Source organism: Oryctolagus cuniculus, chromosome 18, assembly GCF_051225735.1.
Source record: "Oryctolagus cuniculus isolate XC-2025 breed Fujian yellow rabbit chromosome 18, ASM5122573v1, whole genome shotgun sequence".
Lineage (NCBI taxonomy): Eukaryota > Metazoa > Chordata > Mammalia > Lagomorpha > Leporidae > Oryctolagus > Oryctolagus cuniculus.
The window spans coordinates 10,952,835-11,090,552 of NC_142884.1; the positions used below are offsets into that span (position 1 = coordinate 10,952,835).

General features: G+C 54.2%; 5 protein-coding genes and 1 long non-coding RNA gene across 12 annotated transcripts; 5 read left to right on the forward strand and 1 right to left on the reverse strand.

Moving 5' to 3' along the window:
* The first annotated feature begins 3,309 nt into the window (after window positions 1-3,309).
* On the forward strand, window positions 3,310-33,093 carry PLA2G4C (phospholipase A2 group IVC). Of its 2 annotated transcripts, none has more exons than XM_089319383.1 (18): window positions 3,310-3,441; window positions 4,431-4,555; window positions 8,416-8,527; window positions 8,744-8,880; window positions 9,898-10,087; window positions 12,798-12,918; window positions 13,961-14,101; window positions 15,764-15,817; window positions 16,743-16,796; window positions 17,357-17,470; window positions 19,914-20,027; window positions 21,130-21,336; window positions 23,762-23,857; window positions 26,071-26,225; window positions 26,504-26,675; window positions 27,222-27,372; window positions 29,920-30,129; window positions 31,820-33,093. In XM_089319383.1, the coding sequence occupies exons 2-18, from the start codon at window positions 4,542-4,544 to the stop codon at window positions 32,265-32,267; spliced, it is 2,490 nt and encodes an 829-aa protein (XP_089175509.1). In that variant the 5' UTR covers window positions 3,310-3,441; window positions 4,431-4,541; the 3' UTR covers window positions 32,268-33,093. The 2 variants fall into 2 exon arrangements, with proteins under 2 accessions (XP_089175509.1, XP_051693400.1); XM_051837440.3 differs by lacking the exon at window positions 3,310-3,441 and adding an exon at window positions 3,950-4,019.
* A 2,049-nt stretch (window positions 33,094-35,142) lies between these two features.
* On the forward strand, window positions 35,143-44,119 carry CABP5 (calcium binding protein 5). 3 transcript variants are annotated; one of them, XM_002723818.4, is made up of 6 exons: window positions 35,143-35,205; window positions 37,141-37,171; window positions 37,681-37,824; window positions 39,804-39,913; window positions 43,098-43,245; window positions 44,094-44,119. In XM_002723818.4, the coding sequence occupies exons 1-6, from the start codon at window positions 35,143-35,145 to the stop codon at window positions 44,117-44,119; spliced, it is 522 nt and encodes a 173-aa protein (XP_002723864.1). The 3 variants fall into 3 exon arrangements, with proteins under 3 accessions (XP_002723864.1, XP_089176695.1, XP_089176696.1); XM_089320569.1 differs by having other exon boundaries at window positions 37,144-37,171; XM_089320570.1 differs by lacking the exons at window positions 35,143-35,205; window positions 37,141-37,171 and having other exon boundaries at window positions 37,659-37,815.
* A 12,471-nt stretch (window positions 44,120-56,590) lies between these two features.
* On the forward strand, window positions 56,591-65,610 carry LOC100341494 (binder of sperm protein homolog 1). 2 transcript variants are annotated; one of them, XM_008252600.5, is made up of 5 exons: window positions 56,593-56,766; window positions 60,984-61,004; window positions 63,267-63,296; window positions 64,846-64,977; window positions 65,241-65,610. In XM_008252600.5, exons 1-5 carry the CDS (start codon window positions 56,694-56,696, stop codon window positions 65,378-65,380), a joined length of 396 nt encoding a protein of 131 aa, XP_008250822.2. In that variant the 5' UTR covers window positions 56,593-56,693; the 3' UTR covers window positions 65,381-65,610. The 2 variants fall into 2 exon arrangements, with proteins under 2 accessions (XP_008250823.2, XP_008250822.2); XM_008252601.4 differs by lacking the exon at window positions 60,984-61,004 and having other exon boundaries at window positions 56,591-56,766.
* A 5,811-nt stretch (window positions 65,611-71,421) lies between these two features.
* Window positions 71,422-85,357, forward strand: LOC100341751 (binder of sperm protein homolog 2). 3 transcript variants are annotated; one of them, XM_089320519.1, is made up of 5 exons: window positions 71,422-71,547; window positions 76,222-76,254; window positions 79,519-79,659; window positions 80,161-80,308; window positions 85,223-85,357. In XM_089320519.1, exons 3-5 carry the CDS (start codon window positions 79,566-79,568, stop codon window positions 85,227-85,229), a joined length of 249 nt encoding a protein of 82 aa, XP_089176645.1. In that variant the 5' UTR covers window positions 71,422-71,547; window positions 76,222-76,254; window positions 79,519-79,565; the 3' UTR covers window positions 85,230-85,357. The 3 variants fall into 3 exon arrangements, with proteins under 3 accessions (XP_089176645.1, XP_051693298.1, XP_089176643.1); XM_051837338.3 differs by having other exon boundaries at window positions 71,441-71,773; XM_089320517.1 differs by lacking the exon at window positions 85,223-85,357 and having other exon boundaries at window positions 71,441-71,773; window positions 80,161-80,312.
* Window positions 85,358-85,504: 147 nt separating this feature from the next.
* On the reverse strand, window positions 85,505-89,175 carry LOC108176096 (uncharacterized). The gene is made up of 3 exons (XR_011384110.2): window positions 88,475-89,175; window positions 88,136-88,290; window positions 85,505-87,628 (listed from the first exon to the last, which is right to left on the reverse strand). It is a non-coding gene; the product is annotated as an uncharacterized LOC108176096 (long non-coding RNA).
* A 13,180-nt stretch (window positions 89,176-102,355) lies between these two features.
* On the forward strand, window positions 102,356-120,603 carry SULT2A1 (sulfotransferase family 2A member 1). The gene is made up of 6 exons (NM_001081987.1): window positions 102,356-102,491; window positions 109,694-109,902; window positions 112,084-112,210; window positions 116,793-116,887; window positions 117,261-117,444; window positions 120,494-120,603. The coding sequence occupies exons 1-6, from the start codon at window positions 102,356-102,358 to the stop codon at window positions 120,601-120,603; spliced, it is 861 nt and encodes a 286-aa protein (NP_001075456.1).
* Window positions 120,604-137,718: the final 17,115 nt, after the last annotated feature.

Consider the following 137,718-nt stretch of genomic DNA (forward strand, 5'->3'; position numbering starts at 1 on the left):
ATCCAGGGCAACGCTTAGCAACCTGTGCTGGTCCCTGGAGTGTTGGGTGCAAAAGAGGCCTGGGCCCTGGGACTGAGCCCCACATGCCACCCCCTCCCACTGCCTGGCTGCCGGCCCTCACTGCCCCGTGCCAAGGGGGAAGTAACCCTCGATCGTGCTGAGTCACTGAGATGGGCTGGGAGTCTGGGTGGCCCTGACCTGGCTGGCGCGCGAGGGGCCTGGTGCTGAGAGGAGCACGCGGGACGGGAAGGGGCAGGTGGGCCATCCTTAGACCCGATTTTTGGACAAGGAGAGGTGGGATAGAGGCTCAGGGTCGGCAGAGCACAGGCCCCAGCACGAGAACCCAGGTGGTTTTTAGAAGCCATACTTGCCACTTCCGAGGGGGACCTCCTTATTCCTGCCCTCACGGACGTGCACATCCCCAACAGGGTGGCGGGAAGCGGCACAGTTGTGGGGGTCAGAGGGCCTCCGTGTCGCTGGGCTCATGTCAAGGAGTGGGTGGGGCTGGATCCTTCTGCAGCCTGGGGGAGTGGGGGGGTGCGCTTCTTGGCCTCTCCCAGAGGCCACCACAGCGCCTGCTCCCGGCCCTTCCCCCATCCTGGCAGCGGGACAGCATCTTGGAGTCTCCTGCCCCGAGAGGCCGGCACCCACCTCTATCCCCGTGACGAAGACCCTGACACACACATGTGGCGCGCACCAGGACGTCTCAAGGCATTGAGCCTGGTCACGAGTCCCTTCAGCCACATCAGATCACATTCTCAGTTCAGGGCTGGGAGCCCAGGCATCTTTAGGGCCTTTCACCCAGCCCACCCCTCACGGGACTACGTGTCAGAGGAAAACTGATCAGACGAGGGGCACTCTGGGCCGAGATGGGCGCACTCGGGGCAGGGGTGTCTCGCCTTTGGGCGAAGTACGGAGCAGGTGTTCCTGGACATGAGGCTGTCAGGATGTCCCTCGGCCCCTTGGGGAGGAGCGGGGCTCCCCACGTGCCCCCTGCACTGTGTGTGACCTCAGCAGCTGCTGTCTGCTCTCTGCCCTGCTCCCCTTAGTCTCCCTTACCGTGGGTCCCAGCCTCTCTGCCCGCTGGCCACTCTGTGCTGGGCTCCCTCTGCTGGCCAACTCAGCTCCCGTGACCCTGCACCTCCCTCCTGGTCTCTCTTCCCCTGTGTCTCCAGCCTGTCTCACACACTGGCTGTATTGGTCGCTTGCCCCCTGCATTTCTCTGTCTCAGAGCCCAGGGGTACAGTATCCACCTGCCCATTCTCCTTGCAGCTGCCAGTGTCCTTGTGTCTCCTGTGGGCAGATCCATGGGACACAGCACAGAGTCTTCCAGGGACTTCTGGGAAAACATCTTTCCTGATCGGAAACGAGACCTGGCATGGGAGTCCTTGCTGCCTGCCTGCCTTGACAATGGATGCCGTGGGCCCAGCTTCCAACACACACACAAACACGTGAGTCCTGTGTGGCACATATGTATCCCAGCTGTGGCACATATAAACATACATAGCCACATACATGCATGTGTGTAGGCGTCACTGGTCACACGGGCTCTCGAGAGCTGATTGTCCACATCTCTTCCCAACTCCGGGTTTGCCGACATCATGTCACGCCAGCCGTGGTGGGAAGGTGGACACTGTGACCGGTGCCACAAGTCCAAGCCCGTTGTTCAATATGCAGCAACACAGCTCACACAGGTACTTGTTGGACTGCAGACATTGACTGGAAGGATACGAGAGAGCAGGGACAGGCTGCCACCACGAACAGAGAATGTGAGGAGGTGAGGAGGGATTTCACCACACATCCTTTGGGCCTGATTGATTTTTTCTTTATGATTGATTTGAAAGTCAATGTTAGAGAGACACACACACACAGATCTTCCAAACACTGATTCACTCCTTACATGGCTGCAACAGCCATGGTTGGGCCAGGCCAAGCCAAAGCCAGGAGCTAGGAGCTTCATCCACCTCTCTAACATGGATAGCAGAGGCCCGAGCACTTGGGCCGTCTTCCACTGCTTTCCCAGGCGCATTAGCAGGGAGTTGGATCAGAAACGGACTTGAACCAGTGCCCATATGATGTGCCGGCATCGTAGGTGGTGGCTTCACCCGCTGTGCCTGTTTGGTTCTGACCATTTGTGGTGATAGTAGCTGGTAGGGCTGACGTTGGGCCTGTGGTGCAAACACCTGCCTCTCCTGTCACTATCAGCGTGCCTGGGCTCAGCAGCCAGCTCTAGACTGCTGATGCATGCATACCTTGGGAGGTGATGGCCCAAGGAATTGAACCCCTGCCACCCACATGGGAGACCTGCATTAAGTTCTGGTTCCCTGCTTTGGCCCAAGCCAGGGACCATGATAGGCATCTGGAGGGGTGTGAACCAGCAGGTGCAAGCTCTATTTCTCTCTGTCAAATTCCAACATTAAAAACTAAAACAAAACCCCCCACCAGAGGAAGGTACCATTGTTTTCCTCACTTTGCAGGTGAGGACAAGGAGCTATTCTCTTAAGAGAGAAAGAGGAAGCAACATTTTGTCTGTAATTACAAAACACCGTAAGCCATCTCTTCAGGGTGCTGTTTTAACCGGAAGGAAGGAAGAAGAAACTCGGTGAAGGCAGAGGTAACAGATGTTTGCTGAAGGTTTTTCGTTCTATGCTGGAAAGTTCCATGTGGTGCCATTTAAGCCTCATCATAGGAAATAGGAGCCATTAGGCCCATCCTCCAGGCGGCAGACTGAGGCTCAGAGGAACAGACTCGTGTGTTCCACGGTCTGTGAGCCCCCAGGCTGAGCACGCTGTCCAGTCAGTGGCCCAAGTCCTCGGCCGCTGGTGCCCAGCTCCCCACTCTGCACAGAACAGACGGGGATGCCGGAGCAGGAGCTCAGCAGGTTTCCATAAGGAGAGGGAGAGAAAAGGTGTGCAGGGAGAGAACAGTGGGAGGGAGAGGTGACCGGGGAGGAAGTGCAAGCTCAGCTAGTCCTGTGCTGCCCACACACCAGGCTGCTGGGTTAAACATTGCTGGCAGCAAAAGGGAAAGGATGTCCGTGGAGAAGAGAATCGGGGGTGGCCGGGAGACAGGGAGCTTGCCCTCTGAGGTAGTTTGAAGTGCCCAACAGCAGTCACGTTGAAAACAGGGCAGCAGCTCCGTGTTGCCCTGGGTCGGCTTCGAAGCAGACGTTGGGACTTTCTCACCCCATAAGCAGGGCCCGGTCACCCTTGGTGCAATTAGCAGTCACACCCAGTCACACCCGGATGGCCCAAGCAAGAGGCCGAGATAAAAACTCAGAGGACCCCTCTCCTTCCGCTTGCTTCAAATGCACCATTCAGGCATTTGCTCGTTATCTCCTGTTGACCCACACCCTGGTGCCCAATATATACGGCTGGCCTCTGCCCTATCCCCCACCTCTCTGTGCTGGCACCCAGGACTGCTGTGGACCCCCCGGGACCTGTAAGTACTGGAGCTCTCACTTGAGTCTGGTGTGTGGCCTTGAAGCTGCACCTGCAGTGGGACCCCCAACTGGAGGCTTCCCTAAGGGGGCTCTGCAGGCAGGGACTCCACAGCCTCTGGCGGCTTCTTGGGGCAGTAGTGACCAGCCACCTTGATAGAGAAACTTTAAACCAGTTGTGTCCATAATGGGCACTAGTGCAGGAATAGACCAATAGATAAACAGTTGGGAAAAAAAATTGATATAGGTTTTAAAAAAACTGTAGGTGTGAGGGTCTCCTGACACCCTGCTGGTAACACCACGGTGGCTCCCGTGGGTGCGTGCTCCCCAGTGAGTTAATGTTGCCACAGAACTCGGGCTTTTTCTCTCCTCCAGCTCCAGCTGCAGAGGGGGTGTTAGCTCACAGGGTGGCCCGAGGTGTCCCCTTGTCAGGGTGCCATCCCTTTCCGCCTGTCTCCTAGCAACCCCATGAGAACTTGAGATGCTGCCAGGCCCAGTTCCCTCCCTTCTCACGCGAGGAATTCATGGGTTTCAGCAGAGCAGGGATGGATCTCGGGCCACAGCCAGCCCTGGAAGCCACGTAAGTGTGCATGGCCACGCCGGGCTGGCTTCCTGGTGCCCGCCAAGGAGCCCCAAGTCTCCCGTGCCTCTGGGCAGATGGGGTGCAGATCTGGTATGCAGAGGAGGGGAACAGGAGGTGCAGGCCAGGCTCCCGGTGGGCGATGGCTGCCGAGAGAGGTTTCAGCCTCAGCCTGGCAGTGTCCCTTTCACCACAGACAGCTTGAGGGAGCACTGTGCTGGGGACTACAAAGCGCACTTGGCCCCAGTCCACCAAGCCAAGCGACTGCTTCTCCTAAGAAGTCTTTGACAAACTTGCCAGACTTACCCCTGCCCCTACCCAGTTTGTTTTCTGGGTACTTGAGTCTGATCCCTGATGTTTGTAAGGCCGTCCATCACATAGGCTGAAGGTAAATGATCTCATTCATTTTAGGGACTTCTCATCTTGAACCATCACCAGCAGAATCCTGACCAGAGACCTCCTTGAACCTGCTGCAGAACGAGGACAGGCACACGGCCCACACAGCTGAGGAAGTCGGGCAAGATGGACTGTGACAGGTGAGCCACACGTGTGACTCTGCATGTAATAGCCACGTTTTTATCTAGGTAGTCTTTATGTGGAAGGCAGAGAAGAAGACAGAGAGAGAGAGAGAGAGAGAGAGAGAGAGAGATCCCATCTGTACGTTCACACCCACAGAGGCCTGCACAGCCAGGGCTGGGCCAGGCCAAAGCCAGGAGCCTGGAACTCAGTCCAGGAGTCCCGTGCAGGTGGCTGCATTAGCAGGAAGCTGGACTCCAGCCCAGAACCCTAGCACTCCCGTGTGAGAAGTGTCTTAATCGCTGTGCCAAGCGCTCACCCCTATAGGCAGCCTTTGGACAAGTCAAGGCTAATCTAGGCCTGTGGTTTTCCTGGGAAAAAAAAGTCACATACTCCCATTCTGAAGAAGGATGTCAATCAAGAACGCTCTGTTAAAATTATCTGTGCTACCGGAGGCCCCATAAGTTGCTTATGTACATTGTTATCTTTTGTGCTTCTTTGTTCTGCAGCTGGTTATGTGTAAATACTGCTGGGACTTTAGAATAAATGAGCCTTGATCAGCCTTGTTGTCTTGGCTCCATTCTCTGCACCTTTGTCCCTCTTTTCATTCCCACTCCCTCCTTCAGGTTCCGTTCCACTGGTGCGGCTGGCCCGCACACCCCTAGCTCTGTCTTAAAGTAAAAAGAGGGGTTGGCATTGTGGTGGTACAGGCAAGGCTGCTGCCTGCACAGCTGGCATCCCATTTGGGGCTGGTTTGAGTCCTGGCTGCTCCACTTCCAGTCCAGCTCCCTGCTAATGCACCTGGGAAATTAGAGGGAGATGGCCCAAGTGCTTAGGCCCCTGCCACCGACGTGCGAGACCAGGAACAAGCTTCTGGCTCCTGGCTTCAGTCTAGCCCAGCTGTGGCTATTACAGCCATTTGGGGAGTGAACCAGTAGATGGAAAATCTCTCTCTCTAACTGCCTTTCAAACAAACAAAAAAAGCAAAAAGAAACAGGTGCCATTGATTCTCCTTTCAGCTACTTTTTTTGTTGTGATAAAATACATACAACATCAAGTTTACCATTTTAACCATTTTAAAGGGAATGACCCAGTCAAGTCACATTTAGCCCATTCATGATCTGGTGCAACCACCACCTGTCTGGTTCCAGGACATCCCATCACACCCAAAGGGAGCCCGAGACCTACTGAGCATCACCCCAGCCCCTGACAGCCACTGCTCTGCCTTCTGCCCCTGTGGATTTTTTCATTCTAGACAATCCACATGAAGGGAGCTGTAGAACACCTGGCCCCTGGGCCTGGCTCTGGTCTCGGCCTGTCCTGCCCCCACGGCCGGTCTGTGCTGTGGCACGCGTCAGGTGTCAGTGCTGTCTGTGGCCAGCGATGTTCCATGGCCTGGATGTGCCTGTCCTGTGGATCTGACCACCACCGGGGGGCACTTGCCTCTTTCCTTTCTCACCTTGTAGCCATTATGGATAGCACTGCTGTGAACATCCAGTATTTGCTTGAACACCAGTCTTCAATTCTTTTGCGTAGACGCCTAGGAATGTAATTGCTGAGTGATAAAGTAATTCTGTTTTAACTGCCAAACTGTTTTCCACCACGGCCACACCCTACCGTTAGTGTTAATAGCATATGGTCCAGCCACACTCTCAGTGTCCACGGGGGATGGTTCTGGGACCCCTCACGGATACCAAAATCCTTGAATGCTCAAGTCCCTAACATAAGATGGCACAGTATTTGCCCAGACCTACAAACATCCTACTCTATACTTTATTTTTAAATGTACTTACTTAGGGGCCAGCATTGTGCATAGTGGGTTAAGCCACTACCTGCAATGACAGTATCCTTTGGGCACCAGTTTGAGTGCCGGCTGCTCCGCTTCTGATCCAGCTCCCAGTTAATGCACCTGGAAAAGCAGCAAAAGATGGCCCAAGTGCCTGGGCCCCTGACACCCGTGTGGGAGACCCAGATGGAGTTCCTGGTTCCTGGCTGCGGCCTGGCCCAGCCCTGGCCATTGCAGCCATTTCGGGAGTGAACCAGCAGATGGAAGATCTGTTCTTCCTCTTTCTCTGTCACTCTGCCTTTCAAATAAATAAAGTAAATGTTTTTAAAAAATCAAATAAATTCATTTTTGTTTTATCATGAGCAAGCCAGACAGGGCAAATAAGATTACAGATCAGGTCTTTTGATGGGTTTTGTTCCTGCTTTGTTATTGATTGTCAAGTTGATAGTCAGGATTTTTTTTTCTTTCTTCCCCAAAATTGTGCTTAAAAACCCGAGAATCACCTGCCCCTTCCGGTTTTGCCTCTGTTGGAGCTCCCCTCCTGGCCACTGCACCAGGAGGTCTCTGACTTAAATAAATCTTGCTTGGCCGGTGCCGCGGCTCACTAGGCTAATCCTCCGCCTTGCGGCACCAGCACGCCAGGTTCTAGTCCCGGTCAGGGCACCGAATTCTGTCCCGGTTGCCCCTCTTCCAGGCCAGCTCTCTCCTGTGCCTGGGAGTGCAGTGGAGGATGGCCCAAGTGCTTGGCCCTGCACCCCATGGGAGACCAGGAGAAGTAGCTGGCTCCTGCCATGATATCAGCGCGGTGCGCCGGCCGCAGCACGCCAGCCGTGGCGGCCATTGGAGGGTGAACCAACGGCAAAGGAAGACCTTTTTCTCTCTCTCTCTCTCTCACTGTCCACTCTGCCTGTCCAAAAAAATAAATAAATAAATAAATAAATAAATCTTGCTTTTAGATAAAATAAACAAATAGAATGAATTGATGCCTAATAATTGTACACACTTACGGGGCTCCGTGTGATCATTTAATGCGCGTGTAGGAATGCATGTAATGTAATGTGTAGGAAGGATGATGACTGGATCGAGGCACTCACGTCTCCAGCTCCTTAGACATTTCTTCTTTGTGCTGAGAACCTTCAAATTCCTGATGTAGGATCGTTACAAATGTGTGATAAACCAGGTGCCGTGCTACAGAACGCTGGAACCTGCCTCGCATCCCACTGCAGCTTGATGTCTGTTAGCCGACCTCTCCATCCCCACAGCTCCTTCGCCTTCCTAATCTCTGGAGACCGACTGTACTCTCTACTTCTACCACATTCAGCTTTTTAGCTTCCACTGGGAGTGAGAACGTGTGGTGTTTGTCTTTCTGAGCCTGGCACGCTCGCTCCCTCACTCTCTCTCTCTCACTCTCTCTCACTCTCGCTCTCCTTCTCTTTCTTAAGATTTATTTATTTATTTGAAAGGCAGAGGGACAGAGAGAGAGAGGGAGGGTGGGAGAGAGCTCTTCCATCCATTGGTTCATTCCCCAAATGGGCCAGGCTGCAGCCAGGAGCCGGGAACTCTGTCTGAGTCTCCCATGTAAAGGGCAGGGGCCCCAGCACTTGGGCCGTCTGCTGCTGCTCTCCCGGGCACATTAGCAGGGAGCTGGATCGGAAGCAGAGCAGCCAAGGCTTGAACTGGTGCTGCCGCATAGGCTCTAGTATCACGGGCAGCTGCTTGAGACCCTGCGCCACAGCGCGGTCTCTGGTTTATTCCACTTAGTTCCCCCGCCCCCCACCATTCCCGGTTCCATCCACGTCGCTGCAGACGACAGATTTCGTTCTTTTTGCAGTCGAATAGTGCTCCATTGTGTTCCTAGGCCACGTCTCCTTTGCCCGTTCACCCGCCGATGGACACACAGGTCGAGGCTGTGTTTTTGCCATTGTGAGCGGTGCTGCAATAAACAGGGCAGCGCAGTGAAGGCTTTGATGTGCTGGTTTCTTTCCCTGGGCTACATGCACAGTGGTGGACCAGCTACCAAACTGTTCTCACTCTTCCCGTCCTGCTGTGAATCGTCCGTCATTTGTGGGTTTTGTTTCTGTTTGTCCTGGGAAGCGCTGAGGTTTCCATAATTCCTGGGATCCAGAAAGAAGAGAAGGCGGCCGTGGAGAAACGCAGCCAACAGGTGCTGGCGGCTCTGAAAAAGCTGAACATCGAGGCCGATGAGGTAGGGAGGAGTCAGGGCCTGGGAGTTCTGGGGGCTCTGGGGTCGTCCCTGGGTGCCTGGGGTCCCAGCCCGACTCAGCCGGGGTGAGCAGAGGTAAGAGGAGGAAACAACAGCAACACAGAACAACGCCCTGTGCCGGAAAGAGCCCAGACTCCCTCTCATCCCCAACTCTTCCCAAGGATCGAACCCCTAACCAATCCTCCCCACAACGCCCAGGCCCCGGTCATTGCCGTGCTGTGCTCCGGTGGGGGGCTGCGGGCCCACATCGCCTGCCTGGGGGTCCTGAGTGAGCTCCAAGAACTCGGCCTGTTGGACGCTGTCACATACCTGGCAGGGGTCTCGGGGTCCACCTGGTAAGTGTCCCCTTTGGGGATGGGAGGCAGCAGGCTGACTTCTGAAACAATGCAAGAGCGTCGTCTTCCTGACGCCAAGTGCCTGCTCGTTTTTGTTTTAAAAAAAGATTTTATTTATGTTAAGAGGCTGTGTGTGTGTGTGTGAGAGAGAGAGAGAGAGAGAGAGATCTTCCTTCCACTGATCCACTCCCCAAGTGGCCACAGCAGCCAGGGCTGGGCCAGGCTGAGGCCAGGAGCCTGGAACTGGCGGTGGGTGGAACACAGCCCCTTTTAGCTTCTCTGCCTCTGTGATGCAGTATTGAGTTCAGTCTGTGTAAGACTTTCCACTCAAGAGGCCCAGACAGCAGGAATGAAGCACTCACTCCTGTGCACCTGCTCCAAGCCCAGGGTAGACATTACTAATTGATTGTGGCACATTTTCTGTGCAAGAGCCAAGAACAAACCAGGGAGCAGGGGCCAGAGTGAGATGGGGCAGGCTGAGGCAGGAATGTTGGACCTAGCTGGATAGATTGAATTTCTTTCTAAGCTCAAGCTTTGACGCACAGCTGAGTTTTGAGCTGGGCACGGAGGATAAGGTTACTGGTTAATGGAGACAGTTGCATGAAGAGCGGAGAAGCAGAGTGTGGGAGTGAGGCAGGTCCTGCAGGGTCTCACCCAGGACCCCAGGACGCCCTGAAGCCTGTCTTACATGCTGAGCGGTATGGCACAGTGTTTAAGAGAACTGCCTCGCTACACAACCCCGGGGTGCTGCCGGCACAGGGATCTCATGGTCTGTTACTCTGCGGCACACGACACTGCACCTCAGCCCTCCTATTCTCGGCTGAAGTCCTTGCAGGCTGTGCATTCTCATTCCATGGTGTTCTTTGTGTTTTTTTGTGAATTGCTCACCACTTCCTCTGATCACCACCCTACCTATGAGGAAGATATGCAGAGCCAATGCCCTCCTGCCCGCACCCTCCCCGCTTTCCTGGTCCACACTTCTGGCTCCCAACCCGCTCCCCTGCCCCTGTCCGCCAGGGCGATGTCCTCGTTCTACAATAACGAGGGTAACACGAAAGACACAGAGGATGACCTGAAACGTCGATTCGACCAGAAGGACTGGGACCTGACCCAGAGCATGTACAGAACCATCCAGGCGGCAAAGGAGGACACTTACTCTCTGACCGACTTTTGGGCCTACATGGTGGTCACCAAACATACCCGAGAAGTAAGTGGTTCCCGCCCAGGACCCCTGAGGAGGGTGGCCAGAGAGCCCAGACCTCTTCCAAATCTGGTCACTTGGATGTGGCCTTGAAACTGAAGTATGTTGGGGTTTGCTTGCAAGTAGCAGAACTGGACTCTGATTCGCTGATGCAAAGTGATCCAGTGATAGCACTTATTGGGAAGATCCAGGGGCCCCCAAGAGCAGGAAGGGTCCAAAGCAAAAGCTCTCTCCATCCCTTCATCTCTCCTTGGCTGCTCAGTATCTTGTATTCACGTCTGTCTGCGCTTGTGTCTGGCTCTCGTATGTCAGGAGGACTTCGTATTTCTGCTTCTCTGTGCACAGAACAGCAAGTGTTTCCCGCACCCCCGGATGCCAGCTGGGTTCACCCTGGGAGCCTCCCACCGGCTGTCCTGGGATGCCGCCCACACTGCTTGAAGACGTGGCTTGCCAGCTCAGTGTGGGGTCCGAATGGGTGTGGCTCCCAGGGTGACCTCAACACGGGGTGCTGTTCTCACAGAAGAGGGTTTAGGATGATCGTGTATCTAACCGCTGGGTTGGGTTGAGCAGTGGTCCCACTCTTAGAAATGGGAGCAGCAGGACATAGAAAGCCTGACCTGTGGGATGGAGACAAGGAGAGGGGAGGAGACTGAAGTTACTGTGGTTGGGAGTAGGGTTTCCACAGGGCTGTGTCACCTGGGTGAACAGGTGTGGTTCAGCAATGACAGAGGGGACCAGGTACGCGTGGCCACTGGGAGCATAGAGCTGGGGTTTTCTCCCTCTCCCTCTCTCTCTGACCCCCACCCTCCAGTGGTAACTTGATATTCTCTCAAGCTTCATCGAGGTATAGTGGGCACACACAGAATTGAACATGCATCCAGATTTAACGTCTGCATGTTGATGAGCTGAGACATATGCACACACCTGTGATACCATCACCACAATCAAGATTCCAGACATACCCATCACCTCCAGAATTTACCTCGTGTTCTTCTGTGCTCTGTGTGGACATGGGAAGGGGAGGGGATAAGGACACTTAACATGAGATCTGCCCTCTTAAATGACACTAGGTGGAAGGAGCCAGTCGCAGACGGACTAACGCGGGCGATTGCACCTCCAACCTCGCAGAAGTGGAGAATGTAGCAGTGGCTCCCAGGGCCAGGGTGGGGAAGAGGGAAATGGAAGGCGTTGCTCAGTGGGTGTAATGTTTAAGTTAGGCAGCACGAGTCGGCTCCAGAGCTTTGCTGTCCAACGTAGGGCCTGCAGCGGATGGCACTGCGCCCCCTAAGGCGCATTGAGGGGGAGGCTGTCCTGAGCGCAACGCACGCATCTTACCTGTGGACGCCAGCCCTGCCAGTCTTGCTCGTGGAGAACATATGGAGGCCCCCTTGAGAATCCTCCACTGGGTAACTCCCACCCAGTCACACCCTCTTTGGCTGCACTAATTTTCCAAAAGTATTCAAAATAGAAGTTCCCCAGCCCAGTGAATGCTTTCAGTTCCTAGATACAAATTCTGCTTGAGCCCCATGACATACGGAGGTAGCCCTAAGACAACATGGTCTGGGGTCAGGCTTGTCACCAAGACCAGTTAACTCAGTTAAAACTCCAGGCTTTGCAGATAGAAACCCTGCGTTTATACACAGCGCAGGGACTGGTGTTGTGGCACTGCAGGTTAAACCGCTGCCTGCGACGCCAGCATCCCCTGTGCGTACCAGCTCAAGTCCCGGCTGTTCCACTTCCAGACCAGCTCCCTGCTAATGCATCTGGGAAGGCAGCAGAGGATGGGTCCCAGCCACCCATGAGGGAGACCTGGATGGAGTTCTTGGCTCCTGGTTGCAGCCTGACCCATCCCCAACCACTGCAGCCATTTGGGGAATGAACCAGTGGATAGAAAGTTGCTTTCTCTATCTCTCCCTCTCTCTCTCTCTGTAACTCTGCCTTTCAAATAAATGAGTGACTATTTAAGAAAATAAAGAGAGTCCCTATTATAGAGAGGAGAAGGAAGCCGAGGAAGGAGATGAGGGACAGTGCCCAGGTTGACCCAGTGAGTAGATGGTGAACATGAGGGACCAAGCAGAGCAGTCTGCCTCCAGAGCCTGCACTCAAATAAATAAATAAATAAAGTAAATAAAGTTTTGTTTATTTGAAAGGCAGAGTGGGGAGTAGGGAGGATACAGAGACAGAGAGAGAGAGAAAGATCTTCCTTCCACTGGTTCACTCCCCAAATGGCTGCAACAGCTGGGGCGGGGCTGGGCTGAAGCCAGGAGCCTGGAACTCCATCCGGGTCTTCCATGCGGGTGCAGAGACCCAAGCACTTGGGCCATCTCCCGCTGCTTTCCCAGGTGCATTAGCAGGGAGCTGGATCAGAAGGGACTTGAACCCGTGCCTGTATGGGATGCCAGCATCACAGGAGGCGGCTTAGCCTCCTACACCACAGCTCTGGCTCCAAGAGAGCCTGAACTCTTAACCAACCCCAAAGTCACCTCCCCAGGCACAGGAGGAGGTGCACAGGCAAGGCTGGAGTTGGCACTTCCCAGGGGGACCAAGGAGCGGGATGTACAAAAAAGCGGTCATTTTAAAGCCGTTCATTGACCACCTACTGTGGCTGCTGAGCCCGTCGTTGAAAGGAGTCTTCAAAGATGAACAGGAAGGAGAAGGCAGGACACTGCAGCCGAGGGAGCACCCCGTGCGTCATCTCGGCACTCTCTACCCAAAGCTGCAGGAATCCTGCTTGTCCAGCATGAAGCAGCCTGTGGACGAAGGAAGGCTGCCCTACCCGCTCTTTGCAGCCATCGATGTTGACTTCCAAACCGCCTGGAAGGAGAAGAAATCCCAGAGTAAGAGAATACCTGGAGGGAGGGGCAGGGGAGGGGTTGCAAGGCACGGAGGGAGTGAGTGTGGGGGTGTCTTCCTGCCGCTGCCCGTGGTGAGCCCAGGAGAGCGCGGGGAAGGCCCAGAGTCACCGCAGGGCACACGCTTGCTCTGCGTGCACGGGGACAGTGAGAGCCAGCGCGGGGCCTCTTTCCTCTTCACAGGTCAGCTTCACCCAGATGCTCTTGACTTTGCAGCCTGGCTGGTTCCTCTCTGGGCCCCAGGCTCTCTCAGAGATCCAGCCCTCCTGAGCCAGGTCCCCAAGCATACACTGTGTGTGCTCACCTGATGGCTCCCCATCCGTCAGGCAATGCTCCCGGTGCCTGGACGTCATCTCCTGAATGCTTCACCCCTTGCCCCCCAGGAGGGACCCCTGTGCCGTTTCCCCACCAGCATAGGCACAGCTAACTCTCCTTCCCATAACATCCCAAAATCCAGTCCTTTCCAAAACCTGTAAGTCACCTCTCCTCATTGAAACCCCTAGTCCTCGCTCCACCACCCCTAAGCCACCCGGGCTCACGGTCTGGAGGACTTGTACTTACTTCCTCACTGACCGCCCTGTCCCGGGAGGTCACCTCCTTCCGTGGCGGTCTGATGGACAGCCCCAGACTGAAAAAATCTGACCCTGTGCTTTCCCTCCTTGAAATGCCCCGCTGACCTCCCAAGTGCCCACAGATCGGTCTTATAGCCATGAGGCCTGACCCCTCCCCACACTCCCAGGCCTGGGAGGCTGTACGATGGAGGAGGAGAAAGATGGAGATGAGGGCTCAGGCTCTGGGGAATATGGGGAACAGGAAGCCACAGAGATTGTGAACCACCACCAGCTTGACAGCGGCTCTCAACAGCCATGGGACGAGATGCCCACGTGGCCTCTGAGCCCACACACAGGCAGAGATGTTCCAGCGTCTGGGTTGCCAGTCCTCCTCCAACAGATTTGCTCTCTCCGAGCACCTGCTGCATTCTGGGCTCCGTGGGTGCCGGGGACTCACTCTTGTTTGTCCTGCCCAGAGACCTGGTTTGAGTTCACGCCTCACCACGCCGGCTACCCTGCGCTCGGGGCCTACGTCTCCACCACCCACTTTGGAAGCAGATTTGAGAACGGGAAACTGATCGAAGCTAAGCCTGAGCGAGATCTGGCCTTCCTGAAAGGTGGGTCCTGGCATCGTGGGGAGGGGACGGGAAGTCGGGGGAGGCGGTTTTGCCCCTGGCTCTGCCCAGCTCCTGTTTACAAGTATTTCTGGGAGGAAAGAAAAGGCCCTGGGGGCTTCCTAAGGAAGGGGCTTTGTTCTTCCTGCTGAGGAACCAGTTTGTCCAGGGGCTCCTTAATAGCACAAATCGCAGAGTCTTAGCAGACAACCTAGGAGAGGCAGCAGGATGGCAAGGGCTCAGATCCAGGGCTGCAGCTGCCAAGAGCGAGATCCAGGATGTGTTCAGGGCATCAGCAAAACAAAGGGCCTACAATTTTCTTTAACAAAAAGAGTGATGGAACAAGCAAGTGTGTGGGCTAACAGTTAAGACACCTGCCTCCCATGTGGGAGTGTCTGGCTCCTGACTCCAGATTCCCACTAATGCAGGCCCTGGGAGGCAGCGCTGAGGGCTCACGTAGCTGGGTCCCTGCCACCCACGTGGGAGACCTGGATTGAGTTCCAAACCCCTGGCTTCAGCGCCAAGCATTGTGGGCACTTGAGGAGTGAACTAGTAGAGGGGAACTCTGTGTGTGTGTGTGAGCATGTGAGTGTGCGTGTGTCTCCCTCTCAAAACACATCAACAACAAAAACAACCAGGTATTTACACAAAGAAAAATAAAAAACCATTAAAGAAGTGGTGGTGCAATCGGAACTTGCCGAGGTTTTCTTGATTGTCGCTTTGACAGTCATCCTACTTTCAGGATGGCACCGTGAACCTCGCAGCATGCAGGGGCTGGAAGGTGTCCCCCGTGGGATCAGATGGCGTCACTGCATGGGACCAGTCCAGCTGAGTTGTCACATTCGGGGAGGGGCATGTACCCGAGGGTGTGGCTGTGGCAGCTGTGGCGGGTCTCACAAACAGAAACAGCTAGTGGCGGGGACAACTCAAGGATGGTTGAATTTCCACTTATTCAGCAAATAATTCAGATACACACTTGAGCCATTATCCAGGCTTCCCAGTGTCTCCATCAGCAGGAAGCAGGAGCCAGAGTTCGGGGTCGGACCCAGGGTCCCCTGTAGGACAGGGGCATCCTAACCACTAGGCCACACAACCATCCTAGGTCTAATTTTGTCACAAAACAAAGAGACAGGAGCAAGCAGCCGCCAACACAGGCTTTGCTCAGCAGGGTTGAGCTTGGGTTTCTGCTCCTCCACCCATGTTGCATTTACACTCACCCTCTGCGTCTGCCACGGTGGCCATGTCCACTGAGTTGGCCCCTTTTCAGGAAGAGGGCAACACCTCCCAGGAGCCCCCCCCCCCCGCCGTGCCATCTGCCCAGACCAGGGCTTGACCTCCCCCTAGCTGCGAGGCAGGCCGAGAGATCTTTGCCCTGTCCACTTCTGTCCCGAGAAGTGCAGATGCAGATGCAGAGCTTGGGGTGGCCTTGGGGCGGTCAACAGTGGCTGGCTGGCTGGCTCCATCCACAGCGTGGTCCCCAGAACAGGCACCCCATCTGTCTTGTTTACTGCTGCCTTCTAGAAAAGTGCCCGGTGCTCTTGCCGCTTCCTGAGTGCAGGAACAGTCGTCCCTCCCAGCGCAGAGTCGCACGGTGACTTACACCCACTGCCGGGTGTCAGAGCTGTGGGGGGAGGCGTTCTGACTGCATTTCTGTTTCTTCTGCAGGTTTATGGGGAAGCGCTCTAGCTAGCATGGAAGCCATTAAGGAGTGCATTATGGGTGAGTGGAGAACAGAGTGGTCAGTGCCTAGAGGTTATTTTCCACGAGGGAATCGGCAGTGCTTTCCTGGTCCATGGCAGAAGGGAGAGCCGCACTTCTTTGTTCAGACAACTGCACGTTCTAGCAAATCGCTGCCGCTTTTCACACACTCACTGTGGGCAGCTGGAAAGACTGCCTGGGACGGAGTGGCGCCCTGGGACACAGGAGCCCTGTGGCCGCTGGGAGGTTACTTAACCCCTCTGGCCTCAGTGTGTGCATCTGTAACCGGAGAGTCACTGTGGTTATGTGGGCAGGCCCACTGCTTAAACTCTGTGACCCAATGCCCCCGGCCAGAACGTGGAGAAGAGAGCAGTCCCCAGCCTCACGTATTGGATGGGAGGTTTCAGTGACCAGATGTGTATAAGGTACTTAGGGCAGCGCCTCGCTGGGTCTTGTTACTGACAGTTCACAGCTGTAACTACTCATCATTCATTTAACACCTAAGCTAAGAGATGTCCCCAGGTAGCCAAGCACAGTGGTGGGTCGTACGCGCAAGTATTGTCCTTTGACCATGGTGTTCGCCGTACGTTGTTTCAAGGTCAGTCTGATAGAAGCGTGAGCTTGTGGGATACATCGGAATTTCACTTCCACAGTGGGCCTTGCTAAGCTGGCTCTTAGCCGGGGTCTCCTAACGTGTTTGCTTGTTTGCCATTTCCATGGTATAAATGTCCCCTCCCTGGCCAGTTTGAGTTCACTGAACACAAAGGTGGAAGGCAGGTGTACAAACCAGCTCCTGGGGCCTTCCGCGGGCTCCGGCCCGGCACTGCCATTTCTAGCTCAGAGATGCCTCCCGCCCCAGGTCATCTATATTTGCTTTAAAAACGGCCAACACCATCGCTGGTGGCTTTGGTGCACCGTCAGTGTTCTCACCTCTGTTGTCTTGCAGAAAAGTTACAGAAATGGAAAGAAAGCTTGCATCCGAAGTGTGAGTACAGAGAAGGTAAGCACCCTGCCTCGCTGTGCATCAGTAGTGAGAACACGGAGGGGGCAGTGGCTCAGAGCCAGCCGTCGGCAACCCATCCCCCCTGAGGTGGATACTGCTGGTGTCGGCCCTGCTCCACTGGCCATCACTCGGGCTTGAACGTACTCCCCAGAGTTCACAGTGACAGTGCTGGGAGTGTGGGGGGTGTCTCATGACCTAGTGAGAGGGGACTGGCTCAGGTGAATGGGCGATGGTGTCATCTCGGGAGGGGTTAATTATCACGAGAGGGGGTCCTGAGGAACGGGGGTGCTCTCTTCACCGCGCTCCATCTACCACGGTTGCAGGAGAAGGCACTGGCAAGCTGTAAGACCTTCCCCAAGACTGTGTGGGCAGGCGTCATGAGAGAGAGACAGGGAGAGGTGGGACATAGGAGACAGAGAGGAAAGGGTTATATTTCGCTCACCCAGAAGAAGGGTGGCCCACCCCGACCTGTCCTGCAGGCGGGGTCTCAGGAATCCAACCTCTTTGCATCTGGTTGCTCCTCCTCTCCACCCAAGATCTCCTTGTTTGTCCCACAGTAACCTTGAAAGGCATGGCCATCAACAAGTCCGGTCACGTCGGTCTCACAGGTCAGTCACACGGCCCCCAGAGGAGACTGCAGTACAGCATGCCCAGTCACGTCGGTCTCACAGGTCAGTCACACAGCCCCCGGAACTGCAGGGGAGGCAGGCAGCGTGGTCCTGTGTGCCAGGGTGCAAGTTCCTGGTGCCAGCCAGTGGGGCTGCTGTCGAGCTGGTTTTCTGTGACTGTAATGAGATACCTGAGGCTGGGCAGTGTTGCAGAGAAAGGAGGTTTATTTGGGTCACAGCTGTGGCAGCAGCTGCTTTGCTGGCAGAGCCATGGGCCATGCAGGCATAGCATGGCAAGAGACAGGCTGGGCACCTGGGTCTCTGCAGGTCTCTCTGTGTCTTCTTACAGAGCCAGGGCTCCAGCACGGGGGCTTCCCCCGTGGCCGCCCCTGACCCTCATCGCCTCCCAGCAGCCCTGCCTCTCAACAGATCTGGTTTCCACCTCTTACTCTCTCACAGTGGGGGTGACATTTCTTTAGTTACTTTTAACTGCTTTTTTTAATTAATATAAAGAGAAAAGATTTCATGTCATTCATCGATACAATTCTGAGAATATAATGATGCTTCCCCTCGCATCCTCGCTCTTGCTCCCTTTCTTTTTTAATTTTTGCAATACCATATTTTTGCTTTTCTTTATAGTCAAAGGTTTGATGCCCCACTAAATGGTTCAACAAGTAAAAAGTAGAAAGACCACTGTCCCACAGCAATATAGACAGGGGCTGTGAACAGTAATCAAATCCCAAGATGTCCATTTCACTCGTACACATTAAATTTTTTATATTCCATGTACTAGCTACAACCCAGAGAAGAATGTGCTATTGTCCTTTGGGGTCTGGCTTATCCCAGGAAGCATCACCATCTCCAGTTGCCTCCGTTTTGTGGCAAAAGTCAGGATCTTACTTTTTTTTTTTTTTTATGGCTGAGTAGACCATTTTCTTTATGTAGCCATCAGCGGATGGCCATCTGGGTCCATCCCAGAACTTAGCTCTTGTGAGCTGCTGTAAACGTGGGGGCTCAGGTGGCTCGCTCATATGCTGATTTCAGCTCCTTTGGATAAATCCCCTGGAGTGGGATGGCTGGGTCATTTTTAGTTTTCTGAGGAATCTCCGTTCTGTCTGCTATAATGGTTGCACAGTTCACGTTCCGTAGGGATTCTGGTTCAACACACAAGCCTTGCGGGCCTTGGCCACGCCCAAACCACAGCAGTGGGGTTGGGGGGAGGCCCTCCTCTAGGTGCAGAACAGGGACTCCCCATATCCCCACGTGGCAGAAGGAAGGCCCGGGAGGCCCGGGAGGCCCCCTCGAAGGGCACTGACCCCACTCAGGAGGGCTCCACGCTCACATCATCATCACCTGTCAGAGGCCGGGCCTCCTAAGTCCACCCTAACCATTGCAGGTTGGGACCCCAGCCTGGGACTTGGGGGCCACCAAGCACTCTGGTCATCCCCGTCTCACTCTCTCTGCTCTGGACACAAACACCCCCTTCTCAGTCCCACCTCAGGGTCTCTGCACCCACTATTTTCCCTCAGAAACCCACAGGCCTCCCTCCCATCCTCCACCCAGGGGCTTTGCTCAAAATGCCACGTCCTCAGAGAAGCCTTCCCTGACCACCCTCCTCATGCCCCCGCCCCCAGCAAGCCGGTTTTCCTCCTGGTTCTGGCTGCCCAGAGCACACCACATGTGGCTTCCCTGTTTTTGGTCGCTTCCACTCTCCGGAGCCCTGGGGCCCGCATAGGGGGTGCCCGAGATTGGAAAGTCCTCGTTTGGAACCTGAGGCGACGTCAGCCTGCCTCACACTCGGCCTTGGATGTGCGCCCGGGCCTTGTCCCTTCCTCAGTGCCTAGGGACGGAACCCGAGCTGATGCGCTCGGAGCTGCTAGGGGTGCGGAGGCGGGGAACGCGTGTGCCATCCCCGGCTCCCGGGAGCCTGGGACGCGGGAAGCTGAGGCCTGAGGGTGACGTCAGGGTGTGAGGGGGAAGGAGAGGCCCCGCCGGAACCCGAGATGCGTGCGGGAAGCCTTTGACGGAGCCGGAAACTGAGGCCTGAGAGCCGGAAGTTGAGGCCGGAGACTGACGTCAGGGTGTGAAGGGGAATGAGAGGCCCCTGTGGTCCTGGGAGGAACCCCATCTCTCGCATCCTGGGCCGACGGGCACGCCGCTCGAGCTCAGCTGTCCCCATCTTACGGTGGCTCCAGTTTGGGGGTGGCGGAGGTTGCCCCCATCTCCTGTTGGGTCCCCTGAAGCGAACGAAGTCTAGGCGGCAGTGAGGTCTCCTCCTCTGGGGCCAGGGAGTTTCCGTCCCTCAGCTGTATCCACGTCCATCATGGGCTAAGGGTGGGCCTGGGAGGGACGTCCACTCTCAGGTACCTTCCCCGTGGCAAAGCCTTCACGAGCAAAGCTCACAGCGGCCGGGGCGTGGACCCCCGCATCGGTAGAGACCCGAGGGGACTGGGGGAGGCAGCAAGGCACCAGGGACCTTGAGGGTGAGCGCTTGCTGTCTCAGCAGGGTCGGAGGTGGACGAGGCTCTGCTGGATCTGCTGCTGGCCTACGTCCAGGATCCCAGCTCCAGCAGCGTCATCGACAGGCTCCAGGCCCTGCAGCTGCAGCTCGCAAGGGAAGGTTTGTGCACCAGGGGGTGCCCGCAACCCCTGCGCGGTGGGGACCACGGGGCTGGGAGGCCGTGATGCAGGGGTGGCTGCTTCCCCTTGACCCTCACCGGCTCCTCTGGCGAGAGGGAGGAGGCGGGGGTCAGGGGAGGCGCCGAGCCAACAGGAATGTAATCAGCCTTGGGGACTCATTCGAAGCACTGCGTCATCGGGCATCCACGATGACGTCACTGGGCCACGGCCTCTCAGGGACCAGCGCCCCACGCATGTGTGGTCTGTCTTGGACCATGAACTAAGCAGAGCGGCTGGGGCTGGGGAACGCAGGGTCCTGAGAAGGGCGTTCAGCTCCTGCCGATGGTCAGCATTCCGGGAGGAGGGACCCCTGCTTCCAGGCAGCGTGGACTCAGCCCTGCGCTCTGTCCAAACGCCTCAATGTCCAGTCCTCACCACCATCCCATGGCAGAAGCGCCAAGAGATTGAGTGGTCCAGCCCAGGGGACACAGCTCATAAACAGCAGTGCTGGGTTCAGATCCGCCTCCTCTGGCCCCAGGATGCACCAGGGCGATCCGTAACAGTTACCAGCCAGAACACCTGGGGTCTGTGGGAAATCTTCCTCCTTTTCAGTGCTGCTGACTAATTCCTGGTTGCTTTAGCACATGGGTGAACGTGTTTGGGGACAGGATCTGGTTGCCACAGAATTCCCGTGAGAGACAGAGCAGGGGAAGAACCTGGGCATGTGCCTCAGTGCCTCCTTCTCTGTGCAGTGGGGTACCCTAGGGCCTTCCTCACAGGGATGGGGGAAGGTGGGAGGAGGGAGTGCACGCTGCAGCCGCAGGTGGGCCTGGCACAGGTGGGAGCAGTCACATCAACAATGACTCACTCCTGATTCGTGGGTGTGGCTGAGAGCAGATGAGGAGAGGGCTTGGAAGTGAGCCCTGGAGTAGAGTCAAGAGAGACTGGACAGTAAGAGCCACTGAGGCCACAGCGGGGAGAGAGAAGGTGACATGGAGAAGGCACAGCCCGCATAGGAGGAGATGCTGGGCATCGTGAAAGGTGAGATGGAACCGGGGACACAGATGGTCCGAGGGGGTGACCACCTGGGTTTCTCGAGACAGGTCGAGAGGTTGAGCCCGAACACACCTGGCTGGCTGAGATGATCCAGCATTGGAGCAGCATCCCCCCGGAAGAGCAGGGCCAGTTCCTGGAATACCTGGTGTATAGCTTCACGAGAGAAGAGGAGACCCCTGTAGGCAGTGAGAGGAGTGGCCCGATGATGCAGTGCAGAATGTACAGTCCGATGAGCACCGTGAAGAACATCTTCCGTGAGTGCTGATCCGTGAGCCCCCGCCCCCTCCTACTCGCCCATGGTCCCGCAAGGTGGCAGCTGCAGGAAGCAGCCAGATTCCCACGGTCCATGCACGCACTGGGGTGTCCTGAGTTGTTGGTGCAGGTTGGAGGGGATGGACCAGGTTCTCACAGTCGCGAAGAGATGGAGAGTAGACAGGTGAGCCAGCCACAAACAGGACCACCTAGACGGAGCGAAACTCCATGGAGACGGAAGGAGGGGAGAGTGCAGGCGGCTGGTGAGGAGGTGTGGCAGGAAACTGGGACAGAGAGGCGGGACACACCAAGGCTCTTAGCAGGGAAAACAGCTTGATTCTTCTGCCAGCTGGTCCAGGGGAGGGTTCAGTCTCCAAATTCCGGGTCTCAAGCAAAGCAAGGCATGGTCTGATGTCCCCAGCTCAGACAACTGTTAAGCTTCCTTATGCATACTGTTATACCGGCTTTGGGCTACAGCGATTGCACTGCCCACACAGCCGCCACACAAAGTCACCCCCCGTGTGCACCTGTGGCTGACCTCGCTGGATTTGTGGTGTTTCTCAGGAAACCCCTCCACCCCCCATTCCAGGTTTCTTTGTTCTTTTCTATCTGGAGGGGAGGGGCCCCTAGGGGTCCCTGCCACAGAGGAGGGGCTGCAAGAACCACTTACTAAGCCCGCTGCCTGGGAGCACCAGAGACAGCCCCGGGCCCTGCACAGCCGGCCTCTAGGGCTTCCGCTGTGAGCCACCAAAAGTCTGTTCCCTTTGAAGACTCCAGCTACCTAGCAGCTGTCAAGGAGAGGAGAGCCTCGTTCTCTATCTTCAGGCTTTACCTCTCCCTCTCTCCTCTCTTTTGAAAAATGGCTGTCACATTCAAAATGGTGCGTGTTTTACAGTGGGGGCCACCGATGTCCTGAGCCGTGGACATTGTGTACTATCCGGATTGAAGTAAACATGTCTATTTCCGCGAGCGCTCATCCTTTCTTTGGGGTGACAGCATTCGAGACCCTCCCTCCTAGCCTTGTGAAGTAGGCAATGCAGTGGCATTGTCTGCAGTCACCCTATGGGCAATACAAGAACGCATTTCTCCTAACTACAGTGTAGAGCCCGTCAGCCAGCCAATCTTTCTGCCAGCCCCCCAACTCTCCTCAGCCTCTGATGGCCACCATTCCACTCTCCACTTCCATAACGTCAGCTTGTTTAGATCCCACATGCGCGTGGGGTCATGCGGTGCTTGTCTTTCGGTGCCTGGCTTATTTTCCCTTAATGCAGTGACCTCTGGTTCCAACCACGTCCATTGCAACTGACAGGGTTGCATCCTTTTGCTGGCTGAACACTATTTCATTGTGTGGACAGACCGCATTACCTTAACCATTCGTCAGTGGATGGTCACTTAGGTTCATCTCTTTTTTAATCTTACATAAATTCCTGGTTTTAGTCTCTTTAGGGTGAACTCTGTCCACTCCTTGGTTTCCCTTGTATATAATTTAAATAGCAAGCCAGCCACTAACTTGGTGCCTTTGAGATATTCTTGGTCAGGCTCCCTTTATTAATATCGTTTTTTATTTGAGAGACAGAGACGGAACCCCCAGCCACTGGTTTGCCCCCTAAGTGCCTTCAATGGCCAAGGTTAAAGCCAGAAACTCGGTTGAGGTCTGCCACGTGCGTGTAGGAAGCAAATTCCTTGAGTCATCGTGGCCACCTCCCAGGGTGTGCATTACCAGGAAGCTGGAGTCAGGAGCCAGGGCTGGGAACGGTGCCATTCACTCCAGGGTGGGATGCAGCTGTCCTAACTGCTGAGCCAAGTGCCCCGCTCCCTGTAGCCAGGGTTGAGGAAGAAGGAAGGCGTCTTTAAGGCGATAGCTGAAAAGCCGAGGATGGGGAAAGTCAGATGAGATGCTCAGGTCACCCCCCTGTGGGTCATGGGGAGAGATGAGGTTTGTGGCAGAAGCCTCCGGTACACTCTTCCGAAAAGATCTGACTCAAATAAGAACCCTGGAGGCTTGTGGGAAATAAGACGAAAAGATAACATTTATTTTGTGTGCAACGTATGAAACGCACACACAGAAAGCGTGTACTAGAAGATGTTACGTGTGGGTGTCTAGAAGTTTCTGCGAGACTTCTGAAGTACCCTCCTCTATCCTAACTTACCAGACAACATAAGGGTGATGCGGCGATTCCGCCTTGGTGGCTGAACCCAGACCAAAGGCGACTGCCTCCTGGCCATGCCCCCTGGGGCCTTTCCTCTGCCTGCACTGTCCCTGTGTCTTCCTCAGACTTAACGACTTGCGTCCTGTTAGGGTCGTGACATCATGCAGCCTCACTGTCCCGCTTTCAGGCTCTGTCCCCAGTAGTCACATGGGGGGCTCGGGTTCACCATGAGTTCAGCCCTTCCCACTCACTCTGGCCCTCTCCGTTCTCCCTCTAGAGTCTTTGACGAAGTCTTACTATTTTATGACTAAAACTGCATTGTGCTGTTACAAGTGGGAATGGGGGACCATCCACAACTTCCTGTACAGACATGGTGAGAAGCCTGGATCCTCCCTCCAGTGGGGACTGGATGGGTGGGGGTGGGGGGGGTGGGGAGGGACAAGAAAGATCTCAGGCCTGTCCCTCACCCAGAGCTGTGAGGGCCTTCCTGTGAGTGCTGGTTCCCCTGGCAAGATGTGTGACCTTGTTGGTGTGAGTTCAAGGCACTGTGAAAAGCCCAGTCCCTGAAAAGTCGGAACCCAAGCTCAATGTGGGCCTGTTGTAAGATCTGATCTGAAACACACCTGATGTGTTTTCCTCCCGCGGGGCTGACCCCATCCATCGTGTAGAACTGACACCAGTCGGCTTCCGTGGCTGGTGGGCACCCTCTCCCATGGCCATACCCACCCTTCACCTTTGAACTGCCCCCATGCTGTTGTGGGGAGACAGTGCTGAACATCTTTGTGTGCTGGGCCCTGCTGGCTCCGTGCAGGTCATGACAGGTGCATCAGCCAGGGAGGTGAGTCCCAACCCACACCCTCTTGTTCAGGGCTGGGCAAGGCTTGAGGAGTCACGTGACCACTGGCCCACCTTGTGCAGCTGTAGCGAGAAACCCGCAGCTGAGGACTCGTGAAACAAAGGGGTTTATTCGTAAAGCTCATGGCTTCAGAGTCTGAAAGTCTGAGCTCAGGCAGCCCCATGTGGTCAGCCTCTGAGGAGGGCCCCATGGCTGCTTGGCAGGAGAACACAAAGGGAGACAGCGATGTGCAGAAGACACCAAGCCTGTGGGGCGGCCTTGCTCTGTAACAACCCTCGCTCTGGAGAACTCACTGCGCGAGGCCAAGCTTCATCCCTTCCAGGGGTGGTGACCCAGTTACCTTCCTCTAGGTCCCACCTCTTAAAAGTTCCCATGTCCTCAACCCCACTGCACCGAGAGCCAAGCTTCCAGCCCACACGCCCTGGGGGCTGCACTCAGCTGATGTCCCAGCCAGAGCAGGAGTAAACCCTGGCTGAACATTGCGCAGGGCACAGGGGCTGCAGCTGTCTGCACAAAGCTGGCCTCGGAAGAGACTGTCCAGTGTGCACGCCCCGGGCCACGGGATAGGTGTTTTAGCAACAAATTCCTCCCGAAGGAGCTGGAGGAGATCATTCCGCAGCCGCAACAGAAGGCACTGGCAGAGGCACTGGACTTGTGGTCAGGGAAGCCACAACACAACACCACACATGGGGCCTCCAACCACTTATTTATTTGAAAGGCAGAATCACAGAGAGGGAGAGACAGAAAGAGGCCTTCCAGCTGCTGATTCACTCCCCAGATGGCCACAATGGGTGGGGCTGGGAGAGGTGGAAGCCAGAAGCCAGGAACTCCATCTGGGTCTCCCACAGGGGTAGCAGGGACACAAACACCTGGGCCATCTTGAGCTGCTGTCCCAGGTGCATTAGCAGGGAGCTGGACTGGAAGTGGAGCAGCTAGGACTGGAACCGGGTGCCCACATGGGATGCCAGTGTGGCAGGCAGTGGCTTCACCACTGCACCACAACCCTGGCCCCAGCCACGCATGCTTTCTTACAGTTCTGGGTGCCAGGTGCCTGAGCTGCCTCAGCAGGGTTGACTGTGTCCGCAGCCCCCTCGTCGGCCTGCAGCTGGCTGTCTTCTGCATCCTCACCTGGTCGCCCCCTGTGTGTGTTTGTGTCCTGGTGTCTTCTTAGAAGGATACCTGTCCTGTGGGACTGGGGCCCACCAAAAAATAAAACCCATCTCTGTCAGACCCTGCCTCCAAGCACGGGCACAGTCTGAGATCCTGGGGTTACGACTGCACCCTGGAATGGAGGGTGGGTCTGCGGCCTGGTGATGAAGTCACCGCCCGGGACGTCCACATTCCATATTGGACAGCCTGAGTTTTAGTTTGAGTCCCGGCTCCACTCCCAATTCCAGCTTCCTGCTTTATGGGCACCCTGGGAGGCGGCAGGTGACGGCTCAAGTACTTGGGTCCCTGCCATTCACATAGGAGATCTGGATTGAGTTCCCTGCTCCGAGCTGCAGCACTGGGGAGTGAACCAGTGGACAGAAGATTCTCCGTGTGTGTCTGTCTCTCAAATAAGTAAAATGTCTGAAACCTCAGCACACGCACAGGGAGGTCACAGTTCAGCCCACTGCCAGCTCCCTCACCACTCCAGCAATGGTCATTTTTCCCATTCTCCTGCTGTGTGTGCCAGCCTCGCTTCCGGTCCCAGCAAATCCCTGCTCCTCTCTTCCCGGCCGCTGCAGGTGCCATCGCCGACAAGACCATGCGCAGCCGGGAGCTCCTGCACCTGGTGGACGCGGGCTTTGCCATCAACACCCCCTACCCACTCGTGCTGCCCCCCTCGCGCAAGGCTCAGCTCATCCTCTCCTTTGACTTCAGCGCCGGCGATCCTTTTGAGGTATCGAGAGGGCGTGGGAAGGAGCTGAGGCAGGCTGGGAGGTGGGCACAGGGAAGAGCTGGCTGCAGGCCCTGGAGGCCAAGTCCACTCATCTGGGCACACAGTGGCCCTCGGGACGAAGCTGCTGAGCGGGAGAAAATGCAAGCACAGAGTGTGCCTTCAGGGAACGCTCATCCCCACCCGGCCGCACCCTGCTCTGCCGGGCGTGGGGGTCTTCACCGAGGCTCCCGGGCGTCTCCTGGCCGGTCCTGAGACAGGTGCCACTGCCTCCCTCCCAGACCATCAGGGCTACGGCTGACTACTGCCACCGCCACAAGATCGCCTTCCCTGCTGTGGAGGAGGCCATGCTGAAGAAGTGGGCCAAAGCCCCCGACAGCTGCTATGTCCTGAGAGGGGACGCCGGGCCTGTCGTGATGCACTTTCCCCTGTTCAACAAGGACACCTGTGGAGGTGGGTGCATGGGGGGCGGGGTGGGGGCCCCTGCCAGGGCATCTTGGCCATCCTGCCCGCCCTGGGGCCTGTGGAGGGGTCATGGGTGTCTCTACATGTTGCCTCCATAGGCGGTATTCTTGCCCTGCCTGAATCTCCCATGTCTTCCACATCAGGGAATCCCATGGTGCTCACTCATGCTTAGGTGGGCAGCAGCTTGGACGACCCAGCCCCTGGGGTGGGCAGGGGAGTCCACCAGGCCCTGATGGTGACACTCCCCACACCAGCCTGGAAAGGCCTCTTGGCTTGGCTCCTGGCAGGAGACAAACGGGAGAGTAGGGGACAAAGCCCAAGTACCTTCCTCTTCTCAAGTGGGCCTCCCTGCAGGCAGGGGCTATCAGTAACAGAAATACAGAGAAACCCATGATCCAGGGCTGGACAAAGCCAAGTTGTGGGCCCTCTGCGTTTGGTCCTCATCTGTCACGTGCCAGCTCCTGGTGGCAAGCAGACAGGATTCTTTGTCAAAGCCCACGCCAAGCTTCCTTTCTTGGTCTGATCACTTCTCAGATGGAATTCAGGAATTGGTCAGCAAGTACGGCACCATCAAGCTGGCCAACACCTACACCTTGGAGAAGGTGACACAGCTGCTGGAGTTGTCCAAGAAGAACGTGAGACTGAACACAGAGCGTATCCTCCAAGAGATGCAAAAGGCGGCCAGGTAGGGGGCACCTTCTGCCGCACTGACCTGGGCTCCCCAAGGGCCACCACGGTCAGGGAAGCAAAGCCAGGTTTTCCCCACATGAGTTCGCTCCTCGGGGGACACAGGCCACAGGCAGCAAGTGGCTTTCTGAAGAAGAATAAAGCAGAGGGGAGCCATTTGCTGGGACTGCCATTAGCACCATGGGGGCAAGAGGTGCGGAGCCACCAGATAGTCCCCGGCAGTTGGGTGAAAGCAGGCCAGAGGTGAGCAGCCCGCGGACTCGTTTATTTCAGTTGGTGCAGCAGCTTATATAGACAAGGCAGCCAATCCTGTCAAGGGACAGTTTATGCCCTAACCAATCACAGCCTGTTGCCAGGCAGGCTCTGTTGCCAGGTGGGTTTGGAAGCCATTCCTGAGTAACTGACGCTCGCTTGCGAAAGGCCATCTTGATGTGGCCTTCTCATTCCACCACAGTGTGTGGCCACGCTGTGTCAGTGTAGACCATGTAGCTGGGGTGTCTAGAGGGCAAGCTCGCCTAGGATTTCTTTTTTTTAAGATTTTATTTTATTTATTAGAAAGACAAAATGACAGAGACTATGCGAGAGAGAGAGAGAGAGGAGAGAGATCGAGATCTTCCATCTGCTGGTTCACTCCCCAAATGGCCACAACTGCCAGAGCTGGGCCAAGCTAAAAGCCAGGAGCCAAGAGCTTCATCCAGGTCTTCATGCAGGGGCTCAAGGACTTGGGCCATCTTCTACTTATTTCCCAGTCCATAGCAGGGAGCTGGATCGGAAGTGGAGCAGCCAGGACTCCAACCAGTGCCCATATGGGATGCCGGTGTTGCAAGCAGTGGCTTCACCCACTATGCCAGGGTGCCGGCCTCAGCAGTCACCTTTTCAAATGAGCATCTGGATGCCATGTCCCACGCAGTTGTCACATCACCCAGGCAGCAGAGAGTGGAGGTCCAGACTGCAGGGGGAGCTTCAGGCAGGTCGGCACCTCCCCGGCCTCAGATTTGCCATCTGTAAGTGGGCAGGATTTGGGCAGCGCGTCTTCCTGGGCTGGAGATAATGCCCAATGGACACACGAAGCAATAGTCAGTGTTAGCGTTTTCAAGCCTCCTTCCTCAGAGTGCCATGACAGTCACTTGTCTGAGCTGGCCACAGATATTTTGCAGAAGGCCTCACCCAGTTGTGTGGTTGTGAGTGTCCCAAGCCGGCTCCAGGTGAGCTGAACAAAGAATGGAGCTCACTAGAAGGTGATGGACATCGAGGGTGTCAGGGCCACAGAGCAGCAGGAAGCAGCCCTCATCCCTGTGTCCCTCCCATCTCTCCCCATAGCTGCGTTCTGTCCCTGGCTGGTGCGTGCTTGAAGGCCACTGTCCCCAAGTGTAGTCGTAGCCCACCCCCGGGCGATCAGGCTGGTGTCACTGCAGAGGTCCGGTTGTCCCCCCAGGGTCATGAGACACCTCTGGCCCTGTCTTGAAGGAGCCAGGGCTCCCCAGGGCATCTCTCCCTCTGCACTGTTGGCATTTGGAGCAGTGGGGGGAGAAGAGAGAGAGAGAGAGGTCTTCCATCTGCTGGTTCACTCCCCAAATAGCTGCAAAGGCCAGGGCCGGGCCAGGCTGAAGCCAGGAACCAGGAGCTTCCTCCGGGTCTCCCACATGGGAGCAGCCTCAGCTGCTCTCCCAGGCATATTAGCAGCGAGCTGGGTTGGAAGTGGAGCAACCGGGACATGAATCAGTGCCCATATGGGCTGCTGGCATCGCAGGCAACAGCTTTACCCGCTACGCTCAGCGCCAGCCCCAGTGCTGTGCCCGGGTGTTTATCAGCACCCCCAGCCTCCACGCGTCCGGTGACAGCAGTTCAGCAAGGCTCCAGACGCAGCCAGACCAGGCTGTAGGGACCAGGGCTTTGCTGCAGGACTTGTCAGAGCCTTCAACGAGCTAACATGCTTTTTGAAAGAGAGGCGGGGTAAGCAGTGTTTCCCGCTTCTGTCTGACCTCAGCACACTGAGCCTTTCCAAGCAGCTGTGTTGCGTGGAGCCTGGTCCTGGGCTCTGCAGGAGAAGAAGCTAAGGAACTGGGAAAGTGCACGTGGAAAGTTCCAGAAGGGTTGGGCAAAAGAAGCAACCAGGTTGGGTCCGTTGAGAATGTCTTCCCTGGATTTGAATAATCCCCGTTCTGTGACGCTGGGCGCTGAGACTTGAGACAGCGTGCCAGATCCCCTGGCCCCAGTGGCAGTAATGATGGCACGAATGACGAGAGGCAGTCGTGTTGAAGGAAAGCACGTAGGGAAGTGGGTGCCGAGCTCGGGGGTGCTCCCTGCGGGTGCCCTGGGACAGACCTGGCTGATCCTCAACCCTTGGTGCTGTCACAGCAGAGGCCTTGCTGCAGGAATGGGAGGATGGACAGGGTGGGGGTGCGGTGGGGGTATAAGCTGTCGGCACCTGGACAGATGTGAGGCAGGACGCGCTGAGTGGCCGTCCCCGCTGGACCCTTTGCCGACCTGAGTGCGGGCTCCAGAGTAGCTTTTGGGTGAGATTCACGGCCTCCTCTCCCTCCAGTGCCAAGGAGCCCCCGGCAAGGCTCCGGTCTTACTGCATGGAGGGCGTGATGAGGTACCCTTTGGTGAAAGTGGCGGGGGTCATGGTGGAGGACAAGACGGAGGACGTGGTGGAGGACGTGGTAGAGGACGTGGCGGAGGGTGTCACGGGCTCCCGGGCCGTGAGCATCGAGATCACCAACAACACAGACGAGACGTTCACAGACCCCGTGTGAGTACCGTCCCTGTCCCCTTCTCCCCGTGGCGGGAACCCCCACGCTGGGATGAGCAAGGGCCTCAGCCGGTGTCCAGGCTTCCGGTTACCCAGGATGACGGCCTGGCCCCCCACCCAGGGGCCTGCAAGTGGGACACACTCCCTGTGCGACTCCGTCCAGACGCAGGCAAGGCAGAATCACAGCAAGTTCCTGAAAGCCCCCCCTCGCCGGGGACCCAGCCTGCGCTCATCCTCGCCGGTCCCCTCCCTGCAGGGAGTGGCTGCTGCCCGAGGGCTGGGCAGGTCACGTGGCCGGTGTGGGAAGCCTAGGGGTGCCTTCCACAGCCTCCACATGAGCCCTTGCTCCCAGGCACCACACCTGCTCCGCTCGCTGTCTGGCTTCTCAGTGAGCAGGCTGGGTAGATGCCCTGCAGCCTATCGGGTTGTCAAGTGGAGGAGAGAGAAAGCCACTCTGGGCCCTGCAGCTGGCCGTGTCCCCAAGCCCATATCTCCAGAGCCGTCCCCGGGACGGGGGTGGGGAGGTCATCTGCCGGCCACCAGTCTGCTACTTAGGGACCCACATTCCTTGCTAGGGATGCCGTAAGACACCGTGGTCTGGGGTCGAGACCAGACCCAGGTGTCCCCGAGGCCCTGCTCCTCGGCCTCTGCGTCCTCACGAGGTCTCCCTGTGCGCATGTCTGGGTCCCGGTCTCCTCCCCTCCACACTGGCTCAGGGCCCAGCCTGGAGACCGCATTGTAGCTGAGTGGCCTCTCAAAGCCTCAGTGTAAACCGGACGCTGGGTGTTGGAGCTTCTGCGCGGAAGCTGCAGGAAGGGGACTCGTGTTCCTTGCACACGCAGCCCTCTGGGCCACGGCTCCGAGAGCAGCAGGGCAGCGGGCGACTGGGTGCGGCCCGAACCCGGAACTCGTCCTGTACCCGAGCCCTGCCGACACATGGCACGTGACATGTGCCCCCTTCCTGTGCACGCGTTTTTGCCCGGTTAAGGAAGACAAACCCAGGGCTCCCTGGGGCTCTGCCGTGGACTCCACCCTCCCGGGTGCTGTCCGTGCACCTGCACGCCTGGCGTCTCCCGGGGTGCTGCAGGTGCAGCAGGCCAGTCGGGCGAGGCACGGGTTCTCGTGCCGCTTGCATCTTCCTGGCCGGAAATGTGACGCCAACAGCTGAGCCAAGGAGTCAGCCACAGAGTCAGGCAAAGGGCAGAGTGCCTTAGAGATGACGAAGTGCATGCTGGGGGCACCATAGGAACGGGGGGTCTGGGGAGGCATCAGGAGGAAGGGCTCTGCCAGGACTGGATGATGGGGGCAGGGGAGAACTGAGAAAGCAAGTGCAAAGGCCCTGGGGTAGAAATGACCTGGGTCTACACTAGGAACAGGAAAAAGGCGGTTATTGCTGGGTCGGTGTCAGGGTGGGCAGGCAGGGAGTGAGTGGGTTGGAGGAGGGGCTGAATTCTCGATCTCATGATACTTGATGCAGGCGGAAGAGTTGGTTCCTAGCCTGGTTCCTAGGGGCGGAGAAACACGTGCACGCTGCCCAGGAAGTGGAGGAGCTGGGGTGGGCGCCCGGTACTCTCCACAGAGGACAGACCATCTCTCCCCCGAGCCGCAGGCGCTCTGGAGAGGCGTCTGACTCCTCTGGGCTTGTCCAGTGTGCGGCCAGAGTGACTTCCACCTCCCGCTGTCCTCCCAGGTTCTACTGCCAGAGCGGCCACGCCCGGGAGGCCCCACCCCCCGTGCTGGCTCCCAAGCACACCATCAGCTGCTCCTTCACGAAGGCGAGCGCCAGCTTCCAGGGCAGCGTGGGCCTGCTGGTCTACCAGGGCAGGGCTGCCCACCTGGCCCTCCTGTTCTCCGTTCCCTTCAGCTACGCCCTGCACAGCATTGAGTTTGCCGTGGCCGTCCTGGCCGGGCCGGTCTCCACCGCCTCTCTGGAGCACATGTTCCACAGCATCATGCAGGGAACGTCCCCGGAGCTGAAGGTGGCCAGATGCGCCCTGAAGACCCCCCAGAACACCCTGCAGCTGGAGCACGACTCCCTGACCCTCAGGGCCGTCGTCTCCAACGTCCGCACAGCCAGAATGAAAGTGGTGGTGGAGCGCAAGGCTTGCCCTGCACACCCACTCACACCACAGTCCTAGCCACATAAGCAGCATGGCAGGAGCACGCTGTGTTGGTCTCTCGGAAGCCAAGGGAGGCTCTGAGAACACGATGGGTGCTCAGTTAGCGCTTGCTGACCAGCTCAGTGATGGACTGGGCGAGTTTGTCTCAGTCTGCCCGCCCTGCCAGCCGCCGCCCATGTCCCCCTGCGCTCTGCGGGCACCTCTGGCCCTTCGCTTCCCACCGCTCTCCCGCCCTTTGCTCCCTGCCTCCATGCGTCCTCCCCGCCACCTTTCCCAGCCCCGGCCTCTGCTGCCCTCCCCCGCTCTGCTCTTCCATCCGCCTTTCCTTCCGTCCTCTTCGGCGTGGAGCTTGGGACTGAGCTGAGGGCACCAGCTTCCCGCAAGCTCCCCAGGCCCATCATGTGGAGGACAGGTCATCGCACCATGGTGCCTGTGTCCCTGGGACGCCTGCCCGAGTGTCAAGGCCTTAGAGCCGTGCCTGGCGCGATCCGTACAGCAGCTATTCAAAACTTAAAGTGGCCTGGCGCTGTGGCGTAGTGGGTAAAGCCACCCCCTGCAGCACCGGCATCCCATATGGGTGCCGGTTCTAGTCCTGGCTGCTCCACTTCCGACCCAGCTCTCTGCTATGGCCTGGGAAAGCAGTAGAAGATGGCCCAAGTCCTTGGGGCCCTGCACCCACATGGGAGACCTGGAAGAAGCTCCTGGCTCCTGGCTTTGGATGGGCCCAGCTCCGGCCATTGGTGGGGTGAACCAGCGGATGGAAGATCCCCCTCCCTCTCTCTCTCTGCATCTGCTTCTCTGTAACTCTGCCTTTCAAATAAATGAATTTTTAAAACAAAATAAAGTGGTTGGATGGTGTCCTCCAACACACGTTGACGTGGGAACCCCAATGCGTGTGAGTGTGGCCGTCCACACGTGAGCAGTTATGGTGAAATCATCAGAGTGGTCCCAGTCCGCTGTGGGGGGCATCCTTACAGAAACGGAGGTGTGGACACAGAGACGGACACGCACACAGGAGGAGCGCCGCGTGACTGCCCCGTCACTACTGCGATGCTGCATCCCCAAGCCATGGAGCCCCCACGGTTGCCAGCAGACCACCAGCCGTCCCACTCTGCCCCGCGGGAACTCAGAAGTCCCTGTCGCCTTTGGCCGCGTCTCCCCAGTCTCTTCCAGCTCGAATAGTTCCTCAACCTTTCCTTGACTTTTGTGACCTTGATATCTGCGGAGCTAACCGGCCAGCTACTTTGCAGATCCTGCTTCCAATCCGGCCTCTCCGAAGTCGTCTTAGTATCACAAAAGCAGTGCCATGTTCTTGTCATGCTCTATGGGGCAGGGCCAAATTTTGACTTGCCACATAACTGACAAAGTTTATTTTAATCATTTGAGATGATATCTACCAGATTTTCCCACCATAAAACGATTCTTTCCTTTGATAGGGAGATACTTTGAGGCATGCAATATAGGAGCTTCTTGTGCCCCTCGCTATCATCCGTAATTTGTTATTCTCATTATTCATTTTCATTCTCCAATTCCCCAATGTGGCCAGTGGAGCTTCTCCAAGCCCCTCTGGATCCCCTGTAACTCTGAGCAATGCCTGTCCACTTCCTGGTCTACACGGAGAATCGGCCGTTCTGGTAGGAACCCTGGCTCGTTTCAGTGGAAGACAGTGTTTAGAAGTCCGGATCTGGCCAGTGGCACTCTCGATGGGGGATGTCACTGCTTGCCCGTCTTCCTAGTGAGAAAACTAGAAAATAACAGGGACGCCCTCCCCGCAGCTCTGAGGCTCCTGTTATGTCACTGCACTCTGAGGTCTCAGTACAAACCAGCGCCTGCCACGCCAGTATTCCACGAACTTCCCTTCCTGTATTAATAGCTCCCCTTTCTGATGCTGGGAGACCCACTTCCTGTTTCCCTTGGTAGATTCTCCGTGTATAACCAAGTCTCCCTCCCCATTGTCACCTCACGCCTGTGGGCTTCTCAGTCTCCTCGGGCTTCCGCGGCCAGCACCACGCAGCCTCGGTGAGCGGACACCCTGCTCCCTCTGCCTGGGTTGTGACATCGCGCGCCAGGTCCCCCATGTGTGGGCTCCTTCCTGGCCCACTTGCAGAACAAACCCCGACTTGGGATGATGTCTGTGTTTAGCTGCCCTCATGCTCACGCTCCAGTGTGCCACACCAAGATGCCCCTGCGTGGGTTCATCCCTGCTTCTGAGCCCCCTCCATGGGGACTCCCCTGTACCCCACTGGAATTCTTTCTCCCTTGGCCCCTCCACAAGTGGGCGTCCCCATCACCCCTTTGGGTCCTGACATGACCATCCCTTCACACCCTTCCCCTCCCCCGCCCCGATAATTCAGGAAGAATGGAAGGCTTGGGGTGACCATACTCTTCCCCCTCCCCGTGCACACCCACTTCCTGAAGCTCTGCTGGCCCCTCTTGCACCCATCCCTGACCTACTCAGAAATGCACCTTGAGACCAGGGACCACGTCCCCGCCGTCCTTCACTGCCCCAAAGCCAGGCTTAGAGCTAGCTAGAAATGCGAGCTGGAGTGCTGAGGGCACGGCTGCCCTCTGCTCTAATCCCCACTTTCAAACCACGCTTTCCAATTCCATTCTGGGGATAAAAGTGTCTCAGAGCCTGAGACTGGCTTTCCCCGCCCTTCCCCAGCCAGATGGGGAGGCAGGAGCTGCTCCGATCCCTCCCCGGTTCAAGCAGAGGTTTCTGCTCCAGCTGTCACAAGTCCGAGACACAGGACCGCGGTGGAGGCCAAGAGAGGCAAGCAACACTGGCACAGCAGTGATTGAGAAGATAAGGAGGCTGATCCACCGAGGGCGAGCCGGAAGGCGGGGGCCCAACTTGAGATCAGTGCTGGGTGAGCTCTGTCCTGCCCCCTCCATGCAGTTCCCCATGGGCCCCGCCTGCATCTTCTTGAGGAAGGGCATCGCTGAGAAACAGCGGGTGAGGCGCGGGACGACGGGGAAGGGTGGCGGGCCGGCCAAGGGAGCCGGGACGTGGCCCCAAGGAGCCAGGATGGAAAGAAGGGACAGACGGAGACAGCGTGACCTGAGGAGGTGGAAGAATTCAAGGGGACAGGGTGGGATATGAGGACTGATGAGATAAAGGGCTGAGGGCAGGGGGAAAGGGGAGAGAACAGAAGTCAAAGGGGGAAGCGGGATGATGTCATCATTGAGATCATTAGCATTCTGTTCTGTGGACACTCGTAGTGGTGATGGTGGTCATGGTGATGGTGGTCATGGTGATGCTGGTGGTGGTGATGCTGATGGTGGTCATGGTGATGGTGGTGGCCATGGTGATGGTGGTCGTGGTGATGGTGGTCATGGTGATGCTGATGGTGATGGTGGTCATGGTGATGAGGGTGGTGATGAGAGTGATGGTGATGAGGGTGGTGATGGTGATGGTGGTCATGGTGATGGTGATGGTGGTCTGGGTGGCCATGGTGATAGTGGTGATGGTGATGAGGGGTGATGGTGGTCATGGTGATGGCGATGATGGTGGTCATGGTGATGGTGGTCATGGTGATGATGACGGTGATGTTAATGGTGATAATGATGTGATGGTGATGGTGATGATGGTGGTCGTGGTGATGGTGGCCATGGTGATGGTGGTCATGGTGATGATGACGGTGATGTTAATGGTGATTATGATGGTGATGGTGGTGATGATGACAGTAGCTGCCACTCATTATTAAGGGGCTGCTGTTTGCCCAGCCTTATGCATATGGATTTAAACGCCCTGGTGGCATTTACCCCTGAGAACTCATGAGGTCAGTGGTTCTTGCATTCCGTTTTACAGGTAAGGAAAATGAAGCTTTGAGTCAGGAAGTCCTTGACACAGTTAGCAAGCAGCAGGGTCAAGTTGATTTGATTCCTATGGGCATGCTTCAGTTGTTGGACTTCAAGACTGAGGGGAGAGAGAGGAGAAAGGAACACAGGAAGGAGGAAGGAGGGAGGGAGAAGGATTGCACGGAGGGCATGGTCAGAGAGAAGCTGGAGGAAGGGCACTGAGGATAAAGGGCGTTGAGGCACCAGAAGAGGCCAGTGGTCCTAGACTTTCCAGGTGGGTGCCATGGGTCCACGCCCAACCCTTCAGGCAAGTCCAGGACGGGGCAGGGCAGCAAGGATTGGACATTCTCAGAGGTTTAGGAGTTGGCTGTGCTGGTGCTGATGACCCTGCCTAATGCCGGTGAACACCGGTCCCATGGGAAGGGATTGTAGCCCTCGGGAGGAAGGATGGATGCGGCCGGGAGAAGAGGCCGTGGGCTGTAGTGGAAAGAACTCTGACTTACAAGTCCAGAGCTCTCACGTCCTGGGGCCACAGCTGAGTTTCCACAAAACCAGGGAGCAGTTTCTCTCTCCCGTGAGAGGGGACCCATTACTTAGGAGCTGTGTGGCCTTGGGCGACTTCCTTCACCTCCCTGTCCTCCGGCATCCTCACGGCTAAGATGGGAGTGGTATCTGGACCTACCTCACCAAGCAGTCCTGAGATGCTAAGACGTGGCTGGGGAGCAGAGCCTGGCAGAGCCTAGCACTCTGAAAGTGCTAGAGGGGACAGAACACTTCCCTCTCTTTGTAGAACAAGTGATTTGGTCTCCAAGCTGTCCACAGAGCAAGGAACGTCGGGGCGAGGCTGGAGGGAGGAGGATACCAGAAGTGGAAGATGGGAAAGAGGAAATTGGGGGAAAGGCGGGGAGCGAAGGGCGGTGGCGGCGGGAGCTGGGAGATCGGAGGAGGCAGACGAGGGACGGGGAGGAGGGAAAGCAGGAAGAGGCAGAAGGAGGCGTGGCTTGGGGGACAGGGGATATGTCTGGAGAGATGGATGCTGGGTTCGTGACCCTCTCTCCCAATTCCCTCCACCCCATCCCTTCCTTTCCAGGAGAGACCACTGGGACAGGATGAGATCGAAGGTAACACTCCCCCCGCCCAGCCCCATTGCCTCCCACTGCCTCTGCTCCCTGAGCCACTCTGGGTCCCTTTGTGCACTTCCGTGTTAATCCCTTCTCTTTTACACCTCTCTCGTCCAACACAGCCCTAATAAAAAAAAAAAAAACTGTTTCTCGTGGAAGTGTATCCCCCAAAGTATTTGGAAGACGAATCCATCCCCAAGTGTCTCAGAGACTCAGGAGTTTTAGCATGAACTGGAAACGGTTGGGTTTTTTCTTGTGGTTTCAAGGCTCCCCATAACCTGTCTCAGGAGCCTGAAGGGCCTTCAGGCTGCCATTTAGCATCAGAGGGATTATCCCCCTTGCAAACATGTTTCACTCATCACTGCTTGCTAGACTCTTCAGCTTTTTAAAATGTATTCTCCCTCAAAGAGCCGCTAATCAGTGCTTCATTGGTAGTTTCAATGGCTGCCTCTCTTCCTCATTGACTGTTTCAAGTTCCCCCAGAGGCCCTCTCCTCTCTTAACTTTCAGAGCTCCGGGAAGCATTTCTCGAGTTTGACAAGGACCGAGACGGGTTCATCTCTTACAAGGACCTGGGGAATCTCATGAGGACAATGGGTTACATGCCCACAGAGATGGAGCTGACGGAGCTGGGCCAGCAGATCCGCATGAACTGTAAGGGGGTGGGGTGGGAGGCATGGCTGGCAGAGAGGCTGGGGAGGCTGGGGGAGGGTATGGAGGCTGACGCAGAGTTGGAGATACAAGGGGAGAAAGACCCCAAGGCTGGAAGAGACAGTTCTTGTACACTTGGGGAAACAGCAGGCAGCATAGGAAGTAGCTCAAGGGGTGACTTTCAGAGGTAAGTCTGGGTTCAAGTCCGCCTTCTGTTAGTTACTCCGCGTGGCCATGGCGAGTCACGTGGAGGCAGCAGGGTGAACATGCTCCCTCCCTGGCTCGTGGGAAAGTGGAGAGGAAGGGCCAACGTCGCTAACGCAGGCGAAGGCTCAGCCGCCAGTAGGTTCTGATCAAATGCCGGTTATCCTAGCACTGCAAGGGTTCGTCCGGGGAGCACAAGACTGGAGCTGTAGTGGGCGTTAGAAGGAAGCTTGGCACTGGACTTGCTGCTGGTGAACAGCGTTGCAGAAAGGGTGGTTTGTAGATGGAGAGCAGAGCGAGGACAAAGCTGGCATACGACTGGGGTTGGACTCCTCGTAACTGAGGGACCAAGGTTGAGTTCAAGGCGACCGCGTCTGCGGGTCTCGCACCCGTGGAGTCAGCCAGCCGCGGGTGGGAAACGTTCGGAAGCAAAGTGGCTTTTGATGTGCAGGATCTGTTTTCCTACTGTTCTCTAAACAACACAACACAGCAACACTGCTCAGCTAAGGGGCTGTGAGAGGTCTGGGGGTGACCTAAGGCTTGGGAGGGCACACGTGGGTTCCGCAGATACCACAGCACGGCACACCAGGGACCTCAGCAGGTGCGGATTTGGGTATCTGCGGAGAAGTCTTGGAACCACCACACCCCAAGACAGACACCGAGGGACGACTGTGCCCGTGTCTGGGAGAGCCTCCAGTGCTCCTTTTTTTTTATTTTATTTGTTTTATTTTTGACAGGCAGAGTGGACAGTGAGAGAGACAGAGAGAAAGGTCTTACTTTTTGCCGTTGGTTCACCCTCCAATGGCCGCTGCAGCCGGCACACCGTGCTGATCTGAAGGCAGGAGCCAGGTGCTTATCCTGGTCTCCCATGGGGTGCAGGACCCAAGTACTTGGGCCATCCTCCACTGCACTCCCGGGCCATAGCAGAGAGCTGGCCTGGAAGAGGGGCAACCAGGACAGAATCCGGCGCCCCAACAGGGACTAGAACCCGGGGTGCCAGCACCGCAAGGCAGAAGATTAGCCTAGTGAGCCGCAGCGCTGGCCTTCCAGTGCTCCTTTAACTGAGTGTGACTCTCAGCCAGTGAGAGCTTGGTTGGATAGGGGCTTTGTGTGGCGGCTGAGACGTGGCTTGCGGTGTCCGCATTCCATACTGGAGCGCCGGGGCTCAAGCCCCACCTCTGCTCCCGCCTGCAGCCTCCAGTCAATGCCCGGGGAGGTGGCGATGAAAGCCCAGGAAGCCGGGTCTCTGTCTCCCACGTGGGACACCGCTTTGCGTTCCCACCTCCCATTTCTGGCCTGGCCCAACCCCAGCTGGTGTGGGCCTTTGGGGAGAAAACCAGTGTACGGATGGGTAGTAGGTCAGTCGCTGGCTCGCTCACTTGTTCTCACTCTGTTCCATGCTGTCTCCCTTTCCCGTTCAAATAAAAATACTTCTTTAAAGAGAGCCAGCTACTTCCTGCATAGCACATCAGGTCCCCACTGGCTCAGATTAAAGGCACAGGAGGGCATGAGTTGGCTAAGTAGAAGGGGGTCAAAGGTTAAAAGCAGGGCAATGGAGACCAATAGATTTCTGGAACTGAGGCATTGGAGGGAGGGGGCATGTGTCACTGACCCCACCTCCTCCGTTCCCAGTGGGCGGGGATGGGAAGGGTCACTGACCCCATCTCCTCTCTCCCCCACAGTGGGCGGGGCGTGGGAAGCGTCACTGACTCCACCTGCTCCATCCACAGTGGGCGGGGCGTATTAAGCACCACTGACCCCACCTCCTCTGTCCCCAGTGGGCGGCCGTGTAGACTTTGAGGACTTCGTGGAGCTGATGACCCCCAAATTGCTTGCAGAGACCGCCGGGATGATTGGCGTCCAGGAGATGCGAGACGCCTTCAAGGAGGTGAGCAGAGATCCCGCCGTCGGCCATTCCCATGGACAGGACTTGCTTTCCAGCTGTGGCGGGATCGGTGGGGAAGGCAGTAACATCCTCCAGACACTCCAACAGCTGCGTGTTCTGTCTGACTGAACCCTCACCAGTAACGGTAGGAGTTCACGGTCACGTCTCCCTGCCATGCCAGTGAGGGAAACTGAGGCCTCAGGGGTTCCAGGGCTTCCCCGAGTCCCTGCGTCCTCCAAAGCGGGTGGCCGGGTGTCTAATGTGAGTGCTCCTGATAGGAGGGCAAGTCCAAGCATATGAGGGTCCCTGGAGGGAACTCGAAGGAGACCGCCTCGTTGGAGCCTCTTGCCATAGGGATGCTGACAGCAGGAGCTGGGTAGGGAGGGGGGTTGCCTCGATCCCTGACCAAGTCCTGCCCCCGGCCAGAGCCAAAATACAGAACAGAACCCAGCTTGGGCGCGAGGTCTCTGGAGCCGGGCACACGTAGGCTGAGACCCTGGGAGAGGTCCGCCCTGGGCGTGCAGATCCACAGCCGCGCCACCCTGCAGCACTTTCTGTGACCTGGGAAATGCTGGGTCCACGACAGCAGCCACGGCCGGCCGCGCGTGGCCACTGAGCCCCGCAGACGCGGCTGTAACTCGTTTCAGTGGATTTCAGTTACTTGTTTAATTTCCATGAATATCCCGCTGACCACACTCCTCTGTCCAAGTGTTCAAATGCAAATGAATGGTTGATTCGATTTGTAGGAAACTTTCATTTGAGACAACTCGGGTATTCGAATCCACCCTTTCAACTGGGAATTTCAGTTGAAATTCAGATCAAGCATTTCTTTTATAAAAATTATTCATTTGTTTATTTGAAAGGCAGAGTTACAGAGGCAGAGGGAGAGACAGAGATCTTCCATCCGCTGGTCCACTTGCCAAAGAGCCACAATAACCAGGACTGGGCCAGGCCAAAAGCAGGAGCCTGGAACTCCATCCGGGTCTCCCACGTGGGTGCAGGGGCCCGAGCACTTGGGCCATCCTCGGCTGCTTTCCCAGGTCATAGCAGGGAGCTGGATCGGAAGTGGAGCAGCCAGGACTCGAACTGATGCTCCTATGGAATGCTGGCATCACAGGCAGCGGGTTTAACCCTTTGTTCCTTGGTGCTGGCTCATCGGATCAAGCATTTCTGATCAAAATTTAGTGTCCACATTGACAAGTGCTGGACTAAGATTTAGTCCACTTAGCATAAGTGTATTTGTCAACTTAAGTGTGTTTCCTTGCTACGTGTGAGAGCTAAGTAGGCTAAGTACATGGGAACTGCTTACTGTGCTAAGGGTTATGAAATCCAGTGTGCATAATAAATAAATAAGTCATTAATTATTTTTAAATTCATTGCATTCTGAAATGATACATTTGGCTACATTGGGTAAAATAAAATCAATTATGAGAAGCTAATCTGAGAGCGGGCCTTTGGCCTACGCTAACACACAAGTTGGGACAATCACATCCCATAGTAGAGTGCCTGGGGTTCGAGTCCCAGCTCCGCTCCTGCTTCCAGCTTCCTGTGAACTCAGACCCTGACAGGCACTGGGCCCCTGCCACCCACATGGCACACTCGAACTGAGTGCCACCTTCTGGCTTTGGCCTGGCCTAGCCCCGAGTGTAGTAGTAGGCGTTGCACACGAGAGACTTCTCAGCTTGTCTGTCTGTCTGTCTCCCTCCCTCTACTTGCCTTTGAGTAGCAGAGGGCAGGACCCCTTCCCGAAGGCACTGGTGTTGGGGAACAGGGTTGGGATTTTGGCCCGAGCAGGATAGGGATTCTTTTTTAAATATTTATTTATTTATTTGAAAGAGTTACACAGAGAGGAGAGAGAGAGAGAGAGAGGTCTTCCATCTGCTGCTTCACTCCCCAATTGGCCACAACAGCCGGAGCTGCACCGATCCGAAGCCAGGAGCCAGCAGCTTCCTCTAGGTCTCCCACATGGGTGCAGGGCCCCAGGGACTTGGGCCATCTTCTACTGCTTTCCCAGGCCACAGCAGAGAGCTGGATCAGAAGTGGAGCAGCCGGGCCTCGAACTGGTGCCCACATGGGATGCTGGCGCCTTAGGCAGTGTCTTTACCCCCTATACCACAGTGTCAGCCCCAAGAATTCCTTCTCTTAAAGCTGCATAATATACCGTTGTATGTATACACTACACAGAAGGAGACATGTTGCGTGATCCCACTTAAGTAAAATTTCTAAAGTTATCCAAACTCACAGAAGCAGAGCAAAGGGAGAAGGCTAAGTAGGAAGTTATCATCCAAAGAGAATGCAGTTATGCAAAATGTCTCAGTTCCAGAGATCCACTGTACAGCACTGTGCCTTTAAAATTTTGTTAAAGGGGCTGGCCTTGCAACACCAGCATCCCATATTGAAATGCCAGTTTGAGGCCTGGCTGCTCTGCTTCTGATCCAGCTCCCTGCTAAAGCACCTGGGAAGGCAGCCGGGGAAGACCGGAGTGCTAGGGCCCCTGCACCCATGTGGGAGACCGGATGGAGCTCCAAGCTTCAGCCTGACCCAGCCCTGGCTGTTGTTGCCATTTGCAGAGTAAACCAGCAGATAGAAGATTCTCTCTCTCTCTCTCTCTCTCTCTCTCTCTCTCTCTCTCTCTCTCTGTCAAATACACACATCTTAAAACACATGAGACCTAGAAACGTGGTTCAGAAGGCAGATCTCCCGTTACTGTTCCAACCCCACTCACACACAAACTCCTAAGGGGCTCAGGGGACCCGTGGGGGCGGTGGCTGTAGTTATTCCGCTTGTGCTTCTCAGTATACAAATGTCCAAATTCGCCAAACCATTCAGTTCAGATACGAGGGGACCCCAAAAGGCTCATGCAACATAGCATTCGAAAATAAGTTGATTTGGGTGCAAAACATACCTGAAACCCACTCATCGTGTTTTCCATAATACATATTTTCCATGTACTTCTCCAAGATCCCCCCGGTCTACCTGCAGCTTTTAGCCTATCAATTATACCTCGGTAAAGCTGTTTAAAACAAAATGCAGACATGAAAATTACACACAAAAGACCCATCCCCGCAGAGCCTTCGTGCAGGTGGGCAACGTCCCCAGGGCTTGGGGTGCTCACCGGCACTGGGGACCCAGGACGCTGGCTGTCGTCTCCAGTGCCACCAGCAGGGCCCCTTCTGCTCCTGTCCAGTTCGATGCCAACGGGGACGGGGAGATCACGCTGGGGGAGCTGCAGCAGGCCATGCAGCGGCTGCTGGGCGAGAAGCTCACGCCCCACGAGATCGCCGAGGTCGTCCGGGAGGCCGACGTGAACGGGGACGGCACCGTGGACTTTGAAGGTGATGGGGGGAGGGAAGGCCACACTCATCTCCAAGTTCAAATGTGAGCAAAAGGCTGGGGGAGGGGGGGAGTGGAGGGGTCTTGACCTCAAAACCCGGGTGAGGTCAGCAAGTTCACCCGGCACAGACTGTGTCCTGATGAGGTCAGGGGCAGGACCCGCCACTGACCGGCCCCGGCACTCAGGTGCACCTGTTCCCTCGCTGTCATCAGCTGCTTCATCTGACCCCTCCGGGATGGCGGAAAAGATGAGATACTTGCAATGCCCGTTTGTGGGGGACACTTGGGGTGTCTTCACGTGCACTGTCATTGAACCCTCTGAAAACCCGCCCGCGAGTAACAGTCCTGTGGTTCCCATTTTACAGACAAGGAAACTGAGGCTTGGAGGGACCGGGTGATTTCCCAAAGATCTCAGTGGCGCCTGAGCACAGGAAAGGCTTGGGAAACTAGAGCCCGCTGGCCGGTGCTACGGCTCACTAGGCTAATCCTCTGCCTTGCGGCGCCGGCACACCGGGTTCTAGTCCCGGTCGGGACGCTGGATTCTGTCCCGGTTGCCCCTCTTCCAGGCCAGCCCTCTGCTGTGGCCAGGGAGTGCAGTGGAGGATGGCCCAGGTGCTTGGGCCCTGCACCCCATGGGAGACCAGGAGAAGCACCTGGCTCCTGCCATCGGATCAGCGCAGCGCGCCGGCCACGGCGGCCATTGGAGGGTGAACCAATGGCAAAGGAAGACCTTTCTCTCTGTCTCTCTCTCTCACTGTCCACTCTGCCTGTCAAAAAAAAAAAGAAAGAAAGAAACTAGAGCCCGCTGTTGTCACCAAGAGCTGACTCACGGGGGGCCTTTCCTTTGCAGAGTTTGTGAAGATGATGTCTCGTTGAGACGCTCCTGGAACTTTCCAGACACGTTCCACCCGGTCAGTGTGGAGCAAGCCCTGGCGGAGGATGGACTCTCACAGGAGGGAGGTGGGGGGAGGGGAGCAGCATGGACGGGGCTGGGGCTGGAATCAGAGCCCTGCCTGGTGCAGGCGGGGAGCGTCTATAAAGAAGGGAGAGGCCCAGGGACCCCAGAAAAAACTCATCAAAAGTCAATGGAGAGCAAGCTTTCTTTTGGTGCAATTGAGAATAATTAAAAAAAAAAATTTGAAACGCAGGCTATGTGTGAAGCGCCCACGAGTGTGCAGGTGAGTGGGCTCCCGGCCCTCTGAGCCCTGGAGAAGAATCTGTGAGAGGCAGCACCGGCCGCCGGCTTCCCCTCATTTGCTGACTCCCGGGCGCGGCCTGCGTCTTTGCTCCCCGGCCTCCCCGTGTCCCTCTCCCGGGGAACGACCTCGGGGCACTGAGGCAGATCGCAAATCTGGATTATGAAGGTTTAGAGCATGCTGATCCCCGGAAGATTAATCCTCCTCCCCCCAAAATATATATGATGCAGAGAGAGAGAGAGTGACCAGGACCCCCCCCATACACACCCCGCCCCCAGTCCCCAGCTCAGCCAGGCGACCACAAAGCCACCCCTGGAAGCCCCCCCACGGGCCTCGCCCACACCTGGAAGTCCCTGGCCCCGCCCACCCCCTGGAAGCCCCCCGGCCTCGCCCACCCCTGGAAGCCCGTGTCGCCCGGAAGTCCATGAAGCGGATGCCCAGGTGCGTGGTCTGATTCAGCAGCCTCGGCGGACGCGGTTAACCCCGAGAGACGGGCAAGGTCCCCCCCTGCCTCCTGCACCTGCTCCTGGCTCACATCCTCACCTGCAGCCTATGATGTGCAAAGCCTGCTTCCAAGCATGGAGCTACAGTGCCGCGTAAAACAGACAAAAACGGGACCCGCATAGTAAGTTAGGCCTCCACCTGTGGTGTCGGCATCCCCTATGGGTGCCAGTTCGAGTCCCAGCTGCTCCACTTCTGATCCAGCTCTCTGCTGTGGCCTGGGAAAGTAGTGGAAGATGGCCCAGGTCCTTGGGCCCCTGCACCCGCATGGGAGACCCAGAAGAAGCTCCTGGCTTCAATCTGGCCATTGTGGCCACTGGAGGAGTGAACCAGCGCGTGGAAGGAAGATCTCTCTCTCTCTCTCTCCCTGTCTGTAGCTCTGCCTCTCAAATGAATAAATAATATCTTAAAAAAAAAAAAAAAAGAGGCCGGCGCCACGGCTCACTAGGCTAATCCTCCGCCTTGCAGCGCCAGGTTCTAGTCCCCGTCGGGGTGCCGGATTCTGTCCCGGTTGCCCCTCTTCCAGGCCAGCTCTCTGCTGTGGCCCGGGAGTGCAGTGGAGGATGGCCCAAGTGCTTGGGCCCTGCACCCGCATGGGAGACCAGGAGAAGCACCTGGCTCCTGGCTCCTGCCATCGGATCAGCATGGTGTGCCGGCCACAGCGCGCCAGCTGCGGCGGCCATTGGAGAGTGAACCAACGGCAAAGGAAGACCTTTCTCTCTGTCTCTCTCTCTCACTATCCACTCTGCCTGTCAAAAAAAAAAAAAAAGACAAAAACTCTAGACTTAACCAGCTCCGTAGCAAGAGAAGGAACTCTGATAGGGTGTTAGATGGCGGTGCTAGCTGTGGAGAAAAGTGGTTCAGAGATGGCGTGGAGTGAACCAGTGGATGGAAGTTTTGCTCGCTCTCTCGCTAGCTCGCTCTCAGTTTTCTGCCTCTCGAATAAGTAACCAAATTTAAAATATAAATAAATAAAGTAACATATATTCAATTACTTAATTTGTCCAAAACAAGCCTGTGGTAGAACTGCCCCCCTTCCCCCGTGGGCTGGGACCCTATCCGGGCGCACACGCTGTTGGCGTGGTCTCGGGGGCTGATGTGTTCCCAGGGCAGGGGGAGGTGTCCGCAGTCACGTTTAGCTCTCGGACCAAAGGCAGGGGCTGGGAGCACCTGCCTCCGCGGCTTCTCAGCGGCTGTTGGTTGGTAGCTGCGACACCCCCACTCCTCACCTCCTTATGACATTGCATTTCCATCCTACACTTCGGTTAGGCAGTGGAGTGGAAACAGGTGATATCATTTGTGACTTGCATCTGGGGGATGGCCAAAGGGATGTCATCGGACATCTATGAGAAGCCGGGGAGTGTATCTGATCTACAATACCCAAGGAAAGCAAGCCCCAGACAGTCACAAGCTGGGTGTCAACAGTGTCCCACACTGGGAAACTGGTTAAAACAAATTAAATGGGGGCTGGCGCTGTGGCATAGTGGGTCAAAGCCCAGTCTGCAGTGCAGGCATCCCATATAGGTGCCTGTTCGAGTCCCGGCTGCTCCACTTCCAGTCCAGCTCTCTGCTATGGCCTGGGAAAGCAGTGGAAGATGGCCCAAGTGCTTGGGCTCCTGCACCTGCATGAAAGACCTGAAGGAGGCTCCAGGCTCCTGGCTTCAAACCAGCTCAGCTCTGGCCATTGCGATCATTTGGGGAGTGAACCAGGGGATGGAAGACTTCTGTCTCTCTGGCTCTACCTCTTTCTCTGTAACTCTTTCAAATAAATAAAAGAAATCTTAAAAAAAAATTAAATGGTATTTTGCCTCTGTGCATGGAAAAAAGAAAACCACAAAATCATATAATTGTCAAAAATGCTTTGGGCTTTGAAAAAATGAATAGAATCTCTCAAATTCCTTTCCTTTTTTAAAGGTTTATTTATTTGAAAGAGTTACAGAGGGAGGAGGAAACAGAGAGAAAAATCTTCCATCCACTGGTTCACTCCCCAAATGGCCTCAATGGCCAGAGCTGGACCAGGTAGAAGCTCGGAGCCAGAAGCTGCATCCGGGTCTCCCAGGTGGGTGCAGGGACCTAAGCACTTGGGCCAACTGCTGCTTCTTTCCCAGGTACATTAGTAGGGAGCTGGATCAGATGTGGAGCAGCCAGGCAAGCGCCGCAGCTCACTAGGCTAATCCTCCCCCTGCAGCGCTGGCACACCGGGTTCTAGTCCCGGTTGGGGCGCTAGATTCTGTCCCGGTTGCCCCTCTTCCAGGCCAGCTCTCTGCTGTGGCCAGGGAGTGCAGTGGAGGATGGTCCAAGTGCTTGGGCCCTGCACCCCATGGGAGACCAGGAAAAGCACCTGGCTCCTGGCTTCAATCAGCACGATGCTGATCCGAATGGCGCGCCGACCACGGCAGCCATTGGAGGGTGAACCAATGACAAAAAAGGAAGACCTTTCTCTCTGTCTCTCTCTCTCTCACTGTCCACTCTGCCTGTCAAAAAAAAAAAAAAAAAAAAAAAAAAAAGAAGAAGAAGTGGAGCAGCCAGGACTCGAACGGGTGTCCATATGGGATGTCGGCATCACAGGCGGTGGCTTCACCTGCTGCACACGATGCCAGCCCCAAGTCCATTTTCATCTATACTTTGTGGTTTTTTCCTCCTTTTTTTTTTTTTTTTTTTTTTTTTTTTTTACAGGCAGAGTGGTCAGTGAGAGAGAGACAGAGAGAAAGGTCTTCCTTTGCCGTTGGTTCACCCTCCAATGGCTGCTGCAACTGGCACGCTGCAGCCAGCGCACCGCGCTGATCCAAAGCCAGGAGCCAGGTGCTTCTCCTGGTCTCCCATGGGGTGCAGGGCCCAAGCACTTGGGCCATCCTCCACTGCACTCCCAGGCCACAGCAGAGAGCTGGCCTGGAAGAGGGGCAACTGGGACAGAATCCAGCGCCCCGACTGGGACTAGAACCCAGTGTGCCAGCGCCACAGGTGGAGGATTAGCCTATTGAGCCGCGGTGCCGGCCTCCTCCTTATTAATCTGCAAGAACAGCACTGGGCCATGCACATGGACGCTGTCCCTTCCATAACCCACAGGGGCCAGGGGGCGTAACCCAGACTCTGGTTCCCGCCCCTCACCTTGGGTCTACACTGAGCATTTCCTCCTGCTGTCATGGACCACATGGTTGCAGCACCCGGGGAAGAAGCTGTTGGTCCCATGCAAGCGAAGCGAGTGGACCCCTGAGGTGCCTCTTCCTCCCCTGACACAGGGCTGCGAGGCACAGGGGAGGGCTCCAGCGACTGGGTCCCCGCCATCTGTCACCTGTGCTGGGGCCCTGGACTGAGCTTCCAGGTCCCCACCCCATGCCAGCTAGTGCAGGCATTTGGGGAGTGAACCAGAAGATGGGATCTATCTCCTTCTCTCTCTCTCTCTCTTAACTCAGTCTTTCAAGTAAATAAAATGATTTTTTTTTGACAGGCAGAGTTGGTGAGAGAGAGACAGAGAGAAAGGTCTTCCTTTTCTGTTGATTCACCCCCCAAATGGCTGCTACGGCCGGAGCGCTACACCAATCCGAAGCCAGGAGCCAGGTGCTTCCTCCTGGTCTCCCACGCGGGTGCAGGGCCCAAGGACCTGGGCCATCCTCCACTGCCCTCCCAGGCCACAGCAGAGAGCTGGACTGGAAGAGGAGCAACTGGGACAGAACTAGCGCCCCGACCGGGACTAAAACCCGGAGTACTGGCGCCACAGGCGGAGGATTAGCCTAGTGAGCCGCGGCGCCAGCCCAAAATGATCTTTTTTAAAAGAAGAAATGACAGGAAGTCATGTTAAACATGTTTCTCTAGTGAAGCTTTCATCATTTAAAAATAAACAGATAAGGAATAATTTAAAGTCAATTCATCAGAAGTATTAATATGCAAATGAGAATTAGAGCCTACCGAATGTCTTTTTTTTTTTTTCCCACCACTCAACAGCACCATGGTGGGCACGTGGCTGCCTGGCTGCCAGCACTCCATATCAGACTGCTGAGTTCAAGTTCCAGCTCCACTCTGTAACTCCAGCTTCCTGCTAATGTGCAGCCTGACACTGATATGTCCCTGCCACTCACGAGGGAGACCTGGCCCTAGCACTGGCCACTGTGGGCACTGGAGGAGTGAGTCAGCAGGTGGCTGGCTCGCTCGCTCTCGCTCTCTCTCTCTCCCCTCTCTTTCACAAATAGCAGCTGTTGGCATCGCCGCCATCACCATCCGTGCTTCTCAGCTGCAGGAGGCGGGGGAGGGCGGATGCCCTGTTTATGGTCAAGGTCATCCTTGGGAGGGGAGGGGGCTGTAGCTAAGAATCCACACATAATGAAGGCTATTAGCCAGCTGCAGAGTCTCCCGGCAGATGGCCTGATCCTCTTAGCTGGGTCTCAATCCTCCATAATCCAGACCCTGCTGCCCTCCTGTTCTCACCACCACGCGCTCTCCCGGGCTGGGGGGCGTGGCTCAAGCCCTCCCTCTCTTCTCAGCCTTCCCTCTTGGGACTCCCCCCTGGCACCTCGGGCCGTCCAGGCCAAGGCTCTGGCTTACACAGTCATCTCCACCAACGCACTGGCCGGTCTGAAGCTCGCGTCCCTGCACCTGTCACTCCTAGGAGACAGCCTGCGGTTGATTTATAGCTTCGGTCTTGGTCCGTGTGTGGACCCTGTGCCTGGAATGTCCAGGTGGCTGGATAAATGCAGGCTGCACGCATTTCCCTGCAAGTATGAACAGAAGGGGAATAATCCAGCCAACTATGACTTCACAAAATCAGAGCATGCAGGAGCCCGAGGGGTGAGCTGGCTGGACCACAGTCGCACAGCAGAGCCGGGGCCCAGACCCCAGGCCTGTCCCGAGACCCCTGCCGTGCCACCTCCTCCCTCTGCTGCGGCCCCATCCGTTGGCTCTCGGCTTCTGAATCTTCTCCATCACTTCGCAGCACACTCACCTCCGGTGTGATGGAGACGAGGCCAGAGGCCTTGGTGGAGTCAGCAGTTTCCAGCCTCCGGGCTCAAGACCCTCCGTGCCACTTGTGCCACTTGGGGTCACGTGCAGGCAGAGCTAGGCCGGGCACACAGCAAGCAGACTGCAGGGCCTGAATTCCAACCCACACAGACAGCCCCCAGGGCCCTCCGCGTGGATCCCGGCTGCGCAGTAGGCCCTGCCTCCTCCAGGTGCTGGGTCTGACCTGGTGGCCACATGCCCGCTGCAGCCAGATGTCCTAAGCCAACTTCTTCTCCTTCCCGCAACCCAAGCAGCGGGCGCACGAGATCTGCTTCCCTTAGGAGAGGAACTGAGGCTTGGGAGGTTGTGTGACACAAGGGCCGCGGCGTGGATGAAGGCTCTCAGAGCAGGTGCAGGCCGGGTCCGAGTCCTCCAACCACGGCCGCTTCATTTGCTCCCGGGCAGAGCGCGGCACGGTAATTCCCGCCTCTGAGGAAGACCTCGCGACCAGAACACCTACGGGGGCCGACGCTGTGGCACAGCGGGTCCTGGGCTCTGCGTCTGACCCGGCTTCCTGCGGCTGTGCTGGGAACGAAGACGAAGATGGGCCCCTGACCCAGATGGAGCTCCTGGCTCTGGCCTGGCCCAGCTGTTGCAGCCATTTGGGGAGTGAACGAGCAGATGGAAGACCTCTGTCTGTCTGTCTGTCTCTTTCTCTCTCTCTCTGTCTGTCTGTTGTACTGCCTTTCAAATTGAAAAATATATAAATAACTAAATCTTTGAGGAAAAAAGAACATCTATTTATATTACATGTACTTTTTATTTTTAATCAATTTTTTCTTTACAAAGATTTGTTTGTTTATTTGAAAGGCAGAGTTAGAGAGAGAGAGAGAGAGAGAGAGAGAGAGAGGTCTTCTATCCACTGGTTCACTCCCCAGATGCTCAAAATGGCTGCAGCTGGGATGGGCCAAAGCCAGGAGCCAGGAGCTTCTTCCAGGTCTCCCACATGGGTGCAGGGGCCCAAGCACTTGGGCCATCTTCTACTGCTTTCCCAGGCCGTAGCAGAGAGCTGGATCGGAAGAGGAGCAGCTGAGACTCGAACGGGTGCCTATATGGGATGCCGGCACTGCAGGCAGTGGCTTTACTGTAACACCACAGCACCGGCCCCTTTAATCAGTTTTTAACAGATTCACAGATATAATTCTAAGAATATATTGTATTTCCTTCCTCTATCCCCCCCCACCTTTTAAAAATTGTGTAACAGTATAACTCTATATATAAATGTACAAATATATTATTTAAAAAATCCCTGCCTCTCAGAATAGGTATGAGATCTGGCTCAGCCCAGTTGTGAAAATGTTGTTCGGTGGCAGCGCTGTGGCATAGCAGGGTTGGGCTACCACCTGCAGTACCGGCATCCCATATGGGCACCAGTTCGAGTCCCAGCTGCTCCACTTCCGATCCAGCTCTCTGCTATGGCCTGGGAAAGCAGTAGAAGACAGCCCAAGTGCTTGGGCCCCTGAACCCAGGTGGGAGACCCAGATGAAGCTCCTGGCTCCTGGCTTCAGCCTGACCCAGCCCTAGCTGTTGCGGCCATCTGGAAAGTGAACCAATGGATGAAAAAAATCTCTTTGCCTCTCTGGGTAACTCTTTCAAATAAATAAATAAATCTTAAAAAAAAAAAAAAAAGAGGTGGGATCCGGTGGTAGGCACCTAGGTGGTGAGGGCTTGCTACTCGTGAGTGGATGGAGGTGTGGGTGGGTGGGGCCAAGACACAGCCGCAGGAGCGGACTGAAGTGTGGGAGGGGCTTATTAATCCACATCCTCCACCCGGTCCTACCACGACCCCCACCTCCAAACTCTGCCCCGCTGCTGTCACCAGCCGCTGTCCTGACACCCCAGGATTGTGCACCGCCCCACCCCCACCGCAGGTGCCGCCTCCCACCCCGGGACCTGCAGGAACCCGAGCTCTGGGTCTCCCCGGGGGGCCTTCCGGGAAGAAGCCTTGCAGAGCCTCTGCGGGTGGGTGGTTCCAGACGGTGACTCGGCGACAAAGCGACAAAACGAGCCAAACGCCCACGTCGGGAACACGCAGGCAAGGACCCGGCTGTTCCCGGAGCACCGGCCGCGGCGTTTGGCCTGGACCCCGCGTTCCCTGCCGGGGCGTGCTCGGCTCTGGCATCCTGCCCGGGGGCCAGCAAGGGGCGGGGCCGCAGGCAGGTGGGCGTGGTTTCCCGATGCTCAGCCGAGCGGGCGGAACCCATCTGGAGATCTTGCAGGGGGGTTGGCGGGCCCTGGTGTGTGTGTGTGTGTGTGGTGTGTGTATGTGTGTGTGTGTGTGCAGGTCCTGCAGCGCAGCAGGGTAGCTGCAGTGGACAACAATTAATTGGCTGTTTCAGAATTCCTAACAGAGGGGATCTTGAGCGTTCCCAGTGCGAATAAATTAAGTGTCTCACCCTATGATGATGTACAAGTACAAGAAGCAGGTGACAGGGTGAGGGCACCTGACAGGTGCCTCCTGCAGGTGGACAGGAGAGGCTTCTCCGAGCAGGTGCAATTGGGACCAAAACCTAGAGTCAGCCACACACAGCCTGGGGAAGGAGCGGTCCAGGCCGGGGCAGCGGGGAGGTGAGGTCTCCGCGGAGGGCGACGGGGGCAGAACCTGAGGACAGAGGGAAGTCCCCACGCGGGACCATGGCGAGTGCCGCGGAAGCGCCTGCTGCCGGTGCCCGCTCAGGAAACCCTCTGGCGCGCACCCGCGGAGGGCAGCCACGTGGCCCCGAGCACTGGAACACAGTGGGTCCTGACCCTCCTGCGTCGTCCATAGAACCGCCCCCCTCCCTCCCTCCCTGCTGCCGCCGCCTGCCGGGATCCTGTTGGAATGATGATCACTTAGACACCATGGGGTTTGCAGACTATAATTAAAATAAATTGCACCTGTCATGAAAGGTACGCCATTGCATGTGGCTGGCATTGTGTTTCTAGTGGGCCTTCCTGCCCTTTCGGTGGGGGCCCCTGTACCCCACTTTTCACACCCTCCCAGGTTTCTGTGACTTTCGAAGAGCTCTTCTGGGTTCTCTTTTTTAATGCATTTTTAAAAGATTTTATTTATTTATTCAAGAGGTAGAGTTACAGACAGTGAGAAGGAGAGACAAAGAGAGAGGTCTTCCTTCCATTGGTTCACTCCCCAGATGGCCGCAATGGCCAGAGCTGCGCCGATCTGAAGCCAGGAGCCAGGAGCTTCTTCCAGGTCTCCCACTTGGGTGCAGGTGCCCAAGGACTTGAGCCATCTTCTACTGCTTTCCCAGGCCACAGCAGAGAGCTGGATTGGAAGAGGGCAGCCAGGACTCAAACCGGTGCCCTTATGGGATGCCGGTGCCACAGGCAGAGGATTAACCTACTGCACCACAGCGCCGGCCCCTGGGTTCTCTTGATGAATAGCAGATTGACGATAGATAAATCGACAGGTAGATGATAGGTAGGTAGATAATAGATGGATAGGCCGGCGCCGCGGCTCACTAGGCTAATCCTCCGCCTAGCGGCGCCGTCACACCGGGTTCTAGTCCCGGTCGGGGCGCCGGATTCTGTCCCGGTTGCCCCTCTTCCAGGCCAGCCCTCTGCTGTGGCCCGGGAGTGCAGTGGAGGATGGCCCAAGTGCTTGGGCCCTGCACCCCATGGGAGACCAGGATAAGTACCTGGCTCCTGCCATCGGATCAGCGCGGTGCGCCGGCCGCAGCGCGCCGGCCGCGGCGGCCATTGGAGGGTGAACCAACGGCAAAGGAAGACCTTTCTCTCTGTCTCTCTCTCTCACTGTCCACTCTGCCTGTCAAAAAAATAAATAAAAAAAAAATAGATGGATAGATAGATCATAGATGGATGGATGGATGGATAGATAGATAGATAGATAGATAGATTAAGGTAGGTAGGTAGGTAGGTGACCAGCTGAGTGGGTGGCTACATGGCTGAGTGGATGGATGGCTATGAAGGTAGGTAGAGATAGATAGAAGATAGATAAGGAGGTGGGTATGTACGTAGGTGGGTGGATGGATGGATGGATGATAGATTATAGATACAACAGGTATATAGATGATAGATACAGATAGATGATGGATATGATGTAGATAGATGATATTTGTGGTATCTATGGATCGATAGATGATAGATGGAAAGACAATTTAGATAGAGGAGTGATAGGTGATATAGATAGATGACAGGTGAAAGATAGACAGATATGCTGTAGATAGATAGACATAGATAGATCCAGGAGTCCTGTTTAAGGTTCTGCTCCAGGGCCAGTGCTGTGGCGCAACAGGTAAAGCCACCACCTGCAGCACCAGCATCCCATATGGAGAGCGGTTTGAGCCCCAGCTGCTTCACTTCTGATCCAACTCCCTGCTAATGCACCTGGGAAAAGCAGCAGAAGATGGCCCAGGTTCTTGGGCCCCTGCCACCCATGTAGAAGACCCAGAGGAAGCTCCTGGCTCCTGGCTTTGACCTAGCCCAGCCCTGGCTATTGCAGCCATTTGGGGAGTGAACCAGCAGATGGAAGACCTCTCTCTCTCCCTCTCTCTCTATAACTCTGCCTTTCAAATAAATAAAATAAATCTGAAAAATAAAAAAGAAAAATACTTTTGAAGGGCCAGCACTGTGGCATACAGGGTAAAGCCGCCACCTGCAGTGCTGACATCCTATATGGGCACCGGTTCAAGTCCCAGCTGCTCCACTTCTTCTTCTTCTTCTTTTTTTTTTTTTTATTTCACAGGTAGAGTTACAGACAGTGTGAGAGAGAGACAGAGAGAAACGTCTTCCTTCCATTGGTTCACTCCCCAAATGGCCGCCACGGCCAGCACTGTGCTGATCCGAAGCCAGGAGCCAGGTGCTTCTTCCTGGTCTCCCATGCAGGTGCAGGGCCCAAGCACCTGGGCCATCCTCCACTGCACTCCCGGGCCACAGCAGAGAGCTGGACCAGAAGAGGAGCAGCCAAGACCAGAAGCCGGCACCCATATGGGATGCCAGCACTGCAGGCGGAGGATTAACCAAGTGAGCCACAGCGCCGGCCCCTGCTCCACTTCTGATCCAGTTCTCTGCTGTGGCCTGGGAAAGCAGCAGAAGATGGCCCAAGTGCTTGGACCCCTGCATCCATGTGAGAGACCCAGAAGAAGCTTCTGGCTCCTGGCTTCAGATTGGCATAGCTCCAACAGATGAAGCCATCTGGGGAGTGAACCAGAGGATGGAAGGCCTCCCTCTCTCCCTCTCACTCTCTCTTACTCTCTCTCTCCTTCTGCCTCTCTGTAACTCTGCCTTTCAAATAAGTAAATAAATCTTAAAAAAAATTTTTTTTGAAAAATCCTCGCACTGTTTTTTGGTTTGGCATGGTACCCATTTCCATGAACACGTGTGTGTGTGTGTGTGTGTGTGTGCACGCGCGCGCACATGCTTGGTGCCAGCACCACAAGCCACACAGCTGAGAACTGATCTGACAGATTTCTGAGTTTTGACAGCTGTAACTTGGAAGCAGGACTTTCTCCCACCATTTTTTCCAAAGGAGCTCCTCATTTAAGGGAAAAAAAACAATGGAGCCAAAATGATAGCCATTTTTAACTTTTAAGAATGCCGGCGCCGCGGCTCACTAGGCTAATCCTCCGCCTAGCGGCGCCGGCACACCAGGTTCTAGCCCCGGTCGGGGCGCCGGATTCTGTCCCGGTTGCCCCTCTTCCAGGCCAGCCCTCTGCTGTGGCCAGGGAGTGCAGTGGAGGATGGCCTAAGTACTTGGGCCCTGCACCCCATGGGAGACCAGGAAAAGCACCTGGCTCCTGGCTCCTGCCATCGGATCAGCGCGGTGCGCCGGCCGCGGCGGCCATTGGAGGGTGAACCAACGGCAAAAGGAAGACCTTTCTCTCTGTCTCTCTCTCTCTCTCTCTCTCACTGTCCACTCTGCCTGTCAAAAAATAAAAATTAAAAAAAAAAAAACTTTTAAGAGTTCATTCTATTTCACTTTAATTCATTCTCATGAAGAACACAGCAGACTGTTTCAGAACTCAGAGCTGGAAACAGAGGGGACCATTGAGGCTGCATTGCTCATCCGCAGGGTGTCCAGGCTGCCTACCAGGTGAGCCAGAGAGCCACAGAAAGCCACGGAGAGCCACGGAGAGCCGCCCAGCTTGGTGGCCCAGGCTGGCAGATCCCCGAGCACACACAGAGCTACTGGTGCTCCTCCAGGAAGCCTCCCCGACCTCCCCAGAGGATTCCTCAACCCTGACTCACAAAGAAGCCAAGGTGCCAGACACAGACGGATGGACAGACGGATCCACAAAGGGCCTCCCAGGGGCTTGTGAATACGCACACATTGGGAAAATACTGCTCATGGGTTTCAAAGAGTGCACGCACACAAGCTGATCTCATTCTGTTCCCCCCCAGCTGTGCGAGGCCCCTCGCATGGCTGCCCCCGTGCTCCCCGAGGGTTCTCTCCCTGGAGCAACTTGAACTTCCTCCCCAGGACTCGTCCTGTCCTGGTCCCCACCGCATGCCAGATGCCTCAGGCTCTCTCTTTATGTCTCTCTCCCTCTGCAAGGCAGGTGGCTCAGCTCTTTGTTGGGGTGGGGTGGGGGGAGGATGACTGGTGAGGAAGGGAAGGAAGGAAGGAGAGGGGAGAGGAGGAGGGAGGGCTCCAGGAGAGGAGGGGGAGGAGGAGGAGGCTGGGCACCAAAGAGGGGCGGGGTGGCGAGGGCACAGGAGGAGAAGGTGGGACCCCGTGTTCAGGTCCCAGGGAGATAAAATCCCAAGGCCAAGCCACTGGGCCAGCAGTCCTGGGAGCGGGGAGCATGGCCCGGCCCTTGGAGGTGCTGCTCGTCTGGGCCTCCCTACTCCACGGTGCGGCAAGCACTCCCTACGAAGGTGAGGAGTGAGGTGAGGGCGGCAGGGGCTGGGGGTTTTAAACACGAGCCTCGCACAGCCTCTGCCCCGTGTGAAGTGTGAGACCCCGAGGAGGGGACGCCCCTACCCCCGCCACCAGCCTCATGTGCCCTACGAAAGGAAAAGTCTGTGGCTCCCAGGAGCTTAGTGCATGGACATGCACACAGAGAGAAGGGTTTGAGCCGTGTAGATGGAAAAATGAGGCTGTCGATCAGGAAATTCCACGGGCAGAAGCTGTGTGATTTCGTCACCAAGCAGCTCCCTCCCTTCACTCTGGGGTGCTCGAGTGCCTGGATGGGTGGGTGGATGGGTGGATGGGTGGATGGATAGATGGATGGATAGATAGATAAATGGATGGGTGGAAGGAAGGGAGGGAGGGAGGAAAGATAGCTAGCTAGATAGATAGATAATAGGTGTATGGATTTGTGGATGATGGGTGGGTGGATGGATGGATCGGTGGATGGGTGGATGGATGACATAGGTAATAGATCAATGGATAGGTAGATGATTGATGATAACCAATGGATGATAAATAGCTGGATTGGTGGATGATAGATCTATAGATAAATAGATGAGACATAGGTGGGCAGATGGACAGGTGATTCATAGAGATTTAGATGACAGATAACTAGAGATGGAGATAGGTGATGGTAGGTGATAGAAATGGAGAGAGAGAGAGAGGATGGATATGAAAAAAGGTGGTGAAACTATCCTACAAGGTCTGCGCTGTCGGGGTGCGGCCTGAGAGCTGTTTTCCCGCAGAACTTGACCTCCTGGGGACAAAGTGTTTCTCAGAGTGACACACAAAAGGAGAACGCCCCGGGCCCTGGGCTCCCGGGGCCTTGCTTGAGGATGCGGAGGCGCCGCTCTGCCTGTCTGCCCTGCAGCCTGCCCCTGCTCTGTGCCCTCGTACCGGTTCCCAGGGGTGGCTGCCAGTTCTTCCAGACGACCTGGCTGGGGGGCGGGGCTTCTGATGGTGGAGCCCCCAAAGCACATGTGGCGGGTTTGGGATGTACAAGGCTCCGACACACGAGTGTCGAAGATAGAGGGAGACACAGGGGCGGGCGCGCCGCCCGCGGAACTGTCCCCACCGCCCCGCCTAGGAGACGCGCGGGTCACTCCGCCTTGGTTCTCAGAGTGGGGTGTTGGGGGCACCTCATTCCAGAGCTGAGACTTTTGCCTCATGCAAAATTCTGGTTCTGCACAATTCTCCAGGGGGGCCGGGTCCTCGGAGGGCTCCCTGGCCCCTAGGACTGTCCCCGTGGACAGACTCCACCACGCCCCGAGAACCGCAGGTCCTGGGGCAGGCGGTGTGGTCAGGGCACATCCACCGCGGGGCAGGGGTGCACCAGCAATGGTTCAAGGTCGGCAGAGCCCTGGGCTCCAATGTGAACGTTGGAAGAGGGACAGCAGCTCAGAGTCCCCAGGCATTGCCCGGGGTCACCCCAGCCTCCTCAGTCCCACCCCGAGCTGCCCCAGGGCGTGCTCTCAGAAGTCCAGCTCCCCCTCAGGCGGTTCCCAAGTGCCCCTGAGCTCTGGCTGTGGCTTCAGGCAGAGCTTCTGAGCTTGCGAGCCCACGCCGGGGGCCGGGAGCAGAGTTCCTGCCGCCTCCCGATGGCCTGGCCGCAGGGCAGCCAGGTGTCCCACGTCTGGCGTGATGTCACTCCTCCCAGCGCTGCTGACCTCGGTTAGAGACAGGTGTGGGCTGTGGGCTCAGGACCCTGCAAGGGCCGCTTTATTCCAAACGCGTTAGAACCAGGTCAAATTCGGGGTTCTTATGCGTTCTGCCATCTTTGCACACATTCTGAGTCATCTGGGGATGGGGGCCCAAGGCGAAACACAAAACACACCTCATCCATGCCATTTCCAGATAGCCGGAAATAAAGTGTTCTACAGTGCCACCTTCCACTGTGGCATCCTGTCAGCCAGAGTTTGAAGCACTTGGGTTCAGATGTGGGGGGACTGTGGCTGCCGCCCACAGAGTGAGCCTGACTGCTCAGACGCCTGGTCTACCTGGACGCCCACAGCCTCAGCCCCTCAGTTGGTTTACTGAGCATAGTGCCCCCCAGGTCACCTGTGCTACTGCAAATGGAAGGACTTGGGTTTATAAAAAAAAAAAATAGGTTTGTTTATTTATTTATTTGAAAGGCAGAGAGAGAGAGAGAGAGAGAGAGAGAGAGAAATCTTCCATCTGCTGGCTCACTCCCCAAATAGTCATAGCAGCCAGGGCTGGGCCAGGCCAAAGCCCAGAGCCTCTTCCAGGTCTCCCACATGGGTGCAGGGGCCCAAGCACGTGGGCCATCTTACGATGCTTTCCCGGGTGCATCAGCAGGGAGCTGGATTGGAAGTGCAGCAGCCTGGACTTAAACTGGTGCCCATTTGGGATGCCAGCACTGCAGGTGGCGGTTTTACCTACTATGCCACAGCACTGGCCCCTGGGGTTGGTTACTATAAGGGCTCCAGGCATAAGTGGGAGGAGGGGTCTTGGTGGGAGCCCTGAGTTGAAAGGAAGATGCCATACAGTTGTTCCAAACCCCCCAATCCTTACTCACCACCCAGAGCTGAGTGGGGACCCTCCACTGCTACCCACGTGGGACACCTGGAAGAAGCTCCTGGCTCCTGGCTCCCACCTAGCCCAGCCCTCCTGGCCATGGCAGCCATCTGGGGAGTGAACCAGCAGATGGAAGGGGGTGTGTGTGTGCATGTGTGTGTGACTCCCTCTCTCCGTAGCTCTGCTTTTCAAATAAATCTTTTAAAAAATACTCACATCTTCACTAACGTAATCAGATAAACCGTGATATAAAGGGCAAGGACTGGCCCAAACCGATGGCTCTCTCTTTGTAAGCGAGGCAGAGACATACCCAGGGAGCAGGTCGTGTGGGGTGGAGGTCACGTAGGGTGGAGGTCCTGTGGACGGAGGCCCGTGAGGTTGGTGGTCATGGGCGTGCCGACACCTGTCTAAGTCCCTTCCTGTGATTATGTTGTGGCTGCGCCCACGTGGCAGGCCCGGGATGTATCCAAGCTGGACTGGATACATCCACACTCAGCAATGTGCGGGGGCCTTGCCCCAGGCCCCCAAGTCTCTTCACTGGGCAGTGTGTGTCGGAGGGAAAGGCTGCAAGTCCAGGCTCCTGTGGCTCCCAAGTGGAAGCCACAAATGAATAGAGTGAGCAAGCGGCACGCCCGCCACCCGCATGACGGACACACAGCCGAACGCACTGCTCTTCCACGTGATGCACGCAAGACGGCCGGGGCTGTGGCGCAGCAGGCTAAGCCACTGCTCGCAACACCGGCACCCCCTATCAGAGCACCGGCTCAAATCCCAGCTGCACTGCTTCCAATCCAGCCTGGGAAGGCAGCAGGTGACGGCTCGAGTGCTTGGGCCCCCGCACCCACATGGGAGACCCGGATGGAGCTCCTGGCTCCTGGCTTTGGCCTGGCCCAGTCCCAGCTGTTTGTAGCCATTTGGGGAGTGAACCAGTGGATGGAAGACCTCTTTCTTTCTTTCTCGTTCTCCCTCTTTCTCCACCCCACTTTCAAATACTTAGATAGTTTTTAAACCTAATTTTAATTGTTACTGTTTATTAGCAGTATTTGGAAAATGAAGTTAAAACTAAAGTAGGCCGGCGCCACGGCTCACTAGGCTAATCCTCCGCCTTGCAGCGCCGGCACACCGGGTTCTAGTCCTGGTCAGGGCGCCAGATTCTGTCCCCGGTTGCCCCTCTTCCAGGCCAGCTCTCTGCTGTGGCCCAGGAGTGCAGTGGAGGATGGCCCAAGTCCTTGGGTCCTGCACCCCATGGGAGACCAGGATAAGTACCTGGCTCCTGCCATCGGATTAGCATGGTGCGCCGGCCGCAGTGCGCCCACCACATTGCGCCGGCCGCAGCGGCCATTGGAGGATGAACCAACAGCAAAGGAAGACCTTTCTCTCTGTCTCTCTCTCTATCCACTCTGCCTGTCAAAAAATAAAACAAAAGTAAAAATCAAATGCCCCCCCATAATCACATGACCAAAAACTAAGCACTATTGAATTTTGATGCTTGGCTCTTAAAATGTTGCTGTTTTTCCTAGAATAGAACTTGAAGAAGTATTTACATTTCATTCATCTTAAGTGGTAAAGCTAATGGAAAACTTGTTTCAAAATTCCAATTTCAAAACTTTCCAACAACTTTCAAATATTTCAAACTTCTATCTTTCAGGTCAGCACCCACCAACCGCAGGTGAGTTAATTTTAAAAATGTTTATTAGTGTGTATTTTTATTTGTTTTTAAAAACATTTATTTATTTATTTGAAAGAATTACACAGAGAGAGGAGAGGCAGAGAGAGAGAGAGAGAGAGAGAGAGGTCTTCCATCCACTGGTTCACTCCCCAATTGGCAGCAACAGCCAGAGCTGCACCGATCCAAAGCCAGGAGCCAGGAGCTTTTTCTGAATCTCCCACATGGGTGCAGGGGCCCAAGGACTTGGGCCATCTTCTACTGCCTTCCCAGGCCATAGCAGAGAGCTGGATCAGAAGTGGAGCAGCCGGGTCTCGAACTGGCGCCCATATGGGAATCCAGCACTGCAAGCTAGGGCATTAACCCGCTGCGCCACAGCACCGGCCCCAGTGTGTATTTTTAGATTTGGAGAAGTCATTTGATATTTCTTTTCCTGGTAAGAGACCATTTTTTTTTCCCACGGAAAATACTTTTGTGCTTATATATAAGGTTAAATAAGGCCTGTGTTTAAAAGAGTTAAGGAAAGAGAATATAGAAATCAGACTTTTACAACCAGTTTACTGCTAGTACTTTTGAGTGATTAAATACTTCTCCATACTGTGATTTTCTTCCTGCAAACATTGAGTCTTCCAGAGCATAATGAAATAAAGTGCTTTTGTCACCGACAGATGGCGTACAAATGTTCTGTATCTGAACACTTGTACTTGTTAATACCTGCGTGGTATTATAAAGCTTATTTTACTTTAAAAGTCCTTTCATGATTCATATTTTTAATGATTTATATTTTTGGTTAAGAGTGTTTGAATTCTCTTTTTTTAAAGTGTGGGGAGCAGCCCGGACTGGACTGAGTTACTGGAATTAAGACTTATTCTATGCATCTGCTCTCCCACAATATGGCGCTGGGAGAGAAGTAAACAGCTTCTGCACAGCTGCCTCCAGTTCAACCAATAAACTGTAGGACTTGCTACTGATTGGAGGAGAGCAGCGTACTCGGCGTGTGGGCAGCCGAGTTAGGATTGGAGGAGGAGGACTATAAAGGAGGAGAGAGACGGCATGCACCAGGAACATCTAAGGGGAGCATCTGAGGGAACACCTGTGCAGCCCCCGAGAGAGCCGGCCAGCAGAGTGCCGCTCCCCTGCGGAAGTGGGGAATGTGGCAGGGGGAACTGCCCTTCCACGGAGGTGGAAGGGATAGTAGCCAACCCGGGAAGAACCAGCAGCAAACCCGGGGAGGGCCGAGCAGACGAAAGAACAGCGCAGGGTCCTGTGTCGTTCCTCCACGAAGAGGGGGAGCAACATAATGGTGCCGTGACTCGGATATGAAGCCTAGGCAGGGTTTAGTGTCGTTCCTCCACGAAGAGGGGGAGCGACATTAAAGATTTTATTTATTTATTTGAGAGGTAGAGTTACAGAGAGAAGGAGAGGCAGAGAGAGAGAGGTCTTCCATCTGCTGGTTCACTCCCCAAATGGCCATGATGGCCAGAGCTGAGCTGATCTGAAGCCAGGAGCCAGGAGCTTCTTCTGGGTCTCCCACATGGGTTCAGGGGCCCAAGGACTTGGGCCATCTTCTACTGCTTTCCCAGGCCATAGCAGAGAGCTGGACCATAAGTGGAGCAGCCGGGACTCAAACAGGCACCCATATGGGAAGCTGGCACTGCAGTTGGCAGTTTTACCTGCTATGCCAAGCGCCGGCTCCCTTGAGTGAATTCTTAATCTGGAAGTCATTCCAACTAAAGCCAGGAAGGCGTGGGACTGTCTGTTGCCACCAATAGTAGGTAACACTGTTTGGAAGGATTCTAACATATGTGATATTATAAAAAGAAAGGTTATATAAGCTGCTAAGATGACAAGCGACGTTATGTTACCATTTCAGACTTTAAATCCTTAGGAAGCAGGTGGAAATGTCTCGCTTTGCCCAGAGGACCTGGCTGCGAGGGGGGACAAGATAAACATGGAGTGGTCAGCACTCCTTTCGTGCACTCAGAGGGCCAGCTGGCCTTGGTGGCGAATGCGACGTCCTATTTTACACCGATGACTCTTTAAAAACCTTTGGAATTAAGTCATCAAGAAATGTGTCAGATTTGATTAATGCAAACGATGAAATCGTGTTGAAGAACGCAGAAGGCCCTGCCGTGTTCTGGGGTGGAAGACGTAGCCAACGCCTGTGCATTTCTGCCTTAACAGGCTCATTTAATGCCGTTTTATCTTATGTCTGAAGGTCTAAGAGAAATGAGGTGAATTTCAGCTTCCACTTTTATTTTTCAGATTCTATAATTCACTTTCCAGAGGTGGAAGGTAAGTTGATAAAAAAAACTCATTAACATATGTCCTAATTTTGTAAAATGAGGGAATCGGTTATTTTTCTGGTTAACTTCGTTCTTTTATAAAATGTAAGATAAACAGCTTGTGCACAGCTAAAACAGAGAAACAGAACTCGCCACATAGACGTTTCTACTCCCTGATTGTGCCAACCTAATAAGGAACGCCATTTTCCCAGTTCATGGAGAAAACCGAAAATAGGAATATTGCAGACAGAGACAGTGCTTGGTTAGAGAATCACTTTATCAGGTGTTGTTTTTCTTAAAAAAAAGAAACATTTATTTATTTGAGAGGCAGAGTCACAGCAAGAGAGAGAGAGAGAGAGAGAGAGAGGTCTTCCATCCGCTGGTTCACTCCCCAAATGGCCACAACGACCGCCCCAGAGGAGAACTTTGAGAACAAATAGGAATCATCTGCCACCTAGACAAACATTTTCACAGGGTGCAGGTTCTTCCTGAGGTTGAAAATCCCTGGCAGTGGGGCCGGCACTGTGGTGTAGAAGGTTAAGCCTCTGTCTGTGATGCCAGCATCATATGGAGGCCAATGGTTCCCTGCTGCTCCACTTCCAATCCAGCTCCCTGCTAACGCTGGGAAAACAGAGGAAGATGGCCCAAGTGCTTGGGCCTCTGCACCCATATGGGAGACCCGGATGAAGCTCCTGGCTCCTGGCTTCGGCCTGGCCCAGTCTCCGCCATGGCAGCCATTTGGGGAGTGAACCAGAGGATGGAAGATCTCTCTCTCTCTCTCTCTTTCTCTCTGTCTCCGTGTGTCTCCTCTCTCTGTAACATTCAAATAAATAAATCAACGCTCCATGCCCAAGAGCTGACATATACAGGACAAGGGACACGCCCACTGCAGCCGTGGACACGAGGGAAGGGGAGACCTGACCCCAGCCTGGCTGCCTACGGTGCACCTGCAGCCCAGAGCATGTCCGCTGCCACAGCGCATGCGCTGCTTTACAAGGCGCTCCGGAACCAGAGAAGTTAGAGACTGAGAGAGGTTCCTGGCGCCAAGAGTGATTGACAGAAGCCCCTGCCCGGGTGCGGAGGTGCGGATCACTGGCTGCGAGGTGTTGCACGTATGCCACGTGGCTCTGCCTGCCTTGCGTGCGGAGGTCTAGGGTTCTGCATGCGTGGACACAGCCACCCCTGGGGACCCACGGGGGACACCGGCAACCCCTGCACACTGCAGTCACTCCGGGGCAGCTAAGGGCGCCCCACACCACGTCCCGCCGCTGGGGACTAAGCACCCTGGAGTCGGCGGTATGCCCGGTGCTGTGCGTCCTTCTCCCCAGGGTTTTCCATCAGGCGCCCTGGGCTGAGCCCGGGGAGCCGTGCGCGTGGCCGCTGGGGTCGGGGACACCGGAAGGGGAGAGGGACCAGGCCCCAAAGGGCGGCCTGGGACAGGAACGACCATGACTAAGCTTCTGAGATCCAGGCGGTCGCTGGAGATGGTGGAGGGGGCCGCGGCGGAGAGCAGCCCCTGGCCGCGCTCTGCAGACGGGTGACGGCTCGCTCTCCCCTAGACGGCCGCTGCGTCTTCCCGTTCCAGTACCGGAAAGAGACGTTCCACGACTGTATCAGCTTCAACGCGAGGCACAAGTGGTGCTCTCTCAACGAGACCTACATGGGCTACTGGAAGTACTGCACCAAGGCGGGTGCGCGCAGCCAGGGCACGGGGGTCGAGGGAGGCGCAGCCGGGGGCCGGGACACGAGGACGCCCAGGGCCGAAAGCCTCCCGTAGAGCAGCGGGCAACCCGGGAGCTCCACCCACCCCTCCGGGTTCCCACGAGCGGGGGCCGACCGGGGACCAGCAGGAGTGAGTGAGGGGCTTGTAGGAGGGTCCTACGGTGGCAGGTGTGGGGCAGAGGGGAGGCGCGTGGTCAAAGCTCACTCGCTCGCCCGCTCCCTCTTTCCCCAGACTTCGCCAAGTGCGTGTTCCCATTCTGGTTCAGGCGCATGATCTACTGGAACTGCACCCAGGACGGGAACGACTTCGGGAAGAAGTGGTGCTCCCTGACCCAGAACTTCAACAAGGACCAGCTCTGGAAGTACTGCTGAGCGCGCGGGGGGCGGGACCGGCCTGGGGCTGAGAGCCGCTTCCCGAAAGTGCAGGGCGCGGGGCTTCTATCTGCAGCCGGCTGTGTGCTCAGACCCTGAACACGGCAGGCTTTGGGTGGGCATCACCCCTACGCGGGGGTGGGGCACCCTCATATGTGCCACTCCATGCTGCTGTGAATTGCAAACTGCAGTAAAAATAATAATAAAGTCTATCAAAAACGCTTTCATAACCAGCACGGGTGTGGGAGCTGAGGAGTGGCCCAGGGCCAGGCTGGAGCCAGGAGCTTCATCCAGGTCTCCCCCCATGACTGCAGGGGCCTAAAGGCTTGGTCCATCCTCCGCTGCTTTCCCTAGTGCATTAATAGGGAGCCAGATCGGAAGTAGAGCCGCTGGAACTGGAACCAGCACTCCAGTATGGGATGTCGGTGCTGCAGGCTGTGCCTCACCCGGCCGCATGTCAACCGTCCCCAGCACACACGGCTCTGGAAGCTGAGAAGCCGTGCAGTTTGCCACCCGTGAGCTGGAGGCCAGGAAAGGCCAGGGCATGGTGCCGGCCACACTGGAGGCCTGGGAACAAGATGTGGGTCCCTACAGGAGTCACGAAGCCTGGGCAGCAAGAGCCCTGGCAACTGAGACAGGAGACAGCGCCCCGGCCAAGCAGGGACCGTGAACTCGTGCCTCTCCCCTTGGCGTTCTGCTTGCACCCTCAGAGCACCGGGGCAGACGAGGGGCCTCTGCTCCTCTCCTTAAACCAATGCAAACGCTGGTCTCCTTAGGGAACATGGAAGGCCGGCCCAGGAATACCTCCCTGCCAGCCACCCAGGCAGCCTCTGGCCCAGTCACGTTGGCACCAGCACGCAAACCCCCAGCCCTCACTCCCAATCCCGGCAAGAGAAGCCTGATCTAAAAGTGAGGAGACCAAAAGGACTTAAGGGCAGGGTCTGCGTAGGGTGTGGCCGGGAGGGTGTGGCCATCCCTGAGGGTGAGGGACAACAGTGGTAAGGAGGGGCGCCTGCGAGTGGGGGCCAGTGTCTCAGACGGGGAGGGGGTCGGGCTCACCGCAAGAATGAGAAGGCAGCTGAGCATCACCAGCGTCAGAGGCTCACAGGTTTGTGTCTGGTTGAGCCGATTACCTGGTGGGGGCGACAAGGGGTAAAGACAAGGCCGTAGCCATTGTTCACTTGGAGCTTCGAATGCCAGTGATGGGTTCGCCGATTTCCACACCTGTGCTAGGAGCTACTGATCCCCAGTATACAGCATCACATGGCGTTAGGTGTTAAGGTTGATTTCTTTTCTGAGAGGGTTCATTCTGAGTGGAGGAGCGTGGTGGGGGCAAGAGGCACGGACCGAGTCACCACACAGACCCCGGGAGTCGGGTGAAAGCAGGCTTGAGGCGAGCAGCCCGCAGACTCATTTATTTCAGTTGCTACAGCTGCTTATATAGCCAACGCAGCCAATCCAGTCAAGGGGCGGTCTATGCCCTAACCAATCACAGCCTGTTGCCAGTCAGGCTCTTGTTGCCAGGCAGTTTCTGAAACCATCCAATCACGGCCTGCTGTAAGTCAGGCTCTGTTGTCATGTGGTTTCCTCTGTTGTCATGTGGTTTCCGAAGCCATCCAATCACGGCCTGTTGCCAGGCAGTTTCTATTGTCAGCGGCCATCTTGGCATGACCTTTTCACCTTCTCACCTTCTCATTCCACCACAGTTAGGTGTTCTGAGTGATGTAGAAAGCTGGCTGAAAGCATCAGGAGGCATTCGTAGGCAAAGCACTTGCACCAAGTTATAAAGGGACTTAGATATCCGGGGCGTTGGCACCTGCAGGGGGTCCTGGAGCAAAGCCGCCACAGAGACCAGAAGATGAGCTGATGGCACAGTGATGATGATGCCGGCCAGGTAGGGATGAAGGCCAGTGCATGACATCTTGGGGATCGGGCGCAAAACCAGGAGAGAGAGGGCGGGCAGCTTGGCGTGGCATAAGTCATTCCCCAAGCCCTTCCCACCCTGGGAAGAGGTACCCCAGGCTGATGGACAGACAGCAGGGTCCTGCCAGAGCAGGCATCCCACTTCTCCTAGGGAACAAGGTTTGATGGCCCTTGGAGGGCATGGGGGCAGGTGGGTGTCCGCCGCTCCCAGGGGCACCAAGCCTTGGGCTCCACATGCACCCTTTTGCACAGGGTGGGTGGGAGGGCAGCCTCTCCTCTCAATCCATCTCTGCCCCTGCCAGTGTTAGGCCTGCCTCCTCCTGGAAGCGGAAATCAGTTGGGATGTCAAGAGCACATCTCACATGGGTTGACAATGTTGAGGGAAGGAGTTGGTAAAGAAGAGACCAGAGCTGGAGCCCAGCCAGGCAACTGGCCGCACCCCGCTGGAAGGCTGGGGCTGGAGACCATCAGCTTACTTCTGCAGAGGCCGTATGGAACCACAGATGGTGTGGCAGCTATACAGCTTTGTAAATTAACAGTTCCACTGAGTGTACACTTAAAAAGTGTTAATGTCACTGTTCCATACACATAGATAACTTCAGGTTTTTTTGTTTGTTTGTTTTTTGTTTTTTTTTGTTTTTTTTTTGTTTTTTTTTTTTGACAGGCAGAGTGGACAGTGAGAGAGAGAGACAGAGAGAAAGGTCTTCCTTTTGCCGTTGGTTCACCCTCCAATGGCCGCCGCGGCCGGCGCGCTGTGGCCGGCGCACCGCGCTGATCCGATGGCAGGAGCCAGGAGGCAGGTGCTTTTCCTGGTCTCCCATGGGGTGCAGGGCCCAAGCACCTGGGCCATCCTCCACTGCACTCCCTGGCCACAGCAGAGAGCTGGCCTGGAAGAGGGGCAACCGGGACAGAATCCGGTGCCCCAACCGGGACTAGAACCCGGTGTGCCGGCGCCGCTAGGCAGAGGATTAGCCTAGTGAGCCGTGGCGCCGGCCAATAACTTCAGTTTTTAAAGAAACTAACAGTATTTGTAAGAGGTACAGAATTCTACCCTGGAAATGAAGAAAATACACCAATCAGACGATTGCGTGTCTCTGTCACAGCCTGCGTTTGTTAATGAGCCTCCAGCAGGACAAAACCGTGATTAGATCTGTGTGACTGTGATGCTGATACCCTGATCTCGGGCCTGAAGGAGGAAACAGCCCACTTGCAAGAGTTGTTCTATTTAGTCCAACACTGAACTCCCTTTTGGAAGTAAAGAGATAGAATTGAGTAATGATTAATTAAACATGTTGGCTCAAATCCCAGCTCTGATGCTTCTGAGCCCTATAGGTTGCTTTCCCTTTGGAGTGTTAGAAGATGCCATAGGAGCATTGACCTGAGTGGGTTAGCCACTGCCTGTGACACTGGGCTGATGCTCAGGTGTTCCACTTCCAACCCAGCTCCCTGCTAATACACCTGGAAAAGCAGAGGAAGATGGCCCAAGAGCTTGGGCCTCTGCCACCCACATGGGAGACTCACACGGAGCTCCTGGCTCCTGGCTTCAGCCTGGCCTGGCCCTGGCTGTTGGGACCATTTGGAGAGTGAACCAGTTGATGGGAGATCGGGAGATCTGTCTCTCTCTCTTTTTCCAATAAATAAATTTTAAAAAAACAAAAAGAGCATTGACTCGAATCCCTGCTGAAACACTTCCTTAGCTGTGGAGCTTGGCCTCGTCACCTAAGTTCTGTGTGACTGTGTCTCCCGTCTGCACATGGAGATAACGGTGTTGTGTGGGGCGGTGTGATGACTATATGCATGGCTGCACACAGCATGTTTAGAAGGGCGTCTCCTACACAGACATGCAGCTTCTGGCCCACTGCTACAAAGCAACGTGTTGTGTTCTGTGTCAAGGCTCAGCCATCAGCTTCCCCTCTCGCCCACGCCATGGGAATGCCTTAACTCACCTGGACCCCCCTCATAGGCAGCCAGAGCACAGCAGCCCAGTCAAAGGCGGTTGATCTCTGGACTGAATGGCAGGCGGGCCCGGGCCTTTATCAGAGCTACCCCGAAGACGAGGTGCTCCTCCCACATTTGTGAAACCAGCCCCCGACCCCCACTCAGGCTGTCCACACTCCAGGGGATGGAAGTTCTTGAGACTGATGATCTCTCTTGTCTTTGTCGAAGATTAAACTTTCTTTACCCTCAAACCTTGCCCATGTTGCTTCAGCACCACGAACAGGGACCAAGCTTCGGGCAGCAGCATCTGCGCCCGGAATGGTGGCTGAGCCGTGCTTGGTTCTGGTCAGGACTCCGTGAGGAGGCAAAGCTCAAACTTGGGACTGGGCAGTGGGGAGAATGGCCTCAAGTTGTGTCACAGAAGCCGGCAAGACTAATGGGACAGCCAGGGCAGGACGGGTGTGCCCGGTCCCTAGCACAGACTTCTCCCAGCTTGGAGAACCAGAGCGAGCTGGAGGCCACCCGGGACGCCTTCTCTGCTTGCCGACACAAACCCACGGTCGCTGCAGAGCGCTGGTTCCGAGCGCATTTCGGTTTTCACGGATTGCATTCCCCCACTCGTGGCTCACGGGCGCCCTCTGCTGTCTTCATGGAGAACACAGCCAGCTTCTGGTTGGGAGGAGGGGAGCGCCGTGCCTCCAAGGTTTGCGTTTTCTTCCATTTTGGGGGGGTCCTATTTATTTAGGGGCATCCTAAAGCGCCCCTCCCTTCTCCTCCTCGTCACCAGCTAGTCTCCAAAGGAGACTGCATTCGTCTCCACACCCAGATGCTCCTGCAGTGTCTCCCCACTCAAGGTGGCATGGGGGGGGGGGTAGTGTCGCTCGTTCTCAGGATGGCTTCCCGCCACCCCACCACCCCAGGCTTTCAAGTGATTCTCTCCCGCCCAGCGTAGACTGATGCTGACTTTTCCACCCGCAGAACCTTGCTAACGTTCTTGGCCCTCGCTCACGCCCAAGGTGTGGGGTTTGCATGGTTTGGCGCAGCGCGGAGCTGCCCTGTCCAGGCCGTGTGCGAGCTCCTGGCTTCAGCGTCTGCCCCGGTCGCAGGCTCCGCTTCCCACATCCAGGATCCCAGGATCGAGAAGGGGGATCCCGGATGCCCGGTTGCGTCGTGATGTTCCCGGGGAGTCGCCGTGGCCTTTGCATCAAACGAGGAGACAGAAAACTCTTTTCTCAGAACTTGGACAGTACCGGGCCGGCGTCGTGGCTCAGGGGGTTCAGCCTCTGCCTGCAACACCAGTGGCTCATCTGAGCACCAGTTCAAGCCCCGGCTGCTCCACTTCCAATCCAGCTAGCTCGATCTCTCACTCGCTCTCTCTCCCTGAATAAGCTGCCAGCCCAGGGTCTGGTTGTCCACAGATGTCACTCTTCACCCAGACTCTAAGGACCTGGCGAACATCAGAACCCAGCCCACCCCGGCTCCCCCGGCTGCAGCGCCTTAGAGCAGCTGGAGGGGCGGAGCGAGCACTTCCGGAGCATCAAACGCCCTTGGAATCGGCGCAGGAGGGAATGGACCAACACCTGTAGCTTTCCTAAGCTTGGGAGCAGGCAGGCACAGCCGGGCAGCCGGGCTCCACTCCCAACTCCAGCCTCCTGCAGTGCGGACCCGGGAGGCGGCAGGGCCGGGTCCCCCTCACCCTCCTGGGAGACCTGGGCTGCCAGCCCAAGCTAGTCCCAGCTGTTGCAGGTGCCTGGGGCGTAAACCAGCGGCCGGACGCTCCCTCGCCCGTTCTCGTGTGTCTCCCTCCTCTCAAATTAAAACAGGAACGTGTGCGATGACCCGGGCCCAGCCGACCATAAAACACAGCTACTGCGAAAAGCCGGTCCGCTCCCTGCCAGGGTCCCTGCTAACGCCTCGCTCCCTGTGATCCTTGTGGCGGCCGCAGCCAGCTGGCCACCCCTGACCGCCTCGGCTAAGACTTCCGGCCACTCTCACCCCCAGCGCCGCTGGCCACAGACCAGCGCCGCCTCTGAAGACGTTTCCCCACAGCCGGCCAGGGCCGCGGCGTGGCGGGCCCTCAGCGGCACCACAGAGCGCCGACAGCCTGTCTCTCATGTCTGCATCCGTCCATTCGCCAGCCACCCGCTGCTCGAGTGCGCAGGACCGGAAGTGCGCGTGACCGGAAGCCGCCCGCGAGCCCGCCCTTCTGCACAGCTGTGGCCCGTGAGACCACCTGTACTCTCAGTGCCTCAGCTGAGGGGGCCGCGACGTCCACCGGGCCCCCCGCGCAGGAGACCCCGGCCTCTGTAGGGCTCCCATTCCCCCCTCTCTCTCTCTCACCTGTTGGACTCACGTGGAGGGGCCGCCCCAGGTGCCCCGAGGGCGGAGGAGGCGGGCCCGGCTGGAGGCTATAAAGCCCGAGGCCGGCGGGCAGGCGGGCGGCTGCAGGCGGCTGGACGGAGGCGATGGGCGAGCTGCTGGGCCTGGTGTGCCGTCTGTGGCTGGCCGTCTGCGTGATCCGGCTGAAGGCGGGTGAGGCGGCCCCGGGGCGCGCGGGGGGCGGCCGCGCGGTGGTGGTCCCAGAGGGTTCCAGGCCTGGGGCCTCCCACCGTGGGCCCGGCTTCTCATCCGTGTGAGAGGGGTTGTACTCTGTAGGAAGGGGGCGGGGGAGGAGCTGCTTATAAGGGATTTGACGTCTTTTGTGGAAAAATAGAATTAAAATATCAGTTTATTTGGGTGCAAAAAAATGAAATCTATCCATAGGGTTTTTTCAATAATGCACATTTTCTTTCTTTTTTTCTTTTTATAGATTTATTTGAAAGGCAGAATTAGGGATCTTCCATCCACTGGTTCTCTCCCCAGGTGGCTGCAATGGCTGGAGCTGCACCTCTCCGAAGCCAGGAGCCAGGAGCTTCCTCCAGGTCTCCCACGTGGGTGCAAGGGCCCAAGGACTTGGGCCATCCTCCACTGCTTTCCCAGGCCACAGCAGAGAGCTAGACCGGAAGTGGAGAAATGGGGACTCGAACCAGCCCTATATGGGATGCTGGCACTGCAGGCGGTGACTTTAGCTGCTACGCCACAGCAGTACACGTTTTCTAAGAACATTTGAAGACCCCTTATTTGTACTGTTTTGGAAATGTCTCCACAATCCATTGTTAAGGGAGCAAGGAACAAAATAGTAGACAGATGAAGCTATCCTATATATATATATATATATATATGAAACAAGGAATGGTGATTAATACACACTTGACTGGATCCTCATACTGATTCTGTGCATTTCGTAAGAGTCACGGGGGGGGGGGGCAGCGCTGTGGCACAATGGGTTAAAGTCCCGTCTACAGTGCCAGCATCCAATATGGTCTGAGGTTCGAATCCCAGCTGCTGCACTTCCAATCTGGCTCCCTGCTAATGGCTGGGAAAGCATCCAGAGGATGGCCCAAGAGCTTGGGAGCTTGCACCGTGCACCCATGTGGAAGACCCAGAAGAAGCTCCTGGCTTCGCCCTGGTCCAGTTGTTGCAGCCATCTGGGGAGTGAACCAGCAGATGGAAGACCTCTCTGTCTCCACCTCTCTCTGTAATTCTTTTATTCAAATAAATAAAATAAATCGTACAGAGTGAGAGAAACTTTGTACAGAATGTACTCTGTACAGAAGAAAAAAGTCACTTGAGTAAACCTTTAGGACAGGTGACAGGGGCCAGAGATGGTTAGGGAGATTTTAACATTTTCCCCTTGAGAATGCCTTTGAAATCTGTAAACAGATCAATAGATGACAAATGATCAATCTCTCTCTCTCCCTCCCTCTCCACCCTCTCCTCCCCCTCCCCCTCCCTCCCTCTCTCTCTCCCCCTCATTGTAATGATTAAAGTAAAAAAGAGAGAGAGAGAGAAAGAAAACCCTTCTTAGCACAGAATCCACCTGGCAAGTTGGCCGAGTTGGGTTTGTCACTGCAGTCGGAGGGGTAGCACAGGGTGTCGGAGGCAGAGAGCTAGAAAGAAGCCGGACTTTGGATGAGCAATTTGCAGGGGGGCCTAAGGGAGCGAGATGTGCTCCAGATTGGGTGCTGACGGGCGGGGGATGCTGCGGCAGGCTGTCCCGCTCAGCCTCAGCTGTAGAGAACACAGTGGACTCCGTACGCAGCAGCCATCATTCATCGCAGCCGAGAGAGGGACAGCACTGGGTAACTGCGAGTGGCCTGAACTCCCCCAAGATTTGAAGTGGCCCCAGAGGAACCCTGTGTGAGGTGCCGTGAGGCTGCCCATGCCCACGACAGGGGAGCTGTGAGGACGTGGTCATGTGTGAAACATCAGCAGACGGCATGGTCTGAAGGGAACAGCTGCTGGCCCTGTTGGTGGACGTGTGGACAAAACACACATGAAAGTATCTCTCTGTTCTTTACCTGTAAAACCCGGAGGTGGCCGCAGAGGTTCAAGACAGCAAGGAGGAAAAGACTGCCAAGACTCTCTCAATGGCTCTGTGACTGGACAAAGAGTTCACGGGAAATGCTGCCCCCCGCTCCTCTGACTGGCAGTAACCTCCACTCACGCCTGCACCTGGAGGAGGTTGGCTTGGCAGTAGCGCCCCCAGGAGGCAGAATTGCCCCAACCTGGTGTCCAGGGCGGGGAGGACACCTGCACAGCTCCTTGGTTCTGGACTCCAGGGTGTGTGATTTCCCCAAGCCGCCACTTTTTTTTTTTTAATGTGTTTGAGAGGCAGAGAAAGAGATCTTCCATCTAGGGCTTCACTCCCCAAATGCCCACAACGGCCAGGGCTGGATCAAGCTGAAGCCGGCAGCCAGATACTCCATCTGTATCCCATGGCTGGCAGGGACCCAAGTGCTTGAACTGTGCGTGACCTGCTGTCTCCCAGGGCGCTTGAGCAGGAAGAAAGAATCAGGAGCACAGCCAGGACTTGAACCCAGGTGTTCCAGGATGGGGCAAGGGTGTCCAGATGCCCCCCCCCAAGCCTCCATCTCTATCCACAAAACAAAGAGCAAGATAACATATATAGCAGTAGTGGGGGCAAGCATTTAGCCCAGCATCTGAGATGCCTGTCTCACGTCCAAGCGCCTGGGTTCAAGTCCCAGCTCGAGCTGCTGACTCCCGCTTCCTGCTAATGTAAACCCTGGGAGGCAATGGAGATGGCTCAAATGATGGGGTCCCTGCCACCCATATGGGAGACCTGGATTGAGTTCCCAGCATCTGGCTTTGACAAGGCCCAAGCCTGGTCATTGCAGCCCTTTGGAGTGAACCAGAAGATGGGAACGGGTGTCCGTTCTCTCCCCCCACTCCTCCCTCCCCTTCTGCCTCTCAGATAATTATAAATAGAAGTATAACACATAAATGTGATATATAACCCAGCAACCTAAGATTTATCATCTTGAAATCAAAGTCCAGTGCACAAGGGTTGAGTTCCTTGCACAAGTGGTGCCGGGAAGCTGCTGCGGTTTGTTTGGCTGTAGCTTGCCCCACCCCCGCCCCAGGGCTCCCGTATTGACCTCTGCTTCTCATTGTGAGGGGTGCAGAGGCTGGAAACTTAACTGGAACATGATGTTTACACCTTGAGAGGTGATTGGGATTGAATAAGACCATCAGAGCAGAGCCCCTGTGATCGAATCCTGGTGACTCTGTAAGAGGGAGAAGGACCAGGACACACACGCACGCACACACCCCCACCTCTTGCACTTCCCCAGGACTCTGCCAGCAAGACTCTGTCACCAGTTGCAGTCCCTTGCCCTTGCCCTCCAGAACCGTGAGCCAAAACAAACCTATTTCTGTTAAAGTTTACCCAGCATTGGCATTTGGCTATTAGCAGTGGAAACACACTCTGCCCGAGATGATGCCAACACAGAGATCATGTGTGGACCAAGCCCCGGCTGCACGTGGTACAGACACATGGTTCTCGGGGTTGAGCAAGCCTGTGACAGTGTCACCTCCCTCTAACCCTTGATGACGGCCACACAACTCTGGACAGTTCAGTTCTTTGTGGCAGCTTTCCGTAAGGTTTGTATCTGTGAAACAGTCTGGGGAAGGGGGAGCAGAGAGAGAAGGAGCCTATGAGTTACAGCAGTCTCTCCCTCCTGCGGCTGCCATGGTGGTTGGAGGGAGGCAGTGAGCGGCTCACAGTGCTAGTGGAGGTTGCAACACAGTGGCTCTGTGTACAAGCCTGGCTATGGCTCAGAGACAATGACAAACCATCAGGAATGCTGAGGCCCTGGCAGCGTGAATGCAGTGTTGTCTCCTGAAATGCTGGCCTGTGGCCAAAGCCCACGGGTGCCCTCTGGTCTCCACTCATGAGGGCTGCCAGGATCGAAACAGTCTCTTGTCCACCCTAACCGAAAAGAGGATGAAAGAACTGGGGAGCTTCTGAAGAAAGGGTTCTCCCACAATGCCTGGGCACAAGACTCGGCCAGAGCCTTGCACAGAAAGTGCTTCTACAAAGACACCTGCCCAGCAACCATGCGGCCGACCTCAGACTCACCCCACCCCATTGATGAAGCCGCCTGGCCGAAGATGTTTGTTTTCAAAATGTTTCCGTACTCGTGTCATCCTTTGCGAACCGCCCCTCACTTCAACCCCCTTGGATGCTCCCACAGTGTGCCAGGGCCCACAGATTCCCACCGCCATGCTCTGTATTCCCAAGTAAACATTCTTTGGAGAATCTCGCTCTCTCTAGTTGTTAGTCAGATGGACTTTTGTGTGGCGTTCACGCAAGGTGGAGGATGGGTAGATTGATGACCTACAGAGAATGTTTGCAAGAATCGGAGTCACATCTCGTCAGCAGGCCTTGTGGTGTAGACCCATGCCCGCCCCTTACCTGCCCCCGCCCCAGTTGGAAGTATTCCTACACCATCCAAGATGTGGTGTTGTCTTCATTTCAACAAGAGAACAGCTGGTTGTGTGAATTTCCAGGTACTTTCTGGGCACAGCATATTGCAAAAGACAGTCTACATCTCCTCTATTTTATTTTTCTCTTTCAGATTTGATTACCCACTTAAATCTTCCAAAACCAGGTAAGGAGAGAATCTCTTTGCTTGGCAGCGTCTCCTATGTCTGCCTGCACCCCTTCCATGATAGTACATTCTGGAAAGTTCCTGGTGCTTTCCTGCACTTTGACCCTTCCCTTTGCTCTTCTTCTGGCATGACCGGCTCACCCAGGTACCAGTGGCCACTTCAGACACAAATTGCAACGTCCAGAGCAGTCAGGTACACCAGGTGTTCACTGGTGCCCCGCCAAACACCCTCTTCTGTGTTGCAGCTAACACCAGCATCGGGGGAGAAGGGCTTTCTGTAAATTGTTCATTTTCAATTGGCAAATAGTAATTGTCTGAGGGGATTCTGAAAAGTTCATGGAAAATGCAATTAAAAGATAAACTTACAGGGCATGCATTTGGCATAGCACTTAGGATGCCGCTTGGGACATCTGCATCATGACAGAGTACCTGGTTTGAGCCCCAGCTCCTCTGCTGTAACCCAGCTGCTGACCCTGGGAGGCAGCAGTGATGGCTCAAGTACTTGGAGACTGGGTTGAGTTTCCAGCTCCCAGCTGCAGCGTGGCCCATCCCCTGCTATTGCAGGCATTTAGGGAGTGAGCCAGTAGCTGGAAGATCTGTCTCCCTGCCTTTCAAGTAAATTTTTAAAACTAATAATAAAAGGATTTTTCAAAAAAACAAAATAAGCTTATTTTGGTGAGAAAAATCATACACAGTTTTTTCATAATAGCACTTTCCATCACCAGTTTGGAAACAGTGCATGGATTTCAAATTTGGGGGCACCAAAATAAACTCACCTTTTAATTCCATTTATGGACTTTTTCTAGTACCCCCATATACATTTACAGAGTACAGCGTGATGTTTTAGTACATGTTTACATTTCCAAATGCTCACTTGAAGCTAATTCACACAGCCGTTGCTTCACATGCATCCGCGTATTGTAAATCTACGCTTTCCACCATTTTGAAATATACATTATGACAAACTCGCCATACTGTGCACTAGGAAGCTTGTTCCTCCTGACTGGAACTTTGTACCCTGTGATCAGCATCGTCCCACACCCCAGCCCTGCTAAGCACTCTACTGCTGTGAGTTCAACTTCAAAAAAAAAAAAAGAAAGAAAAATTGTGTGTGTCATTGTTGGTGTGCTTGTTTGTTAATTTTAACAGCTAGATCATGGTATAATCTCTCTACCATAATATCCGCCGATTCCAAGTGCATTTTTAATGACTTTTAGCCAATTTACAGGGTTGTGCAAATGTCACCACAACCCAGTTTCAAAATGTTCCCATTGCCCCAAGAAAAGACCCCTTGTGCCCATCGGCATCCCCCTCCCCACCCTACCCTGGGCCCTAAGCGGCCACTCCTCTGCTTTCTACCCCTACAGATTGGTCTTTTCTGGAGATTGCATATAAGTGGAGTCATCCTCGTGAGCTTCTGTGTCCGTTTCTCAGTTTAAAAAGGTCACGATGAGGCTCGGACATCTCTGTCACAGTTCTTGGGAGAGCTGAACTGGAACTGCATGTAGATGTCTAAAGTTGATTTGCATCTGTAGCTCTTATGAGGTTGGGGGTTTCAAGGGAAATCTCTCTGGGGATCGTCATCCCTTCGTAACTCATCATGAAAATGTCCATCACTTCTTAAATATTTCAGTCGCCAGTTACTGTGAAGCAGTGTCCACGAGAGTGGACAGTGGGTTTCCCTGTGAATGGGGAGCACGTGCTGAGGACCCAGGATGACCTCAGGAGGGGGCAGGAGCAGTGGGAGCCATGGCTTCCCTAAGCCCAGAGAAAGATGGGCAAGTGCTGTCTGACCCCAGCACCCACACGGTGGTCCCTGGGCTGCTGGGCTGAGCCCGGCCATGAAGGGCCCCAGCTCTGAATCCTGCAGCCTGCCTTGGAATCCCAGCGTTGCCCTTTATTAGTGAGTTCCAGCCTTTCTGTGCTTCCATCTTCAAATCCATGAAATGGCCACATAACAGGGCCTGGTTTACGGGCCTGGGTCAGGACATCGTGGGAGGCAGCGGCATCTGTGCCTGTGCAGGGCACGCCCAGTGCGTGTGGGGCTGCGTGCAGCAGGGACAGCCCTTCCCAAGTTCACAGAAATGCAATCTAAGGGTAAGTTTATTTGGGCCCCCCAAAATCTTAAATCCACACATACGGTGGATCTGTACAGAATTCAAGGAGAATGTGTATGGTGAAAAAAATCATGAATGGATTTCAAAAAGTTTTTGGACTGCAATAAACTTATCTTTTAGTTCCATTCTCTGAGCTTTTTGAAGTGCCTTTATATAAACAAGTGAATAAAATAATGTGAAATAATAAAAATTGCTCAATTCTAATTTTAAAATTAATACTATCAGATACACAATATAGTTAACTAATAAATGTTCAGTTGTCAATATATAAACTATTGTTAAATACTAATGTGTCAATAATACTTTTTCATAATTCAAATAAGTGCATCTTGTGTCAACATTATTTCAGGCTCAGGGAGGCCAGCCATTATTAAGCTTCTGTCAGCTCTCAAGTTTCCATTTCTAGGAGTTGATCCTGTGAGTCTGGCTGGTCGCTTCTGATAAGAAATTAAGGGTTTTGAAAAGACAAGTGAAAGCAAAGGGAACTTGGAAGGAAATTCAGTGCAGGTGGACCCAGCTGTGTCTGGATGTTCAAGAAGGTTCTGCAGAGACTCCGGTTACGCAGAACTCAAGAGGTTGGTTGTGAGGCAAAGGGCAGGAAAGAGGGTGCCACCGTGGAGACCCCTCCGCAGGTCTGAGCCGAGAGGACGTGAGCAAAGAGGGTAGCCGCAGGGCTGGCATTGCCTTTGGGGACCTGACCGAGTCGGGTGACATCAGCTGCTACACTGCTGTCTCTGATCCTAGGGCAGTGGGCTCTAGGCAGGTCGGTGGCAGCATGAGTGACAGGCGGGAAAGAAGTCACCACTGTCCTCCAGGCGAGGCGAGGCGCCCGGGCAGAGGAAAGCGGGAGGCCCGGGAGACATCTTGGAACTACCTTCTGCCGGCTGAGGAGTTTCTCTTTCTAGGGGAGAGGGAGGAAAGGGACTGAAAGCAGGAGGAGTCCAGAGTTTGGGTTTAGGAAGATCCGGTGCTGCCTGCAGCCTGTGTCCAGCTCGGGGCTGCAAGAAGTCTTCCCGTGACAGTCGCTTTGATTTCCTGCCAGCCCAGGAGAGGCAGTCAGTGAACCCAGCCGCGCGTGGGCGTGGGGATGGGGAGGGGGCAGGATATTCAGCTGACGCCCCCTCTGTGCACCCGCCCTCTTTTCCAGACATTCCTTCCACCCCGTGCGTCTTTCCATTCACCTATGCCGACGTGATGCACTACAACTGCATCTCCGTCCACAGCGACTTTGACTGGTGTTCTCTGGACAGTCAGTTCCAGGGCAGATGGCGGTACTGCCTGTCCAATGGTGAGCATCCAGATGCCCAGGGCCCAAGAAGCAGGTGCTGGCAGGTGGACCAAGTTCAACTCCTGACTCCCACTCAATCTTAACCACTCTGAAATCAAAGTCCAGAAAAAAGAAGCACGATGTGGAGGGTGGGTGTTTAGCCCAGCAGCTAAGACGCCCGGGTCCCTTGTCCCACGTTGGAATCCCAACTCCAGCTCTGACTCCGACTTCCTGCCGCATGCAGACCCTGAGAGGCAGCAGTGACGGCTCAAGTGATGCCGCCCACGTAGGAGACCCGACTGAGTTCCTGGCTCTCGGGCTGGCGCAGGCATTTGGGGAATGAACCAGCAGATGGGAGTCTCTCTCTCTCTCTCTCTCTCTCTCTCTCTCTCTCTCTCTCTCTCTCTCTCTCTCTCTCTCTCTCTCTCTCCTTTAAATGCTTTAAAGGAAAAGCTTGTGGTGGAGTACTTAGGCAATGATTCTTCTCCATATCTCCCCTCCCACCCTTTCCCCTCTCTGCAGATCCCCCCCAGTGCACTTTTCCCTTCTTCTTCAAAAAGAAGGTCTTTTACCAGTGCACCAAGGAGGACTACATTCTGGACCGGAGCTGGTGTTCACTGACGAAAAACTACAACAAAGACAAGAAATGGAAGCAGTGTTCCCCTCGGAAGTAAGGCGGGGGGGGGGGAGGCGCAGGCGGGGGTCTTGAGGACCCCTTGCAATAACGGAGGGAGGAGCTTCCGGTTAGATGGTGCGGTGGTGGCTTGGGCCAAAGGTCAACGCAGCGCCCACAAAGGACGCACCAGCAAGCACTCCGGGCTTAGCGGGACCTGGGTCCCTGTCAGGACGCGAAACCGAATCAACAGCACGGTGTCACTCGTGGGCCCTGAAATTGGAATTGGAATCCTGTACGGTTTTCGGGTGTCACAAAGCATTAGACTGACTGGTTGGGTGGGTGGTTTTCTTTTGAAAGGCAGAGAGATGAAGGAGATCTCCCATCTGCCGGCCCACTCCCCAGATGTCACAATCCGGGTCTCCCACGGGGGTGGCCTGGGCCCAGGCACCTGAGTCACCACCTGCCACCTCCCAGGGCAGCACTGGCGGGAAGCTGGGTTGGGAGTGGAGCTGGCGCTGGAGCTCTTCGACCTCAAAAAGCACCACGGGAGTTCCATCTTTGCGCCGCCGGTGCGGCAGGAGTCACCGACGCCCTGAAGGCAACCAGTTCCGGCGGTTCTGACCCACGCGGGCGCGCCCTTAGCGGCCTCTGAGTCTGGGGCGGCGACTCCCAGAAGCTGATTGGCTAAGAGGCTCAGGCGTTGGGGCTGTCTCCCGGAGACTGATTGGCTAAGACACCCAGGAGCGTTGTCTTCTAGAGGTTGATTGGCCAAGACGCTCTGGGACTTCGTCTCCCGGAAGCTGATTGGTTAAGACGCTCGGGCGCGCAGGACAGGTTCGCGCCCATAAAATGGAGTCTGATGAGGGAGACGATGACTGAAAAGCTGAGGCCAGAGCCCACGAGAGGGGCCGCTGGTCGGTGGTCTCTCTGCGGTGCCTCATTAACGTGATGGGGCTGACCGCTGCGTGTGGGCACAGCCCAGGCCCCCTGGGCTTCCGGTTCCTGTAACCACTTCTGGGGTCATGGCGGAAGGTCAGTGAGAGGCCGTTCGCGGGGTGGCGAACAAGTCTCAGGACCTGCGGGCACTGCAGGAGGACCCCCGAAGTGGAGGGAGTGGTGAGTTTCTTAAGCTGCCAAAAAAAACCTCGTAATTGAAACCCGTGCTTGGTTTTCGTCCTGTGACCTCGTTGAGGACCCCTGGCGTCCGCCGACCCCGGGGAAGGGCATGCGTGTGTGCGTGCGCTTCCCGTCACGGGCACTTGGGACCCGGCGGCGGCCGTGCCGCTGGCCCTGTGCGCCACTGGCTGGCTGGCTGGCCGGCCGAGCCTTTCACCGGTTGTGCGGCGTGCTGCGTAGACGCGGGCCCGCAGCCGCCTGGGACTCAGCTGCGACCCCTCGGTGCCCTGAATGGGCAGGGGGCGACTGGCTGCGGGGCCTCCCGCGGGATCCCCTTGATTTCAGGGGGAGTCTGCACAGCCGGACCCCACCCTGCGGTGGCTATCTGCTGGCCACCTGTCCCTGTGAAGGCGTCACCCCCACCCCTGCTGTTGTCACCACCCCGGGCTGGGAGGGGTCCGGGGTCCAGCCCCACCTCCATCTTCCACCTGCTCTCCTGTCTCAGATCAGGTTCTCAGACACACCTCTGTCTATCTGCTTCCTCTCTTGTGGATTGCCTTGGCCTAAAACATTTAAGATAAGAATAATTCACTTTACAACCATAAAGTTATTGGGTTTAAGAACCAAGGAAGGGGTAGGTGTTTGGCTTGGCACTTAAGAGATCATTTAGGGCACCCACATCAGAGTGCCTGGATTCGGGCCAGCATTAGACTCCAGCCAATGCAGGCCCTGGGAGGCAGCAGGTGAGGGCTCAAGTGATCGGGTTCCTGCCACCCATGTGGGAGACCTGGACTGAGTTCCTGGCTCTCAGCTTTGACTCCAGCACAATCCCAGCCTGTGGAAAGAGCCAGCAGACATTGTAAAGGGGAATCAGTGTTTGGCTCCATTAATTACAGCGCCTATAATGTTGAAAGCCTTATTGCAAGAGAAGATTGTCGGAGGGGCTCACCGCTCCCTTTCACAAGGGATGTTCAACTTCCTGTGTGAAATTATCTCTTCCTCCCACCCCGGCGACCTTTCTTCTCTGAAAGACCATTCACACAGCAGCTCGAAAAGAAACCCTCGGAGCAAGTGCTGACATAATTTTCCAATTTCTCCACCTCCTTGCGCCTGTATTCTTTGTAAAATGGGCATTTAACACATAACCACTCCCAACCACTTCATAACCATTTATGGCGGCCACAGAGCTGGGCATAATTCATTGGCCACTCCTCAGGGAGTGGCTCTGATGAGCAAGGCAGTTTGATTCTGTAAAACATTCAGAGTGATGCTGATAAGGAGTCCCCGTGATGTCACATGTGTCACATGTATGCATTTTTCTTGTTCTTCGCTTTCCTCCCTTCTTCTTGTTTCCCCTCCCTGTCTTAATATTTCCAATCTTCTAAAGAATAATTTCAAAAGCAAGGACAACATTATGTAAAATGAAAAATGATGTGAATGAGAAGTAGGTGAAAAAATAAGACAGGATGAATGAGGTATAGAAAGGAGCCTGTCTTGAGGGTGGAGGTTGAAGGAAAGATGTACTTCCTTTGCACCTGCTACAAACAGGTGATATCTGGACCCTCCCTGAGCCAGCCGCCATGCCCTTTGACCAGGGGATTTCCAGTCTGTAGAACTTTTTTTTGAAGATTTATTTATTTATTTATTTGAAAGTCAGAATTACACAGAGAGAGAAGGAGAGGCAGAGAGAGAGGTCTTCCCTTCGCTGGTCCACTCCCCAATTGGCTACAATGGCTAGAGCTGCCCCAATCCAAAGCCAGGAGCTCCTTCTGGGTCTCCCACGCTGGTGCAGGGGCCCAAGGACTTGGGCCATCTTCTACTGCTTTCCCAGGCCATAGCAGAGAGCTGGATCGGAAGTGGAGCAGCCAGGACTAGAACTGGCATGCATATATGGGATGCCGGCACTGCATATGGTGGCTTTATCTGCTACGCCAAAGCGCCGGCCCGCTAGAATTTCCATTGTACAGATGCATCCTAAAGGGAAAGTTGGACACGTGTACAGATACAAAGACGAAGGAATGATTCTGACAGTGACAAAAGACAGCCAAGGTCAAATCAGGTAATAGGCACTGTGAAATAGAGTACTGAAATCAGGTTCCAAGGTTGACAGCAATGTGTGAAAGTGCTCAAGAGATAACGTAATGGTCAAAGGTAAGCAACTTCAAGAAACACAGAAAGTTCAAAGCACAGATATTTATATGAGGGGTCTTCAAAAATCTCAGAGACACCTATGATGCAAAAATGGTGCATGGTTTTCAAAAGTTTTATCCACCAAAATAAACTCACCTTTTAATTTTGTTTTCCCATGAGCTTTTTGAAGTACGCTCATATCACGAAGGTAGGAAGAGAATGTTCTGGACAGAGACAGTGAGGAAGTGTTAATACTGGTCACCTTTGCGGGTTGTTGGCACCATTCACATTCTTTGTATATCTTTACGTACCATCTAATATTTGTAGTCATAGGTATGCATTTTTATTTTAACATTTAGTTTGATGTTTGCACAATTAATACCTGAGTAAGTTCTCATTTAAACGTCAAAATGGCACATGACTGTGGGGACTCACATTAATCTTCCTCTCACTTTTCTCTCTTCCCTTTCTATTCCCTTTTGAAGCAGAAATACAGTAAACAATTCAGTGTGCTCTTTTAGGTTTATTCTGTATTTTTTATTTTTTTTTTAAGATAGAGTTACAGAGAGAGGTCTTCCATTCCGCTGGTTCACTCTTGACCACAATGGCCAGAGCTGAGCTGATCTGAAGCCAGGAGCCAGGAGTTTCTTCTGGGTCTCCCACGTAGGTGCAGGGGCCCAAGGACTTGGGCCATCTTCGCTGCTTTCCCAGGCCATAGAAGAGAGCTGGACTAGAAGTGGAGCAGCCTAGACTCAAACCAGTGCCCATATGGGATGCTGGTGCTGCAGGCTGGGGCTTTAACCCACTGTGCCACAGTACCGGCCCCTGTACTTTTTCATATTTGCAGATGTCTTTAAGATATTTTTCAACATTAATGAATTCTACTCTCCCCCTTTGTCCTGTGAGTGTTAAGCAGGCAGAGCAGAGCAGTTAAGCTTGGGGCATCCGCATCCTATATCAGAGGGCCCAGCTACCTCAGTTCCGATCCAGTTTTCTGCTGATGCGCACCCTAGGAGGCAGAGGTGATGGCTCAAGTAATTGGGTCTCTGCCACCCACTTGGGAGGCCCTGATTGAGTTCCAGTAAATAAATAAATAAACATTATGAAGCTTTTCCATGAGAATGTATCAATCCACTTCTCCTTTCTCCATGATTTTACCAAACTTCATAATGTGGTTGTGTCATTCTGCTACTAAAGTATGGTTTGATTGTTTTAAATATTTTTAGATTCCCATGACCAAGTGGTTTTCTTTTCCACTGATCTTTGAGGAAGTTCTGTTTTGTTTTTCATTGGAATGGCTGAATAAAATCACTGGGTCAAAGGATATGTCCATTGTGTATGACAGTGGATGTGTGTGCAGCTTAAATTCTAACTTCCAATCATGTTCTATCAAAATTATAAGAAGCCCATTTTTAACAACTTTCTCAACACTGAAAAGGATCAGTGTGATAAATTTTGTCTCCAAAATGGGCCACAAAGCTAATATGATCATTAAAGTAATCCATCATGGTACTTCAGCCTCAGAGAGAAAGGAATGTTGCAGCCTTCCTAGGACTCTGGTCTCCCCAAGGCATGCCCGTCCTTTAGCTGTTCTGCTGAGTCACGGGTGTTTGTGAGTTCTGAGGTAGACCAGCTCTCCCGTCAGGGAGCAGAGCCAGCTATCTGTTGGGGGGGGGGTGATATGTTATCATACAAGTCCTAACTTCTCTTTTTCCTCCCCAGTAATTAGATCAGTCTTGGTGGTTTTTGAAGAAGCAGAAGTCACAGATTCAACAGTTGCCTCTCAAAACAGAACCCTGCCCTTCCCAGCAATGACCATTCTGATGTAATAAATAAATTCATGACCTCCTTTTCGCAGGAAGGGCTCCTTTTCTTGGGAGAAAACAAACAGGACAATGCCCAGTGGTGCCCAATCCAGTGTGGACCAGTGTGGGTGGTAAAACCTGGAGAGAGTTTGTGGGGAAGAGTTGGCTTCCAAACCAAAACCCTGACTATTTGCTGATAGCCTGATCCTGGGCATGTTAACTCAAGTTTCAGAGAACTTTAGCCTTCCCCTTATGCAGTTGTAATACTTTTTATGTGAAAGGCAGAGTGACAGAAATGGGCCGGGGTGGGAGAGAGAACAAACTTCCATCCGTTTGTTCACTCCCCAAGTGACCACAGGAGCCAGGGCCGGGCCAGGTCGAAGCCAGGAACTCATCCAGGTCTCCTATGTGGGTGCAGAGGCCCAAGCACTTGTCATCTTCTGTTGCTTTTCCAGGCACATTAGCAGGGAGCTGGATTGGAAATAGAGCAGCTGAGACATGACCCAGGTGCTCAGATATGGGATACCTGCATTGCAAGCAGTGGCTTAAGCCCTGTGCCACAACACCAGCCCTGCAATTTAAAACATTTTAGGTTAAAGTAAAACTTTTATTTTTAATTTTGAAATGAAATTTACATGACATGCAGTTGACCATTTAAAAGTGAAAACCCCATGCATATTATGCAGTCACAAGGCAGCACAGCCATCCCCTTACCTAATTCACATTTCCATGGCTCCACATGGAAGCCCTGCACCCATGAAGCAGCCGCTCCCAACCTTTCCCCCCGCCCCCAGCCCTTGGTGACCATCAGCCTGCTCCCTGCCTCTGTACATTTGCCCATTCATGCATGACCTTCAGTGCTTGACTGCCTTCACTCAGCATAAGGTTTTCAAGATTCATGCCATCACACATCTGTCAGTATTTAGTTCCTTCTTGTGGCCAAGTGATGTTCTGCTGTGTGGACAGGCCATGTGCTCTTTATCTTTGAATATTCATTTTTAAAGTATACATGTTGGGCCAGCCCTGGGGCTCAGCAGATTAAGGTGCTGCTTGTGACACAGGCATCCTCTACCTGAGCTCCTGGTTCAAGTCCCAGCTGCTCACTTCCAGTCCAACTCTCTACTAATGTGCCTGGGAAAGCAGAAGATGGCCCAAGTACCTGGGCCCTTACCACCCACGTGGGAGACCTGGATGGAATTGTAGACTACTGGTTTCAACCTGGCCTAGCCCTGGCTGTTACAGCCATTTGGGGAGTGAATTTGGAAATATGAAAGATCTTTCTCTCTCTGTCTCTCTGTCTATCCTGGCCCCTGTTATTCTGGCTTTTGGAAAAATAAAAATAAATCTTCAAAACAAAACAAAACAAAAGTCTGCATATTTTTGTGCAGACCCGGGCGAATTTTCATAGGTTGAACCTTCCATGTCATTGACAATCGCGGCGCCCTCTGCAGGCCTGACTCACCAAGGGTAACCCCCAGCTTGGATTCATTTTACATCTTTTTGTGTTTTGTATAAACTGGACCACTCTCCCTCAGTGTTGTGCTGTGTGATTCACCCAGATTGCCCTGTGTAAACACAGAGCCTCCATCCTCACAGCTGTGTGAACGCTGTGTCCATTTGGCTCTTCAGCCATTGCTATCCACAGGAGACAGACTCTGGGACCCTAGTGGATACCAAAATCCACCGAGGTTCAAGTCCCCTTAGGAAAAACAGTGCCATATTTGCATAGAACCTGTCCACGTTCTCCCACTGTAGCTCATCTCTAGATGATTTACAGCACCTAAAGTCACAGCGTAAACTGTATTCATGCAATTTTTTGTCAAAATTTTCAGTGCACTTTTGAGTCCATGCATGCAGAAGCCAGGAAGGCAGAGGCTGACTGCTGCAGTGAGCATTGCGGGGAGAGAGAGAAAATGTACCTCCAGCCTCAGTAATTACCCAGGGATCTGGAAGGTGGCTCAGGATGCAGCTTCTTACCCTGTCTCCCTGCTTGGACTCATGACCCAGTCAGAGTCATGATTCTTCTGACTGATGGCCGGGGTGAAAGAAGACTTTTCTGTGAGCTACTTGAATGACTGGGACACCCAGTGGAGATGCTTTAACCTTGTTCCTTTTCATGAGGCAAACGGTCACAGGGGGCAGGGGAGAATGAAGAGGATGGTGCCAAATCCAGTTCTGTTCAATTCTTCTTCTGCCCTTCCCTTCATTTGGTTCTTCAAGTTGATCTTCTCCTTGCTGCTGAAGTTAATGCCATTCCCAGCCATCCTGGAGTCCCCCGTTTCACTGGCCTCACTCAGCTTCCACTCCCATCTATGGTGTACCCCTAAAGTCCGAGGCACATACAAAGTCTTACTGAATCCACCCCTCAGATTTAGCAACTTGATACCTAAAATATGCAAGTGCTTCCATCTGGATGTTTGCCTCACTCAAAAAAAAATTCCTCTGTTGAAACCTAACCTGTACGGTGGTAGCGTCAGGAGGCAGGGCATTTGAGAGGGGACTGGGTAATGAAGGTGCCACCTCCTTGGAGGAGGTGCCCTTGTGAGTGAGCCCCAGAGGGACTCTTCACCCCTTCCACAATGTGAGGACACAGCAAGAAGTTGTCACCTATGAACCAGACACGGGCCCTCACCAGACCCCCAGCCTGCCTTGAGCTTGGACCTCCCAAGAGCTACAAGACACAAGTTCCCATCATTTGTAAGCCCCCCAGCTTGTGGCGTTTGGTTTTAGCAGAAAAAAAAGTGAGGAAATTGAACCCAGACAGGGTGATTTCCCATGGCCAACCCAGTGCTACCTGGTAGACAGGGTGAACACAGATCTGGTTACTCACCATGTTTGTGCATCTCATTGCTGTGATTAAATGCTTGAGGCAGGTTAACTGTAGAGAAAGGAAGTTGATTTACTTCACTCAGGAAGATTCAAGGCCACGGCACCAACTCCAGCTCAATTCTTGTGAGGCAGGAGCCTGTGTGAGCAGCAGAGAGCCTGTCCCCAAACAGGAAACCAGAGAGAGACTCAGGCTCACACTTGCAGCTCCTAGACCGCTCCTCCAGGGTCAGGGCCTCAGTGACCCAAGGCCCTCACACTGGGGCTGCCTGTTAAAGGTCCGACCACCTCCCAACATCACCGCCAACACCTGAAGCCTAGAGTTGACATTCGAGCCACGTACTCGTCATGCTTCTGTTTTGACTTCTGCGTCTTCAGTGCCTTTCACAAGACCATTTCCCCTGCATGGGATCCAGGCATTGTCTCTCATCTCAACAGTGGCCGCCTTGCATCCTGCACTGGCAAGACAACATATGCACCCACAGACTTGCTGCTGGAGAGCCAAGTTAGTGCAAACCCAGTGCTCCCGTTCTCAGTCGCATGAAGGGATACACAGGTAGCTGTTGAAGCCTTGTTGTGGGGTCTGTGGGAGCATGAGTCTCTGCAGAAGACCTTGGTGTTTGAGTCAGTGGGCTGAAGAAGGAAGATCCACCCTTGGTGTGGTTGGCCATCATCTGGTCAGCTCAGAGCCCAGATGGAATAAAAAGGCAAAAGAAGGGTTAGCTTGCTGTCTGCCTCCCTCTGCTCCTGCCCTTGAACAACAGAAGTGTCGGTTCTCTGGCCTTTAAACCCCAGGACCTCCTATTCCAGCAGCTGCCCAGGGCCCTCGGGCATTTGGCCTCAGACTGAGTTAGACCATTGGCTGTCTTTTTTCTGAGGCCTTTGAACTCAGACTGGATCCCAGCACTGGCCTCCTGAGTTTCCAGAAAGGCTACAGCAGGCCTGTCATGGGACCTGTCACCCTGCACGATTAGGTGAGCCAATTTATACACACAAGAACAAGCAGAGGCACTTTAAAGTGTGGAAAATGGAATCAAACATGTTTATTTTGGTGCAAAACAATTTTTCTAAATCAATACAGTTTTTTCATGACATGCATTTCCATGAACTTCCTGAAGATCAGTGAGTGTATGCATGTCACTATACATAGGTAAATTGATTGTATTCGTCCTGTTCTCCCTGCCCCCACCTTTCCTAGCCTCAAGTTATCACTATGATCAACCTTTTTTAAGAACTCCCCATATGAGAGAGAATATGTAGTATTTGTCTTCAGTGGTTTGTTTGACTTAACATAATGACCTCCAGTTCCAGCCATTTTGCTGCAGATGTCAGGATTTCATTTCCTTTTTGTGATTAATACTCCACCCAATGTCATAACTTTTATCTAATAGCTTTCTTTTTTTTTTTTTTTTCAAAGATTTATTTCATGGGCCCAGTGTGTGTTAACACCCTGGCCTGAAGCGCTGGCATCCCATATGGGCACCGGTTCTAGTCCCAGCTGCTCCTCTTCTGATCCAGCTCTCTGCTATGGCCTGGGATAGCAGTGGAAGATAGCCCAATTTAAATAAATTTTAATTTAAATATTTTTAAAGATTTATTTGAAAGTCAGAGTTACAGAGAGAGGTCTTCCTTCTGCTGGTTCACTCCCCAGATGGCTGCAATGGCTGGAGCTGCGCCAATCCGAAGCCAGGAGCCAGGAGCTTCTTCCAGTCCTCCACCGTGGGTACAGAGGCCCAAGAACTTTGGCCATCTTCTGCTATCCCAGGCCATAGCAGAGAGCTGGATCAGAAGAGGAGCAGCTGGGACTAGAACCAGCACCCATATGGGATGCCAGCACTTCAGGCCAGGATGTTAACCCACCGAGGCACAGCGCCAGCCCCTCTAATAGGTTTCATTCCTTTCTAAGCTTTCTGATTAGGAGAGAAAGATGTTCTTGAATTTACAAGTTCAATCATTCTGGAAAGTTGGTTGAACTTCAGGAGTTCGTGGTTTTGTGAACTGAAAAATAGGCATAATGTCTACTTTTTGACCTTGATATAAATAACACAGCAAAACATCAGAAATTTGACTGACACCACACTGTACTAGAGACACATTTTTGGAGAATGATGTGAATTTCAAGAACTAAAGTTTGGAGCTGGCACCATAGGGCAGAGTGTTAAGCTACTGTCTGCAGTGCTAGCATCCTATATGGCACTAGTTCTAGTCCTGGCTGCTCTGCTTCCAATCCAACTCCCTAGTAATGCACCTGGGAAAGCAGCAGAGGATGGCCCAAGTGCTTAGGCCCCTGTCACCCATGTGGGAGGCCCGGATGAAGCTCCTGGCTCCTGATTTCGGCCTGGCCTAGCCCTGGCCATGATGGCCATCAGAGGAGTGAACTAGCACATGGAAGATCACTCTCTCAATCTCTCTATGTGTAACTCCGACTTTCAAATAAACCTTAAAAAAAACTTGTGTGGGGCAATAAAAGAAGGCAGAAGTAAATTCAACAAGCAGTGACTTAAGGATGGGTTTTCATTCCTCATAAGAGGCTCCTGATAACTTCAGCTCTCTCACTCTCTCAGCAGCACTGGAATCCATGCAGTACCAACACATTTTAAAAACTGGAGAAGGAGGCCGGCGCCGCGGCTCAATAGGCTAATCCTCCACCTGTGGCGCTGGCACACTGGGTTCTAGTCCCAGTCGGAGCGCCGGATTCTGTCCCAGTTGCCCCTCTTCCAGGCCAGCTCTCTGCTGTGGCCAGGGAGTGCAGTGGAGGATGGCCCAAGTACTTGCACCCTGCACCCCATGGGAGACCAGGAGAAGCACCTGGCTCCTGCCTTCGGATCAGCGCAGTGCACCGACCGTGGCGGCCATTGGAGGGTGAACCAACGGCAAAGGAAGACCTTTCTCTCTGTGTGTCTCTCTCACTGTCCACTTTGCCTGTCAAAGAAAAAAAAAATGGAGAAGGAACCAAGGACAATAATCTCAAACAGATAACAGGAAATTCGACACAAAAGAAATAAAGAGAAAACAAAGTTGAAAAATACTGTACAGCTACATGGACAAAGATAGTCCAAAATGTTCGTCTGTGTGCAGTTTTTTTTTTTTTAAGATTTATTTATTTGAAAGAGTTGCAGAGAGGCAGAGGCAGGAAGATCTTCCATCTGCTGGTTCACTCCAGCTGCAATGGCTGGAGCTGCACTGATCAGGAGCCAGGAGCACCTTCCTGGTCTCCCACACAGGTGCAGAGGCCCAAAGACTTGGGCCATCTTCCACTGCTTTCCCAGGCCATAGCAGAGAGCTGGATCAGAAGTGGAGCAGCCAGGACATGAACCGGTGCCCATATGGGATGCTGGCACTGCTGGTGGCAGCTTTACCCACTATGCCACAGCACTGGTCCCCACAGAGTTCTCTTAGGGTGTGAATTTTCCCAGAACTTTTTAAGCCCCCTCTTATCCTTAGGGACAGCAATAAAACTAGCAAAGACCTTAATTAAGACACAATGGAAAATGACTTCAAGGGGACAAAACTGCTCCCACTCTTGCAAGAGGCTAAAGCTGAGCAGAGGTCAGATGGGGGTGCAGGCTGTGCCTGTGGCCATGGCACTGGCCCTGTGAGGGAACCTTCATGTGAAAGAGGAGGAGGTCCTTTCTCCCTGGAAGACTGGCACAGCAGCTGCCCAATGCTTCAGGTGGGGTCCTTGTAAATTTGGCAACACAGTCCTGCAGGACATGTTGAGTCTACTCTGTGTATCACCTGAACATCGTTAAGGTTAATGAGGTGAGGAGCGGATGGTCAGTATCTGCTCTGCCTCTCTGATGCCTGAACATTCTGTTCAAAGCTGAGCTGGAACTGTACCTGCAAATGCCATTCCCTGGGGCACTGCTGGTTCCCTGGGGTGAAGCATGGTCCCAGGCCCCCCCTGTCTACCTCCCACACACTGCTGCCTGTGCGCTAGGAATGCCTGTAAATGCTGCAGATCCCAGGGCAAGCCTGGTGGCATGAAAATGATACCAGAGTCTCCAAATGTCTTTGGGGTGCTTGTAGGTGTGGTTCTAGAGAAGCTCTGAGTTCTGTGTTAGAACTTCCTGTTTCTGGAATCTGTGACCATTCTTGCCACCTGGACATCCCCCAGGTTAGTGTGTGGTTCCCCATGATGGATTTGATGGACATCAACTCATAGGAGACTCATGTAATCCTGGAGGAGGTGGTCTAACAGAATGAACTGACAATGTGTTAATTTCCTGTACAAACAGGGTAACTAAAAGCAACAGAAATTGATTCTCTCAGACTCCAGAGGTTCCAAGTCCAAAATCAAGGTGTCAGGAGGGCAGTGCTCCCTCTGGAGGATCCGCCTGGCCTCTTCCTGCTTCTGGTGGCCCCAGACATTCCTTGGCTTGTGGCCACATCACTTCCACTTGGCCTTCGTCATCACGTGGCTTCTGCTCTGAGCATCTTCCCCTCTTCTGTCCCTCTTTAGGAGATGTGGCCCAGCAGAACCACATGATAACCTCGTTCTGTTTTGCCTGATTACATTTGCAAAGACCCTTTTTACATAGAAGGTCACATTCACAGATTCCAGACGTTGGACACGGATGTATTTTGGGGGAGATTACAATTACACCGAGAGCATAGACTCCCGAATGCCACGACCTGGGTTTGAATCCCAGCTCTGCCACTTAGCAGTCACACAGCCCAGCAAAATGCTTAACTTTCTTGAATCTCCATGTTTCTAACTAGAATACAGATAATAACAGGTCTGCAGTATGTATGAAAGCATTTATAAAACAGTAAGCATTGGAATTTTGTCCCTCATTTTGTCCATTTGATTTTGGCTCAGCCTTGGATTTGTTTCTCAGACATGAATCTGTTGAAATTTCATAATTTTAAAAAACATTTATTTATTTGAAAGGCAGAGTTACAGAGGCAGAGAGAGAAAGAGGTCTTCTACCCACTGGGTTCACTCCCCACATAGCTGCAATGGCCAGAGCTGGGCCAATCTGAAGCCAGGAGCCAAAGCTTCTTCCAGGTCTTCCACACGGGTGCAGGATCCCAAGCACTTGGGCCATCTTCTGCTTTCCCAGGCCATAGCAGAGAGCTGGATCAGAAGTGAAGCAGCCGGGACTAGAACCAGCGTCCATATGGGATGCCAGCACTGCAAGTGGCAGCTTTACAATGCCAGCCCCTGTTTATTTTCATTTGAGAGGCAGAGCAACAGAAGGCACAAGCTCCCAACTACCAGTTCACTCCCCAGATATCCACAGTGGCAGGGAAGTGGAATCTGGGAGCCAGAAACTCCAGGTCTCCCACTTGGGTGGTGGGAACCCAAATAGTTCAGCCGTCACCACTGCCTCCAGAGGTCTGAATTGACAGGAGGTGGAGTCAGGAGCCAGAGCTAGGGATGAAACCCAGGTACTGCAGCGTGCTACCCAGGTGTCTTTTTTTTTCTTTTTCTTTTTCTTTCTTTTTTTTTTTTTTTTTTTTTTTTTTTTTTTTTTTTTTGACAGAGTGGACAGTGAGAGAGAGACAGACCGAGAGAGAAGTCTTCCTTTTGCCATTGGTTCACCCTCCAATGGCCGCCACCGGCGCCCCGACCGGGACTAGAACCCGGTGGACTGATGCTGCAGGCAGAGGATTAGCCTATTGAGCCGCAGCACCAGCCACGACCCAGGTGTCTTAACCAGCATCTTCACTGCTAAGCCAAATGCCTGCCCCAGACATTGGGATCTTTACAGGGCTGTATGGAATCTGTAGTTACTTGGGGGACTATTATCATCTTAACAATATGAGTTTTTCCAATTCCTGCAAACTCTTTCCACTTATGGAGGCCTTGTTTAACTTCCTACAATAAATGTTGTAGTTTTTGATTTGCAAGTTTTTTTTTTTTGTTTGTTTGTTTGTTTTGACAGGCAGAGTGGATAGTGAGAGAGAGAGACAGAGAGAAAGGTCTTCCTTTTTGCCATTGGTTAATCCTCCAATGGCCGCCACGGCTGGCGCACCACGCTGATCCGAAGGCAGGAGTCAGGTGCTTCTCCTGGTCTCCCATGGGGTGCAGGGCCCAAGCACTTGGGCCATCCTCCACTGCCTTCCCGGGTCACAGCAGAGAGCTGGCCTGGAAGAGGGGCAACCGGGACAGAATCCGGCGCCCCGACCAGGACTAGAACCCAGTGTGCCGGCGCCGCTAGGTGGAGGATTAGCCTATTGAGCCACGGCGCGGGCCTGATTTGCAAGTCTTACACTGTGGTGGAATGAGAAGGCCATGCTAAGATGGCTGCTGGCAAGTGAGCGTCAGTTACTCAGGAGTGGCTTTGGAAACCCCCTGGGAAGCTGAAATTTTGAATAATTTATAAAGATTCTAGTCTAATACATTGGAATTTATTTTACTCATTGGTTGGCAGAACCGTAGCCTTCTGCAAGCTCACTAAGTGGATTGGTAATAGAAAGAAATACTAGAAAAAATCTAGGACATTCGTTTCTATATAGGATTTTATTTTAAGAAAACTTTTATTCAATAAATACAAATTTTAAAAGTACAACTTTTGGATTATAGCAGTCCCCCCCCCCATAACCACTCTTCCACTTGCAAACCATCCCATCTTCTACTCCCTCTCCCATCCTAGTCTTCATTAAGATTTTAACTATCTTTATATACATAAGATCAGCTTAATATATACTAAGTAAATATTTCTTTTCTTTTTTTTTTTTTTTTTTTTTTTTTAGACAGGCAGAGTGGATAGTGAGAGAGAGAGACAGAGAGAAAGGTCTTCCTTTTGCCGTTGGTTCATCCTCCAATGGCCACCACGGCTGGCGCACTGCGGCCGGTGCACTGCGCTGATCCGAAGGCAGGAACCAGGTGCTTTTCCTGGTCTCCCATGGGGTGCAGGGCCCAAGCACTTGGGCCATCCTCCACTGCCTTCCCGGGTCACAGCAGAGAGCTGGCCTGGAAGAGGGGCAACCGGGACAGAATCCGGCATACCGAACGGGACTAGAACCTGGTGTGCTGGTGCCGCTAGGTGGAGGATTAGCCTATTGAGCCACGGCACCGGCCATAAATATTTCAACACACAGACACACAAAGTATAAAGTACTGTTTGAGGACTAGTTTTATCATTAATTCTCATAGTACAATGCATTAAAGACAGAGCTTCTACATGGGGAGTAAGTACACAGTGACTCTTGTTGATTTAACAACTGACACTCTTATTTGTGATGTCAGTAATCACCCACGGCTCTTTTCATGAACTGCCAAGGCTCTGGAAGCCTCTTGAGTTCACAAACTCCAACCTTATTTAGACAAGGCCATAATCAAAGTGGAAGTTCTCTCCTCGTATCAGAGAAAGATACTTCCTTCTTTGATGGCCCGTTCTTTCCACTGGGATCTCACTCACAGAGATTTTTTTTTTTAAGATTTATTTATTTGAAAGAGTTACACAGAGGAGAGGCAGAGAGAGAGGTCTTCCCTCCGTTTGGTTCACTCCCCAGTTGGCCACAATGGCCAGAGCTGCGCTGATCCAAAGCCAGGAGCCAGGAGCTTCCTCCTGGTCTCCCACTTGGGTGCCGGGGCCCAAGCACTTGGGCCATCTTCTACTGCTGTCCCAGGCCATAGCAGAGAGCTGGATTGGAAATGGAGCAGCCAGGTCTTGAACTGGTGCCCATATGGGATGCCTATGCTTCAGGCCAAGGCGTTAATCCACTGCACCACAGCGCTGGCCCCTCACAGAGATCTTTGATTTAGGTCATTTTTTGCCACAGTGTCTTCATTTTTTTATAAATATGCTTTGGAAAAAAACTATGTAGCAGGACATAAATCACAACTTGGTTAATTCTAGTCGTGATGCAAGATTAGAAAGGTTAGCTTTCTCAACAGAGAACAGGGAAGGCCATAAATGAGTACAGACCATGAACACAAGTGTTACTTGGGAGAACTGTCATCCAATGTGGAGCAGAGTGCAGTGTCCAAGGCACTGGTTGTAAGTCTCACACCACTGCTGAGTGGCTGAATTATTCCAAAAAAGTTAGCCATCGCATCCCAAGTCTTAATCTTCACAGGTGTTGAGGTAGGTGCATAACTTCCTCACTCATTCTCTATGCTCACTGAGATGGTATAGCAGAAGTCAGATGTGCAGAATGCTCTGGGATCATAATGTGGGCAATATTCTGTCTATCTTTTTTTTTTTTTTTGACAGGCAGAGTGGACAGTGAGAGAGAGAGACAGAGAGAGAAAGGTCTTCCTTTGCCGTTGGTTCACCCTCCAATGGCCGCCGCCGCAGCCGGCGCACCGCGCTGATCCTGGCAGGAGCCAGGAGCCAGGTGCTTTTCCTGGTCTCCCATGGGGTGCAGGGCCCAAGCACTTGGGCCATCCTCCACTGCACTCCCTGGCCATAGCAGAGAGCTGGCCTGGAAGAGGGGCAACCGGGACAGAATCCGGCGCCCCAACCGGGACTAGAACCTGGTGTGCCGGCGCCGCAAGGTGGAGGATTAGCCTATTGAGCCACGGCGCCGGCCTATTCTGTCTATCTAGAGCACAGGTCCTCTCCCAGTTCTTTTTCTAAGATTTTATTTGAGAGGAAGAGTTACAGAGAGAGAGAGGTCTTCCATCTGCTGGTTCACTCCCCAAATGGCCACAATGGCCAGAGCTGGGTTGATCCGAAGCCAGGAGCTTCCTCCAGGTCTCTCACGTGGTTGCAGGAGGCCAAGCACTTGGGCCATCCTCCACTGCTTTCCAAGGCCATTAGCAGGGAGCTATATCAGAAGAGGAGCAGCCAGGACCCAAACCAGCACCCATTTGGGATGCTGGCACCACAAGCAGAGGCTGAGCCCCCTATGCCACAATGCCGGACCCCCTCTCCCAGTTCCTTACCTTGATAGTCCCCACTTACCTTTGAGATGCAACATTAGACATGTTCTGATTTTTGGTCTTTCTGGCCCAGAAACATAAACAGAGCGATGACTGGGCTGGACTTAGATATAGGTGTTGTCAGCACTTGGTTTGAGACACAAGTGTCCAACCTATTGATCCAGTTGAAAAATGAAGAAGAGTGAAAGGGACAGTGACTGTTTTCTTGATTATCAAGTACTCTCATTCAAATATCGTAGCCCACAACTTGGGGTATTAGATCATCCATTAGATGATTTTCATCTCAGCTAACAGAAGAAAACTGGAACATGGGAGAAACCTGGATCCTTGGGTGCAGCCTGCAGGAGTGGCCTTTGTGTGAACAGATGAATCCCTCAGCCTTCAAAGGCCTCTACTCACAAGCAGAAGTGCGAGATCATGGAAATAACAATGTCTGTCATAGCTTTTCTGGGAGAATCCCCTTAATCCAGTTCCTAAAGCCTGGAGTCACATAATAAATGCCCAGTAGATGATCAACAAACAGCAAAGGAGATCTGGGTCCTGCAGTGCAGTCCTGATTGAATGTAAACCTCCCCACCTGAGCAAGATGCTGAAACAAGTTCTTCACACTCAGAGATGGTGAGCTGTGGCTTCCCATTTTCCTTTCTGCTTATTGCTGCTACCGTTTTGCGATTTACTTAATTTTAACCTTCGTTTTAAAATATCTTCAAACTTAAAAAAATTGCAAAAAATTACTTAGGTTCTTTGTTGCAGATGGCCCAGATTCACAGACAGTAACATGGACATTTGCTAGGCCCTTCTCACTCTTTCTCTCTCATATAGAATGTTAATTTTCCCAGGGGCCAGTATTGCAGTGCGGTGGGTTAAGCCACATCTTGCAATGCCAGCATCCCATATGTCCATTGGTTTGAGTCCCACCAGTTCAGCTCTCTGCTAATGCAACTGGGAAAGCAGCAGAAGATGGCCTAAATGTTTGGGTCCCTGCCACCCACATGGGAGATCCAGATGAAGCTCCTAGCTCCTGAATCCTGGCTTTGGCCTGGTCCAGCCCTGGCCATTCTGGCCATTTGGGGAGTAAACCAGCAGATGGAAGATTGTGTGTGTGTGTGTGTGTGTGTAACACTGCCACTCAAATAATATGTGTGTGTGTTTGTATAACACTGCCACTCAAATAATAAATCTTTTTTTAAAAGTTTTTTTTATTTGAAAGAGTTACAGAGAAAAAAGGAGAGACAGAGAGAGAGATCTCCATCTACTGGTTCACTCCCCAACTGCCCACAACAGCCAGAGCTGGGCCAATCTGAAGCCAGGAGTCAGGAGCTTCTTCCAGGTCTCCATGTGGGGGCAGGGGCCATCTTCTGTTGCTTTCCCAGGCACATTAACACTCAAACCAGTGCCCACATGGGATGCTAGCACCATAGGCAGCAGCTCAACTTGTTAAGCCACAGTGCCAGCCCCATAATAAATCTTTTTTACAAATAAGTCCATGTAGAAAGAGGAGGAGGAGTTTGTCGGCAGTGGAGAACTCTGATGGACATTATCTCTGACGTCCAAGGCCAATGTCAGCAGTGGTAGGTCTATTACTCAGTTTTCATCACCACAATGAAATATCTGAGGGCCTTACCTTATAGAGAGAGGGCAGCACAGTGAGTTAAGCTGATGCTTGCAACACCAACATCCCATATCAGAGTGCTGGCTTTGGTGCAAGAATTAGAATCAGTTGTTTGTCTCACAGTCAACTAAGAGGGACGAAATGGACAGTGAGGGTGGGTGAGCAAAACGAAAGTGGATTTGCTGAGAAGCAGACATGCATGCTTGCCATGAGGAGAAGCAAAGGAGGATCCATCAAGCTCCGGGCGCTGGGAGCTCCTGTGTGGAGTGCACACCAGGTCATCAGTTCTTCTACATCGTTCCGATACACCACGGGTCTGTTTTGTTTCTTCTCTGCCTCTCAGGAAGCATCTGTGGTTGCTAACCAGGAAGAAACGTTACCTTGCTGACCACTTGAGAAATGTGACAGTTGAAAAATGGTGCTGGGGGCCGACACCACAGCTCACTTGGTTAATCCTCCACCTGCAGCGCCAGCATCCCATATGGGCGCCGGGTTCTAGTCCCGGTTGCTCCTCTTCCAGTCCAGCTCTCTGCTGTGGCCCAGGAAGGCAGTGGAGGATGGCCCAAGTGCTTGGGCCCTGCACCCGCATGGGAGACCAGGAGGAAGCACCTGGCTCCTGGCTTCGGATCAGCGCAGTGCCGGCCATAATGGCTATTTGGGGAGTGAACCAACGGAAGGAAGACCTTTCTCTCCGTCTCTCTCTCTCTCACTGTCTAACTCTACCTGTCAAATAAATTTTAAAAAAAAGAAAAAGAAAAATGGTGCTGACCTGACCAGTTAAGGACAGTTATGCTGACTGGGTCAGTTACTAAGCACTTGAGACACACTGCTTTGTGGCAAAGCATGGCATGGCATGGTGTGGTACAGTGCCAGAGCCTAGCTTCTATGAGACCCATTAGGTTCCCTATCTTTCTCTACCTCTTATTCCTCTTGCTGCCTGCTCACGGTCCCTCCTCCCAGGCAGGAATCCCAAACTCCTCACAGCTTGAGTCCCGGCTGCTCCACTTCTGACCCAGCTTCCTACACCTTGGAAAGCAGAAGATAACGGCCCAAGAACATGGGCTTCTGCCCTCCATGTGGGAAACCCAGATGGAGCGTCAGGCTCCTGTCTTTGGCCTGGCCCAGCCCTGGCTATTGTGACCATTTACAGAGTAAATCAGTGCATGGGAGATCTCCCCCTTTCTCTGTAACTCTGCCTTTCAAATAAATACATCTTTAAAAAAATAAAAAAGACAGTAGAGACACTGTCACAGCCCAGAGGAGCTTAAGGAGACCACCGTATGTGAAATGGTTCCAGTGTAGAGGCCCAGAGCAGAAAAAAAGAGTATTAGGCGGCCGGCACCAGCACACCGGGTTCTAGTCCCGGTCGGGGCGCCGGATTCTTTCCCGGTTGCCCTTCTTCCAGGCCAGCTCTCTGCTGTGGCCCGGGAAGGCAGTGGAGGATGGCCCAAGTGCTTGGGCCCTGCACCCCCATGGGAGACCAGGAGAAGCACCTGGATCCTGGCTTCGGATCCGGCCACAGCGCGCCAGCCGCGGCGACCATTGGAGGGTGAACCAACAGCAAAAAGAAGACCTTTCTCTCTGTCCCTCTCTCTCTCTTTCACTGTCCACTCTGCCTGTCAAAAAAAAAAAATGTATTAGGCAAAGTGTAAGGAAGTCTGAATAAAGGGTGGACTATGGAAATTCTCTCTGGTAATTTTCTATCAGTCTAAAACTGTGCTTTAAAAAATGAACCTTTTTTTTAATTTTTTAAATTTTTTTTTTGACAGGCAGAGTTAGACTGAGAGAGAGAGAGAGACAGAGAGAAAGGTCTTGCTTCTGTTGGTTCACCCCCCAAATGGCCAGTACAGCCGGCGCACAACACCAATCCGAAGCCAGGAGCCAGGTGCCTCCTCCTGGTCTCCTATGCGGGTGCAGGGCGCAAGCACTTGGGCCATCCTCCACTGCCCTCCCGGGCCACAGCAGAGAGCTGGACTAGAAGAGGAGCAACTGGGACAGAATCCGGTGCCTCAACCAGCACTAGAACCCAGTGTGCCAATGCCGCAGGTGGAGGATTAGCCAAGTGAGCCGCAGCACCAGCCAAAAAATGAAGCTTATTAAAAAGATTTATGAAAACCTACAGCTGGGGGTTGGCATTGTAGCAGAGCAGGTTACACCATAGCCTGCAACACCTGCATCCAATGTGTACACCAGTTTGGGTTCCAGCTCCTCCACTTCCAATCCATCACCTTTTTTTTTTTTTCTTTTGACAGGCAGAGTGGACAGTGAGAGAGAGAGACAGAGAGAAAGGTCTTCCTTTGCCATTGGTTCACCCTCCAATGGCCGCCACGGCTGGCACGCTGCGGCCGGCGCACTGCGCTGATCCGATGGCAGGAGCCAGGTGCTTTTCCTGGTCTCCCATGGGGTGCAGAGCCCAAAGACCTGGGCCATCCACCACTGCACTCCCTGGCCACAGCAGAGAGCTAGCCTGGAAGAGGGGCATCTGGGACAGAATCCGGAGCCCCGACCGGGACTAGAACCTGGTGTGCTGGCGCCGCAAGGCGGAGGATTAGCCTAGTGAGCCGCGGCACCGGCCACCAATCCATCGCCTTCTAATGCACCTGGGAAAGCAGCAGAAGATTGCCCAGGGGCCGGCGCTGTGGCATAGCAGGTAAAGCCCCAGTCTGCAGTGCCAGCATCCCATATGGGCACTGGTTGGTCAAGTCCCAGCTGCTCCACTTCTGATGCAGCTCTCTGCTAATGATCTGGGAGAGCAGTGGAGGATGGCCCAAATGCTTGGGCCCTTGCACCTGCATTGGAGTCTCAGATGGGGCTCCTGGCTAACTTTTAAAAAAGAATAGGAAGAAGAAAAAGAAGATAGCCCAAGTATTTGGATCCCTGCTACCTACATGGGAGACCCAGATGAAGCTCCTGGCTCCCAGCTTTGGCCTGGCCCAGTCCCAGCTGTTGCAGCCATTTGAGGAGTGAGCCAGTGGGTAGAAATTCATTCATTCATTCATTCATTTTCTCTCTCTCTCTCTCTCTCTCTCTCTCTCTCTCTCTGCCTTTCAAATAAATGAATAAATCTTAAAAAAAAAACCTATAGCTGAAATGCTGCAATCCATAAAAAGTTAAAATCCAAAAGGTAATCAGAAAAAATTTTAAGATATATATTTATTTGAAAGGCAAAGAGAGAGGGAGATCTTCCATCTACTGGTTCACCCCCAAAATGGCCATAATGGCCGAAGCTGGACCAAACTGAAGCCAGGAGCCAGGAGCTTCTTCCAGGTCTCCCACATGGGTTCAGGGGCCCAAGGACTTGATCCATCTTCTACTGCTTTCCCAGGCCATAGCAAAGAGCTGGGTGGGAAGTGGAGCATCTGGGACTCAAACTGGTGCCCATATGGGATGCTGGTACTGCAGGCTGCAGCTTTACCTGCTATGCCATAGTGCTGGTCCATGGTAGTCAAAAAATTTTTAAGAAAATAATTTAAAAATATATTTTTGAGTAGATCCACACTTCTATGTCTTGTGCTCATTACTGGATTCCTAGTTCTATCCATGAACTCAAATTCCCAGAACGTCCTCTGAATGAGTTCACAGTTGCTCAACACCACTAACCTTTTGATCATCAGTGCCAATATCTCTTTCTTATCCAGTTCATTTCACAACAGACTGGGGAGAGATTAATCATTCTTTGTCTGGCCCATAAAATCTGAACTCCCAGCCACTGCCATAACAGCCAACGGTGGTTACTGCTGAGCCTCAATCCCAAGCACACCGTACTCGGCACCATGACCCAGAAGAATATATGGTACGAAGGGATTGCCTTCCCTTTCGTGGGTTTCAACCCAGAACTCATGAGGAAAGCATACGAGGAGTTTGTGGTCAATGAAGAAGATGTATTAACAGTGACCTTCCCGAAATCAGGTAAGAAAACAGGGTCATGAAAGGGCGGTGCTTGTTCCTTGTTCCTTCAGGAAACAAAGGGTGTACCCCCACAAAGGCACATGTGATGCTCTGGGGGTAGGGGCGAATCCATGCCTCCCATCATTTACATTCACAGAGAGGAATGAGCCAGGCAACAATGCAGTAAGATCAGTGTCCAAGGGAGGTCATTTCAAGTATCGGAGGGACCCACAGGAGTAAATCTTAAGGCAGATTCAAGTGTTTGAATGGGGGCTGGGATTGGAGAAGACCAGTGAAATCCTAACAGAAGAAGCAGCATCTATGTTGACATGACAAGAATGAATGTGAAATTGGTCAAGAGGGATATCTTCAGGTATAAATTCCTTAACGTATTTGAGAAAAAAGCTTGGAAAATTCAAAGACCTAAAAGGATGTGGGTGATGCTTCTACGGGAGTGGGGCTAGGGACTAGGAGTATTAAGGCCAGAGACCCTGGGAGGGATGTGGCCCTGAAAGGACAAGGGTGATGGGAACATATCCAAAGGGTTTCAACAAATAGCCAAAGAGTGGAAACAACCCATTGACAGGTTAGTGGATAAACCAAAGGGCAGAGGCAACCGACTGATGGGTTAGTGGCTAAAACAAAGGTAATCTGTAGGTGGAATGCAATATTACTCCGCTTTGGAAAAGGGGACTTCTGACATGGGTTACCACATGGGTGACCCCTGAGAACATGATGCTAAAGGAAATGAGCCAGTCACAACCAGACTGATACTATATGATTACACTTACATGAGGTACCCAGAGAAGCCAGAGTAATGGAGACAGAAAGTAGAGTGGGGGCTGCCAGGGACTAGGAAGAGAGGTTTTGCTCCACCGGTCCAGAGTTTGAGTTTTGTACAGTGAGATTGTGGAGATGGGTAAACAACAATGGGAACATCCATAACAAGGCTGACCTTGACCTAAAAGTGGTCACAATGGCAAAGTTTAGGGGAGTTTAATCACTACATTTTTTTTAAAGGATTGAAGCAAGGAATGGCTAGAGCATAATTTCACAACATTTGCTCCACCCACTCAGTGTTCAGGAAATTTGGGGCCGGCGCTGTGGCATAACGGGTAAAGCCACGGCCTGCAGTGCCAGCATCCCATATGGGCACCGATTTGCGTCCTGGCTGCTCCACTTCCAATCCAGCTCCCTGCTAATGCGCCTGAGACAGCAATGGAAAATGGCTCAAGTGCTTGGGCCCCTGCACCCACAGGGGAGACCCAGAAGAGGCTACCAGCTCCCAGCTTTGGCCTAACCCATCTCTGGCCATTGCAGCCACTTGGGGAGTGAACCAGCAAAAGGACAATCTCTCTGTGTCTCCTGGTCTCTCTCTGTTAATTCTGCCTTTCAAATAAATAAATCTTAAGAAAAAAAATAAATTTAAGGGGATTGTTGAAGGAGTATATTGATGTAACCTTTGCACCATAAATACATATTTCTTTTTTTAAGATACTTTATTTACTTATTTATTTATTTGACAGAGTTACACAGAGAGAAGCTGATGCAGAGAGAGAGAGAGGTCTTCCATCCACTATTTCACTCCCCCATTGGACACAAGAGCCAGAGAGCCAAGTGGAGCAGCCGGGACTTGAACTGGCACCCATATGAGATGTCAGCACTGCAGGTGGTAGCTTTACCCACTACATCACATTTGTGTGTCCTAAAATGTGTATAATTGTTATTTGAGAATTTAAAAATAACAATAATAAGGTTACCTTAAAATTATAAGTAAGGGGGCCAGCGCTGTGGCACAGTGGGTTAAAGCCCCAGTCTGCAGTGCTAGCATCCCATATGGGCACTGGTCCAAGACCCGGCTGCTCCACTTCGGATCCAGCTCTCTGCTATGGCCTAGGAAAGCAATAGATGACACAAGTCTTTGGGCCGCTGCACTCAGATGGGAGACCCAGATGAAGCTCCTGGCTCCTGGCTTAGGATCGGCACAGCTTCAACTATTGCGGCCATCTGGAGAGTGAGCCAACGGATGGAAGACCTCTCTCTCTCTCTCTCTTTCTGCCTCTGCCACTCTGTAACTCAGCCTTTCAAATAAATAAAATAAATCTTTATTTATTTATTTATTTTTGACAGGCGGAGTTAGACAGTGAGAGAGAAACAGAGAGAAAGGTCTTCCTTCTGTTGGTTCACCCCCCAAATGGCTGCAACAGGCTGGCATGCTGTGCCGATCCGAAGCCAGGAGCCAGGTGCTTCCTCCTGGTCTCCCATGTGGGTGCAGGGCCCAAGGGCTTGGGCCATCCTCCACTGCCTTACCAGGCCACAGCAGAGAGCTGGACTGGAAGAGAAGCAACCGGGACAGAACCGGCGCCCCAACCAGAACTAGAACACAGAGTACTGGCGCCGCAGGCAGAGGATTAGCCTAGTGAGCTGCGGTGCCGGCCAAATAAATATATCTTTTAAAAAAAAGTTCACAGGAAATGAAATTAAAAGAGAAGTTTATGTCAGTGCAAACAAAGTTGACAGCCACGCTTAATTTTTTTTATAACATGCATTGTAATATCCCTTGCGGATTTAACATATGTATGAAGATCATTTTCTTTTGTATCAATGGGACACATGCAAAGTTCCAAGCATGCTACACAAACAATAAATTTAGAATTTTCATACAGATACATATATAAAACATGCCATAATTTTTTTAGATTTATTTTATTTGAAAAGTAGAGTGAAAGAGAGAAGGAGCAGCAGAGAGTTTTCATCCACTGGTTCACTCCCCAAATGGCCACACAGCTGGGACTGGGCCAGGAAGAAGCTAGGAGCCTGCAGCTCCATCCAGGTCTCCCACTTGGATGTCAGGGACAGTGGCGAGCATCACTCCTAACACTTGGAGTTTGTCTCTCACTGCTTTTTTTTTTTTTAAGACTTATTTTATTTATTTGAAAGAGTTACAAAGAGAAGTAGAGACAGAGAGGTCTTTCATCTGCTGGTTCACTCCCCAATTGGCCACAACGGCCAGAGCTGCACCGATCAGGAGCCAGGTGCTTCTTCCAGGTCTCCCACATGGGTGCAGGGGCCCAAAGACTTGGGCCATCCTCCACTGCTTTCCCAGGCCACAGCAGAGAGCTGGATCGGAAGAGGAGCAGCCGGGACTAGAACTAGCCCCCATGTGGGATGCCAGTGCTTCAGACCAGGGCTTTAACCTGCTGTGCTGTGCACTCTTTTTGTGCCACATTTACTTGGGGCTGTATCAGCTTTCTGGCTTGATTGTTCATTCTGTAGTCTGCTAACCCTAAGAGTACTAAGTCTACCTAGAAAGCACAGAAGTGGGAAGAGAAAAAGTGTGAGGTGGGCATTTGACCCAACAATTTGACAACATTTGACCCCTGCTTGGGGTGTCTACATGCCATATCAGAGAGCCTTCTTAGAGTACCAGTTCTCGACTCCAGCTTCCTATTGATGCATGTCCTGGGAGACAGCAGTGATGGCTCAAATACCTGGGTCCCAGTCACCCCCATGGGAGACCTGGACTGAGTTCCTGGCTCTTGGGCATTTGGGGTGTGAACCAGGCAGATGAGAGGACCTTCTTTCTGTCTTCCTCTCAAAGTAGTCAATTAGATTTCTAGTGAAAAGTGAGAGACACTGCACAGGAAAATCCAGAGAAGCAAATTAAGAACAATGGGCCCGTGGGGTCGGCGCTATGGTGTAGCGGATAAAGGCACCGCCTGCAGTGCTGGCATCCCATATGGGTGCAGGTTCAAGTCCCGGCTGCTCCACTTCTGATCCAGCTCTCTGCTATGGCCTGGGAAAGCAGTGGAAGATGGCCCAAGTCCTTGGGCCCCTGCACCCACGTGGGAAGACCCAGAGGAAGCTCCTGGCTCCTGGCTTCGGATCAGTGTGGCTCCAGCCATTTTGGCTGGTTGGGGAGTGAACCAGTGGATGGAAGACCTCTCTCTCTCTCTCTCTCTCTCTCTCTCTCTCTCTCTCTCTGCCTCCCCCTCTCTGTGTGTGTAACTCTGACTTTTGAATAAATAGAATAAATCTTAAAAAAAGGGGGGGGGGCCCTGATACCACAAGGGTTGTGAGAGGGTGTGGCAGGGAGGGTGAGCAACAGCCCCTGTTAAGGATGAAGTCAGAGGTTGAATCAGACAAGCAGCTGGGTATGGTGACCTGAAGGTCTTCAGTGAATTTAGCAAGTGATAAAAAAGTAGTGAAGTGGGGTCGAAGTCTGTTTGAACGCAAGCAATAAACCTGAAACTCAGTCAACTAGACTACATCAAACTTTCCATGTCTCTACATCAAATGGGTGGAAAGGCAACCTACAGAATGGGAGAAGATACTTGGAAGACTGTATCTAAAGAATCCCTGCCAGTCAACAGCAGAATAACCCAATCTAAAAATGGGCAAAGGTGGGGTACGCGTTTGGTGCGGCAGATGAAGCTGCCATGTGAGAGGCCCTCATCCCATATCCGAGGGCCTGGGTTTGAGCCCTGCCTCTGCCTCCGGTCCAGCTTTCTGCCATATGCACTCTGGGAGGCAGCAGGAGATGGCTCAAGTACTGGGCTGCCTGCTACCCACGAGAGAGACCTGGATGGAGCTCCTGGCTCCTGGCTTTGGCCTAGCCCAGCCCCAGCTATTGTGGGCATTTGAGGAGCGAATCAGCAGATGGGCAGTCTCTCTTTCCTCTGTCTCTCCCTGTCTTTCTGACACTCTGCCTCTCAAATAAATAATTTTTTTAAATTGGACGAAAGGTCGGCGCCGCGGCTCATTAGGCTAATCCTCCGCCTTGCGGTGCCGGCACACCGGGTTCTAGTCCCGGTCGGGGCACCAGATTCTGTCCTGGTTGCCCCTCTTCCAGGCCAGCTCTCTGCTGTGGCCAGGGAGTGCAGTGGAGGATGGCCCAGGTGCTTGGGCCCTGCACCCCATGGGAGACCAGGATAAGTACCTGCCTCCTGCCATCGGATCAGTGCGGTGTGCCGGCCGCAGCGCGCCGGCCGTGGCAGCCATTGGAGGGTGAACCAATGGCAAAGGAAGACCTTTCTCTCTGTCTCTCTCTCACTGTCCACTCTGCCTGTCAAAAAAAAAAAAAAATGGACGAAAGACCTGAATAGACTTTTCTCCAAAGAAAATATCAAAAATGCCAACAGGTACATAAGATGCTCAACAACATCACTAATCATTAGAAAACCATGAAATAGCAAGTGTTGGCTAGAATGTGGACAAATCAGAGCCATTGTGCACTGTTGGTGGGAGTATAAAAGGGCGCAGCCCTACTTGAAGTTCCTCAAAAAACTAAACAGAATGACCACGTGGCTCAGCAGCAGTACATATGGGCACACAGCCAAAAACCCTAACACCAGTCTTTCTTTCTTTTCTTTTTTTTTCTTTTTTCTTTATTTATTTTTGACAGGCAGAGTTAGACAGTGAGAGAGAGGCAGAGAGAAAGGTCTTCCTTTTTCCGTCAGTTCACTCCCCAAATAGCCACTACTGCCAGCGCAGTGCTGATCCGAAGCCAGGAGCCAGGAGCTTTCTCCTGGTCTCCCATGGGGTGCAGGGCCCAAGGACTTGGGCCATCCTCCACTGCACTCCCTGGCCACAGCAGAGAGCTGGACTGGAAGAGGAGCAACCGGGACAGAATCCAGTGCCCCGACTGGGACTACAACCCGGGGTGGCGGCGCCACAGGCAGATTAGCCTAGTGAGCCGCAGCGCTGGTGACAGCGGTCTTTCATAGCAGCATGATTCACAAAAGTCAAAAAGTAGGAGCAACCCGGATGTCCATTTACAAATAAATGGGTAAAGAAAACGTGATAATATGTTGCAATGGAATGTTATTCAATTCTGGCACAAGCTACAACAGATGCACCCCAAAGACTGTATGCTAAATGAAAGAAATGAGTTGCAGAAAGGTTTAATGCTTGATGATTTTGTCTCATGTAAGGTATCAAGTTCATGGAAACAGGATAGTTGCCAGGGGCTGGGAGGAGGAGCAGATCGGGGTGGTTTGCTGGGTGCAGAGTTTTGGTGTTGGAAGAAAAGACATTCTGGAGATTGGTTGAGCAACAGTGGAAGAACAGAATGTATTCATGGGGCCTGCGCTGTGGCGCAGTGGGTGGACGCCCTGGCCTGAAGCGTGGGCATGCCATATGGGTGCCAGTTCTAGTCCCGTCTGCTCCTCTTCCAATCCAGATCTCTGCTGTGGCCTAGGAAAGCAGTGGAGGATGGCCCAAGTCCTTGGGCCCCTGAACCCACGTGGGAGACCCAGAGGAAACTCCTGGCTCCTGGCTTCAAATCGGGGCAGCTCCGGCCATTGTGGCCAAATGGGGAGTGAACCAGCAGATGGAAGACCTCTCTCTCTCTCTCTCTCTCTCTCTCTCTCTCTCTCTCTCTGCCTCTCCTCTCTCTGTGTAATTCTGACTTTCAAATAAATAAGTCTTAAAAAAAAAAAAGAATGTACTCAACACTACTAGAACTGTGTCCTTAAAAATGGTTGAAAGCATACATTTTACAGCATGTGTACTTTTACAAGTCAGTGTGAGAGTGGGCATGTGGCCCAGTGGGTAAAGCTGCTGCCTGCAGCACAGACCTCCCATATGGGTGTCGGTTCAGATCCCAGCTACTCCACTTCTGAACCAGCTTCCAGCTAATGCACCTGGCAAAGCAGCCAAGAATGGTCCAAGTGCTTGGGCTCCTGCACCCACGTGGGAGTCCTGGGTGAAGCTCCTGACTCCTGGCTTCAGTCTGGCCTGGCCTTAACTGTTGTAGCCACCTGGAGCATAAACCAGCAGATAGAAGATTCTCTCTAAATAAATAAATAAATTTTGTTTTAAAGATTTACTTATTTTATTTGAAAGTTAGAGTTACACAGAGAGAGAAGAAGAGGTAGAGACAGAGAGAGAGGTCTTCCATCCACTGGTTCACTCCCCAATTGGCTGCAATGGCAGGAGCTGCGCCAATCCAAAGCCAGGAGCCAGGAGCTTCTTCCAGGTCTCCCACACGGGTGCAGGGGCCCAAGGACTTGGTTCATCTTCCACTGCTTTCCCAGGCCAGAGCAGAGAGCTGGATCGGAAGTGGAGCAGCCGGAACTAGAACCGGTGCCCATCTGGGATGCTGGCACTGCAGGCGGTAGCCTTACACGCTATGCCACAGCTCTGGCCCCATAAATATCTCTTAAAAAATTTTTTTGAATCAGTGTGAGATGAGTGACCATCATTTTCCTTTCTTTATCCAGGAACGAACTGGTTGATCGAGATTCTCTGCCTGATCCGCTCCAAGGGCGATGCCACACAGATCCAGTCTGTGCCCATCTGGGTCCGCTCCCCCTGGGTGGAGACTGTTTCTGGGTATGAAGACCTTAAGACAATGGAGAGCCCACGCCTCATCAGCACCCACCTCCCCATCCACATCTTCCCCAAGTCTATCCACACGACCAAAGCCAAGGTCAGTGCCTGTGGGTCGAGACAGCTTTGATCAACGCTTTCATGCTTCTAACACTCCTAGAAGTCATCTGGAGTCTTGTTGAAATGCCTTCCCATTTGGGAGGCCTGAGGCGAAGGCCTGAGATTCTGCAGTCGGTGGGGCTGGTGTGACTGCTCCACAGAGCACATTTGAGTATGGGGGGCAGAGGGAGGGGTAGACCATCATGTGGCTTTTCCCAGCCAGACCCGAGGGGTGGCATGAGATGATGATACCAGAATCTTAGGAAATCTCATGTTAAGCCCAGTCAGAATTTGTAGCTCTTTTTCTTTAAAGATTTATTTATTTTACTTGAAAGTCACAGTTACACAGAGAGAAGAGAGGCAGAGAGAGAGAGGTCGCCCAACTGCTGGTCCACTCCCCAGATGTCTGCAAGAGCCGGAGCTCTGCCGATCCAAAGCCAGGAGCCAGGAGCTTCTTCCAGGTCTCCCACGCAGGTGCAGGGGCCCAAGGACTTGGGCCATCTTCTACTGCTTTCCCAGGCCACAGCAGAGAGCTGTATCAGAAGTGGAGCAGCTGAGTCTTGAACCAGTGCCCATATGGGATGCTGGCACCACAGGCGGCAGCTTTACTCTATGCCACAGCACCGGCCCCTGTAGCTGAGTTATATGTTAGCTAACCACCCTTTTAGTGTTCAAAGAAAATAATTATCTGGCTTTAATTTAATAAATGCCTCCTGCCACTTAGGGGAAGGCGCCACATTCTGAGTTGTCCACACAGTGAGGAAGCAGCCCATTCATGAATCAATACGCAAGTCCAGTGTGATGGCTCTGATGTCCTAGCTGTTGTTTCCAGCTACCATGTCTTACTATTCACAATAGCCATCCATTGATGATTGCCGTACAGATCTCCTACAAGGGAGGAAGGACCACGGGCACCCCAGAATCATCTTGTCTCAGTGAATTGCTTGTTTTATGCTTAAACTCTATGAGAAATGTAGCATAATACGCTCCTCTCTTGGAAATCTCCCAGCATGCAGCAACACACGTTGTTACGATGCACCCGCTTGTGCACACCTTGTGGGTGTTCGGTAAATCCCTGGCTGGAAACTGAGGCCTAAGGAGATGAGGCATAAGGATAATGCCACAGAGACTCAGGGCTGAATCCGGAGTAGAACTCGGATGTCCAAGCCCCAAGCGAGCGTGCCTGTGCGCATGCGTGTGCGTGTGCACGTGCACGCTAACCTTCAGTGTGTACTACCGGGTAACCAGCACCCAGATCCAGAGTTCCTGCATGCCCCTGCTTGCTCCAGGCTCACCCAGTGAGGTACACAGTGCCCTCCTGACTTGCAGCTGTCGAGGAGTTGTCCTTGTCCTTGAACTTCACGAACATGGACTCTGCGGCAAGAACTCTTAAGTGCCCGCTCCCATCCCCCAGCGCGACGACTCAGGTTCTCCCCTGCTTTCGGTGTATGTGTGGACGTACCTTGCTGCGTACCTACCCGTATGTAGAAGTTGTGAATCCTTTCTCCTGTTCACTACCTTTAAACCATGGAACTCAAGCACAATGGCACTCGCCTTTCAAAGCTTTCCAGTCTCTTCCTATTGTGAGTTAATCATAATGTCACCAAAGGAATGGGCAGTGTTTCCGTTCCCATTTTTCCCATTGTTATCTACTATAGGCATAATTGAGATTTTATTTTTGGTTCATGAATGCTGTAATTAGTGTATTAAAAGAATAAATAAGGGCTGGCGCAGTGGCGTAGCGGGTAAAGCTGCCACCTGCAGTGCCGGCATCCCATGAGCGCCAGTTCTAGTCCCAGCTGCTCCTCTTCTGATCCAGCTCTCTGCTGTGGCCTGAGAAAGCAGTAGAAGATGGCCCAAGTCCTTGGGCCCCTGCACCCGCGTGGGAGACCCAGAAGAAGCTCCTGGCTCCCAGCTTCAGATCAGCGCAGCTCCAGCCATTGCAGCCAACTGGAAAGTGAACCAGTGGATGGAAGACCTCTCTCTCTCTCTCTCTCTCTCTCTCTCTCTCTCTGTGTGTGTGTGTAACTCTGACTTTCAAATAAATAAAATCTTAAAACAAAAAATAATAAATAGGAATTATATAGGGATTCACTTTTTCTCCATTTCTGTGACGATCAAGAAAGATGGAAAATGGCTACATTGATTATTTTTTTTTCCTTCTTCCATCTTTCCATTCAAGGTGATTTATCTCATGAGAAATCCCAGAGATGTTCTCGTGTCTGGTTATTATTTCTGGAATTACGTGAAATTTGTGGAGAACACAAAGTCGCTGCAAGAGTATTTCGAGTTGTTCCTCGATGGGAATGGTGAGTACATTGTAAGACATGGCTGCGAGATTCTCAGAGTCCTTTATCCGACACGCTCCCTACATCTCTTACCTGTCACCAGCATGTCTCCCTGGAACCCAAACCCGCTAGGCCCACCTCCTCCCCTACCAACAGCAGAGCTCCAGGTAGCCCTGGGCCCGCCCCACCCGTCATCCACCACCCCCAGCTACTTCCGGAGCCCTTGCAGTCCCCAGGGCTGACACGGACCCCTCATCTCCCCCTCTCCTAGTTGGTGACACTCTCTGCAAGTCAGCCTTCTGTTGCCTTCCCAGACAGCACGGTCCTCACCTCCCATCATTTTTATTTTTCAGTTACCCATCTCCCTCTTTTCCCCTGCCTGGATCTGGGCCCTCGACACTTCGCATTCTGCAGGTTACCTGGGCTATTCCAGCTCCCTTCAATTTTGCCACTGCTCTCAAAACTGCATGAGGAGGCCCAGGCCTCAGGTGGGAGTCACCTCCCGCGCTGCAGCGGCCCTCGGCCGTCCCTCTGTGCCCTGCAGAACGCAGCGGCCCTCCCTGGCTCCGTCCTGTCTCCTTTCATACTCCCCAGCTCCCATCACCAGCAGCCGTCTTCTCCCATTTGTTCATTCCACGTGTCTCCCCTCTAAAATGTAAGCTCTCAAGTGATTCGTTGTTGGATGCCGGTGGAAGAATGGCCCTTGCCGCCTGGCCAGCCTCCAGCCCGCCTCTCTGGAGCACTAAATGTCCATTTGCCACCACAGCCATGGGTGCATGATGACCTGGAGCCGCCGCTTCTTCTCACCTGCATTGACAGAGGGGACTGGTCACTGGGGTCCACACCTGCGTCTCACTGGCCTCAGAGCTGTGCGGCGACCCTCGGTCGTCCGTGGCATGGCTCATTTTCTCTTCACAGCAGTCTGTGAGACCTTGGGCGCCCACTCCTTGGGAGACCTGGATGAATTCCTAGCTCCTGGCTGCAACCTGGCCATTGTGGCCATTGGGGAGTGAGCCATTGGAGGGAAGATCTCTCTGTCTCACCCTCCCAGCTGCACTCTCCAGTCCTATCCCCTGCTTTGTTCCCAGTCATTCTTTCAGGAAAGGGAGCCACAAGTGGGAGACGGGACGGGAAGAGAGTGCCGCCCTGCCCCCCGACTCAGTGCTGAAGGTGGTCTTGTCATGTGGGGTGTGAGCAGCCTGCACTGTGCTTCAGCGCTCCCAGGAATCTTGGGGAGTCCAGGCCACTGTCGTGGGTGCTGGTGACGCTTCCTGGAAACCTCACCGCCACCCCCGAATACCCTCCAAGTTACTCACAGGCTCCTCTCTTTCATACCCAATCCACAACCAACCACGTGAAGTCTTTAGTTTTCATCATTTAAGCAACAAAGAAGCAGAGACAGAGGTCTCGCATCTGCTGGTTCACTCCCCCAAGTCTCCACAAAGGCCAAGGGGCCAGAAGCCAGAAGCCTGGAATTCAAGCTGGGTCTCCCCCATGGGTGGCAGGACCGAGTCATTCCATTACTGCTGCCTCCGGTGGTCTGCATTAGCAAGAAACTGGAATTGGAAGCAAAGCCGGAAATTAAAGCTAGGTGCTCCGATGTGGGACAGGAGCATCTCAACCACTAGGCTGAACGCTCACCCCCTAGAACTTTTATTGCCACCCATACCAATGAACTGAGGCGTCTACAGCCCTGCAGCGGGGTCACTGGAACCCCTTCCCCATACAATAATTCAAACTCCAGGGCCAGCTTTGTGACACGGTGGGTTAACCTGCCACCTGCGACACTGGCAACCCACATGAGCACTGCTTTGAGTCTTTGCTGCTCCACTTCTGATCCAGCTCCCTGTGCTGGAAAAGCAGCAAAAGATGGCCCAAGTACTTGGGCCCCAGCCAGGATGAAGTTCCAGGCTCCTGGCTTCAACCTGGCTCATCCCAATCATTGAGGCCACTGGGGGAGTGAACCAGCAGATGGAAGATGGATCTCTCTCTCTCTCTCTCTCTCTGCCTTTCAAATAAATAAATCTTAAAAAAAAAAAAAAAGGAATGTAAGTTCCACCCTTGGACATAGGCAGCAGGGGTCCCCACACAGGACCCTGGGCCTTGGAGCACAGCTTCGGGTCACATGTGACAGCAAGGCCTTAAGGGTTCTTTCTCTGAACACAGAGTGAGACGTCTGTAAGGACAAGGACACACACTCAGAGAAACATGAATCCCAATAGAGCCGGCACCGTGGCTCAATAGGCTCATCCTCCACCTAGCGGCGCTGGCACACCGGGTTCTAGTCCCAGTCAGGGTGCCGGATTCTTTCCCAGTTGCCCCTCTTCCAGGCCAGCTCTCTGCTGTGGCCCGGGAAGGCAGTGGAGGATGGCCCAAGTGCTTGGGCCCTGCACCCCATGGGAGACCAGGAGAAGCACCTGGCTCCTGCCTTCGGATCAGCGCGGTGCACCGGCCACAGTGCGCTAGCCGTGGTGGCCACTGGAGGGTGAACCAACGGCAAAAGGAAGACCTTTCTCTCTGTCTCTCTCTCTCTCTCACTATCCACTCTGCCTGTCAAAAAAAAAAAAAAAAGAATCCCAATAGACCTGAACTGGGAATGGCCCATTCCATTTTTTTTAAATAATTCATTAATTTTCATGGGAAAATGGCTTTTCATTGATAAAAGTGTACACACTGCTTTTGTACAACATGTTTTGAAATATGTACACATCATGGAATGGCTGTATTAACTAACATAGGCATTACTGCACGAACTTACCATATTTTGTGGTAAGAACACTTAAAATCTTCTCCCTTGACAATTTTCAAGAATACAATACATGAGTTATTAACTATAGTCATCTTGGTGTAAAGACTCCTGAACTTATTCCTCCTAACTGAAATTTTATATCGCTAGACTAATGTCCCCTCCGGCTGCCTCCCCATCCCCAGTCCCTGGTCACCACCCACCATTCTATCTCCTCTTCTTTGAAGTCAGCTGTTTCAGATTCCACATGTAAGTGAAATCATGCAGTATTTGTAGATCTGTGCCTGGCTTATTTCACTCAATGTAAAGTTCTCTAGGTGCGCCCACGTGTCCTAAGCAACAGGGTTTCCTTCTTTTCAAGGGTGAATAAGATGCCATTGCCAAAGGGATGTGATCCACTCTGTCCTTACCCAGTCGTCCCTTGACGGACATCTGCCATCTGCGTTTCCGTTATCATAACAGCACTACTCACAACAGCCAAGATAAGGAATCAACCGAAGGGTCCATCAGATAAATGAACAAAAAAGTGTGTCTCCCTCTCTGTCTTCCTCCCTCTCCCCCCCACACACACTGGAATATTATTCAGCCTTTAAAAAGAAAGAAATCCTATCATTTGCAACAACACGGATGTATGTTGAGGACAGTTTGCAAAGTGAAATAAGCCAGAAAGACAAACCCTGCGTGATCTCGCTCATATGTGGTGTCTAAAAATGTTGAGTGTGTACAGGAATACTGTTGAATGAGGGAAATATTATTAACTATCTTGTAGCACTGTAGGCTAATGGTGGTAGACAGCAATTAACTGAACATATCAAAATAGCTAGCAGAGAGGATCTTAGACGTTCCGAACACAAAGAAATAATAAATATCTGAAGTGATAGATTTGCCAGCTTCCACAATCAATCATTACACAGCATATACGGAAATATCACACTGTCACCCATAAAAACGTATAATTCCTATGTGTCAATTAAAGATATTTTTAGGGTTGAACTTGTCGCTCCCCGTCTTCATGGAGGAACGACACAGGACCCTGCGCTGTTCTTTTGTCTGCTCGGCCCTCCCCAGGTTTGCTGCTGGTTCTTCCCGGGTTGGCTACCGACCCTTCCACCTCCGTGGAAGGGCGGTTCCCCCTGCCACCTTCCCCACTTCCGCGGGGGAGCGGCACACTGCTGGCCGGCTCTCTCGGGGGCTGCACAGGTGTTCCTTCAGATAGATGTTCCCCTTAGATGTTCCTGGTGCATGTTGTCTCTCTCCTCCTTTATAGTCCTCTTCCACCAATCCCAACTCTGCTACCCACACGCCGAGTACGCTGCTCTCCTCCAATCAGGAATAAGTCCTACAGTTTATTGGTTGAACTGGAGGCAGCTGTGTAGAAGCTGTTTCTCCCTTCTCAGCGCCATATTGTGGGAGAGCAGATGCATAGAATAAGTCTTAATTCCAGTAACTTAGTCTAGTCCGAGTTGCTCCCCACAGAACTCATCGAAGAAGAGTAGAATAGAGGCTGATGGGGATAGAGAGGTGGTAGGGTGGGGGGCTGTTGGCCAGAGGACCCCATGTTTCTATTGCAGACAGGACAAATAGATTCTGGAGATCTTCCCAGACGGTGGTTGATAATAACATACCAAATGCTTGAAAATTGCCTCAAGAGTAAACCTTACATGTTCTCGACACCACGAAAGCAAGACCACAAGCTGCTGGGTGTGTTCATTAGCTTTATGTTATCGTTTCTCAAGGGCCTCGTGTATCAAAACATCATGCCGTGCGTGTCTGTAAACACAGACATGGTGCAATGTGTCAGTTGCACCTTAATGCAGCTCGCACGAGTGTGTCACCTGTCACTCTTGCTGCCCGCAGTGGTGTTCGGCTCCTGGTTTGATCACGTTCATGGCTGGCTGTCCCTGAGAGACCAGAAGAACTTCCTGTTACTGAGCTATGAAGAGCTGAAGCAGGTAGCTGCCATCCCCACCTCCCACCGTCAGCACACACCCTCCCCCACCCTTTCTGCCACTGCTGCTAACTTCCCTCCATCCTGCCTTCTCAGAGTTCTCCCGGAACCTCTCCTTGCTGCATCCTGATCGTGCCTAGAGGCCTTTCTTTGAGCCTCCTTGGAAGCCCCCGGCTGTTTGACTGTGAGGGTGCCCCAGACGTAGCAGTCCCTGGGGAAACGCAGGCCTGATGCCCACATCTCTTCGGCCTTCCCTCTTCTCCCCACCGCTTGCAGCCAACTCAATCTCTCTTGCTTCTGCATGCTGCTCCTCTCTTCTCCCTCTCCTCCTCTCCTGGCCACTGTGCACTTTGTCATCTCCTCTCTGCTCCCTGTAGGATACAAGAAGCACCATCGAGAAGATCTGCCACTTCCTGGGAGAGAAGCTAGAACCGGAGGAAATCAACTTAGTCCTCAAGAACAGCTCCTTCCAGGCCATGAAAGAGAACAAGATGTCCAACTATTCGCTCCTGAGTGAGGTTGACCTGATCCACGAAGGCCATGGTTCATTCATGAGAAAAGGTAAAAGCTGATTTCAGGATTCCGAATGTGTCGGATCCCACAGAGGGCGCACTGGGACTCCCAGCCACGTGCAGTGGTCCAGCTTCACTGCTCACCACCCACATGACGCCTCACGCACTGGGATCTGGGAGTCTCTGCAGGGTCTGGTAGGGACGGCAAGCTCATGGGAGGAATTTGGCCAGGGTTGGTCATTCAGTTTCTCTGGCTTCAGAGTTGGGCGTGGGGGTCTCCATTCTGCAGACAGTAGCCAGGTGAACCGGATGCACCTGCCACACTCACAGGATTGACATGGGAAGGGGTGTGAGGGATTTGGGATGGTCATGTTGGGATTGCTCTGTGTGTAAGTGAGCAAAGAGAACTATCTTGACCCAAAAAACATGAAGCCGTGACTCTGCTTCCTTCTCACATCTACTAGGGTATTTCGGAGGTTGCAATTCTTTATTATATGGACAGAATCTCATATTGAACAGTGTACTACCCTTAGACAAAATGAGCCATGTAATTTACATGGTGCAATGGTCCTCTCAGCCTGTGGGAGGCGCTGTGGTGACCTCCTGTCTGGAAGAACACCTATATTACTGACACCTATGTTACTTGTTTCATTTTGCGCTCTCTCTCTCTCAGCCTTCATTATTCAGACAATCAATTAATGATTTGAATTTGTTACTAAGGAGCCTTTTTCCCCACTTAGTGGCATTTTCCCCAAATCAAAAAAGAAAGTCACACCCCACACTGTGAAAGTGTTTCTCTTTGTCCTGATAATTTAAAAACACCAGTGGGCAGAGTTGTCAGCACTCCTAAGCCTGTGGAATTACTTACTTTCTTGTCAGTGGTGGAGATGATCAGAGAACATTTGGGAGTTGTTAACAGTAAGCCCGTGGTGAGGAAGTCTGACCGATTTGTCGGGCAGAGAAATCGCAGAGAACTCCATGGAGTCCCTGACACGTCAGTGAAGGTGAAGACATAAATATCTTTATAAAAAGAGCCTTTAAAGGAAAGACAGACATGACCCCGCTGGGAGCAGCAGTGAGGAGAGACTCCTGCGTGAACATTCATCTCACCCCGACCCTCGGCCTCCAAAAGGTGCATGAAGACATCTGCGCGCGGCGCCGAAGGCTGCGTGTTTGCAGAATCCTGCAGTCCACACGGAGCTGGGAGCAAAGAGATCCTCTGTGCTTTGAATGACCTTGGACAGGTACCTGGCCTTCGCCCGAGGGCCAGGAAGACTGGGCACCAAGGCCAAGAGGGTTACTCTGGAGCCTTCACACCTGATGGGATTGGCCCTCCTGGGTTTGGAATTGTGCGGGGCCCGTGGGCCCTTTCTTCTCCCCAGTTGGTTCTTATTGGAGTTGGGGTGCCTGTCCCACGCTAACCCCACCATCAGATCTTGGGAGAAGGAGACGTCTGGCTGGCAGCTGGAGGAGAATTCTGCCCCAGAATCAATTAGACGCCGAGCCTCACCCGTTCAGGATGTAAGCGGTACTTAGATGGGATTTTTGCACTTAGAGTTCCTGTAGGGTAAAGAATCCTGAGCTGCTGGGACAGGGTCTGTGAATTTTGCGTGTGGAGTGGAGGGAGGAGGGTGGACTGCTGTGGTCTGATTAGTGTTCCTTCCCCCCGAAACTCCTTACACTGGTGTCCTGACCTCCAGGACCTCAGAATGTAATCATGCTTGGATATAAGGTCTTCTGCTTGTTTATCTTCATCTACTTGAAAGGCAGAGCAGCACAGAGACAGAGATCTTCCATCCACTGGTTCACTCCCCAGATGCCCGCAACAGCCAGGGGTGGGATGGGCCAAGCCAAGGCCAGGAGCCCGGAACTCCATCCTGGTCTCCCACATGGACGGCAGGGACCCATGGACTTGAGTCATCATCCGATACCTCCCGGGATGTATTAGTGGAAGCTGGCTGGAAAGTGGAGTAGGCAGGACTCGAGCCAGGCACTCTAATGAGCTGCCAGGGTTGCGAGCAGCAGCGGAATCCACTGCCCCACAGCGGCCACGCCCGCATGCAGCAGCTCTAAGCGCAGGTGCATAAGTTGGAATCACGGCTATAGGATGGGCCCTAACCCAGTAGGACCGGCGTGGTTGTAAGAGGAAAACTGGGTGTGGCACAGAGAAGAGACCACAGCCATCTGCATGCCTCCATGGCTCCAGAGCAGACCAACCAGCACCTGACCCCGACTCCCAGGCCCCCGGGCTGTGGGATGGAAACAGCCATCTTTTCTGACCCAGCCACTCACGCTGCACCAGGAGCGAAGGGCACGCTGTCCATCCTTAGCTTTCCTTTCACGCACCAGGGTCCGGCTGAGATAAAAGTTCTGTGTGTGCATACGAGACTGGTGTGAGATGCCTCCAGGAACACAGTGCGGCTGCCCAGAGGAGGGAAGCGTGGAAGCCAACACCCCAGAGACCCAAGGGAGCAGACACGGGGACTCTCAGTGCTCCCTCTGGCCTGGGATGAGTCCTCCAAGAGCTGACCACCCTGCACTTTTTTTGTAAGATTTATTTTTATTTATTTGAAAGACAGAGTTACAGAGAGATGTAGAGCCAGAGAGAAAGAGGTCTTCCACCCACTGGTTCACTCCCCAAATGGCCACAACGGCCAGAGCTGAGCTGATCCAAAGCCAGGAGCCAGGAGCTTCTTCCAGGTCTCCCACGTTCCCAGGGAATGCTGAGGATAACCTGTAAAGGGAGAGAGGTCGCAGGCCAGAGGACCAAGTTACAAGCCCAGGACACTAATCCAGGTGAGAAATGACCTTGGCTTGGGTCAAGGTGGTGGAAACAGCAGCTGGATTCCGGATGCATCAGGTTTCCTGGATGGCGCCGTCGCCGCTGGAGAGGGCCCAGGATGGGCTGAAGAAGAAGAGGTAGGAAACCGCTCCCAGGCAGGTAGCGAACAGGTGTGGGCACCCTCCAAGGGGCCCTGGTGGTGCTGCTGTATCAGCGACATTATCCGTGTCCTGTGGGCAGGAGGGGGAGGTTGGCCAGGAGGCAGTGCTGGGGCCTTATGACCAATCTGACCCCACCCCTGTCTCATGTCTTCCAGGCATCTCTGGGGACTGGAAAAATCACTTTACGGTAACCCAAGCTGAAAAATTCGACAAAGTCTTCAAGGAGAAGATGGCAGATCTCCCCCAAGAGCTGTTCCCATGGTAACAACATCCAGAATGTTCTGGACCCTGCCCAGGCCCTGCCGTGTGCCCCCCCCCCATCACTGTGTCTTCGTGCATGACCAAGGGTCCTGGGCACAAAACCTAACCCTTTAACCGCAGCCTTGAATTACCCAGGGGAAGGAGCACACGCTTGTTAAAGATGTACCAGGGTAACAATAATAAACAATAAAAACTACCTGGGTAACCCCCTTTCACTTCCTCACACACACATACTCAGAAAATGCACAGGAAGGGCGCTGACTCAGCGGTTAACTGGCCAGTTGGGACGCCAGCACCGCTTGTCCAGGTGCCTGGTTCAAGTCCCAGCTGGGCACTCTAGGGGGCAGCAGCCGATGGCCCAGCTACTTGGGCCCCTGCCGCCCATGTGGGAGCCCTGGATGGAGTTCCAGGATCCTGACTTCAGCCTGGCCCAGCCCTGTTTCGGCCATTTGGGGCGTGAACCAGTGGGTGGAAGATCGCTCTGTGTCTATCTTCTCTCTCTCTCTCCCTCTGCCTTTCAAATAAATAAATAAACCTTTGTAAAAATACAGGCAGCTGCATTGTTGGCCTTTAGCAGCACGTAGTCGGACACCAGCACATGGCTAGTAAAATGGCTACGAGAAGAAAAAAAAAAGTGCTGAGGCAGTCCTGGCTGTCGCTCCTGGCTCAGCTTCTGGACAGAGCTGGGAAAAAAAGGCAGCAGCGATGGCTCAGGTGCCTGGGCCGCCGTCATCCACGTGGGAGACTCGGATGGAGTTCCCGGCTCCAGCGCCCCTGGGGGTGAGCGAGCAGGTGGAAGTCCTCCCTGTCTGCCTTCCTCTCTGCCTCTTGGGTACAAACGTTCAAACTTTTTAATAAAAGCAGAAGTGCTGACGTTGCCTGGGCTGTGGGAACGGAGCAGCTGGATCTGCTGCACATTGCTACCAACGCGCACACTCGCCAGAGCCTGGGGAGACGGGCACACGTGAAACCTCACAGCGGCGCTCCTGTGTGGGATTCAGGGCCGGGCCAGTGCCCTGGGCCTTCCTCGAGCCATCACGTTGGACACGGGCCGTGGGGAAGCTGGTGTCTCTCTGTGTGTCTTGGTGGGCATTTCCGCCCGGGAGTGGGTCTGCCAGCTCATGGGATGTGTGTGGGGACTTCACAGATGCTGTAAACCCACGTCCAAACAGCCTGGCCAAACTAGTATTTCCTAGCTGTCTGGCTTTAGGTTAACTTACACTGATATAATAATAATAATAATAATAATAATAATAATAATAATAATAATATTACCTCAGTGGCTTTCCCCTGTTTTTCTCCCACTCCAATGTGCCCATCTCTCCCTATCCCACCCCGAAGTCCCCAGCGTGGGAACAGTGGTGTGCCACTGCCCCCTGGTGGCCAGGGGATGTCACAACACATGCGAGGATAGGGCTTTCTCTTCCAGTTCTGTGGGTGCCTCTGAACCGGCCCCCTCTTTGATCTGACCCCACAGTTCTGGGAACACTGAAGTAATGGACAAAACAGTCAATTTTTTGCTTTGTTTCCTGTCAGAAAAGCATTTTCTCCCAAAGGCTTTCAGGGAAAGAGTCCCTTAAAGGAGTTTTGAAAATATTTTGAATTAACAAGTTTACTAGTGACTATGGGGTTCATGTACTGTAAAAGAAATTGATAACCATTAAAAGTGTTTTTATGGGGCCAAGCCCTGCCACAGCAGCTAAGACACCACTTGGGACACCGTGGAGTGTCTGGTTTAAGTCCTGGCTCCACTCCCAGTTCCACCCTGGGTGGCGCAGATGATGGCTCAAGGCCTGGGGCCCTGCCACCCACCTGGGGGACCTGGATTGAGTTGCAGGATCCCACCCCCTGCCATTGCAGACATCTGAGGAGTGAACCAGCGGTGGGAAATCTCTCTCACACATAAAATGAAAACACGTTTATTTAGAATTACTTTTTAAGTGTTTTGTAGCAATCGATTTCTGTGAAAAGCAGCAACCAGATAAGACACTAGTGAATTTTCTTTTAGGGAAATAAAATAACGGCAGTGAAACCTTAGCTCCGTGGGACCCACGCAGGGCTGGGCAAGGCACTGGGAAACATGGCGGCCGGCAGCGGCTGGCCCGGCTCGGGGCGCCGGGTCTCCTCGGGGCCCACACTTCTTCAGCTGCACCTGCAAGCCCTTGCATTAAATGGTCAGACCCCCTCCAAAAAAAAAGATTTAAAAAAAAACACAGCTCCCACTCTTGCCCCTCCCCCACCTTGACACTGCTCAGCTGGCCTGGGAGAAGCTCCCCAGGTGACCCCGATGTGTGACGTGGTCAAGAGCTCAGCTAACAGCAGCAATGTCACTGGTGGCACCCGACCGGCAGCCTCATGCCCACGCAGACACACTGAGCCACAAACTAGATCCAAAGCCCTAGGCTCTGGCTGGGTAGCCCACAGGGGCCCGAGGAGCACCAGCAGACCCAGGCCAGGTGGCTCTCGCTGGATGGAGACCTCTGTGGGAGCCCCGCCTCCCCTCTGTCAAACAGGCATCCTGTGGAGACTCAGTTTGTCCCTGCTGGAGAATGGGCCACCTCTCGTTTTCTCTGGTTGCAGTCTCTTCATCCCGGCAATGGAGCCACAGAGACTCACGTGCAGAAGCCTGGACAACCGTCGCCTTCTTCCTGTCGGCTTCTCCTGGCTCTGTCCCACCTGGGCAAGGGGGTCCCGTGTCTCTGGGCCCGGCTGGAGCCCAGGCGGCTCCCTGAACGTCTCAACGCAGTTCCTCTCTTCCCTGTTGACTCAGTGACACTCTCTGTCCCGGGCTCCCAGTGTCCACCTTCCCCAGTCCTGGCCGGGAGAGGACACATCGGCCCGCCTCCCCTCCACCCCACCCCAAGCACCTGGAGCATAATTAAGACCCCTTGGCTGAAGGTGCAAAGGACGGACTCGCTCCCTCCGTGTGGGACAGATTCCCCCAGGGGGTGCTGCTGGGGTCCACAAGCATCTCCATGGAAACCACCCCAAGTGTTGTGGTAGCTCCCAGGCCATCCGTGGTGGCGAATTTGGGGCCCTGGTCCCAGGTGAGACAGCTGGCTGCCTCCTCTTCTACAGGCAAGGAGATCAGAGGAAATCCAGGCTGTGGCCCAGCCCAGATGTGCAGAAGCCCTAGCACCTGTCGAGGAGGCCCCTCCCCCTCCCCCCGGGACTCCAGAAACTTCTACAGGGGATGCTCAGGACACAGCACATGGGAGCAGGTGACCCCAGATGCAGGAGGGGCTGGGGCTGCCTGGGAGGAGCAGGTGGAAGGGAGTGGAGATGAGGGAGGGGGGACCCTGCTCTGATTCTGCCGCTTGCTCTCTGTCCGGCTGGCCACAGCTCGGGGCCACGTCCGCCCCTACCCAGGGGTGAAGTAACCCACTCTTCATTCCCAGGAAGCCCCAGGGTGGGACTCAGACCCCGTCAGGCTGGACGTCCACATGCAAAGCCTGGCCGCAGTGTGGCTATGACACTCCTGTGCCTGCACCCAGGGCTCTCTCCAGTAAGAAGGGGCTTGCATCGCATCCTGACGCTCTGCCCACCCACCCACCCCCACACACACACACACACACAAACACGGCTTGTCACGTGTCCTCCTTCTGCCCTCCCCGCCAGAAACCTGATCTAATTCCCCACCCTGCCCCCACCCCGCATGCTGAGGCTGCTGGCCTAAGAGGATTAAGCCATTTGCTAAATGGGCAGGACAGGGTCAGAGAACCGGCTGTGGGGACCTGAATGGCCACAAGGCGGGGGCTGAGGATGCAGAAGCCAGAGAGGAGAGGGGCGCGGTCACGGGGAGGGATGGGGCTCACGGTGACCTTCAGCTGGAACTTCACCTCCCGTGGTAAGGTCCAGTAAGTTATTAGAAGTGGAAAGGCACTGAGCTAGGCTTCTGGACACAAAGTTAATAGAGCGACTGAATCCTGTGCACAGGACAAAGGGGCTTCTTTTTTGAAGATTGATTGATTGATTGATTTAAAGGAAGAGTTACAGAGAGGCAGAGAGAGAGAAAAGGGGGGGGGGAGGTCTTCTATCCACTCCCCAAATGGCCGCAATGGCAGGAAGCCAGGAGTCTTCCCGATCTCCCACGTGGGTACAAGTACCCAAGGACTTGGGTCATCTTCCACTGCTTTCCCAGGCCATAGCAGAGAGCTGGATTGAAAGAGGAGCAGCCTGGACTTGAACCAGCATCCATATGGGATGCCAGCACTGTAGGCGGCGGCTTTACCTGCTATGCCAAGGTGCCGGCCCCTAGGAGACTTTGAAAAGGAGACAGGCACAAGCATTGCCATGCGACACTGGCACCCTGTATGCACTCCGGTTCGTGTCCCAGCTGCTCCACTTCCCACCCAGTTCCCTGCTACTGCACCAGGGAAGACAGAGAAAGACAGCTCAAGGTCTCAGCTCCCTGCGACCCATGTGGGAGACCCGGATGGAGCTTCAGACTCCTGGCTTCAGCCTGGCCCAGCCCTGGCTGTTGTGGGCATTTGGGGAGTGAGCCAGCAGATGGAAGATCTCTGCTTTTCAAATAAATTAATTTTTTAAAGATTTTTATTTATTTATTTGATAAGTAGAGTTACATTCAGAGAGAGGTAGACAGAGAGAGAGAGAGGTCTTCATCCGCTGATTCATTCCCCAGTTGGCTGCAACAGCTGGAGCTGCACCCATCCAAAGCCAGGAGCCAGGTGCTTCTTCCCGGTCTCCTATGCAGGTGCAGGGGCCCAAGGACTTGGGCTATCTTCCACGGCTATCTCAGGTCATAGCAAAGAGCTGGATTGGAAGAGGGGCAGCTGGGACTAGAACAGGTGGATTAACCTACTGCACCATCGAGCCAGCCCCATCAAATAAATTAGTTTTTTTTTAAATATTTATTTGTTTGAAAGGCAGAATTAAGAACAGAGAGAGAGAAAGAGAGAGACAGAGAGACAGAGAGAGAGAGAGAGATCTTCCACCAACTGGTTTACTCCCCGAATGACCATAACAGCTAGGGCTGAGCCAGGCTGAAGCCAGGAGCCAGGAGCTTCCTCCGGGTCTCCCACACGGGTGCAGGGGCTCAAGGACTTGGGCCATCTTCTACTGCTTTCCCAGGCCATAGCAGAGAGCTGGCCTGGAAATGGAGCAGCTGGGACTAGAACCGACGCCATATGGGATGTCAGCACCACAGGTGGAGGCTTTACAGGCTATATACACCACAATGCTGACCCCAATAAATAAGTCTTTAAAAGGTTAAAATTAAATTTTAAAAAGAAAAAATACTACCCAAAACGTCAAACCATAACAAAGATGGCACACTAGAAAGGGGTATCCAGGGCCTCCGTGGCTTAGCAACCTGGGGAAGAATCTTGGTAAAATTGCAGAAGTTGAGGGCTGGTGCTGTGGCGCAGCAGGTTAACGCCCTGGCCTGAAGTGCTGGCATCCCATATGGGCGCCGGTTCCAGACCCGGCGGCTCCTCTTCCAATCCAGCTTTCTGTTATGGCCTAGGAAAGCAGTAGAAGATGGCCCAAGTCCTTGGGGCCCTGCACCCGCGTGGGAGACCCAGAGGAAGCTCCTGGCTCCTGGCTTCAGATCAGCGCAGCTCTGGCCGTTGCAGCCAATTGGGGAGTGAACCAGCAGATGGAAGACATCTCTCTCTCTCTCTCTCTCCCTCTCTCTCTCTCTGCCTTTCTTCTTTCTGTGTAACTCTTTCAAATAAATAAATCTTTAAAAAAAATAAAAGAAATTTTTAAAAAATTGCACAAGTCCACACATTATAAGAATACAATGAGTATGGGGCCGGTGCCGTGGCTCACTTGGCTAATCCTCCACCTGCGGTGCTGGCACCCCATATGGGCGCCGGGTTCTAGTCCCGGTTGCCCCTCTTCCAGCCCAGTTCTCTGCTGTGGCCCGGGAGGGCAGTGGAGGATGGCCCAAGTGCTTGGGCCCTGCACCCCATGGGAGACCAGGAGGAAGCACCTGGGTCCTGGCTTCGGATCAGCGCAACTCCAGCCATGGTGGTCATTTGGGGGGTGAACCAATGGAAGGAAGACCTTTCTGTTTCTCTCTCACTGTCTAACTCTGTCAAATTAAATAATAATAATAAAGAATACAATGAGTAGACTGGAAAACTCAGTGTTGGAAAGATATCAATTCTTCCCTCCCCAAACCACTGTTTTTAAAGATTTGTTCACTTTAAAGACTGAGAGGGAGAGAATCTTCCATCCGCCGGTTCACTCTGCAGCAACCTGTAAGCCAGGAGCCTGGAGCTCCATCCGGGTCTCCCATGTGGGACGAAGGCACTCGGGCCATCTTCCACCGCTTTCCCAGCACATTTGCAGGGAGTTGGATCAGAAGCAGAGCAGGGGCTGGCGCTTGGCACAGCAGGTAAAGCCACCGCCTGCAGTGCCAGCATCCCATATGGGCACCAGTTCAAGTCCCGGCTGCTCCACTTCCGATCCAGCTGTCTGTTGTGGCCTGGGATAGCAGTAGAAGGTGACCCAAGTCCTTGGGTCCCTGCACCCACATGGGAGACCCGGAGGAAGCTCCTGGCTCCTGGCTTCGGATCAGCACAGCTCCAACCATTGTGGCTATCTGGGGAATGAACCAGCAGACAGAAGACCTCTCTGTCTCTCTCTGCCTCTTCTTCTGTGTGTGGCTCTGACTTTCAAGTAAATAACTAAATCTCTAAAGAAAGAAAAGAAAGCAGAGCAGCTGGGACTCAAACTGGCGCCCAAACGGGATGCTGGTGTCACAGGGAGTGGTTTAACCTGCTGCACCACAGTGCCGGCCTCAGCATTTATCTGTTAAAGTTTATTTATTTACTTGAAAGGCAGTTACAGAGAGGCAGAGGCAGCAAGAGAGAGAGAGAGAGAGGTCTTCCATCTGCTGGTTCACTCCCCAAATGGCCACAACGGCCAGAGCTGTGCCAATCTGAAGCCAGGAGCCTCTTCCAGGTCTCCCACACGGGTGCAGGGGCCCAAGGACTTGGGCCCTCTTCCACTGCTTTCCCAGGCCACAACAGAGAGCTGGAGTGGAAGAGGAGCTGCTGGGTCTTGAACCAGCACCCATAGGGGATGCCAGCACCCATAGGGGATGCCAGCACTGCAGGTGGCGACCTTACCCTTCTGAGCCACAGCACCGGTCCCACATTTATCATTTTTATTCATTGTGTTTTATTTGAAAGGCAGAGAGTGAGCCATCTCCCATCTGCTGCTTCATTCCCCAAATACCTGCAATACTCATGGCAGGACCAGGCCAAAGCCGGAAGCCAGGAACTCCATCTGGGTCTCCCCTGTGCACGGCAGAGGCCTGAGCACTGGAGTCATCTCGGCTGCCTCACTGGGGGTTCACTTGCGGGAGGCGGGAGTTGGGGGCAGAGCCTGGCGTCAGCTCTCGCACCGGCCCGGGCTGTGGGCCTCCCGGGTGATGTCTGAACAGATACACCCAGCAGCTGCCCCAGCATCCGCACATTTTCTGTGATTCCGACGGAAATTCCAACAGATGTCTTGAAGACACCTGAGGGGCCACTCAGAAATCGCCAAGACAAAGATCCAACAGCAGCCGAGAGGACGTTGCCTACCGAATCCCGGGGAGGCCTGCTGGGCAGTGCATCGCGGTCTGCATTTCAGATCACAAAGGAGCTCGGCGCAGCCCACCAACACAGAGCGTGGAGCCAGGGGCCGGGAACCTGTGCTGCACCAGTTTGGATGCTGGCCCACATCCGAGTGCCCAGGCCCTGCTCTCCATTCCAGCTCCCTGCTAATGGGAACCGGGGGGAGGGGGGTCCCTGCCACCCCCACGGGAGACCTGGACAGAGCTCCTGGCTGTCATAGGCATTCAGGGAGCGAACCAGTGTGCGGGAGATCTCTCTGCCTTTCTGTCTAAAAACGTTTAAAGCTAAATCTGATTTAAAAAAAAAAATAGTGCAGAAACACATGCCATTTAGCACAGAGCCCGCTGTGTGACACAGGTGGCACGGGGCAGCAGTAACGTGGGACAGCAGGTCACTCGCGAGAGGGAACAGCGAGACCCGAGCCCTCCCTCACACCACGCACAGCCATCTATACTCAGGGCCCAAATGTGGAAAGTGACGCTCTGCCGGGAAAACACAGGACACATTGAGAACCTTAAGACTGAGCGGGATTCCTCACACTCGACTGAAATTGGCAGCAGGAGGAGAAGACCCCGACCGTCGCACGGACAGTAGCAGTCTGCAAACCCTTTACAACAGGCGACATTCGGCAGCCTTTGGGGTAGTGTGCGTCAAAGTCTCAGCTGCGAAGTGGTGTTTGCATTTAGACTACCTCAGCTTGTTTTAGTTTACTAAGGTTTCAATGTGCCAATCTCCATGTAAAGGTAGAGGGCAGGCGCCAGGGCTGTGGCAGAGTTGACGAGGCTGCAACACCAGCATCCCATGTGGGCGCCAGTTCAAGACCCGGCTGCTCCACTTCCCAGCCAGCTCCTTGTTAATGGTCTGGGAAGGCAGCAGGTGCGTGAACCCCTGCCACCCATGTGGGAGACCTGGATGGGGCTCCTAGTCCCTGACCTCGGCCTGGCCCAGCAGTGGCAACATCTGGGGAGAGAACCAGCAAATAGAAGACCTGTTAGTTTTACTTGTTTTTGAAAAAGTTAAAATAATAAAGATACAGGAGTACAGTAAAACAAACATTAAGATTTTCCCCATCAAAAAATATATTCATGGGCCAGCGCTGTGACATAGCAGGTAGAGCTGCCGCCTGCAGTGCTGGCATCCAATATGGGTGCTGGTTCAAGTCCCAGCTGCTCCACTTCCCATCCAGCTCTCTGCTCTGGCCTGGGAAAGCAGAAGATGTCCCAAGTCCTTGGGCCCCTGCACCCGCGTGGGAGACTTGGATGAAGCTCCTGACTCCTGGCTTCAGATCAGCCCAGCTCCTGCCATTGCGTCCATTTAGGGGGTGAACCAGTGGATGGAAGCTCTCTCTCTCTGCCTCTGCCTCTCTGTAACTCTGCCTTTCAAATAAATAAAGGTTAATACATTCAGTAAAAGTAAAAAAAAAAAAAAAAGACAAACTCACAAAATAGGACATAGCTATAAATCGTCAAAGACATTTTATATTTAAATCACAGCTATTTAAAGAGGATCAAGTCAACTACAAAAATGGGGAAAATAAAATTGGCGGAAGACTCCTGTCCCATGAGAGGCGGATGCCCGGGGCCCCAGGTCCGAGACAGAAGCTTTGGGTCGGCCCTGCAGGGGCCCCAGCACGGCCGGGAGCAGGAGGCAGCTAGCCAGCCCCAAGCACAATGACACGGACACGTGGGGCCCAGTGGCCAGGTGGGACATTCTCGGGCCTCAGGCGTCTGGGGCTAGGGGGCAGCTGGCGGCCAGGCACCTGCAGGGCCCACAGCCTGGCCTCATTTCTCCATGTCTTCCTGGTCATCCTCTGCAGTCCTGTTGGGGACCAAGCAGTCCCCAGAGCTATCCGGGGGCAAAGGCGGCTGTGGGACATCACGAGGTGGCCTGCGGCCTGGCCTGGAGCTGAGGTCCATAGGGCTCTGAATCAGGACGGGGTGCAGGGGGCACCCTTGGTACCTATAGCTGGGTGTGACGCAGTGCCTTGCTGAAGAAGGCTGTGTGGGGCTGGGCAGCTGGGAGCTGGGAGCCTCTGGGTCCACCTGGCTGGTGGAGTCGGCAGGGGCAACCGTGACGTTGAACTTCAGCGCTGCCTTCTTCTGTTCTCGGGAAATTCTGGCCCGGCGGTTCTGGAACCACAGCTGGAAGGGTGGGGCAGGGGGGCTCAGAGAGATGAGAAAGGGGCGGGGCCTCTGAGCAGGTGAGACAGGTGAGTCTCAAGCCCCACCCACCACCCCCAGAACCCAGAGGCTCCTGGGGAAGGAGGCAGGGGGCAGGAGGGGTGCAGCTGGCACTCGGAGGGTACCCCGGATTCAAGGGAGCCCAGGGGACAGCTACAGCGGGCGGTGGTCCCTGAGGGGTGGGGAGGGCCCACCTTCACTCTGTACTCATCTAGGTTGAGCTCCGCCGCCAGGCCCGCGCGCTGCCGCTGGGAGATGTACTGGGCCTCCCAGAAAAACTGCTCCAGCCGGTACACCTGCGCCTCCGTGAAGTTACGCCTCTGCCTTGGCGCCTTGGGTCTCGGGACCCCCGGGGGTGGTGAGGGCGCCTTGGGTCTCGGGGCCCCCGGGGGTGGTGAGGGCGCCGCGGGTCTCGGGACCCCCGGGGGTGGGGAGGGCGCCGCGAATCTCGGGGCCCCCGGGGGTGGTGAGGGCGCCGCGGGTCTCGGGACCCCCGGGGGTGGTGAGGGCGCCGCGGGTCTCGGGACCCCCGGGGGTGGTGAGGGCGCCGCGGGTCTCGGGACCCCCGGGGGTGGTGAGGGCGCCGCGGGTCTCGGGACCCCCGGGGGTGGGGAGGGCGCCGCGGGTCTCGGGGCCCCCGGGGGTGGGGAGGGCGCCGCGGGTCTCGGGGCCCCCGGGGGTGGGGAGGGCGCCGCGGGTCTCGGGGCCCCCGGGGGTGGGGAGGGCGCCGCGAATCTCGGGGCCCCCGGGGGTGGTGAGGGCGCCGCGAATCTCGGGACCCCCGGGGGTGGTGAGGGCGCCGCGAATCTCGGGACCCCCGGGGGTGGTGAGGGCGCCGCGGGTCTCAGGGCCCCGGGGAGTGGTGAGGGCGCCGCGAATCTCGGGACTCCCGGCGGGGGTGAGGGCGCCTTGGGTCTTGGGACCCCTGGGGCTGGTGAGGGCGCCGCGGGCCTTGAGGGCACCGCAGGTCCTGAGGGCACCAGGGGTACTGGGCATCTCTGGGGCACTGGAGATGTTGGGGGTCCTGGGGACATTGGGGGTCTCGGGGGTCCCACAGGTGTTCGGGGTTCTGGGGATGTTGGGGATCTCCCAGAAACCAAAGGCACTGAGGATGCTAGCGACACCAGCGACCTTGGGGGTCTCAGGGGCAGTGAGAGCATTGGTGGTCCCAGGGGCATTGGGGGTCTTGAGGGCCCCGGGGGCGTTGGGGTTCTCAGGGGTCTCTTGGGTGATGGCGGCCCTGGAAGTCCTAGGGGCAGGAGGGAGAAGCAGGTCAGATGAACCCCACACACAGTCCCAGGCCACCTCCCCTTCCTGGGCAGCCCCTCCAGCGCAGGTGGGAACATGGGAGCAGCCAGAGAAACTGGCCTTGGGCCCACAAGCCCCTGGTCAGACCCTGTACCCCTCTGGGCCTCAGCACTCACACCCTCAGCATGGACTTGATCACGGCTCACCTGGGCAGGTAAGGGCAGGTGCAACAGGCTCCCAAGCCTAGCGCCTCGGCCTGCTGCCCTCCCCGGCTTCCTCGCCTAAACCTCCCACCAGGGACTGAAGGAACCCAACACAGGCAGGGCCCAGGGCCCCCACCCTGCAGGTCACAGAGCTGCCGGACCCCAGCCCCAGACTCACCCAGGCAAGGATCCGGACCGTCCATCCTGCCCCAGCTCTGCTCCTGTGCTCCTGGGATTTAAATCCCACCTCCCTCCTGCCCACCTGGCCCCGCCTTGGGAGGGTTCTCTGTCTCCACCCTCCCACCCCCAACCCCACCCTTCCCACTCAGGAGGAATCGTTCACCCTTCCATTATTGAGCACCACCTGCATGCTGGGCCCTGTGCTGAGTGGGAGCTGGGCAGCTGGGGGTGGGCTGAGAGAGGCTGGGCCCCCCCCTTCCGGGGCTGCAGCCCAGGAACCCTCAGCCCCCGTCACAGAAAAAGCACCTCCAGCCACCCCCATTCCTTCCTGGAGCTGGGAGCCCACGTCCCACCACCATCTCCCCTGCGGGCACAAGCCAACAGCCTCCCCGCTGAGGCCACCCTGGCCACTACTGTCCACTTTCCAAGTGGTCCCTCCAGGGCCCAGACATGAAGAGGCTCAGCACCCCTTCGTGGCTGGATTTGCCCATGCGGCCCAAGTCTGCTGGGCTGTCAGTGGGCGGCGGCTGAGTTGAAGGCTCCCTCTCACGCCGCCTTAAGCGGCCACTTCGGTCCACCTCCCTGAGCAGCTGCAAAGACCGCGGCCATCAAGCTGGCCCTGCTGTTAACAAGGGAGAATCTAGCAACTTCCTTGGCCTGTGAGATTCAACCAGCTGGTCCCCCTCTCTGTAATTTTTAAAGAAATGTCAGTGGAACGTTTTGCTTGTTGGAGAGGGCAAGAAAAAAGAAGACACTCCCCGGGGAAGGCATTGCAGTACGCACGCCGTGTCCACATCCAGGCTCTGCTTCCAATTCCGGCTTCTTGCTCATGCACACCCTAGGGGGCAGCAGGTGCTCAAGTCCCTGCCACGCACCCACGTGGGAGACCTGGGCGGAGCTCCACATCCTAGTGTTTGGAATGGCCCAGCCAACTCGCGGTCACAGGCACTCGGGAAGTGAATCAGCAGGTGGAAGCTGCTTCTGTCTCTCTGCTTCTCAAATAGAGAAGATCTGGTCAGCCAGGAGGTCCCCAAGTCAAAGCCTGACCCAGAGCAAGGCCCTAACTCTCTTCTGTTCTGTGAGGGTTGAGAGAGCGGAGGACGCTGCAGGAGAAGCGTTTGAGGCCAGCAGAAGCTGCAGATGAGGCTTAAGAAGTCGTCCACACTCACAGAAGTGCATGGTGCGTGGGGCCAGCGCTGTGGCGTAGGGAGCTGAGCCTCCCCCTGCGGTGCCAGCATCCCATGTGGGCGCCAAGTTCGAGTCCAGGCTGCTCCACTTACGATCCAGCTCCCTGCTATGGCCTGGGAAAGCAGTGGAAGATGATCCAAGTGCTTGGGCCCCTGCACCCACGTGGGAGACCCAGAAGACGCTTCTGGCTTCAGATTAGCCCAGCTCCAGCAGTTGAGGCCATTTAGGGAGTAAACCAGTGAATGGAAGACCCTTTCTCTCTCTCTCTCTCTCTCTCTCTCTCTCTCTCTCTCTCTCTGCCTCTCAAATAAATAAGTAAATCTTAAAAAACAAAAATGCCCAGTGCAGCCGAGAGTGCCATGGTCACAGCTGCAGCCAGGAGCCGCCGTCTCTGATGCGCTGGTGAAGATGCTCCGCCCACAGCAGGTGGACGGAACAGCGCCCCCTGGAGGGCGATGGTGCCAGCTGGGCTGTCACGGCTGGGGAGAAGCTGGCGATGGCCAGGCCGACCCGCACACACGTCAGGGGCTCCTGCAGGTGCCGGGAAGCAGAAGCCAAGCTCGCTCACCATCTGACGATGCCTGGGCCCTTACGAGTTAACACTCAATCCCCTCTGCCTGTGCTCCATGAACAGAGCAGAGCCCGGGAGCTCTTGCCCACGTGGTTTGCTGACTGCTTCAAGCCGGCTGCTAAGTACTGCTCGAAAAGCGAGAGTCCTTCCGCGTTTCACTGCTCGCCAGGAGCCCTGACATAGGGCCCAGCGAGACTTGCCCGGTCTGGTGCAGCCCAGCGTCCGCTCCGCATCGACTCTCACCGCCACTGGTGTAGCAGCTCCTGTGATGGACCTTGGCAAGGCTGACTGAAAGGATTCCCCGTGAAGAACATTCCTGATTCAAAAATCAGCACCAGGAGGGGCTTGGAACACTCTGATCCCGTGGGGGCTGGCGTCGTGGGAACCAGCCACCGCCTGCAAGGCCTGCATCCCGGCAGGAGCACCGGCTGCTCCGCTGCTGATCCGGCCCCCTGCTAATGGCCTGGGAGAGCCTCTGCCACCCACGTGGGAGACCCGGATGGAGTTCCTGGCTCCTGACTTTGGCTTGGTCTCCCAAGCACTTGAGCCATCTTCCACTGCCTTCCCAGGCGTGTTAACACGTAGCTGAAGCAGAGATAGAACAGCCGGGGCTCCAAGCTGTGCTCTGATATGGGGCGTGTCCCAGGCAGCAGCTTAACCGGCTGTATCAGAGTACCAACCCCAAAATAGTTTTTAACTAAGGTATGTACACTTTTTTAGGCACTGCACAATTTAACAGACTATGAACAAGAGGTTTTTTCTTTTTATTTATTGGGGCCAGCGCTGATATAGGTGAAGCTGCTGCCTACAGTACTGACATCCCATAGGGGCACCAGTTCAAGTCCTGGCTACTCCACTTCCGATCCAGCTCTCTGATATGGCCTGGGAAAGCAATGGAGGATGGCCCAAGTCCTTGGACCTCTACACCTGCATGGGAGACCTGGAGAAAGTTCCTGGCTCCTGGCTTTTGGATCAGCCCAGCTCTGGCCATTACAACCATATGGGGAGTGAACCAGGGATGGAAGACCTATCTCTCTCTCTCTCTCTGCCTCCATAACTCTGCCTTTCAAGTAAATAACTAATTTTTAAAAAGATTTATTCATTTATTTGAAAAGAGCAAGAGTAATTGGCCATCTGCTGGTTCTCTCCCCAAATGGCCACAACAGCTGGGACTGGGCCAGGCAGAAGTTAGGAGCCAAGAACTTCATCCAGTCTCCCACGTGGGTGGCAGGGGCCCAAGGACTCAGGCCATCCTCCACTGCTGCTTTCCCAGGTCATTCATAGGGAGCTGGGTCAGAAGCGGAGCAACTGGGACTCAAACCTGCACTCCGAGAGGCATCTCAGGTGGTGGCTTAACCCACTACTCCACAGCACCAGCCCCATAGGGAGAGCTTCTGTCCACTGAGTCACTCCCCAGACGCCTGCAACAGCCAGGGCTGGGCCGGGCCAAAGCCAGGCGCCCAGAACTCCATCCGGGTCTTCCCCATGGTTGGCAGGGGTCCCACTGCTCGAGCCATCACCTGCTGCCTTCCCAAGCGCATTAACGGGAAGTTGGGTGGGAAGCAGAGGCGAACTTGAACCAGGCACTCCGAGACGGGATGTGGGCCTCGCAGGCACGGCTTATCCTGCTGCACCAAGCATGCACACGCATGAACACACTAACACTAGGAAACATACGTGGCCTGTGACAAGCACTGGATACATTGTCACCGCTCACCTCCGTTATACCCATGGCTAAGTGAGAGAATCGGACTAGCAACTGGGGCTCGAGCCTGGGCTGGAGGAGGTACAGAGAGGCCTTGCTGAGGAAGGGCAGGGCCGGCACTGTGGCCCAGCGAGTTAAGCTGCGGCCAGCTTCCCCGGCATCCCATGTAGGCGCTGGTTCAAGTCCCAGCTGCTCCACTTCCAATCCAAATGCTCCTGGGAAAGCAGCAGAAGATGGCCCAAGTGCTTGGGCCCCTGCACCCATGTGGGAGACTCAGACAGAGCTCCAGGCTCCCGGCTTCAGCCTGGTCCAGCCCTGACCATTGCGGCCTTTTGGGGAGTGAACCAGTGGATGGAAGATGAAAGACCCCCCCTCAGTGTGTGTGTGTGTGTGTGTGTGTGTAACTCTGCCTTTAAAAATAAATACATAAATCTTTAAAAATAAAAACATTGGCCGCAGGTGGAGGATTAGCCTAGTGAGCTGCGGTGCCGGCACCCCGGGTTCTAGTCCCAGTCGGGGCGCCGGATTCTGTCCCTGTTGTCCCTCTTCCAGGCCAGCTCTCTGCTGTGGCCCGGGAGTGCAGTGGAGGATGGCCCAAGTGCTTGGGCCCTGCACCCCATGGGAGACCAGGAGAAGCACCTGGGTCCTGGCTTCTGATCGGTGTAGCACGCTGACCGCAATGCACCAGCCATAGCAGCCACTTGGGGGTGAACCAACGGAAAAAGGAAGACCTTTCTCTCTCTCTCTGTCTCTCTCTCACTGTCTAACTCTGCCTGTCAAAAAAAAAAAAAAAGGAAAAAATAAATAAAAATAATTAAAATGTTGAGGATTCAGCCAGGCATGGAGGAGCATTTAGGTCGAGGGAACAGCATGGGCGGCAGCCACAGGAGACAAAGAAGGGGAAGCCACAGTGGCCACAGCACAACGAGCAAAGGGGGCTGGGGCAGGGACATGGAGGGTCGGCGGAGGATCCCGGGTCGCAGGAAGGTGTTTGTGGGGCCCGGAGCTGCCCGGAGCTCCCCGCTTCCCAGAAGCTCTGAGGCGGCCTGGGGAGAAAGTCCTGCCGCAGCCGGAGGAACCGAGCCACGTGCAGACCCCGGCTCCAGCCGAGGGCTCGGTGACTCACTCCTGTCCCCACCCCAAGGTCCCTCCTGCAGGACAGTCCTGGGCTGCCATGGAAACCCGCGTTGATCTGTTAAGGGGGATGTGTGGGGCGGCGCCTGCGGCCCCTCCCAGCTCCAGCCTGGCCCTCTCTCCCCCTCCCTGGCCGCCTCCTCCACGCTGGCTTCCATGCCTGCTTCTCTGCAAAACATTTCCCTCCCTGGTTCTGCCTCTCCATCTCCTCCATGCTCCATGGGAGGTGAAAACCTATCCCCTCTGGAGGCCCCGGACACAGCTGGCCTGGCGCCTCCTCTGTAAGCCGGGAAAGCCCAGGGGCAGGCTGGGACTGGACCCCAGGCACGTAAACCCCTCCTGGTCCACAGGGCAGGAGGAAGGGCACTGTGGAGACCCTGTGAGCGAGCGACAGAGAAAACGCACCTGTAACTGGGGCTGGGGAGGGGCGGGGGCTGATGCTAGCAGGTCTCAGCCAGGAATGATTTCCTGCAGAGCAGGGCGGGGGAGGGGTCTCCACGCGGCCCCTCCCCCGCGGGGCTGGCTTAATCCTCTCTAATCCCCAGCCCTTCTGCTGAGGTTGGACTGGTGTCCTTAAGAGGATTGAGGCATTTGCTAAATTAGTCCTGGTCGGGGACACGGGAAACAGACAGGGTGGAGGGCGAGAGCGGGGCGCAGAGGTGGGGGGACAGAGGCGCAGGGGGCGGGGGAAGGGGCGCGGAGAAGGAAAGATCCCAAAGGAAGAAACAAGACGAGAGGTAGGGAGTAGGAGGCAGGGCCAGAGGAGGAGCCGACCGGACAAAGTTGGCGGGGGGGGGGGGGGGGGGGGCTCTGCCCCATCCTTCCCCACAGGGGCCCGGGGGTCGCCTCTGCCTCGGTGACCTCACCTGGGACCTGAGGGGCTGACGGAGAATCGACAGAGACGCAGGGGACCAGCCAGCACCAGCACTGGGCAGACAGCAGCCTGCTCCGTGGTTTCTTGAGTAATTCACAGTCCGTGACCCCACCTGCTGCAAGTGAGCGGTCCTGAACCAGCGCCCCAGGCGAGGAGAGAACGTGTCTGACACCCCACACACACCCAGAAAAGGGCGCCCTGGTGTCCACTGGCACAAATCCCACGCTGCCCGACCCCGGTGTCC

Excerpts from the sequence above, each read along its gene's own strand:
- LOC100341494 (XM_008252600.5), top strand. The coding sequence starts at position 56,694 with ATGGCCCGGCCCTTGGAGGTGCTGCTCGTCTGGGCCTCCCTACTCCAC. Across the intron at positions 56,767-60,983 it reads GGCAAGCACTCCCTACGAAG|GTCAGCACCCACCAACCGCA; the intron begins GTGAGGAGTGAG and ends TCTATCTTTCAG. Across the intron at positions 63,297-64,845 it reads TCACTTTCCAGAGGTGGAAG|ACGGCCGCTGCGTCTTCCCG; the intron begins GTAAGTTGATAA and ends GCTCTCCCCTAG.
- CABP5 (XM_002723818.4), top strand. The coding sequence starts at position 35,143 with ATGCAGTTCCCCATGGGCCCCGCCTGCATCTTCTTGAGGAAGGGCATC. Across the intron at positions 39,914-43,097 it reads TGCGAGACGCCTTCAAGGAG|TTCGATGCCAACGGGGACGG; the intron begins GTGAGCAGAGAT and ends GCTCCTGTCCAG. Across the intron at positions 43,246-44,093 it reads CGGCACCGTGGACTTTGAAG|AGTTTGTGAAGATGATGTCT; the intron begins GTGATGGGGGGA and ends TTTCCTTTGCAG.
- PLA2G4C (XM_089319383.1), top strand. Across the intron at positions 15,818-16,742 it reads CATTAAGGAGTGCATTATGG|AAAAGTTACAGAAATGGAAA; the intron begins GTGAGTGGAGAA and ends GTTGTCTTGCAG. Across the intron at positions 20,028-21,129 it reads GCTGCAGCTCGCAAGGGAAG|GTCGAGAGGTTGAGCCCGAA; the intron begins GTTTGTGCACCA and ends TTCTCGAGACAG.
- LOC100341751 (XM_051837338.3), top strand. The coding sequence starts at position 71,707 with ATGGGCGAGCTGCTGGGCCTGGTGTGCCGTCTGTGGCTGGCCGTCTGC. Across the intron at positions 71,774-76,221 it reads CGTGATCCGGCTGAAGGCGG|ATTTGATTACCCACTTAAAT; the intron begins GTGAGGCGGCCC and ends TTTCTCTTTCAG. Across the intron at positions 76,255-79,518 it reads CTTAAATCTTCCAAAACCAG|ACATTCCTTCCACCCCGTGC; the intron begins GTAAGGAGAGAA and ends CCTCTTTTCCAG.
- SULT2A1 (NM_001081987.1), top strand. The coding sequence starts at position 102,356 with ATGACCCAGAAGAATATATGGTACGAAGGGATTGCCTTCCCTTTCGTG. Across the intron at positions 102,492-109,693 it reads AGTGACCTTCCCGAAATCAG|GAACGAACTGGTTGATCGAG; the intron begins GTAAGAAAACAG and ends TTCTTTATCCAG. Across the intron at positions 116,888-117,260 it reads GCTATGAAGAGCTGAAGCAG|GATACAAGAAGCACCATCGA; the intron begins GTAGCTGCCATC and ends TGCTCCCTGTAG.